At 49.8% G+C, this 139,899-nt stretch overlaps 5 protein-coding genes across 20 annotated transcripts; 2 read left to right on the forward strand and 3 right to left on the reverse strand.

The window, feature by feature from the left end:
- Positions 1-6,360: 6,360 nt before the first annotated feature.
- Rasl10a (RAS like family 10 member A) lies at positions 6,361-10,590 on the forward strand. 4 transcript variants are annotated; one of them, XM_038330873.1, is made up of 4 exons: positions 6,361-6,419; positions 8,526-8,810; positions 9,603-9,727; positions 9,864-10,590. In XM_038330873.1, the coding sequence occupies exons 2-4, from the start codon at positions 8,592-8,594 to the stop codon at positions 10,243-10,245; spliced, it is 726 nt and encodes a 241-aa protein (XP_038186801.1). In that variant the 5' UTR covers positions 6,361-6,419; positions 8,526-8,591; the 3' UTR covers positions 10,246-10,590. The 4 variants fall into 4 exon arrangements, with proteins under 4 accessions (XP_038186801.1, XP_038186795.1, XP_038186815.1 ...); XM_038330867.1 differs by lacking the exon at positions 6,361-6,419 and having other exon boundaries at positions 8,374-8,810; XM_038330887.1 differs by lacking the exon at positions 6,361-6,419 and having other exon boundaries at positions 8,374-8,810; positions 9,952-10,590.
- On the reverse strand, positions 10,589-15,651 carry Gas2l1 (growth arrest specific 2 like 1). Its single transcript, XM_038330855.1, has 6 exons — positions 15,548-15,651; positions 14,228-14,880; positions 12,783-12,890; positions 12,606-12,702; positions 12,347-12,518; positions 10,589-12,019 (listed from the first exon to the last, which is right to left on the reverse strand). The coding sequence occupies exons 2-6, from the start codon at positions 14,858-14,860 to the stop codon at positions 11,005-11,007; spliced, it is 2,025 nt and encodes a 674-aa protein (XP_038186783.1). The 5' UTR covers positions 14,861-14,880; positions 15,548-15,651; the 3' UTR covers positions 10,589-11,004.
- A 3,820-nt stretch (positions 15,652-19,471) lies between these two features.
- On the reverse strand, positions 19,472-49,845 carry Ewsr1 (EWS RNA binding protein 1). Of its 2 annotated transcripts, none has more exons than XM_038336257.2 (17): positions 49,547-49,845; positions 44,631-44,667; positions 44,445-44,496; positions 42,067-42,190; positions 37,089-37,275; positions 34,907-35,074; positions 32,494-32,705; positions 31,363-31,543; positions 28,626-28,663; positions 28,062-28,094; positions 27,533-27,651; positions 22,665-22,794; positions 21,244-21,366; positions 20,711-20,873; positions 20,379-20,476; positions 19,978-20,230; positions 19,472-19,854 (listed from the first exon to the last, which is right to left on the reverse strand). In XM_038336257.2, the coding sequence occupies exons 1-17, from the start codon at positions 49,557-49,559 to the stop codon at positions 19,815-19,817; spliced, it is 1,971 nt and encodes a 656-aa protein (XP_038192185.1). In that variant the 5' UTR covers positions 49,560-49,845; the 3' UTR covers positions 19,472-19,814. The 2 variants fall into 2 exon arrangements, with proteins under 2 accessions (XP_038192185.1, XP_038192268.1); XM_038336340.2 differs by having other exon boundaries at positions 28,626-28,660; positions 49,547-49,844.
- Rhbdd3 (rhomboid domain containing 3) lies at positions 49,480-57,144 on the forward strand. Of its 9 annotated transcripts, none has more exons than XM_038336524.2 (9): positions 49,482-50,159; positions 50,275-50,419; positions 50,908-51,106; positions 53,876-53,911; positions 54,252-54,441; positions 55,100-55,483; positions 56,217-56,379; positions 56,467-56,751; positions 56,835-57,144. In XM_038336524.2, exons 5-9 carry the CDS (start codon positions 54,294-54,296, stop codon positions 57,040-57,042), a joined length of 1,188 nt encoding a protein of 395 aa, XP_038192452.1. In that variant the 5' UTR covers positions 49,482-50,159; positions 50,275-50,419; positions 50,908-51,106; positions 53,876-53,911; positions 54,252-54,293; the 3' UTR covers positions 57,043-57,144. The 9 variants fall into 9 exon arrangements, with proteins under 9 accessions (XP_038192865.1, XP_038192452.1, XP_038192385.1 ...); XM_038336457.2 differs by having other exon boundaries at positions 49,482-50,093; XM_038336599.2 differs by having other exon boundaries at positions 49,482-49,902.
- A 189-nt stretch (positions 57,145-57,333) lies between these two features.
- On the reverse strand, positions 57,334-103,869 carry Emid1 (EMI domain containing 1). 4 transcript variants are annotated; one of them, XR_005283003.1, is made up of 16 exons: positions 103,740-103,869; positions 97,197-97,310; positions 96,759-96,862; positions 86,223-86,300; positions 85,198-85,259; positions 82,957-83,077; positions 82,502-82,591; positions 81,420-81,566; positions 80,066-80,164; positions 79,874-79,926; positions 79,462-79,524; positions 79,316-79,360; positions 67,202-67,246; positions 61,692-61,776; positions 60,508-60,598; positions 57,921-58,049 (listed from the first exon to the last, which is right to left on the reverse strand). XR_005283003.1 is itself a non-coding variant. In XM_038310462.1 (15 exons), the coding sequence occupies exons 1-15, from the start codon at positions 103,838-103,840 to the stop codon at positions 57,922-57,924; spliced, it is 1,341 nt and encodes a 446-aa protein (XP_038166390.1). In that variant the 5' UTR covers positions 103,841-103,869; the 3' UTR covers positions 57,334-57,921. The 4 variants fall into 4 exon arrangements, 3 of the variants coding, with proteins under 3 accessions (XP_038166390.1, XP_038166372.1, XP_038166383.1); XM_038310462.1 differs by lacking the exon at positions 61,692-61,776 and having other exon boundaries at positions 57,334-58,049; XM_038310444.1 differs by lacking the exon at positions 60,508-60,598 and having other exon boundaries at positions 57,334-58,049.
- Positions 103,870-139,899: the final 36,030 nt, after the last annotated feature.

Genomic DNA, 139,899 nt, shown 5'->3' on the forward strand with positions numbered 1-139,899 from the left:
GATACTCTGGGAGGGTTTCCTGACCACGCCCCCCCCGCTGCTCCTGGATACTCTGGGAGGGTCTCCTGACCACGCGCCCCCCCTCTCCCCCCCCCCCCCCCGCTGCCCCTGGATACTCTGGGAGGGTCTCCTGACCACGCGCCCCCCCCCTCCCCCCCCCCTGCTCCTGGATACTCTGGGTCTCCTGACCACGCCCCCCCCCCCCCCGCTGCTCCTGGATACTCAGGGAGGATCTCCCGACCACCCCCCCCCCCCCCGCTGCTCCTGGATACTCTGGGAGGGTCTCCGGGCCACACCCTCGAGGGGCTGCAAACTGCCAGCAAGCTCAGCTGAGATAACCCTTTTGCAAAGGGGACAGCTGAACTCACTGAGGAGGTGGTTGCTTGGCCCAGAGGTCAGTCATATACAACAAATGGAACACACTGCTGGTGTTTATTTTACTCTTTTGGCTCTTTACTCTTTGTAGGGGGGTATGCCACCCAGCTCCCAAATAAATCACACAGAGGCTTATTGTTTCTTACGAATGCCCAGCCTTAGCCTGGCTTGCTTCTAGCCAGCTTTTCTTAATTTAAATTATCCCGTCTACCTTTGGCCTCTGGGCTTTTATCTTTCTCTCTCTCTTTCTGTACAGCTTGCTTTCCTTCTTCCTCTGTGTCTGGCTGCTGTGTGGCTGGGTGACTGACCCCTGATGGCCTCTCCTCATTCTCCCTTTCTTGCGCTCCTCTTTTTATTTCTCCTATTCATTCTCTCTGCCTGCCAGCCCTGCCTATGCTTTCTCCTGCCTCGCTATTGGCCATTCAGCGTTTTATTAGACCATCAGGTGTTTTAGGCAGGCCAAGCAGCACAGCTTCACAGAGTTAAACAAATGCAACATAAAAGAATGCAGCATCTTTGCATCATGAGACAAATGTCCCACCGCATGAGCAAACGTGACACCTCTTCAGCTAATAATCTACAGCATGCCCTGCCCCACACTGCACTCCGCCTCTTTTCCTGTCACTGAGATGACACAGAGACGTTCCTGTGCCCTACTGCAGGGAAGAGAATCCAGTTAGCACCAGCCTTGGATGATTCAAATGAACTTGTCATGGGTGTCACCAGTACTATTAGTCAGACATATTTTTTAAAGAAACAACTGATAGAATTAATGTATATTAGCCGCAGGGTGGCGGGTGGCGGCGGCACACACCTTTAACCCCAGCACTCAGGAGCAGAGAGGCAGGCAGAGCCCTGTGAGTCCGAGGCCAGCCTGGTCTACAGAGAGTTTCAAGATAGCCAGGGCTACAGAGAGAAACCCTGTTTCAAGAAAAAAAAAAAGTTAAGAGAAAAAAGAAAATTAATATATATTAAAAGGATTTAGGGGCTGGAGAGGTGACTCAACAGTTAAGAGCACTGGTTGCTCAATGCTGAGGACCCGGGTTTGATTCCCAGCACCCACATGGCAGCTCACAACCTTCTGTAAGACTAGTTCAAGGGGACCTGGGGCCCTCTCTGACCTCTGTGGTCACCAGGTACTAATGAGGTGCACAGACAAAACATGCAAAACCACACATAAAATAAAATAATTTCTGGCCATCCAACCTGGTGCTAACAGCCTAGGGGATTCCTGGAGAGCCACTAGTTTTCAGTCCACATTAGAAATTTGAGGAAGCTGGACTCTGATGGCAGCAACAGACAGCTGTGTCTGTGTTAGCCAGCAAGAGGCATTGGCAAGCAGGCAAAATGTGAAAGCTCTCACCCCAACCTCCATACAGCTAGGCCACTGCTGGGAGGCGACACCCGCATTTAGGAGGTCTTCCCAGTTCAGGTGATTTAATCGAGAAAGCCCTCACAGGTGTGCCCAGGGGCTGGCCTCTCAGTTGATGCCAGATCCAGTCAGGTTGCCAACCAAGATAATCTGTCACAGCTTATCTGCAGAGACACCTTGTTCCTCGTGTCTCACAGAAATTTCTGGCTCACAGATAGGTACGTTGGTAATTCTGACAGCTGTAGCTAAATGACCCTCCATTGATACTCACACTGGCCAGGCGCCAGCTTCCCACATCCCTACAACAAACTGGCCAGTGAAAAATGCTGTCCTCCTGTGTCTGTTTTCATTTAGTTATTTGTTTGATTCATCTGGACAAAACTTTTTCTATTACTTTTGTGCGCCACGGCGGGAGTATAGAAGGCAGAGGACGACTTTCAGGAGTGTTTTCTCTTCTGCCACCTGGGGCAGAACTCAGGTCCTGAGGCTTGGAGCAGGGTTACCTTTTCAACCAACTAACCAGCCCTTGTTTTCTTCTTAGGGAGACTGGATCTTATAAAGCCCAGGTTAGCCCCAATGTCCATATGTAGCTGAGGATACCTGAACTTCTGATCCTCCTGCCTCCACATGCCAAGTGCTAAGACTCCAGGTGCATGGTAGCACAACCAGCAATCCTGTGTTTAAAACCTTCGTTTAGATTTACTTACCTTTCTTTATGTGTGTAAATGTTTTTCTGCATGTATGCGCACCGCGTGGGTGCTTCAAAGGTCTGAAGAGGGAGCTGGAGTCTCAGATGGTTGTGAGCCCCATGTGGGTGCTGGGAACGGAATCTGGGTCCTGTGCAAGAACAACAAGTGCTCTTAGCCATCTCTCCAGCCCCAACGTTGAATTTTAAGTGGGCCTGCATTCATGCATTTCTAGGCAATCCCCCCGTTTCTGGGGAGCTGGCTCATCATGCCTTTTGCCTATTTTCTGTGTGGTTGGTGGTTACTTTCTAGTGATTTGTCTTCATTTCTCTGCATTTTGTTTGTTACTCCCATTTCCTCTTCCATGTCAATATTGTGTTTTCTTTCTTCCTTTTTCCCTGTGTGTGTGTGTGTACGTACGTGTGTACATGTGCACACAACTCTGGGAATGGTGGTTGGATCCTCTGCAAAAGCAGCCAGTGCTCCCCACCATCTCTGGGTTTTATGTAACTTTCTTATATTTCTTTCTAGTACTTGTCTGGTGTGAGCATTTGCATTTCGCTCCCACTCCATCTGGCCGTGTGTAGGAATGAAGTAGGGCTCCAACTTCCCCTCCCCCTCACGGTCCCCAGTCGCCTCCACATCACGTAATGAATATTCATCTTTCCGCACAGATCTGCAACACATTTTTATTATATACTGAACCTCTACATGTACATCGACATCTTCCTGAACTCCACCCTGTACCAGGAAATTTCACTGCTTGCTGTCTCTGCCCTTTCCAAAGTGTGCCTGCCAGAGCTGGACTTAACCCGAGCTTTTAGGACGACTCAGGAGACAAAAACAGGCAGAACTCTGTGAGTTCCAGGTCATCCTGGTCTACAGAGTGAGATTCTGCCAGAAGAAAGAAGAAGGAGGAGGAGGAGGAGGAAGAGGAAGAGGAGAAGAAGGAGAAGAAGAAGAAGAAGAAGAAGAAGAAGAAGAAGAAGAAGAAGAAGAAGAAGAAGAAGAAGAAGAAGAAGAAGAAGAAGAAGAAGAAGAAGGAACAAAACCCCAAAACACACATACACAAGACAGCACCCGCTTGACCTTCAGAGGTGGCTAGTGTTTGGAGGGGAAAAACAGTGTTTTTATTTAGAGTTCATCAACTGTTTATGTTGTTTTTAGAGCCTTGGCATCCTTATAATGATCTCAGTTAACATTGAGGGGTTGAGGATAGCCAAGGGGTAAGGAACTTATGTAGGTTGTACAAGGCCCTGGCTGTGATCTTCACCACACGCGCGCACACACACACTCACACATGCACACACGTGCGCACACTCACACACTCACACATACACACACTTGTGTTAGTTTCATTGTTTTGCTTTTTAGACAGGTTCTCCTTGTGTAAACCAGGCTGACCCGGCATTCACAGAGATTCACCTTCCTCTGCTTTCTGAGTGCCAAGACTAAAGGCGTGCACCACCATGCTTGGCTGCACACATAAAATTTTTTAAATTAAAAATAATAAAATATTTTTTAAAAGAATCATTTAGAGAATGGTAGAGGGGGCATCAGACCTCCTCTGGCCTCAGTGCACACATAGGAGGCTTGTGCTAGCATGCATGTGTGTTTAACACTCATACAGCACAGGAAAAGGAAACAAACAGATGTGCTTGGTAAAGGCCGGGTCACAGGGACACATCTGGTTATTCCAGAATTCAGATGGCAGAATGATTCCAGAAGTTCAAGGCCAGCCTGGTCTACAGAGTTTCAGGCTAGCCAACGTTATACAATGAGACCTGGTCTCAAAAGAAAGAAAAACGCTTCTTAAATTTTCTAGCACATGTATTGATTTCTAACTTCAGGAGGTTACATGACACTTTGGGCTCAAAAAACCAACAAAATAATAACTAAATAAACTTTGTTTATACATTTCTACCATGCCGGGGATTAACAGGAACCTTGCACATGCTGGGCCAGAAACCTAGCTGCCTTGACTTTGCTTCTTTCCTTCCTTCCTTCCTTCCTTCCTTCCTTCCTTCCTTCCTTCCTTCCTTCCTTCCTTCCTTCCTTCCTTCCTTCCCCACCCCCTCCTCTCTGCACGGGGCAGCCCCGGCCTGAACTGGCATCCTCTTCCCATGGCCTCCCTGGTCCTTGATGGAGGCCTGAGTCACCACTATACACAGCTTCCTTCTGATTTTCCCTTTGTCCTCCAAATGCAGCCAGGACTGGCTAGGCAAGTGCTATGCCACCGAGCCACCCAGCCCCCCCAGATTCTTCTCTCTGGAAACAAGTCACCGACCCGGTGCTCCGGGAGACAGAACACGGGGCCGGGGGGGGGGGGGGGGGCAGGATACTTCTGAGAGAAAAATAAGTTTATCTCTTGGGACTGTTTGCATATTCAATCATTTTTTTTTTATCAGTGTGTACTTACAGATCAGTTTTTGTGTTTGTTTTTTGGTTGTTATATATTTGTATGTATGTGTTCATTTGTGTGTGCATGTGTGTGGGGTCAGCATGAGATGGCATGTCCAAGCCTGGGGATCCTCCTGTCCCCCCTTCTCTGCATGGGGTTACAGGCACACTGCCTCACCCAGCTTTTGATGTGGGGACTGGGCAGCACAGCTCAATCACAGCTCAGGTCCTCAGCCTGCAAGCACTTTGCTGACTGAGCCGCCCTCCCAGGCCTCGTTTTGTTCTTGCTATCCAGCCTAGACAGGCCTCGAACTCAGGATCCTCAGCCTCAGGCTCCTGTGTGCTCAGCTCACGAATGCCTCTAACCTGAGCAAGCCGGCCACATAATTGTATTGCCGCTGGAAGGGCTCCAGGCCCCAGGAGCCCTTTCCTGTCCTACTCTGTCCCTTTGACACACCATCCTTGTGCTAATTTATTTGTTTTGGCATTTCCTTTTTTCCTGACTGCCCAGGCTATTCTGGGCTGTATTTGTCCTGTCCCCACCGTACAGCAGGCCATTTCTCAAAGAGCCTGGTTCCTGTCATTGAACACAGAGTACGGAACCGAGCCCTGGGTCTGAATGTGCTCGTTACTATTCAGGGTGCCACTTAGGTCTTCGCGACTGACAGAACGGGAAAACATGGGTGCCCGCTCACCATGTAGACACACAGCATCCCACGGCCGCATCTTTACGTGTGAGATGGAATTGTTTTCTTTGTGCAGATTTTTGTTCCCTAATCTCATTGTGTCCCACAACTCTATGAGGTCCGTGCTAGGAATTTTAATAATTTAAACTTATTTTCCTAAATATTTATTTTGAGACAGGGTCTTGCTATGCAGTTTCTTGTGTTCTGGGGTTACCCATGTGTGTGACCACCATCAGCAGGGTTACCGTCCCTTGGAGAGAGGTGGGAACTAAGGCTCTGAGGGTTTGAGCAGCCTGCAGAGATGACAGCTCTGGGAGGAAGATCTGTCTGCTGAGGGCTCCCTTCAGCACCTGAGCTGACTCTGTGCCTGATGACGGTGAAACCCCATTTTCTCTTCAGGAGGGTGAGGCCACCGTGGATGTGGATGACAACATAGTGCCTGGTGTCTGAGTAGGGGACCCCCATTTAACGCTCAAGGAGGTGAGTACATGCTGGGACAGCTGGTGTGGTGTCATGATTGTAGGCAGAACAGTGGTGTCCCCAGGCCAAAAGCCCATGAAGCTGATGCAGGCTGAACCCCAGGAAAAGTCTGGAACTGGGCTTCCCAGAAAGAAACCATATGGGTGCAGGTCAACAGGATAGATCTGAAGATGTGTCTTAAAAAAAAAAAAAACAAAAACAAAAAAACCAAAGCGTGACCTTCACATTGCTGCCTGAGAGGCAAGCGAGGGCAGCAAACTGGGAAAGGGAAGGACCTCCCAGCCTGGCTTGCTCAGCTGCTCGCCAGTCAACTCCGCTATCTGGGGCTGTTTCTCAGGGCTTGGCTTAGATGACCTGACAGCCTCCTTCTGGCTCAGATGGGCAGAGAGCTGAGCTCAGTGCTTCACTACACCAGTCTGGGTAAGTGTGAACTGCTGTTGGTAACTCTGGTGTGCAAGGCATTTGTGGTGTCCTGGGGGCCATCCCGAGAATAGTATCTTCCACGGTTCTAAGAATATGCAGGCCAGGTATAGTGCTGCACACGTGAACCCCAGCGCTCAAAAGACTGGCGCAGGATTAAAACTTTGAGGTCAGCCAGGAGTCCTTTCAAAAACAGACATCTGGGCAGGGGTGGCGCACGCCTTTAATCCCAGCCCTCGGAAGGCAGAGGCAGGTGGATCTCTGTGAGTTCGAGACCAGCCTGGTCTACAGAGCTAGTTCCAGGACAGGCTCCAAAGCTACAAAGAGGAACCCTGTCTCGAAAAACAAAACAGATAAACACAGGCTTCAAAGCCTCACTGGGGGGCAGAACTGCCCCACACCGTGTTGCTTGCGACCCCCGAGGAAGCCCAGCCACAGGCACTCAGCCAAAAAAAAGGAATCTTTTAGTTTTAGAGAACTCCAGAGCTGGGCCCTAAGGCACACACAGCCCCAAAGACCAGCCCGGTGTCTGTGCTGCTTCCCGCTGTGTGGTAAGAGGAAGGGAATTTATCTACTGCTTCTTTGTTTCTGGAAGCAGCTCGTAAAACCCAGAAGTCTGAAAACCTTTAAACGGAAGAGGAGTCATTCTAGGGAAACTCAGCAAGGGGAAGGGGGCGGGAAGCCAGCTGTCGCTCGTCTGAATGTGAAGGCCTAGAACCGCCGCCGTACAGTCCCTAGCGGCTGGAGCGGGAAGGAGCCAGACCAGGCCTAGGTCCGCTCTGGGACAGGAAGATAATCCAGCCTCCAGGCACTACCCCTGGCAGCTGACACCTGCTTCCTGTGGGAGGGTCTGCCTCCTCCCCCTTCACAGGTTAGTTTCTCCGGCCTTTTCTTCCACTAGTGGAAGCGCGGTCAATGCCTTTAGAGCCCTGGTTCTCAGTACTTCTAGAGCCTTCCGGCTAGACTTGCAGTACTTGTTGAATAGGTGACTGAATGACCGCCTTGGTTAGTGGGAGGTCACGTGTCTGCATTTCGCAGTATCTGGGTGGAGGGCAGAGGCTTGGAAGTTCTTCCTAATGTGTGGAGATGGCAGAGCCAGATGGAGGCTGGGCAAACCCAGACTTTCCAAACTGTTGGAGGGGCTTCGGCGCTTGCCCACGGAGCGGGGATCTGGACCCTGCCAGTTCGGATGGCATGATGCCTCCCTCTGAGGGACTCTATGCAGTGACCCGTGGATCTGGATCTGTTTCTGCACCTCCAACCTCTTGAGGCAGTAGTTTGGGGCTGAGCTTCTTAAGCAAAGATTTGTGTGCGGGCTCAAACCCTTCTGTCCCCACCTTCCCCCAGGCTGGTCCTCTGAACCCCGTTCCTCTGGTCATTTGCCCTTGTGGATGTAATGAAGGTGGAAGGGTCTCAGAGGAGATGCAGGTTCGGACGGACCAGGGTTCCGCTGTTCTCACTTGGAGATGCCTCTCTCCAGCCTCAGTTTCCTCCTTCCTAAACCAAGAATACCAGGTTAAGGTTTCAGGTTCAAAGATGACTCAGGGTAAAGCTCAGAAAAGGACCTGGCGCTTAGGGTCTCAGGAAAAAGGAGGAAGCTTTGAAGCCACGGTCTACGCTGCTGGCGGGGACAGAGATCTACAAGATTGGTCCAAGGTCACTCAGCCCGAGGCTGGGTCTGACCCCAGGTGGCCTGATTCCCAGGGCCTGGGTTTGGCCAACAGCCAGGTTGCAGCTAGCGGTGTTGGAGGAGCGGGAAGGTGGCTCCCAGGGGCTTGTTTTGGAACGGTTGAGGGCAGCACGCTGTCCCCTGGGGGACAAGGCACTAACGGGGCGGCAGACACTGAGCCCTGACCCTCCCCGGGAGGGGCGGGGCGGGCCGTTACCTAATCGCCGCCTCCGAGAGGCCCAGCTCGCTTGCTCGCCCGCGCGGCCGGTTGGGGCGGCGGCTCCCGGCGCCAGAGCGAAGAGGACAGAGCTGCGGGCGGAGGCGGGTCTGCGCCGCTCCGGGTGCGTTCTCCCAGCGGGGCTGCGGGTTCGTCTGCCCGCTCGGTCCCCGTTACAGCCCAGGTGCTGCAGGCGGCGCGACGCGGGTGTCTTCGGCAGGTTGCGCACGGCGCGGTGCCGGCTCATGAAGCTCCCCGGCACCGGGCGCGGGGGCGCGGGCCAGCCATGGGCGGCAGCCTGCGTGTGGCTGTTCTGGGTGCTCCGGGAGTGGGCAAGACTGCCATCATCCGCCAGTTCCTGTTCGGTGACTATCCCGAGCGCCACCGGCCCACAGATGGTCCTCGTCTCTACCGGCCCGCCGTGCTGCTCGACGGCGCTGTCTACGACCTGAGTATCCGCGATGGTGACGTCGCTGGCCCTAGCTCAAGCCCCAGAAGTCTCGAGGTAGCAGTTCGAAGGTGTCCAGGGGTGTGTGTGTGTGTGTGCGCGCGCGCGCGCGCGCGAGCGCTTCGTGCCCACGTGCGTGTCCACGTGGACTGACCCAGGGTGCCCCAGCGTGAGTATGTCTTGCTGTACCGCATGGGAGCCTCCTGCACTAGCCTAGAGGCACCCGGTGGCTGTTTCTTGTCATCGTGAGTTCTGGTGTCTTTCTTGCCTGCCTGGGCTGGTGGTGTGTGGCACAGTACTGTCTGAGCTGAGCCGCTGTGATAGTGAGCCAGACATAGATACAGGTGCATCTTTTCTAGAGGGGTCCAGTGCTCCCTCATTCCTGTGTCCTGGATCAAAAACTCAGTGATTTGTGCAAAGTCCCAGACAGAGTTCTAGTCTTTGGCGCTGGATGCCTTTGAAGACTTCTCAGAGGGGTTGGCAGTTGAGCAACACCTGGGAGGCTAAATGGATAAAAGAAGCCGTAAGAATGTTGCAAGGGGAAAGAGCAGCAGGTGCTTAGGCCAGAGGCTTCACCTGTTCAGCTGCACCAGGACAGTCACGGGAACATCTGCTGGCTTGTGGAAGGCCGATTCCGGGGTCTGCACCTGGCAATTGGAGGTAGCAGTAGTTGTATAGGTTGGGGGGATAGTAGTCTGACGGGAGGTCCAGGACAGAGGGAGAGTTCGGGACTGAAAGATCCATGCACGCCTGGGAAATATATACAGAGTTTGGGAGGTGATGGGATCTGAGGAGGAACCACGGGGTTTTGGAACACATCCAGCTGTAAACCTCAGTCTCTATCCCCAGGAGTGGCCAGACCCTAAAGAATGGAGCTTGCAGGACACAGACGCCTTTGTGCTGGTTTACGACATCTGCAGCCCTGACAGTTTTGATTATGTGAAAGCCCTGAGGCAGCGCATAGCAGAAAACAGGTGAGGACTTGGCTGGCGGTGGAGGTCTGCTTAGGGGAGCGGGTAGTTCTGGTTTGGGTGTTTTTTGGATCATACTTTGTGTCCACGAGGCCTCCTGCTGTATGAGGTCTTTGGCATACCCGGGGGTCTCTGGCAGTAGGAAGGGACCCGCCTGCATTTGTACACAAGGGGAGGAGGCAACGGAGTCTCCAGCACTGCGTCTCTCATATCCATCCGGCCTCCAGGCCGGCAGGCGCGCCAGAGGCCCCCATCCTCGTGGTAGGCAACAAGCGGGACCGTCAGCGACTGCGCTTCGGACCTCGTCGTGCACTGGCCACTCTAGTACGCAGGGGCTGGCGCTGCGGCTACCTCGAGTGCTCAGCCAAATACAATTGGCACGTGCTGCGTCTCTTCCGAGAGCTCCTGCGTTGTGCTCTAGTGCGCACACGTCCTGCGCATCCGGCCCTACGACTGCAGGGGGCGCTGCATCCAGCGCGCTGCAGCCTCATGTGACTGGACTGGACAGGGAAATCTCATAAAAGCAGGCTCCCACCCAGTTTCCTAGCCAACAGGCTTTTCTTTGAACTTGATTGGACCCAGCCAACTCCCAATCATTCAACAAGATCAATTTTATCTGAGACCTTATTGGGTCACAATCACCGATAGAAAGGACTTGAATATGAACATGGCTGAAAGCATTCGTACAGCTCCTGACGCTTTACTGGAAATACCTTCTGGTTTTGGCTTTTTGAGACAGGGTCTCACGACATAGGCCTGACTGGTATCGAACTACAAAGATCCACCTGCCTCTGCCTCTCCAGTGTTTGACTATTGGAGCTACTTTTTAAGTCATGCCTTACCAGGTAATAAACAATTTAAACGCACAATTTAAGGGTTTCTTGTTCTGGAATAGGCAGGTCGGAGCGTTGAGGTTTGGCCTCAAGGCAGTTAACTCTGGAATCCCAGCATATAATGAAGGCTCAGTCCCCAAAAAACAGGAGCTGGAGCAAAACTTTACTGTCAGAGGTTCTGTTTACTGGACCACAGGTCCTCAGGACACCAGGCTGGCCCAGTATCCTCTAAGGCATTCAATAATATTAGTAATTAAATAGCAACACGCATCCCTGAAACCGGAATGTACAATAGGTGTCCCATTGTGCCATGTGGTCCCGTGGGGTCTGGTCCCATGAGGTCTGGTGCTCAAGAGGTGGAAGGGGGGGTCCCTGATGCAGAGGGTAGGTTAAGGCCACAAAGAAAATGGAATGGGGTATGGGTGCAGCTGAGCCGGTCCATCACATTCAGGAATCTGGTTGGGTCCTTGGGGTGGCCGTCTGTAGGGAATGCCAAGCCCCGAGCTCCATGGGTCCTGATGGGCGGCGGGGTCCCCGAGGTGTGGGGATGCGTGAGGGTTTACGGTCTGGTTGTGTGTCCATCCGCCCCCTTGCCAAGGTCAGAGACGGTTCCTGGCCAGTTAGAGAGCTGGTTGCATCCACTGCCCCCCCTACAGCAAGGCAGGGGCTGCCTTCATCAGAGGAACTGGACAGAGCTTGGCTGCGGGCTGTGGGCAGCCCATTGGCTGTGCGGCCTGATTCCCCGGGTTGGCCACACTTGCCACCCAGAACGCTGAGTGATGAAGATGAAGAGCTGGACGAACAGTAAGCAGAGTCCGGAGCTGGGGGGTCAGGGGCTGGTCCCATGGGGGTATGGCTGGCGGCAGCCTCCAAGGCTCGGGAATTGGCCAAGAATTCCTCTTCCAGTCGCCGGAACAGCTGCTGCTCCTGCTGTGGATCAAGCTGCAGCGGCGTGCGGAAAATGCTGGCGGGTGTGGCAGCCAACTCTGGGCTCGAACCCCGGGAAGGCCTGGGCGCTGCAGGGCTGCGAGCACGCGGAGTCTGTGGGGTGCTCCTTCCAGAAGCCCCCGGCCCCCCGCCACCCCTGCCCCGGGCTATCCACGAGTGCTGCCCATCTTGGTCCCTCCGCACCATCAAGACCGCCTGTTCCTCACGGCTCTGGCTACGGGCGCGACGCACAGGGCTGGAGGCCGAAAGCTGAGCGCCTCGGCCTCCCGGAGCCATGCGGGGCCGTCCCCGGTCCAGTCGGTCTCGAGACTGGCTGCGAGGGGTGGGCGGCCGTCTCGGGGAGGCGGGGAGGCCAGAGGTCAGCCGGTGGCTGGGCTGCTCCCTCCTAAAGCTAGTGGCCGTGTCTTCGCTGCGGGCACCCAGGGAGCCGCTCTTGGCCGAGGAGGCTGAGGAAGAGTCACTGTCCCCGGAGTAGCGGCGGGAGCGGGGGAGCGGGGGCAGCTGATCTCGGGGCCTGAGGCGGGGAGCGAGAGAGATGTGCATCACTGGCGCGGGTGGAGAGCTGGCGAGGCTTGGGCTTGGCCAGGGGACTTCCAGGGACAAGTGAGTATCCCGGGTGAGGCCGCTACTCCCCGCCCCAGGTTTCCGAAGTCTGGGTTGGACAGGACACCGCCTGGAGCCCGCCCCAGCTGTGTTGTTGGTTTGTCTGGGTTACTATGGAGATGGAAAGCCAGGCCCGCCCCCACGCACGGGAACTTTTCCCAGGGTGTGAGTCACCGCGCCCAAGCGGACGCCCCTCCCCCACCAGCCCTCGTAGCTTCTCTGCCTTCCAGCTTCTCACCTGAGCGGGACCTCAGGCCCCTCCTTTGTGCTTCGCAGGCTGATGGGGGTCATTTCTGGCCGGGATCCCCGGCGTTCACTCCCAGGGACTGGACTACCAGGGCGGGGACTAGGAGTGGGTGATCCCCTCCGTGGGGAGAAAGTCCCGGCCCTCTGTGGGGGCAGACGGTGGGCTGTGGGGGTGGATGCTGCAGGTGAGCGGCAGGGCCTCAGACACCAGTCCCTCCCTGCCGGTGGCCCACACTCCCACCGGCACTTACCAGTGGACGAGCAGCGGCATGGGTCATGCTTGTCTAGGTAGTGCTCCAGTGTATCCCAACCGCCACCCACGCGAACCATCACGTGGCTCCTCAGCACCTGCAGGTCAGAGGGCAGGTTACGTGGGCCTCCTAGACACGCCCTGGGTGGCTGGACTTGGCCTTTCTGTCCCCACTTACCCTCACAAAGATGAGCAAGCTGGAGTCCCCTACTCGGTACTTCCCCTCCGAGACCTTGATCATGGGGAACTGGTCCGGGCAGGTGCAACGACCCAGGATCTCCCTTACCTGAGGCCAAAGACCAGAGGCTGAAGGTCAAGGATCAAGTCCCTCCTCAGGGGCTTAGCAGCAGCAGCAGCAGCAGCAGCAGCAGCAGCAGGACAGGAGGAAGTACCCACTCCCTCCCACACAGGACCTTTTGCCAGCTCACTGTCGGGGCTCTGAGAACTCTTTTTTTTTTTTTTTTGGTTTTTCGAGACAGGGTTTCTCTGTGGCTTTGGAGCCTGTCCTGGAACTAGCTCTTGTAGACCAGGCTGGTCTCGAACTCACAGAGATCCGCCTGCCTCTGTCTCCCGAGTGCTGGGATTAAAGGCGTGCGCCACCACCGCCCGGCTCTGAGAACTCTTGAGAGTTCTGGAAGCCAACCAGAGAGGATAGGGCTGCAATCAGGTCAGAGAATGTTCTCTGGAAGAAACACCCTGAGAAGCCTTAAGCCCATGAGAGTCCTGGAGCCATCCACAGCCAGGCCAGGATGAGCACAGAAGGTCCATGCTCCCATCTGAGCATCCCAACCAGGGGTACCATGTGGGACACATGCACCGCACCGCCAGACACAAAGGCCTGACAAGCACGCATGTCAGTGGAGGCAGCGGTGACAAGCTGGCTCTGTGGGAAGTCTATCCTCCCTACCAACAGAGGCACCAAAGCGAATGGGCAGGTGGGGCCTTGGGTGACCCAGGCCCGGGCTGGGGGTGGGTGTGGACGGGGCGTCCATTCTGCCCACAGCCACCCAGCGCCTGACTTTTAGAAAGGCACATCATGGTCCTAAGCTCCTGATAAGAAAGAAACTCTTGGTCCGGCTGCGGGGGCGGCAGGGACACCTAGGTCTTGGGAAAGGAGGAAGGAGCTGGAGGCCTGGACCTCCTATGCTCCAATAGCATTTCCTGTTCCCAGCAGCAGCCATAATGGGGCTAGGCTTTCCATCTGGGCACCAGAACTGAGGTCTTCCAGATACCGTGGACACCTTGCCTAGGCCAGGGACAGCAGGCGCTCAGCCTGAGGTCTGTCTAGCACCCGTGTGCCCCAGTCAGTCCTCCAAATGAAGCAATGCACCGAACTGTGTTGCTGCTCACTGAATACAAGAAGAGCTCATGCCAGAAGCTGGGCTTTTATCTGCTCGGACACAGCCGGGCTGTGTGGTCTAACTCCGCCTCTCTGGCCTTGTCCATTTTTTTTGTGACCAGGTATACGCCCGGCAGTCAACATATGTACCACTTTTTCTGTGGGGCAGGCTGCAGAGAGTGGGCCCCCGGAGGCTCAAGGATGGGGTGGGCATGAGCTCTGCCATCGGGTCCCCAGGTAAGGAGGGTGGGCAGGGGCCATCCAGTGTGTCTCAGAAGACTCACCAGCTCATCGAGGTTCCGAAGGTCATTGGGTGTCATACGGGGTGTGCGCGTGTGAGCCCCGGGTGCAGCGACAATTTCAGTGGTACCCTCTTCAGCAGCCGGGACGCTGGATACCTGAGGGGCAGCCTGAAGCTCCTGCTCAATTTCCTGCTCAAACTGTACCAGCCTCGGGGCTAGCAGGCCCAGGCGCGCCCCGCGCCGGGCCACCTCCAGCAGGCACAACACCACACTCTTCTCGTTCTTGCGCAGCACCAGGTCCTCGGTCTCAAACATGAGCACTTCGGGCACCCCCAGCTCGGCCCGGCACCAGCCGATGAAAGTGGCCACGTTGTCTCGGGCCAGGAAGGAGCCAGGCGCCACACTGTGTGCCTGGAAAGCTACACCTCGGGTTGGGCTGGCAGCAGCCAGAGCCCGGGCAGCCTCGGTGACAGCGTTGGCATGTTGGCACAGGGTTGTGCCTGTGGCCAGCCCTGTGAGGAAGCCATCACCACTACCGGGTAGACCTAGACCGTACAAGGCATTGAGCCAGTCGGCCAGGTCTTCCTTCATGGCTTCCACGTAGGCCTCACTGGATCTGAAGGGCCGCACACTCTTGGCCGCAGAGCCCGCGATGCCCGCCACTGGGTCCGCCATGCCCAGGGCCAGTGGTGTCACTGTAGGCAGGAGACAAGGGTCAGGATTGCTGTGGAGACCCGCATGGACTCTCCCTCTGCAGCCTGCCACTGTGGCTACACTGCCATGGCCTGCTCCAAAGCGCCCAATGAAATTCACACCGTCTTAGTGTTTGTTTGCTGTCTGGCTCGTGAGGGGTGGCTGGCTAGGGCCAGGGTGGCACCCGCGGGGAAGAAACGCCACTTAAAGACATGTGGGCAGGGAGGGCCAGGAGAGGGGCCTCGCCCAGGCAGGACCACAGAGGGGCAGTTTCCACTGCTCAGCCCAGAGCCCCCATGAAGTCCCCGCCTTTCCCTCACCCCTCCGCTAAGGGCCGCGCCACCGGCTGCGCGGCGACGCTATCTCCATTCTACAGATGAGGAAACTGAGGCGCAGAAAGGGCAGGCGCTGGCAGAAGGTCGCGGAGCAGTGGGTGGAAGAGTCGGGTCGCCCAGGCAGGCCCTGCCTTCTGGGAGAAGCCGCCCCCGGCCGGTGCCTGAAAGGCCGGGTCTCCGAATGAGCCCCGCGAGCCTCCGCAGAGCTCGCGGCCTGGTCCAGAGAGGGTGCGTGGCCGGTCAAGGTCACACAGCCCTGAGAAGCGGAGGCCCCGCACCGCCCGGCCCACCTCCGGGCACCCAGGACAGGGGTCCTGGGAGTCCCCGCGCTCACCTGGCTCACCTCGCCGCCCCGCGGAGCATCGCCCCGGCGGGGCCGGAGCCGGGCCGCGCCGCCGCACACAGGCGCCGCCCGAGCTCGCAGCATCCCGGCGCCGGCTCCGCCCCGCCCCCCTGGAATTCGGATCCGGCCAGGAAGGGGCGGGGCCGCGCTCTTAAAGGGGCCGCGCCCTTCTTGACCCTTAGACCCCGAGGCGGGAGAAGACGCCCTCTTGATCTTTGACTCGTCGCCTCTGCCCCCTCCTCAGTCCTGGATCTCCCGAGGAGGAGTTCGGACTCTTTTAGTTGTCCTCCCTCCGCGACAGTGGCCTTCCCGGAAGCGATAGGGGCCCGGACTGCAGAGTCACCTCCGTCCCTGGTGGACCTCTGCAGGCCAGATAACCCGATGCCCTTCCTCCAGGATGGCTTAGAGACCGTAGTTTAGGGGACCAGGACATTGGGGCTCAGGAATAGGCAGGTGGGTGCGGGTTAGGCTACGGAGGGGGCGTGGCAGGGGCAACTCCACGCCTGAGAAGGAGCGCGGAAGATCTGGGGAATCCTGCCCCCTACTGTCGCCCAACGGGCTGGGCACCGTCTGCTTCTTGGATGGCCACAGCTTTCATAAAGTTCCCACTGTGCTCCCTAGACCTGAAGATTGTGGAATCACCTCTAGGAAGGGCATCTCCAGGAGAGAAGCTTGAGGGAGTAGCAGCTTGATCGTGACTGTTACACTCTCAAGGATCACAGGCATTTTTTAGCACCTACTGTGAGCCAAGTCTCACCCAAAAGCCAGCTCAGTTGTCAGGAAAGCAGCCCCTGGTTTGAGAGAAGAAGAGGTACTGAGGGGAAAGTGTCTGGAATCTGTGGGTGTGTGGAAAAACTAATTTTAACTCGGGTCAAGGAAGGAGGTGAAGGAGGAATCTGGGAGATATCTAAAGGAAGAGTTTTTCACACTGAGGGAGCCTGTCAAAAAAGAAGGGAAGGAAGGGAGGAAATAGGGAAGAAAGAAAGGGGGGCAGGTTTGCAAGGCTGGAGTGGTAGAGACATGAGGGCAGGTCATACAGGACCTGTGCTTTTCAAAGGACATGGACATTATAGATGGGGCTTATTATTATTATATTGTTATTGCTGGGCGGTGGTGGCAAGTACCTTTAATCCCAGCACTGTTGGGGGAGAGCTGCTAAATAACAACCAGCAGGGAGGGAGGGAGGGAAGGAGGGAGGGGGGAGGGAGGGAGGGAGAGGAGGTGAGGGAATTGGATATGGAGACTAAATACTAAGTGAAGGAATTGAGAAATGACCTGGTCTAGAACAAGCAGTAATGAGTCATTGTACCTAGCAATAATCTGCTACACAGATACTTTTTATTACATCTGTGTGTTTCTTTTGGGAGTTTTTTTTTTTTTTTTTTTTTTTCTGCCTTTCACCATGTGCAGTCCTGGGGAATGTAGCTTAGTGACAAGAGCTCTTATCCCTTGAGTCATTTTGCCAGCCCCATATGAGTTTTGTAAATCTAGAGAAACTGAGGACTGGGGAGGTTGAGGTACGAGTGCAGCCAGTAGCTGTGCAGGAATTTGACTCCTGCTTGTATCCACCTCTAGGGTTCTGGACACAGGAGAGACCCACAACAGACTGAGGTACAGATACCACAAAAATTCAGTTTTTATTGGAGTTACAGGAGCAGAAATGACTCAAAGACATCAGCATCACCAAAGCCCATCCAGCAGGAGTGATGGCTGGGAACCTGGAGCTCAGTACACAGCCTGCAGGCAGCTCAACAGGTTGGAGTGTCCTGTCCAGGTGCCTCAGTTGGTCTAAACCTCTGCTAGGCAGCTAGCTCAGTTGGTTTCTACTTCTTTCAGGTCTCCCTTCAGCTCAGCTTGTCTGAGAGTCTTCTTTGCAGCCTGACTGCTTACCCTGGTGGGGAGAAAGGGGCCTAGTGAATTTGTCTGTTTCCGGGACTTCCTGAAGCTATTTTGAGTTATCTTCTTGTTTAAATAGCTTCCTTGTAGGATGGAATGTTTCAATCTTTTCTTTTGAAATTTTATTTATTATGTATATAGTGTTCTATCTGCATGTACACTTGCAGGCCAGAAGAGGGAATCAGATCTCATTATAGATAGTTGTGAACCACCATGTGGTTTTGGGACTTGAACTAACCCAGGTGTTCTGGTAGAGGAGCCAGTGCTCTTAACCGCTGAGCCATCTCTGCAGCCTGGAATGTTTCAATCTTGAAACTGCTTCTCAAGTATAATAGTTAAGCCCACTAAGTCTTAATGGTTTCATCTGTAAAATAGGACTGTAGTCATCACATCAGTTAAAAATAGTACTCAGCGTGGCTTGGTGATGTCTACCAACCTTCTGAAGGGAGGAGCAATAAAGACAACTCTTTTCCAGTCCCTTGAGCTGGGGCTTGTTTGTGTCTTGCTCCACACGGCAGCCTTTAACAATAGAATTCCCTGACATGGCAGCAGTGAATGCAGACCTCATGGATGTGACCAGAACCCTGGAGGACCATGATCAAGGTAGTCAGCACAGGGCTACTGTGTAGCCTTGGGTTTCTTGCAGATCCTACACATAAAGCAGAAACAACTAGAACAAAAGGGTTGTGTTCTGGGATGCCTCGAGGGACAATAATCTTGAGTCAATGGCTCCTGGTATGAACACATGACCAGTTTCCTATTTGTTTTGAAGTAGGGTCTGTGATGTTTTCTAGCTGGCCTTCAACTTAACAGTACGGTAGTTTTATTGCACTCACTGTGTGAACAAAGCAAAGCAAAGGCTTAAGGCAGTCCCCTTGAGTGGTACCCCTACATCCCTCAGGACTGAGGCAGAATGGGATGTCAGGGAAGCTAACTGCTGCCCTGAACTCTGATTGCACTGAGGGATACTCCCAGCCTCTTCCCACATGACCCCACTTTTGTCAAGACCTGTGATGTGTGGCCACAAGACTTTCGGAAATTCTATTTGCTGTCCTTCCTTTCTTCCCTCCTGGCATCCACAGGTCTTATGGATTCAGAATCTATACTACCTGGGTGTTTAGGCACATCTCTAGTCAAAATGTTCCACCACTGAACCCTACCTATCCTATCTCCAGTCTTCAGTATTTGTGACCTCAATTCATGATTGTATTTTAGCCTCCTGAGTCCTGGCCAGAGTGTACATCAACACACTTGATTAAATGCTAAGTTTTTTGACCTCTCCAATCAGGTGTTTTGAGTTAACATGTTAAGACATTTGACATGGTATCTGACAGCTGTCTGAAAGCACTGTATGGCGCTTGACTGTAGTGATCAAGAGCAGGGTGTGGGTGAAGCACCAGCCAGAGGTCTTGGGGAAGGTGGATCTACCCCAGGCATGGTGTGAGTTTTTAAATGTTTGGATGACCCATTACCTTAAGCTGCTCTGGCCTCTGAGAAAAGGTGAGAATGGGAAAAGGGAGCCCAGTTTGTGATGTCCAGGAATGTAAAGACTAATATGGAAGCTGGTGTGGGGTACTAATGGTTACTCTGTGAAAGAACCAAGCCCTACTGGTCAGACTGGTCAGACTTTCTTAGCAGAGGCAGCTCTGCTAAGATGCCAACTGAGTTAAAAGTACAGGGTGGGGACCTGGCATGGTGGCTGAGACCTTTAATCCCAGCACTCAGGAGGCAGAGTTCAAGGCCAGCCTGGTCTATACAGAGAAACCCTGTTTGAAGACACTGAATGATCCTGTGGGTTTAGCTAAGTGGAGTTGGGATGACTAAAGGCCTGATGGCTGGCTCAGTCTTCCAGAAGTAGGGGTGCAAATGATGCAGTAAAGCCTACCAATTCCACCTCACTCTGGAGACACAGGTTTCCAAAGGTTCACCCCTTCAAGAACACCCCTAAGTCACTGTTCCCATCCAGTAAGGGCTGGAAAAAACTAAACAAGAGACTACATTAACAGAGGCTGAGAAGAATGACAGTTTATAAACATTTGGAATTTTATTTAAAAAAAAAATCACAACCATGAACATTGTTACAATTAGAGGCCCTCTTGGTTCTCCACAATGATACTGAGCATGCTCACAAGGGGTTCCCATTGTTAAGTCTTAAAACAACCATCTTTAAAAGGAAAAAAAAACTCAGCACACTACCATTTAACTTGTTTTAATGTTTCTTCACAAATGGTGAAAATACTAAAGTACAGACAAGGAATAATCATAATGTTGTGGCCAACATTATAAATATGGAATTATAAATTTAAAACATTTTCTGGTTTAAAAAATAAATCTGGTCGTCAATGCAGCTCTGCAGGTCTCTCTAGTAGGGCCGGTCTCTACGTTCCTGACGGTGCTCACCTCTGCAAAGCAAAGGGAAGCTTTAGTTAGAATGAAGACAGACACAGAGCCCTACAGAGCCCAGGTGCTCCAGGAGACTCACTGCAGCAGAGGTTGGCAAGGGCAGCGCTCTCCCCACCACATACTTATCCATTTTCCCAGGTCCTCCACGTCCGCCTCTTCTTCCTCCCATCTGTTCCATCAACGGTCCAGGAGGACCCCCAGGACCACCTCGTCTTCCTCCACCAAAGCCACCTCGGTCCATGCCACGGCCACCTCGGAAGCCACCTCTGTCTCCACCTCTGCCACCTCTGAACATTCCTCCAGGACCACCACGGTCCATAAGTCCACCTCTTCCTCCCCGCATACCACCAGGGCCTCCTCGGCCACGATCACCACCTAAGGCAGGAATAGTGGCAGGAGAGTCAGTCAGAGGAGTAGAGGCTGAGGCTCTGAGGACACAGTGGTGGATCTGCTAATCCTTCTCCTAGAGCAGACACTACTCAATCACCAGGAAGCTCAGGGGCTCCAGGAAACCTCTACCTACCCGGAGGTGGGAAGGGTGGCGGGAGGAAGCCCTCAGGCTTGGGGGCCTTACACTGGTTGCATTCTGTTCTCCAGGCGAAGTTCTGGTTTCCACAGCCCCTGCATAAAGTTGCACACAGCAGAAATCACCAATAAAACAGAGGGAAGTGGAGAGAGCCACACTACAATCTATCCACAATCATGGAATCCAGGCACGAAACACTAGGTCTGCACAGTCTTAGGCAGCAATGCACCCCAGCAGCTCAATCAGATTCCTACCCACAACAGTACTGCCCGAGTGGGAATGGGGTAACACCACTAGCAGGCTCTCAGTCTGCAGGGGGAGGTACATACGGATTGGGACACTGCCAATCTCCGGCTCGGTGCTGGACATTTCCTCCTCCAGAGGGGTTCCCTCGGGAGCCCCGGGGTCCTCGTGGGGGGAAGCCTCCTCTGTCTCCTCCACGGCCTCCCATGCGACCCATGGGCCCTCCAGGACCTCCTGGGCCACCAGGACCTGCAACAATAGTCAATCACCTCTTCATTCCAACTTTGCTACAGGAAATTCTTCCACCAGGCCCAGAGTGCTGGCCATGAATGCTATTCTGTGTAATTCCATGTAGCCTCCAACTATGGCATTTTCATATAATGAAAATGACATCCAGGCAGAGGTTCGCTGGAAGGAACTTCCACCCCCTCTAGCCAGTTAACCCAGTAGTACAAACAAGCAATGTTGGCTCAATGGTCTAGTATCAACTTTACACACTCTTTTCTTAATTTACTGCTCTATTAAGTTTCTCAAGGGCAAAAATTACTGGGAAAAAAACCCCCAAATCAACCCTGTTTAAAAAGTAACACAAAAGTAGCTAAAAGTGCCCAATTAATACCTCCACGAAGTGGTGGTGGCATCCCTCTGCCCTCACGAGGTGGCATGCCACCTCGCATGCTGTTCATCGGAGGCTTCTTTCGGGCAAGAGAAACTTTAAGTTTGCTTCCTTGAAAGTCTTTTCCTGGAAAAAGATAACAGAACATCAGTGATCCTCACATTTGAACTCTCTCTTCAAGCAGACACTTTCCAACAAATTCCCCCTTACTGAATTTGTCTACCTTCTGAAGCATAAAAACCTGCCCTCTCAAATCTCTAGGATCTTTCATGGTATGATTGGAGATATATCACAGTTGGTAGGGCTTGTTTAACATGTACAAAGGTTTGGGTTTAATCCCTAGCTCTGTATAAGACTGGGCATGGTAGCCAGCTAGCTAATGCCTATAATTTCAATATTTGGAAGTAGAGTAGGCTTGGAAGATCAGGAAGCACAAGTCATCAATAGCCACATGTGGAGTTTTGGCCAGCCTGGACTAGTTGACAAGCCAGGGGCGCAAAAAAAAAAAAAAAAAAAAAGTAGAGAGAACAAAGACTGTTAAAGATATTTATTTAAGCCGGGCGGTGGTGGCGCACGCCTTTAATCCCAGCACTCGGGAGGCAGAGGCAGGCGGATCTCTGTGAGTTCGAGGCCAGCCTGGTCTACAAGAGCTAGTTCCAGGACAGGCTCCAAAGCTGCAGAGAAACACTGTCTCGAAAAACCAAAATAAAAAAAAGAAAAAAAAAAAAAAGGATATTTATTTAAGCAAGGTATGTGGCATACTCCTGTAATCCTAGCATATGGTAGAGACTGCCACATTTGAAACCAGCTTGTCCACACAATGAAAACGTTACTTAAAAGACATCAAAGGCCTAGAAATAAAACTCAGCACTCGGGAGGCAGAAGGATCTGAGTTCAAGGCCAGCCTAGTCTACACTGAGAAACCCAGTCTTGATGATTCCCTGACCCAAAGATGCAACTGCCCTAGCCTAATTATCAGAACTTGGTGGTGGCTGTTGGCCTTGAAACAATCAATGTACATTGGCAAAGACATTTTCCCTCCTGTGTATGTCTCTCTCATGGCGCTAGAAACTGAACCCAGGGTCTATACACATTAGGTGAGCTTGAGCAAGGCAGCTTTGCAATAAAACACACATTAAAGGGATATTCTGACCCAGGGCCAGTGTCTGTGTGCTTTAACAATCAAAGAGGAACATGATGAACAACTTCTGTAGTAGACTATCTTAGTGTTTCAGCTCTTAAATTCCTCCCTCCTCCTATACTGTGGTCCAGAAAAGGTTAAGTACATGATTCTGCATCTAGACTCTATTTTAATGGTTTCCAATATAGTACATGCTCTCTCGGAAGGTCACACACACAACTGCTCTAAGTTCCTAAATATGCCGGAGTGAGCAGAATTCAGAGCAACAAGGAGCACATCATACCATCAAACCATTCCACAGCAGCCTTGGCAGTTGGCGGATCTTCATAGGACACTGTGGCATCACCTTTAGGCTTTCCTGTTTCCTTATCCAAGTAGATGTGGATCATGGGTTGCCCAGTTCTCTTGTTCATCTACAGATAAAATAATTAGGATGTGACTATACCACCTGAACCTTAAAGAAGTTCATAGTTACAGGGCGGTGGCGGTGTACTCCTTTAATTCTAGCACTCGGGAGACAAAGACAGGTGGATCTCTGTAATTCAAGGCCAGCCTGGTCTATAGATTGAGATCCTGGACAGCCAGGACTACACAGATTAACCCTGTACCAAAACAAAAGAAAACAAGCCAAACATTCACACACATAAATTGGTGGCAAGCATTTCTGTCTTTTTTTGGGGGGTGGTGGTGGATATTTTTCTAGACAGGGTTTTTCTGTGTAGCCCTGGTGGGATTAAAGGCATGTGCTGTCACTGCCTGACCAAGCATTTTTACCTCATTGATCCATCTTTGACAGTATTAACACTTAAAAAAAAAATTATATGTATGTGTGAGCCTTCAAAGGCCAGCATAGGGTGTCAGATCCCCTGGAACTTAAGTCATGGTCGTGGCTCACCATGTGCGTGCTGGGAACTGAACCTGGCAAAGCAGCAGTGATCTTCATTACTTATTCAAGATGCAAACTGGGGATAGTTGCTCATGCCTATAATCTCAGCACTCAGAAGGGTGAGACAGAAGGATGATCACTGGTTCCAGGTAAGACTGGGCTACAGGGAGTGGGACACTATCTCAAAAATCCTAAAATTATACACGTGTCAGTCAATACCATTTTTTGTTTTTGTGACAGGGTTTCTCTGTCTATCCCTGGCAGTCCTGGGACTGCTCTGTAGACCAGGCTGGCCTCCCAAGATTAAAGGTGTGTGCTACCACTGCCTGGCAACCAATACCATTTTTAAAGAACACAAGAAATATTACAACAAAATAGTCATATAAACGAAATGTCATTTTAAAAAGATTTTATAACCCAGAATGCCTGCATGTATACATGTGTACCTCATGTGTGCAAATAATCACAGAATCCAGAAGAGGATGTCAGATCCCCTGGAACTGCAGTTACAGAGGGTTGAGTGTTGGGACTTGGGAAGGACAGCAAATGCTCTTTAACTGTTAAGTCATCCATCTACCAAGCCCCAAATGAATGAGCATTCTACCTGTGAATGTCAGCACACTATTTATGTGCCGGATCCCTTGAGACTGGAGTTACAGACAACTGTGAGCTGTCATGTGGGTACTGAGAACTGAACCTAGGACCTCTGGAAAAGGAACCAGTGCTCTTGACTCCTAAGCAATCTCTCTAGTTCCACAATCTTTATTGTAACAAAACCGATGACAAATTACTGACTTAACCAGAATTATTAACCCAATTAATACTAGAACTATATGTACACTACACATATATGTATATATCAGTCTGTCTCTATACAGCCCCGTCCCAAACAGCTGGCTGGGTGGTGCTAGAGTATACTTTTAATCCCAGTACTCAGGAGGCAGAGGCAGGCAGATCTCTGCGAGTTTGAGTTCAAGGCCAGCCTGGTCTACAGAGAGAGTTTCAGGACAGCTAGGATGGTTACACAGAAAAACCCTGTCTTGAAAAACCAACCAACCAACCAACCAACCAACCAACCAACCAACCAACCAACCAACCAACCAACCAACCAACCAACCAACCAACCACACACAAAGAGACTTGACAAGCTGGCTCAGCAGGTAAAGGTGCATGTTGCCAAGTCAACCTGAGTTGATCTCTAACATGGTGGAGAACTCACTGATTTACAAGTCATCCTTTCATCTCCATATACACATTGAGATGCACTTTTAAATGCAATAAACCAAACAGAAGTAATCAACAGACCCCCTGCCACCCAGGATCTGCCTGTGAAGCCATGGCTGGCGTCAACTCAGAGACCGGCCTGCCCCCTGCCTCTGGAGTGCTGGGGTTAGAAGCATATGTCACACCTGGCTAATAATCAACATCTCAAACATAAAATATAAGCACAGAATTTGGACTTTCATTTTTGCCCAGAGTGGATAGGACAACAGAAAATATAACAGCATATGATGAATGTCTGTGTATGCATAAACATAGAGAACATGGGGTATTCTTGCAAAGGACCTGTGTTCAATTTACAGTACTGATGCCAGACTTTGCAACTGCTGGTAGCTCCAGTTTCAAAGACACCCTCTTCTAGCCTTCTTGGGCGCATCTACATGCATTCAATACAGAGACAAACACTCGAGACGTTATAGATGGGGTTAAACCTGTACTGCAGACTGGGTAGCGACTGTGCAAAGAGGGCTGATCAGACAACTGACACATGTCCCAATCCCTGGATCCCACAAAGGGGAAGGAGAGACATGACTCTCGAACTGACCTCTGACCTCTAGAGATATTCTGTGGACCGTGTATATATACTCTCACATTTACACAAACATATGGATCTTAACTGTAAAGACAGAAAAGACAAAAGAACCTATTTTCCTGGCTATGGAGACTCAGAACAAAGCTGTTGGACAAATCAACCAAGTGTACCAGTCAGCCAATAGTTACATATGGGTAAACCTTTCAGTAAGATGTCACAACAGGCCTGTGAACAGGAAAAAGGAAAAGAAGTCAACAAAGAGCAGATCTGATAGCTAACAATATTTAAACCAAGAACTTCTAGTCCAGCCTGGTGTTGTAGCAATGTGCTTTTAATCCTAGCTCTGGGATTATCAGCCTGGTTTACATGGCCAGCTTCATGTCATCCATCTTTAAAATAAAAAACAAGCCATGGTGTCAGGCAGTGGTGGTAAACGCCTTTATTCCCAGCACTCAGGAGGCAAAGGCAGGTGGATCTCTCTGAGTTCCATGCCAGCCTGATCTACAAAAGCTAGTTCCAGGGCAATTAGGACTATTACACAGAGAAACCTTGTCTTGAAAAACAAACAAACAACACCCTCCCCAAAAACAAACCAACGATGACAACAACAAAAATCAAAGCAACCTATGAAGAACTTCTAGTCACCAAAAGAATATAAATACATGAACAAGATAAAGACTTCCAACAGACAAGGATTAGCACTCAATCTATACAGGGCTAGAGTTGGTTTATTAGTTAAGAGCACTGGCTGCTCTTTTAGAGCATTTGGGTTCAATTCCCAGCACCCATGTTGCAGCTCACAGCTATAATTCCAGTTCCAGGGATATGTTCCCTTTCTTCTTTCCTCTGAGAGTACCAGACATGCACACAGTGCACACACAGACAAAACACTCATAAAATAATAAGTCAATCTTTTTGCTGCTGTTATTTATTTATTTATTTATTTATTTTTTGTTTTTTGAGACAGGGTTTCTCTGCAGCTTTAGAGTCTGTCCTGGAACTAGCTCTTGTAGACCAGGCTGGTCTCGAACTCACAGAGATCCGCCTGCCTCTGCCTCCCGAGTGCTGGGATTAAAGGCGTGCGCCACCACCTCCCGGCTGCTGCTGCTGTTTTTGAGATAGGGTCTCACTATGCAGAACAGGCTGGTCTTGAACTCATAGAAATCTACCTGTCTTTGCCTCCAGAGAGCTGGGATTAAAGGTATGTCACCATAGCTAGGCAGTGCTGCCTCACACATTTAATCCCAGCACTCAGGAGGCAGAAGCAGGCAGATCTCTGAGTTTGAGGCCAGCCTGCCTAGTCTTCAGAGTAAGTTCCAGGATGGCCAGGGCTGTTACACAGAGAGACCATGTTGTGTTTGTGTGTGTGTGTGGGGGGGTGGGTGGGGAGGGGATTGGGACACACACCCCAAGAGGGATTACCACACTTGCCCTAATTTACTAGTGTATTGTATTTTCAGAATTTGGCTGCTTAATAGGAATGTGAAATAAAACATTATTGAAACTACATATTTTAGAGATGAAAATAAAATTTAAGTCTAAAGATGAACTCAATTGTTATATGCCAAGTAATTAGAGAATATATCTAAATCAGGTGTGTGGTACACACCTTTAATCCCAGTACTAGGAAGGCAGAAGCATGTGGCACTCTGAGTTCCAGGCCAGCTGGAGCTTCATAGTGAGACTCTGCCTTAAAACAAAATCAAAATTCATAAAATTCTAATTGTTTGTTTTGTTGTTGTCATTAAATTCCCTCTGAGACTGGGTTGTCTGAGCCTTGAACTCAGACATCCTAGCAAACCTTCAACTCTTATTGAAAAATAAATCTGTAAGCATTTAAATGCCTCTAGGCATCACACAATTTATTCCTAGTGTTTGTATAAGCATTTGAACAATTACTATTTTAAAACCATGTCCCCAAGTAATTAACTATTCAGGGAATATTTAGAAAAACCTATCTTTACTTTTTGTTCCTCAACAGAAAACAAGTTTATCTTTAAATTAAAAAACAAACAACAAAACAGCAGATTTAGTAAAAGAACCAACAGCTGCTTAGCATTTTTCATCTATAAAAACTGGCTTGGAAGGTGGAGGCAGAAAGATCAGGCTATCCTGTAATACAAGAAAACTTGTTCCGGAAAAAAACAAAAAAAAGACAATGATAACAACACTCACCTCCCCCCCTCCAGCTAACAGGAGAAGCTATTTATCTCTGTAGACTTAAGGGCCTTGTGCACTATATTATGTACATTAGTCGAGTGTTTCATCACTGGGATCTCAGGTCTTAACACAGGGTCTTGCACCACACAGTGTTTTAAGGAGTAAACTACAAGGTGCCTATCTATCGACAAAAGAATCAGGGAACTTCAACAATTCTTGGCATGGCTTTGGTATTTCAAACATGTCTTGTTGGTTCAATTTCTGCTGGATCACTTGATCACTGGCCACTTACCTTGACAACCCCACACTGCTTAAAGAAGTCTGCCAGATCATCCAGAGTCACATTGTCATTTAAACCTTGCACATAAATTGCACTGTTGTCAGAATCTTCATCAGGATCTATAGGAAGGCCTTCCAGAGAAAATAAAATAGAATTACTGTCCGTCCTATTAATGGTGGCTTCTTCTTTTTTTGGGGAAGAGATAAGCTGGCCTCAAACGGCTAATTCTTTCTTCAACCTCACCCCATCAGGCGCTAAGAATAGGGACTTCTTAAGCAATTGAACATTATTATCAAACAATATTCATAACAAAAGAGAACTACCAATCATAACTGATAGTAAGATGGAATTTTTTTGGTTATTTTAAAACAACCGTAAAAGGAAGCCCCAAATTGTCTTTGCCAAGAACAGCACCAGTCTACTAGGCTGCTGAATGCTCTCTCTCTCTCTCTCTCTTTTTTTTTGGGGGGGGAAGGTTGCTGAACTCTTATTTCTATGGCATTTACTCAAAAGAGCACAAAGTTCAAGAATTCAAAGTTACCTAGATCAAGATCTGGTCCTTCATCCATGGGTCCTGCCAACCAGGAAAAGATCATATAAGATATTATTAGTGCAAGCCTTGCAAGCTACAAATCTTACAAACACACACAGCTATCTACTACACCACCATTTGATGGGGGACTCATTAATTCAAAATGACCCGCACTGCTAAAATGGAGCAGTGCCCCTTTAGCGTTTGTGAAGTTTGCTAGGGTTTCTTTTTCCTTTGCTCGTTTGTTTCTAAACCATTAACCAAATACACTCTTAATGCTTTATGTGCCAAATTAGTGTTAAATTAAAGCCAAAACCTTTCCTCCACATAAACCAAATTAAAGCTGTACTCTCCCCCATATTATAGAAGCAGTTGCTCAATACTTCAAGTTACCCTTTGTTTTGTAACCATAGGTTAACCTTATAACCCCTAAGACAATGCCGGCAGTACCCATTAGTCTCTTTTGTATAGATCATTTTTAAACCACTTATGAAACTAGTAAAAATTATAGTTTTCTAAAAACTGACTGTATTTTTTTTTAAACACTATCCATGGTAATACTCAAAAACTTACCACCAGGCTTATTGAAGCCACCTCGCTCTCCAGCGCTGCTGGGGGGATAAACGAAGAAATGAAGGCCTTTCCCTTTAAAAGCCAGTACCGCTCTGAGCCTTGCGGGGGCTCGTGGGGAAGAAGGGCACTGGCTAAACACATCTCCAAACAATGCATCTCTCTCATCTTGTCACTATGCCTTTCTTCAGGGCAGCTCGCTCAAATTTCCTTAATATACAACCTTGCTTGTTTGATTGGACACACCAGTGTGGCTGGTTTCTTTCATGTCAGGGGCTGGTATTAATAGTGCAATACTTGGCAAATTAAGGAAGGAAAAAAAAACCCCTAGACCCAAACACCCACCCCATCAGCTGAAACACCAGGGAGCTTGGTGTAGAACTGTGAAGCCGGAGACAATTGTTGTGATGAACCTTTCCAAGTTCATAAAGGTGCACCCTCAACCTCTCCCAAGGGAGAGCCAAATGAGGCCCTGGCTTCCTAACAAGTAACAGTATAATAGAGCAGGAGACAACCACAGTAAATGTCTACACACACATCAGAGGACGCATCCAGCCAATCTTCAGCATAAAGCCATACAGTCCAGGGCCCTAATGGATTCAACAGTTACTGTGAAAGGAGAATTTACAACAAATACCAAGGCTCAGCGGACTGGGGGTGCAACTTTATAGACATACCAGTTAAGAAGACTATGGCAATATATACACTATAATACAGAGAGGAGAGGGAAGATGAGTTGTCGGTTTCTTGGGGAGAGGAGAAGGCAATATTTTCTTGGGTTAAAAAAGGTAGCTCCCCAGTGGGAAGACCTGACGTTTTCTTAACCAGTATTGCACCTTTAATACCTAAATATACAATTAATTTCAAGCTGTTGCATGCAGCTTTGCTTCTTTTTTAAAAGTACACACCATAAAATGTTCTCTCTCTTCAAACACAAAGTTTACACTTTAATGTTACACAATTCTAGAGTATTATACCTCCTCTGGTTCATTACCAAACAACAAGTATGCAGTTACCAAAGTTACAGAAGGATTCCATTTATACAATGAATACATTTTGTTTAAAATATTCTATGTATATTTTTCCTCTCCATATGGACACCGTGTCTAGTCCCACTTTTCATTATGCTGCCGGCTGAGTACTGAGTACGGGTACTTTTTAAGTATTGAAGTGTATACAAGGCTCTCACTTTGTAACCTGTAGCATATAAATGCGACAAAGCATGTTAAAAAGTTTCCACGTTTAACAGCCAATGAAAATATCAAAATACTGAGGCAATGAAAAAGGGCATGTTAACAACATTGAGCGCCTTACCTGGAGCAGACACTGAAAACCATCACCACACCACAATAAAAAAGGGGAAAGGGAACTGCCCCGTGTCCTGTCCTCACAGGATCCAACAGACTGCTTCACAGTCTGTTAAAAACCTATGGGGTAGGCCATGGTCTCTTCTATGGCTCCAGGAGAGACTTCTCATCCAGAAAGATGGGCCCCTCTAATAGTAGTCTAACAAAGTCAGTAGAATCATTACTTCTGGAGTATTAAGATGAATAAACTTCAAATTGCTTTTGCAATTGAAAAATACTAAGAATTCTAGGTGATTTGAGACGTGATGATAGTAATTTCAAGTGTCTATGTCTATTTTAAAACATCCATAAAGACGTGAAACCTTTATAATGGAATGATATCCAAATCAGAAGACCAATTTTTACTTTGTCAAATTATTCATAAAAATTTGCATGTTATGAAATAGCTTTTTCCAATAAAGATTTCACTTAAGACTTTATTAAAGTTATGCAGAATAAACAAAGCATTAACTATCTTTCAGCAGTATAGAAATTTGTTAGTATGTGAATAGGTCAAATTAATCGTTTTGAAGTTTGTTTCTATAAAAAAGAATTGCTAGCTTTTCTTTGAAGTTACCCCAATCAAATTTATACTCACTACAACATTCTGCATAACTTTTTTACTAGTTTATATAGGGACAGAACACACACATAACTAAATCTGGATTATGTTAACCACCAACATCATACCTCACCTTCATCAAAGTATAGACACCAGAAAGGAATGAGGGATGGAAGGAGGGAGGGAAGGGAAGGCAGAGGCAGCAGGGTCACGTTACTGATCTAAACAGTTTTCTAAACCAGATTGTGGCATCAATCTCAATGGTCAAACCAATTTAGACTTTTAAAATCTCCAATAGGGAGTGATGCTACACTCATATACATTACTCTGTAAAAAAGTTATTAGATTGTTCTGTGCTCCAACTCAGGCCATGGTTTAAAAGTTACGGGGCCAGTCTTCATCATGTTCAACAATTCTGGGTACAAACACTGGAAAACAGCTGCATCCTTTTTCTGCAGTACATACACCAGGTATTTTAAGACAACCGTTCAAAGTTCACTAGTTAAAACCTAGGTTGTTAGATGGTTGTGTGTGTTCCATCCCAAATCTATTACCCAAAGAGGTTCTCACCTCTCAACACCATGAAGGGGACTGAAAGCTCTAGTTTCAAAGCCATTATTTGTTCACCCCAACCCAACAAAGGTTACTGGCAGGGAAAAAAAAGCAAACTGCCACTTAAATGACATTTCCATGTTTTAGAAGATAGCTTGACCTCAACAGATTGTCCATGGAAATGTGGAATAAATTTCTTATGTCTTTCAGTCCCTTCTTCCCATTGAAAATCCTATGGATGAAGCAAAATTAGGTAAAAGGAGAAAAGGTTTGCTCTTACCCCATTCCACCGCGTCCTCCTCCCCGCCCACCTCTGCTCATGCCTCCACGATCAAATCCCCCTCTTCCCCTGCCCCGGTTATCAGGGCCACTCATGCTCCGGTTCTCTCCTGGTCCGGAAAATCCTCCAGACTCCTGCCCATAAACACCCATGCTACTGGGGTGGTCCTGTCGGAATGAACCTGAGGAAAAGAGTCACATCTGTAAGCCACGGACATTTATACCACTGCCTGACATCCTTTCTCTTGGAATCATGACCCCCTCAATTGTAAGCAACTGTATATATACTACACTGGAAGTACTTCTACCAGAAGGCTCCCTTAAAGAACTATTGACTCAAGAAGGCTAACACATTCTTGTACAGCCAGGCTATAACAAACTACTTCCAAAGGGAAAAGGTGTCTTGGAAAAAAAAAACACATTCACAGGTTTGGGTCTCCAAAAGCAGTTTCTTTACACTACCCTCCAGAAACAAAAGTAGAGCCGGGTTTTCTAGGGCTCTGAGTTATACAGCAAGGAGCCTTAAGTCATTCCAGTCAAAAAAGCACAGATGAAATAAAAAGGACAGCAAGGGCCACCCAGAAAAACCCTGTCCCCTAAAAAAAGCAACAAGTGAGGCAGAAATTAAATAGTTAATAAAGATAATTTTGGGTCTTAGTTACTTCTCCAAATATAAGTATAAGCACAGGGACTCCATGGTAGAACTTGTTTTTAAGACCCTGGGCTTAACCCCCAGCAGAAAACAAAAGTCAGTTCCACCCCAATCATATCCTAAAGTTTTAAAAATTCCTCCGAACTACAGTAAGGACTCTGTTCCTCTGCTATAGGGATTCACACAAAAATCAAAACACACAGTTTTTACTTGGCTATCAGAAATCCCAGTAGCCCTCTACAGCTACCTTTCCACGCTTAATGATTCGGGGCAGGTCCTAAAGAATGCCAGCCCTACTTGCTGAGACAGCCCACCCTGCTGACCGAATCCTACTGGGGCACCCAGACTATTCTCCAGTGTGTGTTATGCCTCACACTCATACCCTTGACCCCAGAAGCAAACAGTGGTAACAAACAGTCCCCATTTTCAGAAACTCTAAGCACAAACATTCATACTTATTTCTCTCTCTTAGCAACTCACTCTGCTGCCCGTAGCTGCTGCTCTGTTGGCTATATTGACTTGGAGCCTGGCTGTAGGATCCAGTCTGAGGGGGGTAACTAGTGGGAGGCTGCTGCCCATAGCTGCTTTGTTGACCATAGCTACTCTGCTGTCCATAGCTGCTCGGTTGCCCATAGGTATTCTGCTGAGAGTAACTGCTCTGATCGTAACTTGTTGGCTGTGAAGAGGAGTAGCTGAAAGAAAGGGGAAAAAAAAGTTTTCAGGAAGGAAAAAAAAGGCATGTTATTTTCCAAGACCCCAAATACAAGACATTCATGGGTATCCTAATAGTTACTTTTTTCATTGTTATGAGTCTCACGATATGTGTAGCCCAGGCTATTCTTCCACCTACACACAACGTTTCTGCCTTAACTTCATGAATGCTGGTATGCTTCACTGTATCTGGCCAAGGCAACACTTTTTTGTATTTATAACAAAGCTTTAAATGGAAGAGAGAAAATCAAAACAACTCATGTGTACTCTGAGCTGCAGTTTAGAGCTCCCATTTAAAACAATATTTATTCTGAACTACATTTAAGGCAAATCCAGTAGTTCAGACGGGCAGAATATGTGTATGTGTCCTTAGAAACAACTAATGCAGTGAAAAATGACACTAAAAGTAAGTACAAAGACTCAAGTGAGGTATTCAGTTCCAAGAATGCCTTCCTCTCTTTCTGTAGCACCAAGGCTCCGAACTAGAGCCTCAGACACTAGGCAAGAGTTCTACTCCAGTCATCTAATAAGCTGAGTGGTGACTATGATGTTCTGAGTCACGGTTTTTATGGCACAGTGTGAACATGTGTGTATGCTACTCCTAAAAATGCCAGTTTTTTCCTTCAAACTCAAAATTGCTTTGTTATAGTTTCAATCTTTTAAACATCCTTAGAAGTCTAGGAATAAACCTTAGGTTGTTGTATCAAAGGTGCTAGGTCTCTGTGAAACTACCCAGCAAGTAATCTATGTATCTATACATACTATTAAAAAATAAAACTTAGCTGGGCAGTGGGGGCACAAACCTGTTCCAGAACTTTGGAGGCAGAGGCAGAAGGATTTCTGAATGAGACCAGCCTGATGTACAGAGCCAATTCCAGGATAGCTAGAGCTACTCACAGAAACGCCAAACCAACCAACCAACCAACCAACCAACCAACCAACCAACCAACCAACCAACCAACCAAAATACACACACACACACACACACACACACACACACACCCTAACCCCAAACCAAACCCTTAAAAGACTCTCCAAAGCCAGACTTAGTGATATGCCTTTAATTCTAGCACTTGGAAGACAGGCAGATCTCTGAGTTTGAGGCCAGCCTGATCTATAGAGCAAATTCCTGAAAAGCCAAGGCAACACAGAGAAATGCTGTCTAGACAGAAAAAAAGAAAAACAAAAAACCCAAAGCTCAACGAAACATTAATACGTGCATTTGTTACACCTTTCCATAGCTGTTAAAATGCACGTCTACCCTCATCAGTTCAACTTTCCAGAGCAACTGTCTTTAATATGACAGATATGGGCCTCCTTTCCAAGAAGAGTTATAAACCCTGCCCATTGGACTGACGGAAGAGATGGCTCAGAGTTTCAGAGAACTGGTTGCTCTTTCAGAGGTCCTAAGTTCAATTCCCAGCAAACCACATGGTGGCTTACACCATCTGTATGTAACAAAATCTGGTGCCCTCATAGGGCAGAACACTGTATACATAATAAATAAATCTTAATAACCAGAACACCTGCTCACTTCTGGTCCTTGTTGTATTCAATGTGTTAACCTATGAAATAGATGATCAGGAACTATTTTTTAGCAAATTAACCTTTAAAGACTCAATTCTGACAATTCATCTGATGCTTACTTCAAATGAGACATAGGTCAGAAAACTTCGAGTTTTCCTTATTTTAAAGAAACCAAAATTGGACAGTGTAGTTATGGTGGTTAATTTAATACAGAATATGAAGGATAACAGAGTTTGAGCTGGAGTAGTTCAAGGTAGCAATGAACAAGACCCTGGATTCTCTCCCCAGCACTGCAATGAGTGCTGGGGAGGGAAGGCTTGTCCCTACTTTATCCATGGTGACTGCATTTGAGAAGACAGTTTCTATGGTTCTATGAAGATCATTTCAAAACATTTGTTTTTCACACTTCTAAGTTAATTGCAAGAGCAAAAATAAGTTTTTGGTCAGTTTTTAGAGAATAGTTATTAAGACAGATCCCAGACACCACTATAGGAACCCAAAACTGAGGTATGAACATTAACTATTATGCAGTCAAGAGTTATCAGAGAGTCAGAAAATAAATCTCACCCAAGGAAGCCAATGCTAGGCGGTTAACAACCTGAAAAGAAATACCTGTCTTGTTATGTTATTTACTGGCCACAAAGGAGAGACTGACCTGGTAGGAGGATAGGATGGAGGTGCGGTGACTGGCTGCATGGGGTAGCTCCCAGGTACCTGGGGATAACTGTAGTTACTCTGTCCATATCCTAGGCTGGGCTGGTTATAACCCCCTGTGCTAGATTGAGGTTGACTAGTCTCAGCGGGCTTGTTACCATCCTGTGGTCTAAAAGGAGAAATAAAATAGTCAGACTTAGTTTCAATGACCCCCAAACCCCAGCTTAAGAACCCTACAGTTCTGTGAGCAATAGGAAACATAAAGACCAAGTTTGAAAAAAGAAAATAAGCCCACTATCAGTCAGTCCATCATTATTTGCTGGAAGTGAACAGTGTACTTCACTTGTTTTGTACCTTTTTGGGGGGGCTGTTTTTCAATACAGGTTTCTTTCTGTAGGTCAGGCTGTCCTGAAACTCAAGAGATCCACCTGCCTCTGCTCCCAAGTACTGGGATTAAAGGTGTGTGCCACTGCACCTGGCTGGACTTCATTCCATTTGTTCTGTATTAGTAGTTACTAAGGGACTTTCATCATGTTATATTGAGTAAGTAATGGAGGGAGGAAAGAAGAAAACACTTTTCTTTTCTAAAGTGAACTTCTGAAAATAAGAAATCTGAACAACAATGTAAACTGAAGTTTAATTTGTAAGGTCACAGCATCATACATTTTGAGTATCTGTGGGTTTAAGCCACTTATTTACTAGAAACAGATCAGAAAAGACACTTTCTAACTTGGGCTGCTGTAAATTCACTTAACCTTCCACAGCAGTCTCTACAAGACGGGCAGGGATGCATCTCCCACCCCATGCTCAGATTAACTAACCCAGGACCCCCAATTCCTCAAGGCCCCAGTAGTTTACACCAAGGCAGTAGCAGAGTTAACTTAAGACTATCTCAAGCAAAGCCCAAATCAGCAGGTGGACCAGGTTAGATGCAAAAGTACTGGGTTCTTCACTGAGATGAAATGGGCTGTAAAGTTATAAGGTTCCTCTTTCCAGTGAGAAAGGGGTAACAACTGTTGATCAAGAGACAGCTAGCTATTCTTAAAGGTAGCCAGCTCAGAAAACTTAGCTTGGGGGTGGGACACAAAACGATGATCTATCAAAACCCATTTGATACACAAGTAGTATATACCACTGTGGCTTGGGTATACATACCACTGCATGAGAGCATCACATGGGTCTTTGCACATCTGATAAAATTCTGTAATACCTAAGTCAATTGCAATGGGACCTTCTAGGAACCAGCCGGTTAAATATATAACTACTGTACAGGCTGTCTATTGGACATCAACTACGAGTGGCTCTGATTACTCACTGTGCATTTTAGAAGTAATTTCACGAGTGTTTGCCAGAGCTAATGTCTTACCTCTACAGCAGATAAAAAGTCTAGGTTACAAGTTGATCTCTTGTTTATTCCCTAAAAAGTCTTCATTCAAATCAGAATTCAGTGTTCCTTCAAGACTGTATGCAGAAGCCACCTAAGTGCATTGTCTAAAGCAAAGACCTGAAATCTTCTGTTAAGTAATAATATACACCACTTATCTACCAACCAGCCATGGAGTATGAACTTTATTGGACTCTTAATATTTACCACATAGCTGGGTACCCATGAATTTATTTGTCTATGACTTTTGGTCCAAATCACTACAACATATGGAAGAAATTATGCTTCAACTGAGGCAGTAATTCTTTCTAGACATGGAAATATCCTTTACTGATAACTGGATCATATACTACTACTGATTCACGTGTAACCCACCCATCCTATACTATCATTTCCTAAAGGAAAAGTAGCTACTAATTTACAGGGTTAATAAACCAAAGATAAGTATCAAAAGTATAATTCTATTGGTAGTTAAACAATGTGGGAAAACATACTCAATTTTCTTGTGTTTAGAAAAGTAAAACAGTCTCCTCCTTCCCCTAAAGTAAGTTCTGAAACCAGGCAATTGATAGTCCTCATTTTTGGTCCCCAGACAGCACCATTTCTTTACCAGAATACCCGTTTGCTGTGCTCCAGCACCCTGGCTGCTGTAAAGACTGTGAGAACAGTCAATACCCAGGGTATGTGAATAGCCATCAGAGGGAACTAAGTCATGGACAGTCTAAGTGTACAGAGTTATTTACTCTTTCCTTTATACCCAAAGCTGACGTATCAGAGGAATACGCAACTATTGCCTTACCTTGTAGGTGCAGTGGCTGCTGGCTGCTGGCCATAGGCTGGGTAGGCAGGCTGGGTGCCATATGCAGACTGAGCTGCATAAGAGGCCTGGGTTGTGGTGACTGTAGCAGTGGTGGTGTCATAAGCACCAGTGCCATATCCTTGGACAGGCTGGCTGTATGCCTGGGGGGCAGTTGGAGTGGTATAACCTACAACAAAGAGAATCGGATCAGACTCAAGAATCAGACTCCAGGTCCTTTTCGTCAAGAGTGCTAACCAAACAACTCATAAACTGCCTACTTTAAAGAATCAAAAATTGAATCCTATATCCTCCTTGCAGGAAGAGTAGCAACAAAGGAGTGTTTAAATTACTGTTTTTATTACATCCATTTTTTTTAAAAATTAAGTGTGTGCACATGGGAGCTCACCATGACACATGTGTGGAAGCAAAAGACAAATCTTGGGAGTTGGTGGTTCTCTCCTTCTACTACATGGATTCTAGTCATCAGGTTTGGTGGCACGTGCCCTTATCCACTGAGCTATCTCACTGACCCAAATATTTTAAAGTCTTAAGTACTGTTTTTTTTAGAAACTCATTCATTCATGCATGTATGTGTTTTGCCTGCATGCCTGTCTGTGCAAGGGTGTCAGAAAATTGAACCCTGGTACTCTTGAAGAGCAGCCAGTGCTCATAAATGCTGAACAATTTCTTTAGCTGTTTTTTGTTGTTTTAGTAATGTATTACTTCATCTCTTTTCAAACTTTATCTACAAGAGAGGTAAAGTGTGCTTTTTTGTTGGTGGTGTTTTAATATGGGGTCTCATGTAGCCTAGGCTGTTGAGCAGAAGATATCCTTCTAAACCCCTCAACCCCAAGTCTCCAGCCTTGGGACTACAGACACACCATACCTAGTTTATTGGTGCTGGGGAACACAGGGATCCATGAATGCTAGGCAAGCACTCTACCAACTATGCCACATTCCCTACCGCAAGACAGAACACGCTATAAAAACCCGTTGCCATGGAGAACAGGCTTCTTTCTACCCCCATGAAAATGGACTTGACAGAAGATAGTGCTGTTTTTATTTCTCTGATTATAGACCCATCTTACTAGCAGATTTCCTGAACAAGTTTCTCAACTAATTAAAAAAATAAAACAGATAAACCCTCTCAAAACAAGAAAATGCTCCAGAACAGGAGGTAAAGAGCAAATGATATAACACTTAAAAATAGCTATGTAATAGTCATCAGGCACTAGATTATGTACTAAAATCTGCCGTTTTAACAGCAGTATATTACATAAGCTTAAAGTATCACAACCTTTCCTGGTACTGGATCTTTGCTTTCCTCATAATCAACAGGCTCCAGTAAATGATGCACTTTAAAAGCTCAGTCCAGATTCCAGGATTCTCATCTAATGAACCCTATTCTGCCAGGTGGTGGTGGTGTATGCCTTTAATCTCAGCACTCAGTAGGCAGAGGCAGGTAGATCTCTGAGTTCGAGGCTGGCCTGGTCTACAAGAGCTAGTTCCAGGACAGGCTCCAAAGCTATAGAGAAACCCTGTCTTGAAAACTCAAAACAAACAACAACAAAAACCCCCAAAACAAAACAAAACTCAAAAAGAAACCCCATTCTTACTAATGTTAAAAAGATTTCTGTGACCAATACTGCGGGATCACAAATACCAAGCCAGCCTGGCCTACAAAGGAGAACACTGCCTAGGCACATTCAAAACAAACAAAACCCTCAAAAACAAACAAACAAAAACCAAAACAAAACAAACAACCCCAAGAAAACAAAAACAAGAGTATTAACATTTAAAAAAAAACTTGGACTAAGACTACTTAATTTACTTTATATTTAGGACTAGCCAGGAGAGTATCCAAAAGCCAAACCAAAACAACCTACAAAAACAAAGACAACACCAAAAACTGAGGCAGTATCATGAAACTGTCCACGCCTGCTTACTGTAATCCTTTCTTTTCTACCTCAATTGACAGACTCTGGGGATTACAGACATAAACAACCATGACCAGCTTCAACTTATTTTTATTTCTTTGAAGCAGGGTCTCACTATGTAGCCCAGGCTGCCCTTGAAATCAGACAGGAGCCTGTCTCTGTTTTCCAAGTACTGGGATTAAATTAATTAAAGGTGGCACCACCATCTGATCCAACTCTTTTAATCTAACAGTATCTTTTTTTGTAGCATGGAATACTTTCTTCTTAAACATTAAAAAAAAAAAACCTCTAAAATTATATACAAAGACAGTAGTTTTCTGTCTAAACTGGTGAAAGCCACTAAAATATATTTTACAAAAGAGCCCCAAACATTTTTGAGATCACCTGAATTGGCACTGTTTTCTTTTGTAGTAATAGGAATAGAAAGAACCCAGAGTTTCACACACATGCTAGGGAAGAACAGTACCACTGAGCCCTGTGTCGTTAAGGATAATCCTTTTGTACACTGTGTAGATGTTGCCACTGTTTTACCTTGCTTTCCTAGGCACATTCTGATTGTTTTAATAAAGAGCCAAATGGCCAACAGTTAGGGAGGGAAGGATAGGTGGGGCGCGCGGGAAGAGATAGGAACTCTGGGGACAAGTAGGACTTGCCAGTCAGACACAGAAGTGGGACGAACAGTACTAAGCAGAGGTTAACAAGCTATGTGGTAGAATGTAGATTAACATAAACGGGTTAAGTTTTAAGAATTACTTGGGAACAAACCTAAGGCAAGACCAAGCTTTTATAATTAACAAGACGTTTTCATGTCATTATCTGGGAGCTGGTGGTCCAAAAAAAAAAAAAAAAAAAAAAAAAAATCTACCTACAGTCCTATGTATTTTAAAGTTCTTAGCAGAGTTCTAAAGTTAACCATACACTGCACTTATTTAAACTACAACAGAAGTCCACCTATCCAATTACTCTTTATACGATTTCTCCCTACATGATTATAAGACCCACAAAAGTTCGACAAAAACCAGACTGATCAAGACAGTAACTTATGTCTCAGATCTGCAGAGTAAGAGCCTGTATAATGCTGCTATTAAGAAATGGCAATAAAATAGCAATGTTATAGTACTAGATACCAGGTTAATAAGTAATCTTTTAATTAATCTGTAGTACCTACACAAGCACCCAAACAAAATAAACAAAAATCCATAAAATGACAAGACACTAACAGCACATCTACGCGATTTTGTCAGTGAAAAAGGTGGTAAGAAACATTGTACAAAATTTTGTTTACACTGAACAATAGAAAAAAAACCCCACAGCTTGTTTGAATCATGTAAGTGAGATGCAAATATATAGTACCTTTCTTCTGGAGCTTCATTTAGAATCCTAGAAGAGAACAGTGTATTTCTATGCATTCCCTCAGATACTTATTCACTGACTTTTATGTGTAAAAGCAACACGGGGTTCAGAAAAATATGCCTGGATTCAGCTTCCTACCCACTGGTTCTTACAGCCTAAAAGCAGTTGGCAGGAGTAAGTGAAGCATGAGAGGTAACTTAGAGTCACTTACCATGCAATAGCCTGCCTGGCTCACTAAAGCCACCGCTTTCTGCTTACAATGCTCTATAGTTTCTAGGCTCACAATCAGGACTAGACTTTCTATTCTGCTTAAAATCACTTTGTTACAACCCTGTTAAATGGCTTAGGGATAGCAAAGGCTAAGCCTAAATCACGTTCTCAAATCTACAGCTTCAGTTTCAGTTCTCATCACACCTGCACTAGGTTAGACACACACTTCCATCCGAAGACAGTAGTTAAGAAAGTTAGCAAATTCTTCCCATGAAATCCATGACAGTGAACTAAAATGCCACATAGTTCCCCCTTTAATTCAGAGTTTAGATAGTTGAAAGATAAAGTCTTTATATCTCCAACATTGTATCACATAGCAAAATATGCCAAAGCAAAAATACGGTCACTTTTCATATATTCCATATAATGACTCTTAAACCAGCTTTCTTTTTTTAGTGTCATGGAATCTTATTTTATGTTTAAAACACACTATGTCTTAAAAAAAAAATCATAACACTTTTAACAGAAAACAGATTAAAATAATTTGTAACACTTAGAAAATAAAATGTGCCTGTTCTATACAACGGACAAACATGTACATGCAGGGTGGTAGTCTGTTCCTTAAATAAATCTAATCATGCAATCTAGCTTTCAGAGAGCAGGGAAAATCAGTTGGAGCAATACCTTTGGGAAGGCAAATGACTTTAACAAAGGCTTGACCAAAGTTAAGTTCAATAGTACAAAACCTTCCCCCAATTATAGAAGGGCATGGATCTGCAAATGGCACCTGAAGCAGCCTTTTTCATTAGCACCTTTTGTGTGATGTTAGAAAGTCTGGGTTTAAACAAATTAAACACCTAAGGGTTAACATTACAGGGTTAGACAAGATGGAAAGCATTTCCCATGCAAGAATGAGCAGGATAGTCAAACCTGTACTGGTCCCTTCTACTGTGGAAAGCACAAAACAAAAAGTAGAGGGTACACTATCAGATGAAGCAAACAGATGTGAAAACCATTTTGTTTTTCCTTGAGACAGGGTTTCTCTGTGTAATAGCCCTAGCTGTCCTGGAACTCACTCTGTAGACCAGGCTGGCTTCGAACTCACAGAGATCCACCTGCCTCTGCCTCCCAAATGCTGGAATTAAAGGCGTGCACCACCATGCCCAACAACTATTTTGATTTTTAAGCAGCTCAGTTTAAGAAGGCTAAATCCTTAGGATTAGCACAATCTTTCACATTAGTCCCATTTTGTTGTATATTGTGCAGGGTATAGAGTTTTAATTTCTTTTAGAACTTATTCCACCCACACTCTTGAAATATAGCCCTCAAGGAGAATTTAAGGGCAAGGAAAAAAAATACTTCCTAAAATAAAAGATCCCCAGACGTCAACACATGGACCAGAATATATTCCTTAAAGAACAGGCCTTTCAGCAAATACCCTCAACACTATCACCAAGTCTCTTTAAGGCTGGCCTTACCAGTGGGAGGCTGTCCATAAGAAGTCGCATATGCAGTCTGCCCGTAGGTGGCAGTGCTCTGAGCCTGGGTATAGCTGACATCAGTAGGCTGTCCATAGGTTCCATAGCTTTGTTGCCCATACGCCTGCTCCAAAGAAAAGCATGTAGTTTTGTAAGAGAATTTTGTATTTTAGCAAATTTTTTTTGCTAAAACAAACTGATTTATTAGTTCATAAACTGGAGAAACAAGTAGAAAATACTGCTTTCTGGAAAAAAATTATAAAAATAAGACAGATCTTAAAAATTCTGAGTGTTCAGAGGCAGGCAGATCTCAAGTTTGAAGCCAGCTTGGTCTACAAAGTTCCAGGATAGCCAGGACTGTTAAACAGATAAACACTGTCTTGAAAATACAAAAGTAAGTAAATGGTATACATTCGTGTTTTAGTAAATCTAGAAATAATAATTAGGAACTGAGTGATGGTGGAGTATGCCTTTAATCCCAGCCCTCAAGAAGCACAGGTATAATCTCTGTGAGTTTGAGGCCATCCTGGTCTACAAGAGCTAGTTCCAGGACAGCCAGGGCTGTTATACAGAGAAACCCTGTCTTGAAAAACCCAAAACAAACAAACAAAAGGCAAAGTCTCAGTTAACTGAGCTTATTCAAGAGCTTATTCTCAATAAGAATAATTGCTTATTCTCAAGAGCAATTCAGGCACAGGTATGTAACTTACAGCACAAAATAAGCATCAAGAAAGATAATGAAGGATCAGAAAGCATCCTGCCATATTTGAGAGCCAGATTTTCAACATAATATGAAAATAAATGCTCTTAACCCTATTTCAAGAAATTGAACCAGAACAGCATTTATGAATGTTAGTTTATCAAAATTACTGTTTTTTTTTTTTTTTTGGTTTTTCGAGACAGGGTTTCCCTGTAGTTTCTAGAGCCTGTCCTGGAGCTAGCTCTTGTAGACCAGGCTGGCCTCGAACTCAGAGATCCGCCTGCCTCTGCCTCCCGAGTGCTGGGATTAAAGGCGTGAGCCACCACCGCCCGGCCTAAAATTACTGTTTTTAAACTTAGAAATCAATAATACCTAAAACCAGATAAGGAATAACTTGGTTTTTTTAAGATACTAATGTTATTTTATAGACTTATTTGAAAAATCAATTAAATGTGAAACACGACTTCCAAATGTTTCCATGGCAATTAATATTAACTCTTAGCAGATCATTCCAGAATTAAGAGTTTTTTTTTTTTTTTTTTTTTTGGAGACAGTTTTACTGTCTAGTTTTGTACTGGAACATGCTATGTAAACCAGTCTGGCATCAAATTCAGAGGGCCACCTGCCTTTGCCTCCCCATGTTGGGATTAAAAGCTTGTGCTACATGCCCAGCTGAGATAATTAATTCTTGAAAATATAAACAATATATACTTTCGAGAATCTGTTACCCTTGGCATTTTGAAGTGTTGGTGACTGAAGTCAGCATATCACACATTCTACCAGATAGTCTCCTACCTCCTGGTCAATCCTGCACCCCCCCACCCAATATTTCTGCAGTGCTGGTACACAATCTACCACTGAACTCCAGCTGAGAGTATTTACTTAATTTGACTGGTGGAAGGCTGCATATGTACATATCATGCATGGTGTATATGTGAAGGTCAGAGAACAATTTGGTTCTCTCCCTCGTATGTGGAACTTGGGGAAATCAAACTCAGGCTGGGTGGCAAGCGCTTTTCCCTCAAGGAGCTATTTCTCTTGCCCCGGCCTACGTTTTTACATAGACTTACATATTGGCAAAAGCCGAGGAATAGTAATTTTCAAAGCTGACTCCAGTAGTCAATGTGCAACCACTCACAAGTTATATAATAACTATATATATATATAATTTTCTCATTTACAAAAGGTCAAAAGATGATCTTCTTCTGAAGAACTGCAATGATGACTAAATTAACTTCAGCATAATAAAATATGTAGACAAGACCAAGACTGCAGCGAAATGCTTATTTTGAGCCTAGAAGCTAAAAAAAGAGCCTATTTTCAGTTTTAAAATGGTTTCATTTACAACAAACCCTCATTGTATAAGATTAAAGTTAAGGAGTTTTTAAAGACTAGATAATACCACTACTTGTTACTTGCATATAATTTTTAAAAAAGACCTGCTAACTACTGTTTTATCGGTCAACTGAAATATCTTTTTGTTGTTGCTGTCTTTTTTTGAGATAGGGTTTCTCTGTGTAGCCCTGGCTATCCTGGAACTCACTCTGTAGACCAGGCTGGCCTCGAACTCAGATTGTCCTCCCGAGTGCTGGAATTAAAGGCGTGTGCCACCATAGCCTAGCTAAACTGAAACATCTTTATTGAAAATATAACTACATATCCTTGTCTTTGGGATTACCTGGGTGGTCTGTGCATATCCTTGAGTTGGCTGGGCGGTGTAAGCACTGTAGCTGCAAAAAGAATTAAACATGAGAATTGAATACAAAACATCTGACTGTGCGACTATACCCTTTATAGTTACAAAAGGCCTCATACTCTAAAACATTAAATGTGGACAAAGTACTGTTGCAGAAGGCTGACTTACCCCTGCTGGGCTGCAGCTTGGCTGTAGGTACTGTAATCTAGAAGAAACAAGAAAAAAAAATTATTAGTATAGACAAGGAACAGTAGACAGAGGAATAATTCAGGCAGCAAGAGTTAATTCTTTAAATTGTTTAGAGAGAAATTATATGCAGACACAGGTCACAGCGCATCTCTTTTCTCAACACCAAACCAATTAAGTCAAGTCAGCTAAATGCAAAAAGTCTGAATACGGTGCTAACTAATGAGGTCAAGATTACTTGAGTTGGCAGAGATACCTAGCATATCCTGCATATTTCCATGACCATAACCCACCTCAACCACCAGCTATCAATTCAAACACATGATCATTATCTTAAGGCTAATGCAAACTAAAACCACAAAACAGGATCAACTTTACAGTCATAAAAATAAGGACCTCCACAAAAATATTAGAATCCACCCCACTCCCGCGCCTTTCTGCTTTTCCAGACAGGGTTTTTGTGTAGCCCTGGTTGTCCTGGAACTCACTCTGTAGACTATGGTGGCCTCAGGCTAAGGGATTCAGCTGCCCACTCCCACTAAAGGCATGCAGCACCATGCCCAGCATTTTTGTTTTTGAAACAGGGTCTCTCTAAATAACCTCAAACTCCGATCCACCTGCCTCTGCCTCCCCAGAGCTGGGATTTCAGAAATGAGCTACTATGTCAGCTTCTATCAATCAGTCTATCACTTTAGTAAGACCACAATTCCCTCTAACATTACAGTGAAGCAATGACAAAAAATACAACAGCTATTAAATCTAAAAAGGGCCTGTTATCAGAGATCTATCTTCACAGTAATGAAAAAACTAGAAACCCCAGGGAGGCCACGGTAAAGGATGGAGTACATCCATGGTTGGAACACATGCATATTCTCACGACTATAAGGTGGCATGTGTGGATGCCCTGGGTTCCAACTCCAACAGCATGCACACACAACTGAAGCAAGGTTAACAGAATCCTAAAAATTGGCAAGGATGAGAAAGCACTTAATAGGCCTAGGGGGAAAAATTTATTCAGGGCTCACTATTGTCATTTCCAAAAACTTGAAATTATTTCAACCTAAAAAAACCACAAATTTTCTTCTAAGTCCAGCTATCATTTTCTTTCTCATATGTAATTTATACTATATCAAAAGGAATTAGCTTGGTGAGGTGGCAAATGTCTTTAACTTCAGCACTCAGGAAACAGAGGCATGTTTGAGTTTTAGGTTTGAGTTTTAGGCCAGCATGATCTACATAGTGTGTTCCAGCACAGCCAGGACTATGAAAGACCCTGTCTCAAAAACATCAAAAAGGGACTAAATTCAGTCTACACAGGTATCAAGTGATGAAAATAAATTCTTAAATTTTCAAAGCACTACTGAATTAAAGTTCTGCAAGTTTGGGGGCTTTTTTTTTTTTTTTGGTTTTTTGAGACAGGGTTTCTCTGTAGCTTTGGAGCCTGTCCTGGAACTAGCTCCCTTAGACCAAGCTGGCCTGGAACTCACAGAGAGGGCCTGAACCACCACAAAACAGGTTTTTTTTTTTTTTTTTTTTTTGTGTAACAGCTCTGGCTGTCCTGGAACTTGCTTTGCAGACCAGCTGGTCCTGAACTCTGCCTGCCTCTGCCTCCCAACTGTTGGGATTAAAGGCCTGTGCCATTATTGCCCAGTGAGCAAATGTTTTCAAATAATAATTCTACCTAATTATTTCCCCTTTACAAGAATACATATCTTCTTTGGTGTTCAAAGACAGCACTGCCATTAAGAGAGAACAAAAGGGTCCTTTCTTTTCCAATCAGAAAGCAGCCAATCGCTAATCCAAAAGCAACAGCTGATATCTTTATAGAGGGAATCTTCCCCATTCCATGCAATCTAAAGCATGCTTCACAATATTCTGGCCAAGAGTACTTTCCTGAACCCATCTCTTAAAAGCGGACTTTCTTTCTACCTTTTTGCACCTCATGTGACTACTTCTTTCCTCTAGACCCTTAATTTCAGAGCCTGCTTATCAATGTCATCAGTAAGCTGTCCAAAAGATACCTACAACAAAAAAAGAAATGTTCAACAAAATCTTATTGTTTTTTGAGAGAGGATCTGACCACTTAGCTGGCAGACCAAGCTAGCTTCAAACTTGCTACAGACCCTATACCGCTCTCTCTACAATTTAAATGCTAAGAATTACAGTTGTGTGCCACCGTGCCTACTAGTTATCTTTTTTAAAAAAAATTTTTTTGAGAGACAGGGTCTCAATATGTAGCTCTGGCTGTCCTAGAACTCACTACATAGACCAGCCTGATCTCGAACTCTGCCTGCCTCTGCTCCCCAAATTGTAGAATTAAACTATGGCTATTTGTCACATTCTTCATATGAAATAAAAAATTATAAAACACTTCCTTCCACGTAGTGTTTTACCAACAATGCATGTAAGCCCAAATATTGCAACCTTCATTTTGTTGAGGTTTCTATGTAAAAAATGATTTTGAGTTACTGGCATTAAGCTCAATGTTTACAAAAGACTTACACAAGAGCAGTTATGTAAAATTAGCAGAGCTGATACAGAACAGCTAACCACCTCAGATCAGCATGAAACCAAAGGATTTGGTGGGCTAAGAGAAGCAACCCCCAACTCATGTTTATCTACCTAACAGTACACAAGCTTCCTACTGTCTCAGACATGACACTGAAACAATGGCCAGATAATTTAACAATCAAAAAACCATGCCCAACTATACAGTGAAAGGAGATAAAGGGTATATGGGTGGGGAGGGCTCAAGAATGCTGGCAACGTTATTACTTCTTGTTCTGACAGTAGTCATTTGGGCACTGTAATTCTGCTTTATTGAACATACTCTGTAGGCACTATTCCACAAGATGTAGATGAGGGGGAAAAACCATTATTCCCTAAGGCAGCGGCTTACAATTCAGGGTAGTCATTAGCCAAGCTGTAGAGATAACGGAGGTTTAGGCTACATAATGTATTAAAGTCAGCAAGGAAGATTTCCTGGTACCCAAAAGTTTTAAGGACTGAAGAGCTCAAGGAAACTTTTTTTTTCCCGAGACAAGGTTCCTCTGTGTAGCCTGGAACTCACTCTGTAAGACCAGGTTGGCCTTTATCTGCTGCCTCTGCTGGAACTAAAGGTATGTGCTACCACGGCCAGGCATCAAGAAAACTTTAGCTAAACTAAAGGAAAGGACGCTAGGTCTTAAATAAGTTCCCTCAGCAAGGGCAGGACTATGGGTATAGCAGAGCATGGTTCGTTTTTTAAAAAAACTTTAACTTTATTTAAATCATGCGCATTGGTATAGTAACGATGTCAGAGTCTCTGGAACTGGAGTTACGACAGCTACGAGCTGCCATGTGAGTGCTGGGAATTGAACCTGGGTCCTCTGGAGAAGCAATCAGTGCTCTTAACCACTGACCCATCTCACTGAGCCACAGAGCATGGTTTCTAACTCGAATATGGTTCGTGGTGGTCTTCAGCAAAAGAGATTTAAACACAGATGACTAAAAAGTGTCAATAATCTACCAAGCAAAAATCTGCAATTGCCTTCTTGGGCTTTAGTGGGTAAGAGAAGGGTAGAAGGCTCACTGCCTAAATCGTTTCCCACCAGAATGAACTGGGCTGTAGCTTCTCAGTCTTTCTCTTAGGGACACTCTTAGTAGCCTGGTATCAAAAGCCAGCATTTACCTGTTTACTGACTTACATCGTTGGCATCGCCAAACTGTGATGCTGGAACTTTTCCCAAGCACAAAGGACCCAGAGCTTCTCCTGTCTTCCCCTTCAGATTTCTCCTACTGTCTCCAAGGCCACATATCAGACCCTAATTCCTCCAGACGAAAAAAAAAAATCGCCACTGTGCCAGTTAACTGTACACCAAACTGCTGGTGAAGCCTAGGCTACACTCATTCGCTCATTAAGGACCACAATACTCATCGCATCCCCGAGCTCCTAGCCGCCGACTTTCAAAGTCCGTCTTCTTCCCCTGGCCTCGACAGGACCAAGAAAGAAGCCTGCTGGTTTAACGAGCAGGTCTACAGAAACGTGCTGGGTGAGGCTTTCTGTTTCTCCTGGATCAAAATCGCTAAACCTTTCTGGTTAAGCGTCTGCTCCCCGGATCCAGACGGGCCTGGTTATACAACCGATGCCCGCGCCAAACGCTTGCTTAACAAGGGACCCCGGGAAGCCACTGCTTTTTGGGTTAGGGAAGGTAGTGGAGTTAACACACGATCAAATCGATGCCTCCGAAAGGATCTGTGGGTCCCACTAGGTCTAAAGGCCGAGCAGACTTTAGACCTCGGGGCTTGAGGCTGCGAGCCCTCCCGGGTGCGCCGAGCCAGGCCTGGAGGATAATGGGGCTTCCCTCTCATAACCCGGCGCCCCTCAGCTCAGACCCTCGCGACGCCTTTTTGTTTGTTTGTTTTGAATCTGAGTTTCTATACAAGGAACGCCCTCAGGCTGGCAGCGGGAGGAGAGGTTACCGGGGCCACCGGCCGCGGCTTCTCGAGCCGCTACCCGACACCCCACCTCACGCGCCTTCGGGGTGATGGGCCCGAGGCCCAGCCGCGGTCCCCTCTGGGCCTCGGAGGCCGTAGGCCCCGCCCACGTGGCGGGAGGCCCGGGGCACCCGCACCGACAACCGCCACACAAAGGAGGCCAAGGCGGGCCCCGCACGCCCTAGCTACCGCGAGGCCCTCGCGCGCAACGCGGGCGCCGGAAGGTTCCAGAACCAGCCCGCCTGGTGGGGGAGGGGCGGGGGGAAGGGAACGCGGGACCCCCGAGCTCGTCGGGCGGCGGCGGGAACTCCAACCCCTCTCGGCAGCTCCACTCAGTCATCCCTGCCACCTCCTGAGACGAGCGCCCCCGAGTTTGGGTGTCCCAGCCGTCGCCAGCGCGACCGCGATCCCACTCCACTTACCCGTGGACGCCATTTTCTCGCCTTCCTCCTCGTTCTCTCAACGTCCGTCTCCCTCTCGCGGTCCCCTAGGCGCCGCACTGCGCAGGCGCGAAATCCGCAACCTCGGACGCTACCATAGGGCCAGGCCGCGGGGGTGGGCAAGGAGGTTTGAGTCAGTGATGAGCCGGTTCTTGGCGCCTCAAACCGTCGACCCAATCCTCTCCAAAGAGCCGGACGTGACGCGCGGGTTAAGAGAAACACCTCAGCGGTCAGCGCGCTCGTGAGCGAGTGTCCCCAACAAACCCCGGGGAGCCTCTGCACGAGGCTCGGGGGTTGGAATGGTTACGCCCGCTGGCTCTAGGGACCGTCTCCGAAGAGTCTGTCCTGGAGGGAGACGGAGGCTGGCGGAGGGCTGGGGGAAGGGATCCCGGCCTGGAACAACTGCTGACTAATCGGCAGGCGAGATCACGCGCCCGTGTGTGCGCGCTATGGGTTTCGGGCACCTAGGTCTCGGCCTGGAGCTGGCGGCCCGACTCCCAGGCGGGGCTCCCCCACCCGGCCTTCCAGGGTAGGGGAGAACGTGCTACGCAGAACCTTGGACGCGTGGCCCGAGAGGGCGGGGGAGGGGACTGAGGTCGGTCGGTCGGTCGGCTGGGGAGGGAGGCCGGGAATGGCCTGGCCGGCTCCAATAACGGTCGGAGTTGAGAAGCCCTGTAATCATCCTCCAACCAGTACCCTTGTTTTAACAGAGTAGAAAACCCAGGCCCACGAAATTGAGTACTTTCCCCTACGTTACAAAGCTGAATTCGACCCCGGGACTCCCCGCCATCTGTGCACCACCCGGAAGCATCTTCCCTGCCCTTGACTTCCCAGTCTGTCCTGGCTTCCCGTAAGGTAGGCAGGGTGTGATGGTGTAGAACTGAGAGAGATCCCTGACGAGGGCTCCCGAGGGCCTCTGAGGCGGACTGCTAGCGAGTGAGGAACTGTCTTGTGACTAATACCATGGACGAATTCAAACAGTAGCATGGCGGGCGGGCGAGGACTCCGAAGGAAGCAGGGCCCATGTGGGAGCAGTAGGCGTGTCACACCTTTCGAAGGGTGGGAGGGGTTTCCCCGCTGAAGCTTAACGCCGGGCTCTCCGATTCCCTGGCGAGAGGCAGGGAAGAGAGTGGGGAGCAGGACGTCGCGGCCCCCGGTTCCCTATTTGATGTAAATGCACTTCCTCAGGTGAGAGATCCTGGCACCTGTTAGCTTGGGACTCCGCGTCTGAATAGGGTGCCCGTGAGTCTCTGAGAGTGGAGAGCTGCTCCATGTGTTGTGTGCTAGGAGCAGCAGCTGGGTTCATTACTTGATTCTTACAAGTTCCATTTTATTAATTGAAGATTCTGTTGGAGATAGAGGCGCAATGATACTGCGTGCCTAGGATGTGTGAGGCCCCCGTTTCCGTTTGCAACATCAAGAAAGAGAAGAGACTGATCCAGAGGACTCGAGGCCTGGTTCCTAATGTCCATGGATCAGTCCTTTAGTGCTCAGGGATGGAATGGTTGCGAGAAGCTTCAATTTAGGTGACCCTGCCTCCAGGTAAGGGTGAAATCGGCCTGCTTTTCTAAACCCAGTGCCACAGGGGAAGGGTTCACCCCAAATCCAGAGTTCACCCCAGCAGGATCTGGGGCCAGCTAATATGTCTTTCAGTGAACACATTAACTGGAGATGAGAGGGAATGTTAGGTCCAGATCACGGGTCCCAAAACCACCATAGAGTCTGCACTCCTATGCAAAAGTGCAAAGAGCCTTTAGCCGGTCTGTGGAGGCGCAAGCTTTTAATCCCAGTGCTCTGGAGGCAGAGGCAGGCGGATCTCAGTGAGTTCGAGGCTAGCCTGGTCTACAAGAGCTAGTTCCAGAATAGGCTTCAAAGCTACAAAGAAACCACATCACGAAAAAAAAAAAAAGCCTTTAATCAAGCTCCAGGTTGGACCATCCCATCTATTCGACATAGTCGACATAGTCGGAGAGCCACGAGCCCAGTTGGGGTGTTTTTTTGTTTTGTTTTGTTTTTTGTTTTTTAAATATGTGTGTGCTGGGATTAACCCCAGCTGAGGTGGGGTTTTTGTCATAACAGAGGTTGGGGTGAGGGGATTTCTAAGGTTCAGGACCCCTGATTGACTGTGGGGTGGGGGGATAGGTGTACGCTGACTGAAAGGACGTCAGGTGGTCTTGCTTATAATAGTTGGAATGTTAGGTATTTCCTCTTGGATGGTCTGTTCCCGGGTGGTCTCTATTGAGCCTCTAGGGCAGGGGAGCCTCTTTTCCTCCATTATTTCAAACCACTTGGGAGAAAATTCAAACTTTGTTCATTAGGCTAAGATTCACGATGTGGGAAGGTGCTGTTTGAGCTGGGCTTCAGAGTGAGTAGGAGGCTGTTGTTGAGGGGATGGAGGTTAAGGACTCTGCAGGCAGAGTTTGGCGAGGAAGCTAACTAGGATCCGCTTTCTGCCCAGAGTCATACCAGGAGACTTGAGAGCATTGCCAGGGAGTGCTCGCAGAGCTGCGGGCAAGGCTGGGTGTGAGGAAAGTGCAGGAAGAAAAGAAAGGGAGCAGGACTGCTCCCAGAGTGTGCATGACCCTGAGCTGGGCCTTGTGGGGAAGGGGAGGAGAAGGAAGAGGGAGGGATGAGAACCAGGTGCCGCAGCCAGAAGGCCCACCATACACAGAGCAGGTAATCAAAGTGGGAAGAGCAGCCCAGTCCCCTGAGCTGGAGAAGTGGGGGTATGCCAGCCTGGAGGGCCCTGTAACAGGTAGGGACCAAGGGACTGCAGGGAGAACCTGCCGGCTGCATCTTCTTTGATATGTTAAATAGGAACCTCAGCCATTCGTCCTGGTTTGAAACCTAACTGGAGAAAAGCTTTGCCCTTTGGGCAGGGTATGACCTGTTTGGGGACCTGAGCTTGAACCAGCTGGGCCTTCACTTGTAAGCTATCTGTACCTTCCATAAGTAATTAGGTGGTGCCTTGGGTTTATTGGGAAAGAGCTGGGGGCCAAACTAGGTGCAATGGTGCAGATTGATGGTCCAGTATTCAAAAGCCCAGGAAGACACAGGAGAATCTCACATCACAGGCTAGCTTGGGCTCCATGTTGAGACTTTTTTAAAACAAAACTTTTTAAAAAATATTTATTATGTATGTAGTATTCTGGGATGTATGCTTACGTGCCAGAACAGGGAACCAAATCTCGTTATAGATGGTTGTGAGCTACCATGTGGTTGCTGGGAATTGAACTCTGGACCTCTGGAAGAGCAGCCAGTGATCTTAACCTCTGAGCCATCTCCCCAGCCCCTAAACAAGCAAAATTTTAAAAAAGAAAAAGCTGCCGGGCGGTGGTGGCGCACGCCTTTAATCCCAGCACTCGGGAGGCAGAGGCAAGCGGATCTCTGTGAGTTCGAGACCAGCCTGGTCTACAAGAGCTAGCTCCAGGATAGGCTCTAAAAAAAAAAAGCTGCAGAGAAACCCTGTCTCGAAAAACCAAAAAAAAAAAAAAAAAAGCTGAGCCAGGTGTCGCTTTTAATCCCAGCACTTGGGAGGTAGAGGCAGAGGCAGGCTGATTTCTGTGAGACCAGGCCATCCTGGTATACAAGAGCTAGTTCCAGGACAGGCTCCGAAGGTACAGAGAAACCCTGTCTCGGGGGGAAAAAAGAAAGAAAGAAAAACTGTGGGTCTCCAGTCTTTTCTCTTATGATGCTGTAAGCAAATGTGTTGGGTTTGTTTGTTTTGTTTTGTTTTGCTTTTTGTTTTTGGCTGGCCACTAATTCATAGAGATCTGCCTGTCTCTGCCTCCTGAGTGTTGGGATCAAAGGCATGCACCACTACTACCCAGCAGCAAAAGGTGACTTAATCACCATTTCACAGACTGGGAAACTTGCCCACAGACACACAGCAGAAGGCTGGAGCAGACACCAGAGCCGGGGAGGGAACAGTGCCACAGTTATGAGCCACTTTGTAAGGCTTGGGACTCCTGTAGCCCCACTTCAACCCCAAGCTGCTTGTCCCATTGGTGGGTCTCATGAGGCCTCTTGTTCAAGGGCACCCGAGGCTATCTGGACTCCCTGAGGTTTGGAACACTGGGGGGGGGGCGGGGGCAGAGTCTAGAACTGGCCTTGACTTTGCCAGTCCCAGGGAGAATGTACCCATCTTTTTGGCAATGAAGGGCCACAGCTCAACTTTTCTGGCCCCGTATCTTCCACTAAGACACCTTCAGGGCCCCCCAGACTCTTTTAGAAACTGGGTCTCATGTCACCCAGGCTGGTTTTTCAACTCTGTATGCAGCCAAGATCTAAATGTTCCTTTTATTTTTACAGCACTGGGGAGCAAATCTAGGTGCCCATGTATACTAGGTAAGCACTCTCCTGCTGGTCTGCATCTAATGGCTTTGGTCTCCTGAACCTCCTGCCTCCACCTCCTGGGTGCTAAGATTACAGGTGTGCACCACCACACTGGCCTCATCATGACTTTAAGCATGGCCCATGGCCATCCCAGACCCGTGGGCAGGTAGGATAGAAACGTGGCTAATAAGCACACAGGTTGGGGCTTGATAAGCACACAGGCCAAGCTACTGGACCTGCCTCTGCTGGCTCAGTTTCTGCCTCTGTATAATGGGACTGTTGGTAAAGTAGTTGGGAGGGAGTCAGATAAAAGCAGCAAGGATGATTTGTTACTGTTTTTGTTTATTCCCAGCTTACAGCCTCAGGACCACCTTTGACTGCCATCAACCAAACTATGCATGTCTGGGACTCTCCTGGCTCACTGTCCAGGGTACTGCCTCTTGCCTCCTCAGTCCTGATGCTCCTGATGATCTGCCTGTGGTTGTTGGGGGCTGGCCCCAGCCTCACATTGGCTCCAGAGCTGCTGCTGGACCCCTGGCAGGGTGAGGACCAGCTGCATGGCCCTTGAAGAAAGCTAGAGACTTACTCTAGGGCCTGAGGCCACTTAGTGCAGCTCGTGATGGTCACAAGAATAGGATGCAGTGTCACAGGGCAGGTTAGCTTACAGACATGCCCAGTTCGTCCACAGTCAAGAAGGAGGGCAGAGAATCCTGTACAGAAGGTGAGGTGGGAAGCTGTGGGTGGGAGTTCTGATAGTGTCCCTTTCTGACAGCTTTCCCTGGAAATAAGAAGTTAAATTTCTGCCAAACATGTACTTCCCACAAAGCCTCCGGCTTACATTTGAGGAACCCAGATGTTCAGAGAGGTTAAGCGATTTTTCTAAGGTCTTGCAGCTCTGTGGGAGTGAGAGGTTTTGGCAGGCAGTTTTCATTAGAACTTGTGCTATTAACCAGATGCAAAAAAAAAAAAGATTCAGTAACTGACAGAGCTTCACTGTGCCTAGGGCATAGCACCACTTGGTAGCTGGTGGCAAGTGAGAAGACTGTGTGTTGGTTCCCTTCAGTATACCTAGAGAGTGGCTGTGGTGTTGAGAAGCCTCTGGTCCCATCTACTGGCTTTTGGGTGGGGGAGGCTGGCCTACCAGGTTGCCCTCGCAAAGGCTAATCCAGCCCTCTAACCTGGCACCCTTCTCATTCCCAGTACACAGGCTTCTGACCCATGCTCTGGGCCACACTGCACTGCCGAGCCTGCTCCTGAGCCTGCTGCTCCTGCCCACTCTGGGCTGGTGGCAGGAATGCCGTCTAGGCACTCTGCGCTTCCTGCACAACTCCACCCTGCTTGCCCTGGCTGCTGGGCTGCTGGCTGTGCTGCTGGCAAGCCTCGGGGTGTCCAATGCAGCCGGAGGCTGTGGATATATGCCTGTCCATCTGGCCATGCTGGCAGGGCAGAGTTACTACCCTGGATGGCGTCAGGGGACACTGCCACCATGGCTGCTCCCGTGGCTACTGCTGGCCCTGACCCTGCTGCTCAGCTCTGAGCCGCCCTTCCTGCAGCTCCTCTGTGGCCTTCTTGCTGGCCTAGCCTGTATCCTTTGCCTGAGCCCAGGGACCATGTGGACCTGTGGCCGGGCCTCCAAGGTGCCTTGGAAAGAAACAGTGTAAAGGAGTTCAGTGTCAGGTGAACACCTGCTCCTGGCACATCTGTGCCATGCTCTGGGCTGGGAAAGGGCTCACGGCCAAGAAGAGGTGTCAGTTACAATCAAAGGACCCATAGGATGATTGGGAGAGCTGAAGGGACCTGGAAGTCACTAATCTGGATCCTGTGTGAAGGTGGCATCAAAGCAAAGATTAGCAAAGAAGAAGGCTTAGGGTGGGAGTGAGTGTGGGGTCTCTGGGAACAGAGGGCCAACTTAGGCCTCATAGTACAGGTATCTTAGACATAAGCTTTGCTCCCAAAATATGGGAAAATAGCTACCAGTTTTGGTGGTGATCATATAACCCTTCAGGCAGTCACAGGGAACCATTTCAGAATCCAGACACCAGCTACTTAAGTCTGGCTGACAGTAGGAGGACCTATCTCAGGTACACAGGGTTATGCAGTAGCCAAGAAAGTGGAAAATAGGGTTTTGGGAAGGCACATACAGTTCAAAACAAAAGGTAGGCAGTTTCCTTTTGTTCTCAGCTTCAGCTGCTCATGTGGTCCTGGGGGATGCAGCAAGGGGAGGCGCATGGGAATGCCCAGCACACACCCCGCCCCCCCCCCCCCACCCCGTTCAGTTTGATTTTCCTTGACCTGCCGCCCTGCCCTGGGCAGGCAGATGCTGCTGGGGCCTTCCGGTGGCTGGAGCTCTCTGAGCGGAGACTGCAGGTGTTACAAGACGGTGTCCTTTGCAGGACTCTGGCCCAGTGCTGGCCACTGAGGCTCCTTCCCACCCCAGGCAATCTGACTGAACTGCCTGTCACTTATCCTGCTGCAGTGAGGTGAGGGTGATGCCAGGGGCTCAGTATTGGGTGCTGGAAGTTGTGACAGTGGCTGGCAGCCCAGGCCATCCACCTCTGTCCCTACAGGCCTGCTACCCCTGGACCTCCTTACCTTGCTTCCCCAAGCTCCTGGTCTCACAGTGATGGTTCTGCCCAGCTTCCACCAGGCGTGGGGCCCGTGCAGCTAGCATGGAAGGACTCCAAGAGGAGCCTGGACTGGGCTGCGTCCGGCTTTGCTCCAGGAACCCCAATGTGGGCAGCCCTAGATGAGCAAATGCTACAGGAAGGGATCCAGGCTTCACTTCTTGATGCGTCAGTTCAGGGTTCCCAGAGCTTGACGTGGTTGCCCAAGTCCTCTGGGTCTTCTCTACGGTAAGACAGGGTGGGCAGGGGGTGTCTTCCCGATGTGGGAGCCATGCATGCACTGACATTTTCTCCTTGTCCCCACCTCACAGGCTGCAGCAGCTAGAGCACATGGGATTCCCCACTGAGCAGGCCGCAGTAGCCTTGGCAGCTACAGGGCGTGTGGAGGGTGCAGTGTCACTGCTGGTTGAAGGGCTGGTAGAAACCAAGGCCGTAGCGACCGAGGGGAGGAGTGGTCCTGCCCACTGCAAGAGCACTGGACCCTCATTATCCAGGGAAAGAGCAGAATCTTTGGCCTGACGTGAGTCCTTACCCAGTCTGCTGAGGGCATCCCTGAGGACAGGAGTGGGCCCCAGCATGTTCTAATATTTCCTAAGAATAAAAGCTGATGTTTCCAACCTGGCCTCCTGAGTGGCAGTTGTGTCTGGCTCTTCTGTGTTGGCATGGGAAGGATGAAGGAATGCGTGGAGAAGGAGTGAATGGGTGGCTGATGGCAGGAGGGTGACTTGTGTCTCAGCCCACAGGCCTCTTGCCCCAGTATCCTCAGCCTAGGTGGACCCTCTGGATGCAGCATATCGAGACCAAACTGGGTAGGGTCAGGCAGGGGCATTTATTGTCCCGTACATAGCAATCCATGGCAACTGCAGCAGATACTTGGAGTGGGAGTCCTTTCTATACATCCCATCCCCACATGGAAAACTGGGGAATGGGGTTGGGTAGAACTGACTTAGGGAGCACCAACCATTCAGTCGGGGATTGAGCAGCCTGGACTCAGGTGGGAACTCAGCACCAAAAAACAGGGCTCCCCACGGTCTTAAGGAGGGGGACTGAGACTTCTGCCTTGATCCATACATGTCTACAGAGCCAGGCAGTCCCAGGTCCCTACTTTAAAAGACTGGAAGCTTTGTACCTCCACCCACTCCCCTTTTCACCCCATTTCACAGGGGGGAAATAGGCCTGACTTCTTGAGTAGGCTTCCTCTCAGGGCCCAGTCCCTGCTTAGTCTGTCATGTACAGGCTGACATCACTGAGACCTGCCTGCCTATCCCTAAGGCCAAGATGGCACAGGGGTCCCTGAGGATATTAATAAATAGGAACTGGCAGTCTCTGGAGGCAGCTGGCCAAGTCCAGGCTAGGGGAGGAAGCCTGGTGTGGAACCCTGAAAAGCCACCACCATCCTCAGCTCCTCCTGTCGTGTCTCCTGGGGGTCACGATCTGGTAGTTGGTTGGGTGTCCTCCCCTCTTGCCTCGAAGGAGGCTGGGGGGACCCGTGCCATCAGGGCCTACCCCGGATCCCAGCTCTGGTTCTGCCGGAAGGAATAAAGAGAAAAGCTATGTTAGGGGGTGCATTCACATTCATGAAGAGTGGGGGAACCCACTTTGTGCCCTGGGAGGTAGCAGGGTACCCTGGCATCCTAGAGATGGAGCTGTGGGAAATAAGGGTACTGAAGGCTGGTTAGTACCTCCCCACAACCTCTGAGTCCCCAGCCATCTGATGCCTGATTTGTCTAATGGAGATGGCCAGGCTCACCACATTTACATGATTGGCATATGAATAATGCTCCCTAAGTACTCAGTGTGGATTGATTTGGAGTGAAGGTGAATTCTGCATCACTCAAACTTCATTGCAAGGAAACCAAACTAGAGAGGAAACTCTTCCTCTTTCCTTGGGTTATAGTACCATTTGGAGGAAGGGCTTTGCCCCGGAGCAGCCTCAGGGAAACTGGACCCCATCAGGGCCCCAGCTCTCTGATTTCTAAAACCAGGGACATTTTCAGATAGACTCTGAGGCCCTAGATGGCACCAACAAAGCCTGAAGTCAGTTACTAAGGGAGTTGTGCTGAGATGTGTGATCTGCATATAAGCTGAACCCCAAGCATGACACATGCTTGCCCCCCCCTCCAAGGAAACTAACATCCTTCAAAACCCCAGAAGGTGCTCTCTTGTCCAGCAAGCCCATGCATATCCTTTGGTAGCCCCTAAAGCTAGGGAGGTCAGGGTAGGTGGTTTTTCTGGTGGGGGAGAGCCTCGGGATGGGGACTTGGCCAGGACAGACAGTCGGAAGCTCGATGATGAGCACTTCCCACATAAGGCGCTGCTTAGGGGTGGGCCATTAATGGGGCCTGGCTTTTCTCAGGTGCCTTGTACAGCCTCCAGGGGCTATCAGGAGCTTAGCCAGCTAAGGACAGGGTCACTGTGTTCCTATTCAGCTCTTCTAGGCTATCCAGCTGTCCCTTTCACTGCTGCACCATGCTGAGAGGAGGGGCACCTGGAAATGTGCTGAGAATCTGGAACTTGGGTCTTTGCTCCCAATGGTCCCTCAGGTCATTTGGAGGCAATGAGGGATGAGGACAGGTGCTAAGAGACTTCAGGGGAGGGGCTTGATATGTCTCCATCAAGGCTGTTGAGGCCAAAGGCGGTCCAGCAGATAGTCCCTGATGTTTCTAGAGGTCAGAGAAGACACACTGCTAATGGTGGGGATTAGAAATGGACCGTGTCAAGCAAAACTTGACAAAGTTTTCCTTAGTAGCCCAGGTCAGCCTCAAATTCGCTATCCTCCTGTCTCAGCCTTCCAGTGCTGGGATCTTAGGCACGTAGCCACCATTCTTGGCTTGGACATACACTCCAACCTCCAGATCTTGTCTCACATTAGACTTCCTGTCAGGGTTGTCCCTCCACTTCCACCAGACACAACCATGTATCTTCTATGACCCCCCACATGATCCCCTCTTCCAAGAAGTCACCAACATCTAGCAAGAGGGTACTTTGAGTGTCTAAAGTGACTGCCGGACAGTTCCCCAGAGCCCAGCTACTCTGCAGGGCCCAATGCCCATCCAGGTCTAGCACCAGTAGGTGCTTCCTGGTTTTGCTGAAAAAAGGACTGGTTTTAGCCACGACCTGACCCTCCTTCTTCACACTTAGGTTTTATAAGAAGGGAGGTTGGACACAATATGGAGGCCTCTGGGCATTGATGTGCATATGGGCTGTGAAACAGGGCAGTGATCGGAAGGGACAAAGGACAGCCAGTGGGTGGGGACTCTCAGTGGGCAAATGAGAGACGCCATTCCTGTGAAGGGCCAGCCCCATCTTCCCACACCAAAGCTTCACCCCGGGAGCCAGGTGCGGGGAGGGGGAGGGACAGCCCCTGCCCCCAGTCAGAAGCCTAACTGCCTCTTAGGCTGCCTGAACCAGCCTTCTAGAACCTTCCCAGTATAGCTCTGCTCGGTGTTGGTCTTCACCTCTCAGAAACCTCGAGGGAAAAAACTCTGTAGACTTCTTAACCTCTGATCCTCCTCTGCTTGGTCACTCACCTATGATCCTTGCCTTTCTGAGTTCCACTGAGATGTCACCTCCAGGAAGCCCTCCTGGACTCTCCCCTCATGGTGACAGCTGACTAAGGACTTGTACACGCGAGGTAAGTGCTCTACCTTGGAACCGTGTCCCCAGCAGGCCAGAGGCCTATCTATGCTCACTACTCTGTCACTTACCTCTTCTTGGTTTTTGCTGCCGGTGCCAGCCCCCACCCCCACCCTAAGCTGTGCCAGGGCAGGGCTACATCTATTGGTTATGTTGGAGCCCGTGCCAATAGGTGGCTGCCAGAACAGGAAAGCTAGTTCGCTGTGCCAGGTTCTATTTCCTTGATGAAAGGAAGAAGCCAGTGTCTTCTGGCCCAGACCAAGCACTGGGAGGCATCTTCTTCATGCCCAAGCCTGCCCCAGGCCCTTCCTGAGAGAGTTTGCCCCTGCCTGCCCACCCTGCCATTACCTGGCCAGATGATGGCTTCCAGCAGGGTGACCCGTCTGGCCAGGAGCTCCAGCTGGGCCTGCTGCTGCAGGAAGCTCTGTAAGCTAGGAGCCTGATGGGAGATTGAGAAGAGCAGACGGTGCCGAGTGTGGCCTCTAAGGGCCGGGCTGGGAGCAGAGAGGCTGATGGGCTTCAGGGCAAGGGTCTGGACCAGTGTCCATCAAACCTTATTGTACCCCTAGGAGGTGAGGAGAGGGCATGCCTAGTTCCTCAGGTAGCCAGATGAATGGCAACTTGGAGGGAGAATGTCAGGCTAAGGATCTGGCTCCCTTGAGCCCTGGCAGGGAACTTCAGGACACACTAGGACTACAATGGTAACTATGCGAGGGAGACAGGGGCCAGGAAGGTAGGTCCTGTGAAAGTCTCCAGAAGTTTATGGGGAAACTGGTCAGAACTGGCAAGTGGTCTATTACCCAGAGTTCTCTGGGTCCTGAGTCTGACTCTGTCACCCACAGTTCCCTGCACTTTTGGAATCTAGCTGCATTGCTCATGACTTGTCTAGAGTTGAAGCCCAAGTAGTTTACAATCTTGATCCATAATCCTGTGGGCTTGGGCTCTGACTGTGTGATCCATGACCCCAGTATGTCTAGAGTTTGCTTGTTAACCTCAGTGCCTCACTGGTCAGAAGTCTGGTTTTCTTTTTTCTCTCTTTCTTTTCCTTCCTTCCTTCCTTCCTTCCTTCCTTCCTTCCTTCCTTCCTTCCTTCCTTCCTTCCTTCCTGAGACAGGGTTTCTTTGTAATGGCCCTGGCTGTCCTGGAACTCACTTTGTAGACCAGGCTGGCCTTGAACCCACAGAGATCCTCCTGGCTCTGACTCTCAAGTGCTGGGATCAAAACCATATGCCACCACACTTGGCTTAGGAATCTGATTTCATTGCCCATAACTTATTGCAAATCTCATCCTCTGTTGTCTCCACGTTCCTGAAGTCCTGTAACTATATCACCCACACTGTCTAGGGAGAGGCACACGGATGGGTCCAGGAGCAGGACCTTCCCCTGTAGAGAAGGGAAGGGTTGGGTAGCCTCTGTAGCCTATGCTTCTTCAGCCTCAGAACTGGACTCAGGCCAGTTACACCCCAGGACGGTTTGGGGGAGGCTGGTAAGCAGGGGCTGGGCTGGCCGGCCGTCTGTCTGTCTCTACTCACCATAGAGCCCAATCATTGTTTCCAAGATTAAAACCCTCTCAGCTAAAATCTTCAAAGCCTCGCGTAGTTGGTGCAACCCCTCCCCCTGTGGAGAAAGAGACAGATGCAGCCGTGATGGGGGGTTGGGAGGGGACCCCGCAAAGCCTGCCAATGGCTCCTGCCCAACCCGGGACAAGCACCTGTAGCCCTGTACCACCTGACACAGCCCAGGACCCACGGACAGCCAAACGAGACATGAGAGGGGCAGGAGGGAGGCAAGGCAGGAGGAAGCGACCCCTGAAGGCCCCCTCAGAAAGTTCCATTTGATCCTAACTGGCTGCAGATTGTGCCACTCTGGAAGCAACTCCTCTGCTTGCCCCACAGGCTGCCATCCATCAAGGCCCTGGGGAGCCAGCTTGTCTTCCATTCTCACGTCCTCTGCACAGTTCCTGTGACATCCCTGGTGCCATGTGTATTCTGGGGGCCTCTCCGCTCTCCTCTCCCCCTTCCTCTCTCCTTTCTCTCTATTTCTCCCCATTTTAAAGTCTTAATTTTTAAACATCTTTCTCTTTACTCAAATTCTTCAGATTGACCTTTTGCTTTAAGCCGCCACTCTGGCCTCACCCTAATGAGCTCTATCAGGGAGAGCAAGCTAGTGATTCTGTCCTCAGTAGAATGGGTAGTAAGTGAAGATCAAAAGGTTTGAATAGCATTGCTGCTTAAAATGAGGCTGAGCTGAGGCCCCAGCTCCGTCCCCTTCGGGAGACCAGTCCCACATTCTCTCTGCCAGCACCAGTCCCACATTCTGATACATCTTGGGGAGAGCCCGCAGCCCAGCCCCTCCCAGCATCAGCTGACGGCATCAGTGTGTTCCCAGGGGAATGGCAGTGGATCCACCAAGCTCCTTCTCTAAGGCCCCCCAGCCCCAGGGCTCTCCACTCCACCAAAGCAGAGGCTCATTCAGAGAACTCTCTCGGACTTCCTCCCAGTTTATTCTCTCCTTCCCTAGCACAGGGTCCCTGGTCTTCACTTCATGTTCCCTCCCTAAACAACTTCCAAAATTGAGTGTTTTCCAACAGAGCACCAGGATGGTGAGACAAACTATCCCAAGCCTGACAGCATCTAGAAGAGCCTCTCGGCATTTTGGATAGGGCGGGTGAAGGGATGTGTAGTATGCACACGTCTCCTTGTGTGTGTGTGTGGTGTGTGCACACGTGTGCCCATGAGGACTTATACAGAGGCCAGAGGAGAATGTCTTCTTCTTTGCTCTCCATCATATGTAAGATTTTTATTACATTTAGTGTGTGTGTGTGTGTGTGTGTGTGTGTGTGTAGGCCTCATCATGCCACAGTGTACATGTTGAGGTCATAGCCAACTTGTGGTCACAGCATGTGTGCGGACAACAGAGAACAAATTAAATGAATCGGTTCTTCCTTCCCATCACTTGAGTCCTGGAGATTGAACTCAGCCCTCAGCCTTGTGAGAAGCATCTTCCCCAGCAGAGCCACCTTGTAGGCCCCTTCCTCTTATTTTGTTTTCTACATTAATCTTTGAGATAGGGTCTTTTTTTTAAAAAGATATTTGCTTTGATTGTTTTATGTATGTATGTATGTATGTATGTATGCATGTATGTATACAGTGTTCTGCCTGCGTGTATGCTTGCAGGCCAGAAGAGGGCACCAGATCTCATTACTGATGTTTGTCAGCCACCATGTGGTTGCTGGGAATTGAACTCAGGACCTTTGGAAGAGCAGCCAGTGCTCGTAACCATTGAGCCATCTCTTCAGCCTGAGGCAGGGTCTTAAGATGAACCTAATGTGTGCCGTCTCAGCTAGTCTGACTGTCTTCGGGCTCTACTGTTTCCAGTTCACCATGTTAGGGTTACAGGCACACGTGGCACGCCTGACTTCTGTGTAGTGCTAGGGATTGGGATTAGGTCCTTCTGTTTGTGCAGCGAGTGCTCTTACCCAATTAGCCAACTTCCTCACCCCTTTTTATGTGATGTGTGTATGGTGCGTGTTTGCATTTGTACACTCACATTTTTTTGATGCTCACATTTGTGTGCATGCACACATGTGCATGTGTCTGCAGGCTAGAAGTGGACATTGGAGTTTTTCCCACCTATTTATTGAGGCAGCCTCTCCCAACTGAACCCACAGTTTGCTCTGGTAATCCTGCTTCTGTCTTCTACGCTTTGGATTTAAGGGTGGGCTTTCAAGCCCACCTGGCATTTATGTGGATCCTGGGAATTCAAACTCTGTTCCCCACAGAGCTTGCTATCTCTCCAGTTCTTACTCCCTCTTCCCTCCTGTTTTGAGATATAACCCTCTGTAGCCCAGGTTAGCCCCAAACTCACAACAGTTCTGCTTCAAACTCCCATGAGCTGGAACTCCAGACATGAGCCCCTACATCTGGCTCACCATCTAACCCACTGAAGCAATGGGTCCCCATAAGAACATCGAAGCAACGGAGAGGACTCCCAACACGTCCATTATGAGCTCGTTCATTCCCTGGGGCTATTCCTTATGCTCCAGCTGTCCTGTTGATATCATAAAGATTGAGCTACTCATGGGTCACTGAACTGCCATTTCAGCCTGGGGACCTGGGGTCACTACAGGTCACAAATGCAGAGTAATTCCCCTTTGAGTATCACGGAGCAGGATGCGAAAATGGATGATCCTGGGTCTGGGGAGATGGTTCAAAGGTAAGAGCACTCACCAATAGCGAGGACCTGAATTGGAGCCCCAGAATTCATGTAAAAAGCCACCTAATGCCCATAACCCCAGTGCTGGGCAGGTACAGAGAGAGGGAGGTTGCTGGCTGCTAGCCCAGCTGAAAAATAGTGAGCTCCCAGGTCCATTCACAAGGGAATAGGGCAGAGAAGCAGAGAATGATACATGTGCACACAACCACACACGTGTACACACACAGGCACAACACACAATCACACACAACCACACACTTGTATACACACAGGCACAACACACACACAATCACACACACGCTGCCTTGCTGCCTGTCCATGCTCCCACTGGTCTCTGAACAGGCTGCCCACAGCCTTCTAGAGTCCTTTTCTGGTTCTAGTCCATTCTCTATCCGACATTTAGAGACATACTTTGCAAACAAAAACCTGACCATACCATTCCCTCTCATTCTTTAATTTTTTTAAAAAATGATTTTTTTTAGATCTTTGAGTATCTCACTCTGTAGCCCAGGTTCAGCTTGAACTTGTGGCCATCCTCCTGCCTCAGCCATCTGAATGCTGGGATTACAAATGTGAGTCACCATGCCTGGCTCCCCATTCAGAAATACTAAAACAATGTCCCAGTGGCCACCAAGGTTTGAATTCTTTAATGTGGCCTCCTAATTTTTAAAAGCGTCTGTCACTTACTGCCTATCAAACTGTCACTCTGCAGACATCCGGGCTCACTCTGATCCCGGGCCCTTTGTACAGACTGCCCCTACTCCTCAGCTGCCCTGTGACTGGTTACGTTTCCTTCATCGCCAATACACTATAGCCCCAAACACAGCTAAATTCCTTTTGTCCTGTGACTGGTGACCCTGGCTCATGGTGACTTCTCCTGGGGACGGAATCTGCAAAGTATCGCTCCACGCTGCCCAGCCCTGAGCTTGGCATACAGAAGAGAAGTTTCGGGAAAAGCAGTGGGTTCCCAGGCCCCCTCAGGGGATTTGGATGTCTCAGCCTGTTTAAGTTCTGGCCCCAGTTTGCCATCAGTTTGCTCTGAAGAGCCAGGCCTCAGTTTCCCTGTCTGAACAAGGGCTTTCCTCTTAGCTAGGTAGAGTTAACTCAGGCCAGTCACTCAGCTCTTGCAGTACAAGACTGTGGCCACCTGGTGACACTGCTGAGCCACAGCTAAACTTGTCAGGCAGCTCAGAAAGCTGCACTACCCCTAGGGGGCGCTGGTAGGTGAAGTGTATCTGTAGAGCGTCCACAGGCTATTTCCACTGTAAGAGGATCCTTACCTCCCTCCAACAGAGCTGGTCCCTCAGCCCAGAAGCCTCATGCATCTGCACCCCAGCGAAGCCTCTCCCAGGCAGCAAGCAAAGGAAGAAATGCAGGGGGTAAAAGAAGGAAGGTGGGCAGGTAGAGGTCCTGCTACCTCTTGGAGTCCTTCCCATAGGTGGTCCTAGGTTCAAGGTCTCACCTGGGGTAGCCCAAGGTTCCCATGCAAGGATAGCTCAGCCTGGCTCTGCTGTGACCTGGATTTTCCCCATACCTTCCAGGATAGGTGAAAAAGGCCTGTTTTCTCACCCAGGGTCTCTGGGAGAGTGACGGGAGGCAGAGGTTGCTCACATGGGTCTCCCTGCTGGGTCCACATCCAGGGGGTGGGAGAGTGAGGGTGGAGAGCGGGGAAGCAAGCATCTTGGAGAGGTAGCAGGGCCCCTAGAAGTCATGGGCTACACGGAGGTGCGCTCGTGCAGGATGAGGACTACACGGCTGTATCCATCACTGACTCCATGACCACAAACAGAGAAGACATGGCTTGTGGCTGGTGCTGGCCACACCCTCAGGAACGACAGGAAGGCGCAATGACACCTCCTAAAGAGTACCCAAGCTTGCTTTCTTGCATGATGCTTACTCGACCCTATTTTCCAAATGTCTCCCATGCCAGCAGTGGCTGCCAGGTTGTGCATCAGGACATGGCTTGTTCTAGGCTCATGTGTCTTTAGCAGAGTAGACTCTCGGGCCCCAAATTTGTTCATTAGTTATCTCCACTGATCTTGAAGGTTCCCAGGACCTCACATGCATCATAAGATTTCTGAGTGTGTAAGTTTCTGGGTCTCTCTTCCCATTGCTCAATCCCTGCTATGCATGTGACAGTTTCTAGGCCTCCCTTTCTATTGTTCACAGTTTGCTTTGTAGCTGGTAGTGTCTAGATCTGCCTCATCTCATTTTCCACGGTTCTCTGTGCATATGACAATTTCTAGGTTTCCCCTGGGGACTGCTTGAAGTATGTGAAAGTACCTATTACAGATCTTTTGGATACAACAGTTAGGTCTCATGACCCCATTAACTATGTCAAACACATATATAATGATTTCAAGGTTTCCCTTCCCACGGTTCCTTGAGTCTCTATGTGTATGTTGGTTTCTAGGTCCCCGTCCTTTGTTCCATGAATCCTTTGTCCCCTGTGCTTCCCTTTTTTGTTTTCTGACTTTCCTAAGGTCCTTTTCTATTTGGGTGGATTCTGTCTTCCCCTTTCTTCCGTAGACAACAGGACTAGACACACTCAATCCCAGGATCTACTGGTGACAGAATATTTTTCCTGAGTACCCAGGGCACGGGAGGACAGGAGGAGGTAGGGTAGAGGAGGGGAAGACGGGGAGGGCAGGGGGAGATGAGGGAGGGCAGGAGAGGCAGCAGAGGACAGAGAGAGGCAGGGGAGGGCAGGGGGAGGGAGGGGAGGAGAGGGGGAGGCAGGAGGAGGCAGGTAGAGGCAGGGGAGGGCAGGGGGAGGCAGGAGGAGGCAGGGGAGGCAGAGGAGGGCAGGTTCAGGGATGCAGCTTACCCAGTGACTCTTCTCACCAGGGTCTCCTTTGGGGCCAGGTTCTCCCTGAAAGGAGAGTCAAAGTCAGAAGCAAGGAAGGGGGGCGGGGCATGAGGGAGAAAAACTCAGAACAATTCAAAATAACAGTGGCAACTTCCCAGCATAGGTGGGTTCGAGCCTTGGGGGAGGGAGGAGCGCGGCACCCAGGGAGCAAACAACAGGCTGGCAGACCTGAACAGACTTTCCTCAGCTCCCATCACATCGGAGGCAGAGGTTGGAAAAATCAGTGCTTTCCGTGAAATCGCAAAAAACCCAGGCCTTAAACTAGAGCACTCAGGCCAGGGCTAGGGAAGCTTTCTAGGACCAAGAACAAAACCAAAATGGATTTTCTGTGATAAAACTGAATTTCTGAAAGAGTGAGGTGACATCTGTAATCTAGCCATGGGGCACTCAGCACTTCTCACGAGAGAGTTCTTCAGACAGCTCCGCTCTCGTCCAGTAACGCATATGAGAGGCACCGCTATGTGAGGAACAGGAACTGTGAAGCACAGTTAAGAGAAAAATCTGACAATAGAATCAGATCCACAGCCGACTGGTGTTGTCAACAGGTATTTACTATATCCAGGATGGGCTGGAGAGCCGGCTCAAGCTTGAGAGCACTGGCTGCTCTTGCACAGGACCTGGGTTTGATTCCTAGCACTCACACGGTGGAGCACAGCCATCTGTAACTCCAGTCCCAAGGGATCCAACACCCTCTGCTGACCTCTGCAGGCACAGACATACATGCAGGCAAACACTCATACAAATAAAATGAAATTTAAAAAAATAATAAAAATCTATGACAGATATCTGGATGATCAGGATGATTCTGCAAACCTGAGCACCAGAGAGCCTAGTGGTTCATTCCTGGAATCCACAGGGGAAGGAGAGATGCCTCCTGAAACCCGGCCTGTCTTCCACACATGCTCCACCATCAAACACACACATAACAATAGTAAAGAAATTTTAAAAAATTAAAAAATTTTTAAAGATTAATTTTTTTTCCAAGACAGGGTTTCTCCTTAGCTTTGGAGCCTGTCCTAGAGATCCATCCATCTGCCTCTGGCTCCCGAGTGCTGGGATTAAAGGCGTGCACCACCACCGCCTAACCAAAAGTTTTAAAGAGAGGTGTGCTCATGAGTGGTACACCAACAGGGGCCAGAAGAGGGTACTGGGTCCCCTGGAACTGGAGTTGCATGCAGTTGTGAGCCACCTGACAGAGGTACAGGGAATAGAACTTGGGTCCTCAGGAAAGCAGTTATACACACTGAGCAATCTCTTCAGTTCCCTAAAAAATGTTTTAAAAGAATTGGTTGGGGGGACTGGAGAGATGGCTCAGAGGTTAAGAACACTGACTGCTCTTCCAGAGGTCCTGGGTTCTCTTGCGAATTAGGTTGGTATGATAAATAATAAAATAAAGAATAACAGTTATATTTTAATGGTTAAAAAGGGGAAACTCACGCTATGAGAGTGGGAGGTCCGATGTCCTATCTGTCTGGCAGGCACACAGAGAGAGCGCACCTGGGTCCTCCCACTTTCTCTCCCTAGGGTCCAGGTCGCCACGCCTTAATTAGATGTGATTGGTTGACAGAGTTTCCCCTTCAGAGTTCAATTCCTAGCAACCACATGGTGGCTCACGGTCTTTTTTTTGTAATATTTATTTATTTATTATGTATACAATATTCTGTCTGTGTTTATGCCTGAAGGCCAGAAGAGGGCACCAGACCTCATTACAGATGGTTGTGAGCCACCATGTGGTTGCTGGGAATTGAACTCAGGACCTTTGGAAGAGCAGGCAATGCTCTTAACCGCTGAGCCATCTCTCCAGCCCCCTCACAGCCATCTATAATAAGATCTGGTGCCCTCTTCTGGCATGCAAGCATACATGGAAGGAATGCTGTATACATAATAAATAAATAAATCTTAAAAAAAAGAATCAGTTGGGCTAGACATGGTGGTACATGCCTATAATCCCAGCTTTTAGGAGGCAAAGGCACAAGGATTGCTTGGTAGGAGTTCAAAGCCAGCCTGAGTTAGATAGTGAATTCCAGACCTATCTAAGCTACAATAGAGATCCTGTCTCAAGAGAAAAATAATATAAAAACAAACAAAACAAGAAATCAACTAGGATTGATATACTATGTGACAAGATGGAGAAATGTGAAGAGACATAAATTGTTTATAAAAAAATCAAAGGGTGTCGGGCAGTGGTGGCGCACACCTTTAATCCCAGCACTAGGGAGACAGAGGCAGGTGGATCTCTGTGAGTTCAAGGCCAGCCTGGTCTACAGAGTGAGTTCCAGGACAGGCTCCAAGGATACACAGAGAAACCCTGTCTTGAAACAAAAACAAAAACAAATAAACAAAAAAGGAAATCCTGAAAATAAAATTTCATTAGACATGGGGCCAGTGAGACGGTTTAGCAGGTAAAGCTACTTGCCACTAACCATGAACACTTGAGTTCAACCCTCTGGACCCACATAATGAAAGGAGAGAATCAACCATTTCAAGTTGTCCTCTGATCTCCACTTGTGCCATGACATTCCTGTGTGCACACACGTACGAAATAAATAAAATGTGATAAAATATTTAAAATTCATTAGATAGAACTAATGAAAGATTATACAAAAAATTAAGCAATTTTGAAGAAAAGCTGATTTAAACTGAAGCGCAAGGGAAAAAAGCATGCTTTTAAACACTGGGCCGGGGTCACCTCCTGACGGGTATGTGCTCTGCAAGAATGCAGTCTGGGCTCCAGGCCGTCACTGTGTATAACCGCAGTTACAGGCAAAGACAACAGTGAGCCAAGAACACTTCCCCTCGACACACTTTTTTTTTTTAATAATTTGATTTCAAAACAAAGCAAAATACACTTTGTTGTTGTTGTTTATTTGTTTTTTGAGACAGGGTTTCTTTGTAGCTTTGGAGCCTGCCCTGGAACTAGATCCATAGACCAGGCTGGCCTCGAACTCACAGAGATCCACCTGCCTCTGCCTCCCGAGTGCTGGATTAAAGGACTGTGCCACCACCGCCTGACAGGAAAACCTACTTTTAAAAATTATTCATTTTATGTGTATGGGTGTTCTGCCTACAGGCAGGTCTGTGAGCCAAGTGCGTACCTGGTGCCCAAAGAGACCAGAGAGGGAGCTGGATCCTTGAGTTATAGATGGTTGTGAGCTGCCATAGAACCTGGGTCCTCTGGAAGAACAGCCAGTGATCTTAACCACTGGGTCATCTCTCCAGCCCCCAGAGAAACTATTCCTCCTGAAACTAATCTCTAGAGTTTCATGAAAGTCTGAACTGCCTGGGAAAGGGGATACTCATTTCTAATTCCTTCTAGTTCCCAGAACACGGGGAAAGGCCCAACTGAGGGCACGTCAGAGAGTCAGAGAGCCCCTCACCAAATACCTTAAAGACAGAACAGACACAAACCACAACAAAAACTCCAGCTCCCCCGACAACCACTGCATTATTAAAACCTGTCTGCCAGTTTCTGGTTTGTCTGCTTATGTGAATGTCTGTGTGTTTGTCTGTAGTCCAGGCTAGCACGAAACTGTTGATACTCCGGGGTCACAGGAGTACGGCGCCATGGCCAGCTTTACTGCAGTTTCTTTAACTCAGAGCATCATGGCCACTGCTCAACACAGAGACAAGGCACACTGGAACAGTTCAAAGAGACTGAACACACATCAGAATAGAGTCACAGATGGCAGAAATGTTCGAATTACTTTAAAACCGACTGCTGCCGAGGGACGTGGTAGCACACACTTGTAACCCTGGGACCCAGGAGACAGAGACAGGAATAGTAGGAGTTCAACGTCCTCAGTGTGGTGGCTACGTTGGTTGTCAACTTGACTGCAGCTGAAATTAGCTCAAACCCAAAACTGGCTGGGCACACCTGTGAGGGTGTGCTTAATTAAATCATTTGAAGTGGGAAGATCTACTACTAATCCAGATCTTTTTTAAAAGATTTATTTATTATGTATACAGTGTTCTGTCTGCATTATGCCTGTAGGACAGAAGGCACCAGATCTCATTGCAGATGGTTGTGAGTTGCCATATGCTTGCTGGGAATTGAACTCAGGTCCTCTGGAAGAGCAGCCAGTGCTCTTAACTTCTGGGCCATCTCTCTAGCACTAATCGAGATCTCTCCATATGCATTCATTCTATAAATTCTGTTACTCTCTAGAGCACTCAACTAATAATACACTCAGCTACATAGTGAGTACAAGACCAGCCTGTGATGAACTAAACTGTCTCAAAAAATATAACTTACTGACTAAAGTCATATAGTGGATGGGGTGGAACAAGGAGACAGAGGCAGGTGGATCTCTATGGGTCTGGGGGGGTCAACCTGATCCAAATAGCAAATTACAGGCAGGCAGCCAGGACTACATGAGATTCTTTCTCTAAACCAGAAACAAACAAGCCCCCAGTCATATAAAGCACTCAGTTTAAAGCACAAAGGGGTACGATGGGGTGCAGTAGAGGCTTGCCTTGTATGCATGAAGGGCTTCCTCTTTCTGCAGTGGCCTTAGGTGACCCATGAAAATGGCTCCCTACTCTCTCAACCTAGAAACTCCACAAAGCCACGCAAATCAAGAGGTTCCAATCTTTATGTTCATCTTAAGGACACTGTGAGGCTGCCCAGGCCATCAGGGGTATACATAACCAAATGTTTTCCAAGCATCTGGAAGATGCCACTTTACAGAAGTAGCGTGGGCCATTCCAGGGGTATTAGACAATGTTGAATGAGCCCTGGACACCAGGACACTAGCTTTAAAAAGTGTTAAATTTTAGTTATACATGCTTTTAAAAATGCAGACATGCTGAACTGAAAGATCAGTGAACACACGTAGGTGAACAGTGTACCAACTACTGGCTCATGGTGACCAGCCATACATGAGCTCCCCAGACCCCGCCAATACATTACCCCCCCCCCCATGCCACACGGAGACAGACAATCCCACTGAAGAGGAAGGCATGGTTCCTCAGCAAGACAGGAGGTTGCCCAAAAGAGAAACTTCCCAGAAGAAACGGAAGAAACAACACTTAAGGGATGGGGATAAATTCGACACAATGTATATGCAAATAAAAGCAGAACTGCAGCAAAGGATGAAGAGGCAGAGGTGGGGCTGTGGGGACAGCTCAGTCAGTGAGGTGTCTGCTACACCAGCATGCAAGCTGAGTGTGGATTTCCATTGCTGAGGTGTGCACAAGGCTAGGCACACACACACACACACACACACACACACACACACACACACACACACTGGAGTGTGCTCCCGTGATCTCAGCGCTGGGGAGGCCGAGGCAAGAGGATCCCTGGGGGCTCAATGACCACCCGGTCTAGCTGAACTGATGAGCTCAGGTTCTGTGAGGGAGCCTGACTCAAGGGTGGAGAGTGACTGAGGAAGACACTTGATGTCAGCTTGGGCCTCCACGCACACATATGCACATGTGTGTGCACGTCAGGACACACACAGTAGAAGAATATGTAAGAGTAAAATAGCAATAGGCGACCAAGTAGAAAATAGTAACAAATACGGCAGACATCAGCCAAACACTATCAACACCCCTTGAGACATCAGTGGTATATGTGCTGGCTAGTTTTTATGTCGATTTGACACAGGCTAGAGCTACTTGGGAAGAGTGAACCTCAGCTGAGAAAATGATCCCACCAGATCGACCTGCAGGCATATTCTTAATTAGTGATTGATGTGGGAGGACCGAAAGCTACTCACTATGGGCAGTGCCAGCCCTGGTCTGGTGGTCCTGGGTGCTATAAAAATACAAAACCAAAAACGTTTATTGCCAGGCAGTGGTGGCGCACATCTTTATTCCCAACACTTGGGAGGTCGAGGCAGACAGATCTTTAAGTTCGAGGCCAGCCTGGTGTACAGAGTGAGTTCCGAGACAGCCAGGGTGACACAGAGAAACCCTGTCTCAAAAAACAAAACAAAAACTCAACAAACCTCACAAACTGAACAATCAAGCAGATACTCACATTAAATAGAAAGACATAATAAAAATAAATCCTAAGAGGCCAGATGGGGCTGGAGAGTTGGCTCAGCAGTTAAGCCCACTTGTTGCTCTTCTAGAGGACTCTGAGGCTGGGTTCCCAGCACCCACATGGTGGCTCACCGCCATCTGTAACTCCAGTTCCTGTGGATCCAGTGACCTCTCCTGACCTCCGCAGGAACCAGGTGTGGCGCACATACATATAAATACAGGAAAATCACTCATACACATAAAATAAAATAAGGAAATCTAATTTTTTAGATTTTTAGTTTAGCCTTCCAGCACCACATGACAGGCTGAGCATGGTGGCTTGTACCTGCTCCTAGAACTGGAACGCAGAGATGACAGGAAGATCCTGAGGCTTGCCCATCTGAACTCAGCTTCAATGGAATGCAGAAACAGGAAGATCCTGAGGCTTGCCCATCTGAGCTCAGCTTCAATGGAACGCAGAGACAGGAAGATCCCGAGGCTTGCCCATCTGAGCTCAGCTTCAATGAGAGACTTTGTCTCAAAACCGAACAAATGAATGAATGAATGAATGAATGGAAAGCAATAGAAGGTGCCTGATATTGACCTCTGGTCTCCATCATATGCGCACACACAAGATTAAAAATTAAAATGTCTTTTAAGTTGTCTTGGTCGTCGCAGCAGCAGAACAACGACTCACACAGAAGGTGGAACGGCACAGCTACCCTGAAAGACACACTGGCAGTTTTTCTGATGTTTTTTTTTCGGCAGGGTTTTGTGTATTCCATGCTGGCCTTGAAATCTGAAGGCGGGGATGATCTTGAACTTCTGATCCTCCTGCCTCCAACTCTTGAATGCAGGGATTACAGGGGTGCACGACCATGCCTAATTCATGTGGTGCTAGGGATGGAACCTGAGAGCTTTGTGTCTGCTGGGCAAGCAAATTCTACAAACTGAGCTGCATCCCAATGTAACCCTGGCAATTTGTTAAAAACTAATCTCTGTGGCCCAGCAATTATGCTCATCGGTCTTTTACCCAAATGAGCTAAAAACTTTGTGCCCCCACAAAAACCTGCCTATACAGCATTATTCATAATTTCCAAACCTTGGAGACAACCAAAGCATCCTTCAGCATGCAAATGGATGAACAAATTATACAACTAGACAACAGTGTTATTCAACACTGAGAAGTCACAGAAAAACAGGAAAAGATTGAAATCCGTATTACTAAGTGAAAGGAGCCACAGGAAAAGGGCTATATACTGCAAGAGTCTAACGACAGGACGGTCTAGAAGGGGCAAAACTATGGAGCAAGTAAAAAGATCAGAGGTGGTGGGTAGTCAGGTAGGGATGAAGGATGAACAGACAGTGCACAGACTGAGTGGCAGTGCATGGATGTTATGTCTGTTACAGCTTTCAAACCCTCAGAGTGAACAAATCCAAGAAAGAACGGGATCCTCGTTAGTGCAGGTCCGTCCAGTGTAAAAGAGGAGCTGTCAACAGCGGAGAGGGTGTGAATGTAGGAGGCACAGAGGCCTTTGTGCTCACACATGTGTAGTAGGGAACCTGGAATGTTAGCTGAGAGTTGTTCTCTCAAGGGAAGGAGTATGAAAGCCATTTCCCACCCAGAGGGCTGGAGCAGACCTGCTGTCTAGCCTGGTGACCTCTGCACAGTCTGTGTGGCCGAGACCTTCTAACACCAGACTCTTTTCCAGGTCCACTTTCATAGACTTGTGTTGTCGGTCAATCTACAGAACCTGCTTTATGGAAGATGTCACATGTACTTCACAAAGGGTTTCTATGTAGTCACGTGTGTATCTAGCCATCCCCAGAATAGTTTCCACCAGGCTGTGCAGTGTTTAAATACACCTAAAATAAGCAACTCCCAGGGTGTGAACCAGCACCGGCTACTGTTGCACAGAGCTGCCTTTTTGCCTCCTGTGGCTTGTGGCTCCTGCTGCCCGTGAAGGCTGCAGAGAGTCCTACACAATTCCCTCGTACATTGTTACTACACCTGTTTACAGATGACCAGAAGAAATAGAAATGGTGAGCCAAGTCAAAACTGCACAGATCCAGGAATCTTAAGGAACCCAGAGCAGGTAAGACACAAGAATACCACACCGTACCACACCTAGCCACATCACTGCCACATCTACTGAAAACTAAGGCTAAAGAGAAATGTTAAAAGTCAAAGGGTCACACACACACACACACACACACACACACACACGAGAGAGAGAGAGAGAGAGAGAGAGAGAGAGAGAGAGAGAGAGAGAGAGAGAGAGAGAGAGAGAGGAAGGAAGGGAGCGAGAATAGTGACAACTAATTTATTGTGAGAAACTATATAGGCAAGAAGGTCATAGAGCAATCACTACCTTTAAAATGGTACAAGATGATAATTTATATCCAACCTATAATTTTATATCCAGCAAAAAATATCTTTTACAATAAAGAGTACCTTAACCAGGCATAGTGGTGCATGCCTTTAATCTCAGCACTCTGGAGGCAGAAGTAGGTGAATGTCTACGAGTTCAAAGCCAGCCTTGTCTACATAGTGAGTTCCAGGACAGCCAGACATAGTGAAACCCTGTAAAGTATCTTACTATTGATTGATTGTTTTTGTTTTGTTTTGTTTTTTTTGAGACAAGATTTCTTTGTGGTTTTGGAACCTGTCCTGGAACTCCCTCTGCAGCCCAGGCTGACCTTGAACTCACAGACTGTCTCTGCCTCCTGAGTACTGGGATTAAAGGTGTGTGCTATAACTGCCAGGCTTGTTTGCTTTTCTAACTGTTTTTTTTTTTAAAGTTTTTTTATGCATTGGTGTCTGTGTGAGGGTGTCAGGTCCTTTGGAACTGGAGTTACAGACAGTTGTGAGCTGCCATGTGGGGGCTGGGAATGGAACCCAGGTCCTCTGGAAGAGCAGTCAATACTCTTAACCTCTGAGCCAACTCTCCAGCCCCACCTATTTGTTTTTTTAAGACAGGGTTTGTAGCCTAGGCTGGCCTGGAACTTACTATATAGACCAAGCTGTTCTCTTGAACATTTGGCCTCGGCCTCCCATGCATTGGCAATATAGGTATGTGCCAGCACGCCTAGTTTTCTAATTAATTAATTAATTAATTAATTATTGCAATGGTTTGAACTCAGGGCCAGACAAGAGCTCTAACACTGAGCAACACACCATCCCCTAAAAATAGTTTTAGCTAAGTTTAGGAAAGCTAAAGGATGTTCTTTAGGCTAACAGGAAATGCTATCAGTAGTATATGGTTTGATTTTTATCTTCAACATGGGAACACAGTGCATGATTCAGATTGGCCTGTGGCATGTCTGTGGGGCATTCTGACGGCTAACAGGGCCCAGTCCACCAGAGGCAGTGCCACCCCTGAGCAAGTGCTCTGGGTTATATAAGAAAGCTGGCTTGAGCATGTCCCAGTGTAACCAAGCCAGTAGATCAAATTCCGTCATGCCCTCTGCTCTAGCTCCTGCCTTCAGCTTGCACCCCAGCTTCCCTCAATGATGGACTATAACCTGTAAGCTAAACGAACCTTCTCTCTTCTCCAAGCTGCTTTTGGTTATGACGTGTATCACAGCAACAGAAAGCTAACTAGGACAGACAGAACTCTGGATCTCCAGAAAAGTACAGCATTAGAAATGATATAGCATCAGAAAACTAAAAAGACTACAGCCATCCCTCTGCATTCACGTGGAATTCATTCTCCTGTGGGTACCAAAACCCACAGGCATTCAAATCCCTCAATGAAAGGCTTAGTCTTGTATGCCACCTGCAGGTGGAGAGAAGAGTTCATCTGCCTCTAGATTCTTTATACCAATGTATCGTATACTGTATCATCAGCTGTACGCTTACCACTGTACGGCTTAAGAACTAGCACAATAGAGCCCGGTGAGGAATCCCTGCTACTCAAAGCACTGAAGCAGTAAGATCTCAAGCCCTTGAACCTTGGCTTGCATGAGCAGTTCAGTCAGACCCTGTCTCAAAATGGGGTAGAGTGGGGACTGGAGAGATGGTTCGGTGGTTAAGAGCACTTGCTATTCTTCCAGAGGTCCCAGGTTCAGGTCTCTGTACCCATGTTGGGTGGCTCAGACCACCTCCATCTCCAGGACATAGGACACCCTCTTCTGGCCTCCAAGGACCCCACCACCAGCAGTGGTAAACGCTCACATGCATATACACAAAAATAAATATAAATCTTAATAAAAAGATGGCTCGGGATGTAGCTCAGCGATAAGGTTGCCTGCATAGCATGTGCACGGCTCTGAATTTGATCTCCAGGAACCAGAAAAAAAGTGAATAATGATTTTAAAAATCTGTACATGGTCAATATGGGTTCAGAATTTTGAGGGTTTTTTGTAGTATTTTCAAATTACAATTTTTCAAATCATAGCTGCAGAATGTGCAGTGTTTAAATTTGTATTTTTTTCAAGACAGGGGTTCTCTGTGTAGCCTTGGCTGTCCTGGAACTCTCTCTGTAGACCAGGCTGGCCTCGAACTCACAAAGATCCACCTGCCCCTGCCTACTTAGTGCAGGGATTAAAGATGTGTGCCATCACTGCCTGGCTATCTTTTTTTTTTTAACGCTAACTGACTTTGAAATGATGATGACGACGGAGATGCCGATTGCATGGGCCTGAGGCTGTATGTAGCTTCAGGATAGGTGCCCGCTAATGAAGCTGCTCAATGCCCTGGGGTCAATTCTCAAAAAGGTGTTGTGGGGCTTACAATGAAAGTAGAAGAATATAGAGCTGTGCCAGGGCAGAAAGAGGATGAGACTAGGACCGCGCACACGTAGAGCACCTACTTCAGTGTGGGACACACACTCACAGTTGGTGTAATACTGAAGCATTATGTAATTCAGGACACACACTCACAGTTGGTGTCATACTGAAGCATTATGTAATTCAGGTAAAATGTGACGAAGGAAGGGACAGTGTTGTTCTTAGCAACTGTGATCAAACCAACAGAAACAGGGCTCGCTACAGAGCTATCAGTGGAAGCAACAAACCCCAAAGTACTCTATCCAGAGGGAGGCAAGTGAGTTCGCGGCTCAGAAGCAGAGCAGTGACTAACTGCAAAAGAAGACAAGGAGCCGGGCGGTGGTGGCGCACGCCTTTAATCCCAGCACTCGGGAGGCAGAGGCAGGCGGATCTCTGTGAGTTCGAGGCCAGCCTGGTCTACAAGAGCTAGTTCCAGGACAGGCTCCAAAGCTACAGAGAAACCCTGTCTCGAAAAACCAAAAAAAAAAAAAAAAAAAAAAAAAAAAGAAGAAGAAGACAAGGAGAGGAGCAGAAGGAAAGAGCAGATAAACAGATATCAGCAGTAGATGGTGACTTAAACAGAACTCTGTCGAGAATTATGCAGATGATGAAAACATTAATGAACTAAATGGCAGACTCTGAAAAATGCAAGACTCATGTAATTTACAAGAGATGTACTTTGAATACATTGGCACCAACATGCAGAGACAGCAAGCATTACAGCACTGTTGTGGCGACTCCAACAGACAACAGAACCGAACTCAGGATGAGCATTCTAGAGATGTAAGTACCAATTCCACAAAGGCAAAGGCAGCGCTGAAATCCTAAACATGTGTCTGCTTAACGACAAAGATTCAAAACACATAAAGCAAAAATTGGCTACATTAAGGAGAGAAATAGACAAATCTACATTCAGAGATGGAAAAGGAAAGAGAACTATAAGCCAGGTGGTGGTGGCTCACGCCTTTAATCCCAGCACTCAGGAAGCAGAGGTAGGCAGATTTCTGAGTTTGAGGCCAGCCTGGTCAACAAAGCAAGTTTTTTGTTCTTTGTAACAGCCCAAAGCTGGCTGTTACAAAGAAAAACCCTGTCTTGAAAAGCCAAAAAATAAAAAAGGGAAAGCCATAAAAAGGAAAGAAAAGAGAAAAGAGAGAAATACAGAGCTGAAGAGTCATGTAGAGAAAGAAATGCATATAGAGCCACAGCAGACAGATTAAAAGGGGCAGGCACTAATGGAAGGAGCTCTGAATCCCACAGGGGAGTCAGGTGCTCTGGGTTCAGGAGCCTGGGATGATGGGGTTCTGGAGGGACGGGTAGGGAGAGTGCATCACTTACCGGCAACCCCATTAACCCTTGGGGGCCAGGTTCCCCAGGCAGTCCCTATATAAGAGGGGGACAGAATTAAGTTAGCTGATGGCAGCTATCATCCAGGACCCCGCAGACTCCCCAGAATCCCCCACTGAGGTCACTGGTGTACTCACTCTCTCGCCTTTCTCTCCTGGGTGGCCAGAGGGTCCTTTGGGTCCAGAAGAGCCCGGGGTTCCCTGAACAATAAGACAGGGCCTCAGTCTTGTGCTGGGGTAGGTAGGATGAGGAGACAGGAGATGGGGACGATGAAATGGGAAGGGAAGCCCCAGCTTCGCCCAGGCCTCATAGTATGCCCAGTGCACAGCAGGCAGGTCAGACATCCCCACCCCATGTGCCGGCTGCAGCCTGAAGAATTCCCCTCCCCTTTCCTCCACCTCGAGGGATAATAGTGCTTCTTGTTGGGTGAACTGAGTTAAGAAGATTTATGGCAAGCACTTTGCATATCAAAGTATGCACTGAACGGCTGGATGAACAGACGGGAGAATGGAGTTACGCATGGATGATAGAACCTGGATAATGACTTACCATGTGTCCAGGACTCCCAGGGGCACCCGTGGGGCCAGGAAGTCCGGGGGGACCTGAATAAAGCAGGATGTCTTCAGGAACAGAATGGACCACAAGGCTAAGGAGGTTTCCACCAATCGCCATCTGATAATAGCCACAGCCCTGCTCCTTTCTACCAACCCCACCCTTACCCCAGGCCTGGATTCCACTTACCCATGGGCCCTGGGGGGCCTGGAGGGCCTGGGGGTCCAGTGGGTCCTTGGGGCCAGTGGCTGCCAGTCTCAGTGAAGGTGTTAGACAGTAATGGATCTCCTGGCGGAGGAAAGACAGCAAGTGAGTGGAGCTGGGGAGTGGGCGGGCCATCAGCCATTGCCTCTCACTTCTGCTACATAGGCTGTGACTGCCCTACAGGACAGCCTGCAGCACAGACAGGGCCACCAGTACCTGCTGCCAGGTACAGAGAGGAAGGGAACCTGGGTTCTAACCCTACCACAGTTTGGTTAGTGACATCCAGGACTCTCTCCTGTGCTGAATGAGAGAGAGAGTGGAAGCTGCCTTTTGCCAGCTGCCTACTGTGTTTCAGGCTTCTGTGCATCGAGGATCATGGGGCCCCAGAAGCCTGGCATTGTTGCCTGCACACGATAGGAACAGGACACTGAGGCTAGGAGCAAAGACAAAGAAGGTGAGGTGGAGCAGTGCTGACGTGAGAGAGCGAATGAGGAATGGTACCCAGTCACTCGCCAAAGACGAGCAGGGCGGTGTGCGCGCACGCCTTTATCCCAGCACTCGGGAGGCAGAGGCAGGTGGATCTCTGTGAGTTCTAGGCCATCCTGGTCTACAGAGTGAGTTCCAGGACAGCCAGGGCTATGCAGAGAAACCTTGTCTCAAAAAACTTAGAAGAAGGAGGAGGAAGAGGAGGAGGAGGAGGAGGAGGAGGAGGAGGAGGAGGAGGAGGAGGAGGAGGAGGAGAAGAAGAAGAAGAAGAAGAAGAAGAAGAAGAAGAAGAAGAAGAAGAAGAAGAAGAAGAAGAAGAAGAAGCAGCAGCAGCAGCAGCAGCAGCAGCAGCAGCAGATGGAGTTGAAATTGCCACTGTGTACTCCCTTGCTCCAACCTCTGGCAGCATGCGGGTAGGTCAGGCCAGGCTACCTGCAGGAGATGCCTGGGATCCATGCTGGTATTCAGTTGGGGAAGAGGCTGGAGCTACCCTGAGTAACAGGCCCAGGGCTGTGACATTGGGAGCTCAGAGTCTAAATCTTGAGTTAGGCCTGGAGCTGCCCGGCACCCCGAGGGGCTGGACTGCAGCCAGTTCTGAGGCATGGGGAGGGCCTAATGCCAGGTGAGTCTGAAACCACTCCCTATCTCCCCAGTGTGTGAACAGGGCATGCGATTCCTCCCTGGCCTCAGTGTCCTTTGGTGAACAGAGATTGGCAGTACCTGCTAAGCAGGGTGACAGCTGGGCAAGTCCAGCACGCAGGTGACACAGGATGGATGGCCACAGGTACCAGGGTTATGGCTGCTTCCGATTTAGTTACCCCACCTCAGCCCCCAGGACCCCAGGGGGACTTACCATTCAGGGAGATATGGGCATGGGGTGGTCCAACAGGGGCTGGGGGGCCTGGGGGCCCAGGAGGTCCTGGAGGTCCTGGAGGGCCCATCTCTCCAGGGATGCCGGCAGCTCCTGTCTGGCCAGGGCGCCCTGGGGGTCCCTGTGGACCTACAGTTAAGAACAGGAACGGATGGGCTTATGGGAGGCGGGATAAAGACGTCGGGGGTAGTGGGGTACGCAGGCCTGCCCTTGTCGTTCATCTGTTACAGGGATGAAGGAACACAGCATCGCGCCCTCTGTCTCAGACAGGCTGTCCTGGGATCCCTCCTGGAGGGCTTCCAGACCTCCCAGTGTCCTCCAAAGAACCCTGGTCAGAGGGGCCGGGCACTGTTATTTCTCATCTGCCTAGCTATCCCCGATCCTGGAGGCAAAGACTGGGCCAGTTCCACCCAGTACCCAGTTCAGGGTCTGCTGAGTAGAGTGCAGGAGTCAAGTGGACCAAGACAGTTTCACAGCCCAAGAATGAACAGGCATCACTGCAGGGCTGGTGAGCAGGGGCCAGGGAAGAGGACCAGGCCTGACTGGGAGTTCCCAGAGGACACTGCAATTTCTGTGCTGGATATACCCAGGAGAGCAGAACAATTTTTGTTGTTCACAAGAAAAAATGTATCCTCAATGCTCATAGTAGTATTATATACAGTAGTCAAAACTAGAAATCATATGCCCATTAGCTAATGAATGAATAAATAAAACATAAAAAAGAGGACCAGGTCTGTCCACTTTGACGACACCAATGAAAGCATCCTCTAGTCCCCCGGCAGGAGGGATGTCTACATAAGTTGAAGAGAGTCAGCCGTGGGGGCACCCGCCTTTAATCCTACCACTTGGGAAGCCAAGAAAGGTGGTTTTCTGAGTTCAAGTCCAGCCTGGTCTACATAGCAAGCTCCAGGCCAGCCAAAGGGCATAATGAGACCCTGTCTTAAACCACAAAAACAACAACAAATGATAACAACAACAACAACAACAAAAAAACCCAAAATCTCCAACCAACCCACCAATACAATACAAAAAGAAGCTTGGGAGGCAGCCCCATGGGCACTCACCTGGTGGGCCTCTCATCCTCACTGGGTCCTGACTGTCACTGTCTCCCTTGGGGCCAGTGGGCCCAGGCAGCTCCCAAGGATCAACTCTGTCTGAAGAGAAAAGACCATGAACTTGGCAGCTCTGTGGTTGCATTTGACCCCACCCCGTCTTCAGACAGACCCTACTATCTTGAGGTAGCCATGCACCCCTCCCATTCCCACTAGGTCCTAGTAAACCCTGGGTTGAGCAGTTAGGCAGAGGTCAGCATCCCTGCTGGGCCTGGGAGGGAAGATCCCAGGTCTCCCTCCCTTAACTGGGACTGTTTGCTTCCTAGACTCCAGTGGTCAGGAATCCCCAGGGGCTTCCACTCATGGCCACTGGAGAGCTGGGAAGACCAGTGCCCTGAGGGACCAGAGGGGGCATTTTCTCCACCTAAACTATCACATGGGGGTTTATACCCTGCTGTGCCCCTTACCCTGCAGGTCTCCATCTCCAGGGCTGCCCTGGGCAGGTGGGGAACCCCAAAGCAGGGCAGAGTCCTTAGGGGTAGCTGGGATTGAGGACACTGTCCGCTCTGTGACACTCAGAACAGCTACCTATGGAGGAAGACAGAGATGGGTGGGTGCCAGGAACTCACGAGGGACAGTCCAGCCTTGGCCTTGGGGGTCAGGAGGCCCAAGGAGCCAGCAGAATCCAGCTGTGAGTGGAGACCTTGGGCTCACAAGGGCCCAGAATGTCATCAGAAGTGTCACACGTCATAATATGCCCCGGGGAACAGTCATTCCGTCCTGCTGCTGCCACCCAAGTTGAGCTCTGTGATCATGGAATCTGCTGGCCATAATAGTATCCTGCTTCTGTTAAAGTTCCACAGGGGGTCGGGAGGAGCTGTGTGCATATGTGTGTGTACACGCACGTGTGCATGCTGAAGACTGGCATACTGCCTCCTGCATGCCAAGCAAGTGCTGTACCACTGAGATTTTGCAGGGGAAACTGGGAGTGTCTGACCCCCCCCCCCCACACACACACCTACATTAGGGCCGAGGACAAAGAAGATTCTGCAAATATGCCAAGCTTCTGACCATGGGTCAGGAAAAGAAGAGATGACCACTGGCGGTGGCCTGTCCTCACAACGGGTGGTTTTTAATTATGTAACTGCTCCTCCTGCTGTGATATGGCTTCCAGATTCCCCTATGACAGCTAACACTTTACTAAACTTCTCCACATCTGATCAGGACAAGTTCCCAGAGGAGGGCTATAATAGAGAAAAGACAGTGTGTATCCATGCATGTCCAGAAACCCTGGAAGAAAAAGATGATTAAAACGTGGTGGCTGCAGGGCAGTGGTAGTGTCTCACACCTTTAATTCCAGCACTCGGGAGGCAGAGGCAGGCGGAGCTCTGCGAGTTCAAGGCCAGCCTGGTCTACAGAGTGAGTTCCAGGACAGTCAGGGTTACACAGAGAAACCCTGTCTTGAAAAACCAAGGAAAGGGCTGGAGAAATGGCTCAGTGGTTAAGAGCACTGGCTGCTCTTCCAGAGGACCCATGCTCAATTCCCAGCACCCACATGGCAGCTCACACCTATCTGTAACTCCTGTTTCAGGAGATACAACACCCTCACATAGACATGTAAGCAGAATGCCAATATACATAAAATAAAAAATAAATAAATTTTTTAAAAAAAGTGGTAGCTTAGGGCCAATGAGATGGTTCAGCTGAGAAAAGTTTCTGCAGCCAACCCTAACACCCTAAGTTCAATTCCCAGGACCCACACAGTAGAAGAAAAGAGCACCACCAAATTGTCCTTTGCCCTCCACACACACACACACACACACACACACACACACACACACACACACACCGGCACTCTGACATGCCCACTAAACACAAATAAATAAATATAGTTTTCTAAAAAGGTGGCAGCTTATGGCTGTAATCCCAGTTGCTAAGGAGGTAGAGACAGTAGGATCTGTAGTTCAAGACCAGCCTGCACCACACAGCAATATCTGTAGTGCCTTTAAGAAAATGACCCCCAAAAGGATGGCAAAGCGACTCAGTGAGTAAAGTCCTGCCACTGACTTGATGGACCCATAGGTTGGCTGGAGAGAACCCCACATACACACAATAAACAAACAAACATATGATTTAAAAAGTTAGGTGGGTCTCTAAGAGGAGCCCAGCTTGCTCTGTACAGGGAGTTCCAGGCCAACCAGGGCTACAGGGTAAGACCCTGTCTCAGAAGCTGCCGGTTTTCTTTCCGGGACACAGGCAGTCTCTGTAAACCGTTTTCTGGCATGTACTCCAGATTTTCTGAGCTTTCCTGACCCTGTGTTTACTGTCTCATTTTGTAACCTTAAAACCCTTCTTGAGATAACTTGAGATATGTAATGGGCATTTTCATTTATGTATATGGTGTGGAGGGGCAGGATAAAGGACAAAGGTGAGAGGCAGGAGGGGCTGTCATTGTGCTTGGCCTTGCCTTGATTTATCTGCCTGGAACTGGGCCTCCTGGAGGGTATGCCAGGCTGTAGCACTGGGCAGTAGCTTCATGGCGAGGGCAACCAAGGAGCAGAGGGCAAAGAGCTGGAGGGACATCAGGCAGGGCAGGGCCATGACTGCCCAAGGGTGGAAGCTCAGAGGATGGGCATGGGGGTACAGGAAGGAGTGGGGGGGGCCAAGGTCTCCAAGGCCCAGGGCAAGATGGAGGACTGCTCACCCACCTTGGCCTCCAGCACCTTCAGTCTCTCGGTCAGCTCAGACACTTTGCTGCAGTTGAGACAACCTGTGGGGAGGGGAAGGCTGGGCTAAGGCTAGAGGTCTAGGTCCCCTTAGGGGCCTCACCCTAACAACCCTAATCTATGGGGGAGCAGTGTGGGGCTGGGCTGCAGAGTCACTGCAGGCCCAGGTGGCCTACACCCCTCAGGGTTTTTTCTATTCGAGAAGCCTTCAGAATGGAACAATTCTCCCAGCACAGGCTCTGGGGCCCGGTTTGGTGGTCTCAGCATCCAAATGGCCAACACTAAAGCCATAGGCAGGAAATCCTGTTGTTTCCTACTGGGTAGGGTAGGACCTGGGCTACCAGCTCTGGGAATCAACAGACCACAGTCGGATGCTACTGGCCTCACAGGTACCACTGTCTGGCTCTCACAGAGCCACACTCCAGCGTCTCTGTTCATTTTTTTTTAAAACAAAGCCTGTACAAACTGGCCACTCTGGTCCTCACCATGGCCTTGTGTGTTACTCAAATGCCAAACAGGAGGCACCTGAGTTTGGGACAAGGTTCAGTGAGTGTCCAATACAGTAACCCACACAGCTCAGAGCAGCCAGGCCCAGTGCTGCCCACTCCTGGCTATGGCACTTTGGACAGGGCAAGGTACCACTTGACCCTCCGTGTCCTGCTCAGGGGAGTAGACTGAACAAGGCATCGTGGGCAGCTGTGAAGCTTGGAAGCATCTGGCTGAAGCCTCAGGCTCCCCAGTACAGAGAGGAAACTGATGAGTTGGGCTGTAACTACAAAAGCCCAGGGTCACAAGTCTCAGGGTGGCTGGCCCAATTCAGACTCCCCTCTAGGGACACGGCCCACCTCGAGGCTCTCTGTCGGGGGCGGGGGGTGAGGTAAAGTAGTGTTACCCTTGATCCTCTATTGCTGGACCCAGCAGACTTCCAGGGACCATCACCACACTCCCCTCGGTCCACTCTGGTCTCCTCCAGCCCAGAAGTCCCCACGAGGCTGCCCCAGACCCACCTGAGAACGCTGTAGGCCGTACTGCCATCCGTCGCATGTTGCTGCCTGACCATGTAGGCTCCAGGAGGCCAGGAGAGCCTGCAATGGAGGGACAGTGGGCTAAGAGTTTGCTGACCTGAGCTAGCCTGGCTCATCATGCTGCCGTTGCCCCAGCAACCATCTCTGCTCCCCTTCAGGTACAGAGAAGCACAGGTAGGTGGGGTAACTTCCCTGGGTCACATGGCGATAAGGAGGCAGGACCTAACAAGGTGGATGGCTTGGTGGGCTGTCTGTGGGGGCCACACATAAGCTGAAGGTTTCCCCAGGGAACCAGTATATGACGGAGCTGAGAGGGTAGAGCTAACAGACAAGCCCAGCTCCCAATTCCTGTGTGATCTGCCCTCTCTGACCTGCTCTATGCTCCCATCTGTAAAACGCAGCAGCGAGGCCTCTCTTCTTGTTCGGCAAAGCCAGGAGAGAGTGACGCATGCAAAGGGTCTGCCATACATATACAGGGCTCAGGTACACAGTAGGTGCTCAATAAGTGATTGCGCGGTTGCTGTGCTTGCTCTCCAGACCCCACTTAGTAAGAAAAGACTGAAGTGCTATGTTTTAAATGAAAGCCAGGGAGAGGCTGGCTGCCCATTCCAGGAGTTTACCCGCTTCACACCCTGAGGATTATCCAGCCTGGCTGGTCTGGTTTCTTGGGCCTGGGTTTCCACACAGCTGGAGGGACAGGCTGGCCAAGCCAAGGCGGAAGGCGTAGCTGGAGGGCTCTCCAGCCGACAACGCTAACTGCCCTCCTCAGCCCCCTGTGCCTGCCTTTTAAGGCCATGAAGTGTCATCCTGGGGGGAGACAAGACCCAAATAAGGCACCAGCCTGGCTGTTTGGACATGGGCTGTGGGTTGAGGCAGGGAATGAGAGGCGCCGGCAATCCAAACCAGACGGGTCTCTCTGGCCAGCCCCCAGCAGGGAGGCTGCCTGGCTCTGCTGTGTGCACATGGGAGTTTTTGCTCAGGCAACTTCCTTAAGAGTCCCAGGGACCTGCAACTTGCTCAGGTACAGGGGTGGGGTGGGTGTAAGAGCCTCCTGCAGGATACAGGAGTCGGGGTTTGCAGTCAAGACAGTGGCAAAGATGGAAGTGCCGGAAAAGAGCGGATTCCAGCATGAAGTGCCCAGTGCATTGCAAAGCTCAGCACAGCTCTAAAAGAGGCAGTGACGGCAGTTGACTTGAGTTTAGTGAGTGCACACACACACACACACACACACACGCACACGCACACACACGCACACGCACACACACACACACGCACGCACACATGCATGCACGCACGCGCATCCATTCCTGCACATTCTAAGCACCCCACGTATGTCTTATTTTGGTTTTACCACCACAAACTGGGACCATATGGTTCTAACAGGTGGGCAATCAGGCGTCCTTCTCTGGTCCCAGGAACAGCCAAGTGGATGGTGAAACGGGGAAAACCGAGGCAGAGGGATGAAGTGACTGACTCATGGTCCTCCCTCTGTTCTTCAGTTCATGACCCAACCCAAGCTGGGACTGTCTGCATGTCCACCTGACGGGAAAGGCTAGCATCCAGCAGGGGACAAACCCTTTGCAGCCCTTTATCTTTCTGTTCCAGGTGAGAATGCAAAATGCCACTTGATTATTCTTTGCAAAACACAGACCCAAAGCAGCACCAGTCTGTCTTTTCATTTCTCTCTCTCTCTCTTTCTTTCTTTCTTCCTTCCTTCCTTTCTTTCTTCCTTTCTCTTCCTCCTCTTCCTCCTTCTCCTCTTCCTCCTCCTCTTCTTCTTCTTTTGCAGTGTGTGTGGGGGTGATGTCTCATAGAGCCTACACTGACCTAGCACTCACTGTGTGGTCAATAATTTGAATTTGTGATCCTCCTGTCTTCACCTCCCAGGTGCCATGATTACAGGTGTGTGCCACCATGCTAGCTCCCAGGTGCCATGATTACAGGTGTGTGCCACCATGCCTAGCTCCCAGGTGCCATGATTACAGGTGTGTGCCACCATGCCTAGCTCCCAGGTGCCATGATTACAGGTGTGTGCCACCATGCTAGCTCCCAGGTGTCATGATTACATGTGCCACCATGCCTAGCTCCCAGGTGCCATGATTACAGGTGTCACCATGCCTAGCTCCCAGGTGCCATGATTACAGGTGTCACCATGCTTAGCTTTATTTCCTGATTTTAGAGGAGATTCTCCCTATGTAGCCCAGGCTGGCTTAAAATTTTTATTCCTACTGCCTAATCCTCCTTACCATTAGGATTAGAGGTGTGCACCACCATAGTTAGCTTCTTTTATTTAAAAATTTATTTTTTAAAAAAACCCAAGTATCTCTTCTCATTTTACCATGCCAAATCCAGTTCCCACTCCCTCCCTTCGTCTCACTCCCTCCACATCCCCCCCCCCACCCCCGCACAATCCTCAGAGAGGGTAAGGCTTCCCATGGGGAGTCAGGAAAGTCCAGCACATTGCTTTGAAGCAGGACCAAGGCCCTCCCCACTATATCTAGGCTGAGCAAGGGAATGGGTTCCAAAAAGCCAGAACACGCAATAGGGATAAATCCTGGTCTCACTGCCAGCGGCCCCACATTCTTTCCCAGTCATACAACTGTCACCCACATTCAGAAAGCCATGTTTGGTCCTATGCTGGTTCCCTCGCTGTCAGACCGGAGTTGGTGGGCGCCCATTAGCTCAGGACCCAGGCATCCACAAGGATGACCCCAATTAAGACCTTAAGCAACAGAGGAGAGGGTGCCTGAACTGGCCTTGCCCTGTAGTCAGATTAATGACTATCTTAAATATCATCATAGACCTTCATTCAGCAACTGATGGAAGCAGACGTAGAGATCCACAGCGGAGCACTGGGCTGAGCTCCCAATGTCCAGTTGAGGAGTGGGAGGAGTAAGAATGTGAGAAAAGAGGTCAAGACCACGATGGCCACACCCACTGAATCCCCACAGCACTTTTGGTGTGGGCACACCCTCGAAGACATACTGACTAGAGCAGCTCTCCAGACGACCACCACTTGTCTGTCCCTTGACCTCAGTTCCTGCTCACTGGGACAAGGACCTTTTCCATCTTGTATCTGCCAAGAAAAGTCCTACAAGCCCTGCAGGACTGCAAGCTCCTTGATTAAACTTTTGTCCGTAAACACACTCATACCTCAGGCAAGCAAAACATAAGCTCCCAGCAAGCACACTAGCAGGCAAAATGGTGCAGGTGATGGACACGGCCGTCCCGAGGACGAGCTCACAAATGCTCTAGTGGCACACGGGCTGTCTGAGCTACTGATCAGTGGACCTGCAGCTGCAAATCACTTTCCAAGCAATTCAGTTTGGGACCTTTAACCCAGAGACAGAAAGAACTGGAAAAATGAACAGAAGGGCTGTGGACGGCTCGGTCTGGAAAGTGCTTGCTGTGCAAGCATGGGGACCTGAGTTCGATCCTTAGCCCCCATGTAAAAACTGCGTGTGGTCCCACATGCCTAACCCCAGTGCTGGGGGACAGAGGGAGGAAGCAGGATCCCTAAGGTATGGTACGGCCAGCCAGGCTAGCTGAGTCAGCGAGCTCCAGCACCAGCGGTAGACACTGTCTTAGAAGAAAAGTAGAGTGAGAGTAAGGGAGACACCCAATGTCAAGTTCCAGCCTCTCTCTCTCTCTCTCTCTCTCTCTCTCTCTCTCTCTCTATATATATATATATATATATATATATATATATATATATATATAGCGTGTGTGCTTTCCCACATGTGTACACATACATGTACACATGTATACACATACCCACACACATGTACATAATTTGGACACCCCCCACATATACATTCATACACACACATATATATACATATACACAAATACACATACACACATACATGTATACACAAATACATGTACACACACACATACGTACATGCACACACATACCTGGAGCAGCAGTATAGATAGAGTAGCTCAAAGTGATTGTGAATTCCAGTTAGCAAAGTAAGTTCAGTTGGACCTTGTGGTGGGCACCTGCAATCTCAACACTCAGGAGGCAGAGTCAGGATGACCAGGAATTTGAGGCCAGCCTGGTCTGCACAGAGAGACCTAGTCTCAAAAATGTTTAGGTGGGGCTGGGGAGACTGGCTGTGGTTAAGAGTGCTTGCTATTGCGGGGCGGCGGTGGCGCACGCCTTTAATCCCAGCAGAGGCAGAGGCAGGCAGTTCTCTGTGAGTTTGAGGTCAGCCTGGTCTACAGAGAAAGTTCCAGGATAGGACAGGCTCCAAACTCCAAAGCTACACAGAGAAAACCTGTCTTGAAAACAACAACAACAAAAACAAACCCCCCCAAAAGGAAAAGAAAATAAAAGGAAAAAGAAAAAGAAAGAAAGAAAGGAAGGAAGGAAGGAAGGAAGGAAGAAAGGAAGGAAGGAAGAAAAAGTGCTTGCTATTCCTTCAGAGGACTCCAGTTTGGTTCCCAGCACCCACATTGTTTGGATCACAACTGCCTATAACTCCAGCTTCATGGGATCTGACACCCCCTTCTAGTCTCTTTGGATACCCGCATTCTCATGTGCCTATGTACATGCGTACACATGCATGCACGCACATATGCACACACACACACACACACACAACCAGATTATAAAATTTGTTTTTAAAATATTATTTTGGAGCTGGAGAGATGGCTCAGTGGCTAAGAGTGCTTGTTCTTAAAGAGGCCCTTGGTTCAGTTCCCAGCACCCACATTATGGCTCACAAACATCTGTAGCTCCAGGAGATGTGGGCACATACAAACACGCAAGCAGAAAGCCCATAAAATAAGTAAATCTAAAAGAGAAAAACGTCTGGGTGTAAGGCTAGGGGTGTGGTTAGTTCAGGGGAGGATTGCTGGCCTAGCACAAGCAAGGCCTTAGGTTCCATCCCCACTGGGGTCGTTTAAATGTGACTGGCCTCCACAATCTCATAGGGAGTAGCACTATTAGGAAGTGTGGCTTTTTTGGAGTGGGTATGGCCTTGTTGGAGGAAGTGCATCACTGTGGGGTGAGCTTTGAGGTTTCCTATGCTTAGGATATGACCCAGGGTCTCAGTCGACATCCTGTTGCCTACAAGATGCAGGACTCTCAGTTTCTACTCCAGCACCACATCTGACTGCATGCTGACATGCTTCCTGCTGTGATGATAATGGACTGAACCTCTGAACTGTGAGCCAGCCACCCCAATTAAATGTTTCCTTTATAAGAGTTGCCACGGTCATGGTGTCTCTTCACAGCAATAGAAACCCCAACTAAGACACCTAGCTACAAAGCAGAGAAAAAATGTTTAAGGAAACAATAAAATTCAGAAAGGACTAGAAAATATTGAGCTTTCATTTAGGGTTCACAGAAATCAGGCAAACCTCCCAAAGCTCTGATAAGCAAATAAAATACTTTTGGAGACATGCCATGCTGTGGGCCTTTTAGTGTACACAGCTTAGTGAAGATGCTTGGGTTGGGCAGGAAGATGTCCTGCTATGGTTAAGATATTCCATCACTCCCGTTGGTGTTTGGTCAAAGACGCTAAAGCAGGCTCATGGTTGAGGTCCTTCTTGCCTTGAAAGACTCTTCCGGGCCCATATTGTATACTAGAAGGGCCCTAGGCTGGTCCCAGACCCCCAGATCCCACTCACTCTGGGGCACTTCCCACTATCCAGGAGGTCCCCAACTGTCTGCATGTATACATCCCCTGCCCCAATTCCAACAGCCATGGTTCCTATGCCACCTCCTCTAGGAAGGCCTCCTAAACAGATCAGGTGCCAATGCCCTGCTAAAGTGCTCATCGCTCAGTGTGCTGACCCCCGAGGCCGGTGTGTTCTGCAGTTTCTAGCCCCGTGTTTCCCTTCCTGTACCAGTGTCCTTCCACACAGTAGGGCACGGAAGAGCACCAAGGCCCAGAGAGGAGATCTCTGCCCTGTCCACGCAGCAGGACCAGGTGGGCTGGGTTCCAACCCTTCCCCAAACTGGAAATGAGGAAGAAGCAGTTTGGGGGTCTCTGGACACCTTCAACCCTCTGACTTTTCCTGAGATAGAGCAGAGCCGGGGGAGGGGCTTCCTGGTTCACATCTGACCCCCAGGCCCACATGGCTTGGTGACCACACAGACCGCATCGCCACAGCCTTCCTCGCTGGGTTATGTCTCCTGTGTGAATTTACTTTGCGGATGTAAATATTTGCTGACTGCCAGCCGGTGGCCTAAGTCAGGGCTTAGGGGTCAGAGCTGGGGCTCTGAGCTCTAAGAAACCTCCAGCCCAATGAGGGGGCCTCTGGGAAGGCTTGCTGCGTTCCTGGCCTGGTCAGGGTGGGTGGGGTTCATTCATTATGTGCTCACTTTCTGCCAGGCCCGTTCCAGGCACTGGAGCTGAAGGATCACATTGGCCGTGGGGTCAGCTTAGTCAGCCTCCCCTCGGAGCACCAAGGTGGTCAGAGGCAGACCAGCTAGCCACTGCCAAGGCCACAAGGTGCAGGGAGAAAGCCAGTGTGGCACAGGGTGAAGGGTGTGTGCGTAAGAAGCTGGGTGTTATGGGAACGTAGGACAGCAGTGGCCTGCTGGATTAGCAGGGAGGAGGGGCTGGCCAAGCCTTCTAGACAGGAATGGGAGTGGATGGGTGGTAGAAACGGTTGGGATGACAGAATATTTAGCACTCAGAACTCTGAGCCTATAGAGCAGAGGCTTGGCTCTGTACCTGGCACCTGGATGGCACAGGCAGACATATGTGGAGGTGACCAGCTCTGGAGAGCGGAGAAGCTGAGGGGCCCTGGAAGGGAGAGGCCACACCCTGTCTCACATCTGCTCTGAGGCTTTGAGGCTGTGGATTCTTAAGTGAATGTCCACCTCTGGTTCCCCACCGTGGGGGACAGGGGCCGTGGAGGTTCTAGGAAAGAGACATATTGGAAGGCAGTGAACCAATGAAGAGAAGCAGAGGCCACACGTCTCTAGGGAACCCATGAACAGAGGAGGGTGAGCCCCAGCTTCTCCACCTTTCTGTCTGGGGTGCTAAGGCCAGCCTCACGGCACCCCACTTGTCTGATCAAGCTCCTCGGGGAGTCTTCTTCGCTGTGCTACAGCAGAACGCAAGCCTCACTCTGGAGCCGTCTTGGCCTGGCTTTCCCCTCTCTGAGCCTCACTGTGGTGATGCAGAGGACAGTTGGTGGCTTTCCTTCCCCATGTCACTGTCATTGCAGGAGGGGCTGAGACAGGATGCCATTGGAGAGAACTGGGTCACAATACTTACGTACTGTGTGACCTTGTGCAAGACCCACACCCTCTCTGAGCCTAGTTTTTATCATCTGGACTATGGGACTGGTGGACAGTAAGTCTTCAGGGAGCCCTGCAACAGAGTTACGGGGTGAAAGGGAAGGGAAGGGCAGTCCCACCCTCTGCACAGGTTTAGGCACTGGCCCCTCTTCCAGCCAAGGCCCTGGCACTGTGCCAGCTCTCTGCCTGCCCTGCCTGTGTAGTATATTTTGGCTTTGGATCTTTCTCTTCCATTGTTTCCACAAGTAGGTGGCCAGGCAGAGCCTGAGCCAGGTCATTTTTAGCCATATTGCCTCCTCCTAAAGTCTGGAAGGACCGAAAGACGGGTGAATCTCAACCCTGGCTCTTATATGCTGTGTGACCCCAGGCTGGTCCTTTCTCCTTTCTGAGCCTCACAATCCCCATCTTAACATGGGACCTTCATGGTGGTCATGAACAATGTTACTGTCACAGCATGGACGTCCCCTTTCCATATGTGAGGAAGCCAGCCCACCGGTACAATCACTTGCTGAGCCACTGACTGAGGAAATGGGTCCCTGTATCTGCTGGGTCACCATGGTCACCCCCAGCATAGGCTGCAGAGAGGAGAGAAAGATTTATTTGGAGTATATGAAAAACGTCAGGCACAACTCTCTCTTTTTTTTTTTTTTTTTTTTAAATTCTGGAATGGCAACGTTTCCCTTCCTCTGTAGCTGGAAATGAAGCTCTGGGACCCAGGGTCATGTCACAGCTATGGGATGGCCACAGGAGCAGCCAACAGCAGGGGAAGCAGCTGGGGGAAGATGGCCTAAATCCAGCTGTGGGAGGAAGGGCAGAGCCCATGGCGAGCCAGCAATGTCCCCACACCTCCCAACTCCCCACCCAGAACAGTTCCAGAATATTTGGACCGGGCCTCTGTTCTCCTTAGCCTTGTAGGTGGGAGAGCCCTCCTATCCCACCGATCACCGTGAAGCCTGACACACCACCTCGCCCTAGGAACACCTGGGAAAACAGACTTCATTCTCAGACTCAACATTATCACGGGTGGGGACCCTGAGGCTCGGATGGAAAGCCCAGGCTGTCATGAGCGCACCCGACAGCCTGGTGCCCTCTACTGACGCACACACATACTCTGTTTTTGTTTTGTTTTGAGATAAGGTCTCACGATGTGGTCCTGGATGGCCTAGAACTCAGAGATCCTCCTGCCTCTGCCTCCCAAGTGCTGGGATTGAAGGTGAGCACCACCATACCCTTTCCCCCCACTCCGCATTCTGAACAGGCACAGTGCTCAGACTGCAATCCTCCAGACCGGGGCTCTTGCATAATGCCTGGGGAGTTCTGAGCTAAAGGTTCCACAGCTAGTGGGTGATGAAGCTGGCCTGGCCAGGAAACCCCGGGTACCTGGTGCCCAGGCTGGGACTCTGAAGGCCCCACAGAGACAGCGGGAGACATTGGAAGTGGTCTGGCACACAGCCTGCAGTCTCTGCCCCCACATCTGCTCTATCCTCACCTGCTCACCAGGGCCCCAGGGACACAGTAGCCATTGTCTGATAAGGCCTCACCCGACCTCCCACATCTTGGGGTTTGGCCACAGTGCCCCTGTGGTCTCCTTGGCAGCTGCCCCTAGCAGCTGGCTTTCCTTTACCCTTGGGGCCCTTCCATCTTCTCTTCCATGGGTGGGGAAGGCACTGGTCCAGGCTTCTATCCCTCCCATACTGACTGCATGGTCCCCCCAGCAGGGGCGTCTGATCACCCCATTTCTCTGCAGCTCCACTTGAGAGCCCTGCCTCAGAACTGGCAAATCTCCTCCTGTGTCAGCTCATGTGAGGGATGGAACCCAGAGCTTTGCATATGCTAAGCAAGCACTATGTCACTCATAATGGACCCTGGGCCTACAACCCCACCTCTCTGCCTTCAGTTCCCCCGGATGAATTTGGGGGTGGCTTCACTCAGCTCCTCACTCCCCTGAGGCAGAGCCCCACTTTCAATGTCCCTGTTTGCGCTAAGGCCAGCGCCTCCCCAATAGGGCCAAGCCTGGGAATGAAGTTCTTGATTGTCTCTCACCTGCTGCTGTGAGCTCAGCCATGCAGTAAAGCAGGCAGTAGCACAGGAGGCAGGAAGGCCCAGGGGGAGATGCAGGCTCCAGCACTGAGCCACCCCAAGCTGAGCACGTACAAGGGCAGTGTGTGAAAGGGTCCCTCTGGATGGGACACATTCTGCACATGGGGAATACAAATGACTGTACCTCCAAAGACCCAAGACAACAGAACCAGGCAGATGGCATTTCAGTTCCAAGTCTGCCATGTAGCTTTGGGCACCACGACTTCGCAGGGTCTTAGACTCTTCTGCCACAGGGTGGGGATCACTGTCCCCCTTTCCTAGCTGGCTCAGATAAATGGTCTAGGCTTTGCTTTCCTGTGGGGACATCTGGATGGGTCTCCCCAGTGCAGAGCTTGGATGTTGAACATCCCACAAGCTGAGATGCTGAAACTGGTCCTCAGGGCAGCACTATTAGTGGACCTTGGAAAGACGGGGTCCATGGGGTGGGGATGTAGCTCGGTCGGTAGAATGTTTGCCCCACACGCATGAAGCACCCAGGCATGGTGGCACATACCTATAATCCCAGTACTCGAGAGGTGGAGTCAGGAGGCTACACAGAAAAGTCCAAGAGTATCTGTGTGGTGGTGGCGCACGCCTTTAATTCCAGCATTCGGGAGGCAGAGGCGACAGATCTCTGTGAGTTTGAGACCAGTCTGGTCTAAAGAGCAAGTTCGAAGACTGAGAAACCCTGTCTCGAACTCCCCCGCCCCCGAAAAAAAGAAGTTCAAGACTTACCTGGGCTACCAAAAACTATTTTTAAAAGAGGAGGTGGGGCCCAGGAGGAGCCTTTTGAGCCACTGAGAATGTGCCCTTACAGGGGCACTAGCACCCAATCCAGTCTTTTCTGCATCAGCCATGAGATGTACTCCTTCCCACAGGCCCAAAGCCCTAAGACCAACCAACCAGTCAGGCTGGAAGCTCCAAATGTGAACCAGAATAAACCCTTTTGCTATGTAAATGCATTGCATGAAGTATTTTGTTCTAGTGATGGAAAAAGCTGGCTCACACAAGTTAGAAGAAAGGCCTTGGGATGGTATGACTTAAAAGAGTGAAGTCACCTGGGCGCCTAAGAGGCCAGCTGTCACCATGAATGGGACAGAAGGCATCATCTGGATGGGAGGTACTTCACTGTCCCAGATCCCAGGTCCCAGGTCCCAGGTCCCAGGCTTTCCTACCTTCCTCACAGGTCACCCCTGAATGTCCAGGGCAGCACCTCCATTCGCGGGCGGTCACTATCTTGTACATCACTTTGTATGTGGGCCTCACCACCGTCCTGTAGCTGAAAGAAAAGAAAAGCCAGGAGTGCTAGCTCAGCCTTCCACCAGCTTTCCCGCTCTCCTGGTGACATCGTCTTCCTCTTCCACCCTTGGATTTAGCTCTTTACTTACCACCACGGCCACGGACTAGCCTGCTCCTTCCTGTGCAGCTCAGAGCTCTAGCATGATCCCTCCATGCAGAGGCCTGAAGTTTCCCCCTACACAATGCTGCCTTTGTCTCACCTATCCCGAGGCCCCCGGACTTCCTGGGCACTCCATGCAATCACTCAGGCCTTAGCCCGTGCTGTGCCCCAACGAGAAGAGCCAGCATTCCTTCCCCACCACAGTGCCACTCACCTGCTCCCAGGGCAGCCCATGGGCCACGGGCAGTTCTGCAGCACTCGCTGGAGGTAGGTGCCATTCTGTACATGGCACGAGACAGTGCGGGTCACCACGTAGGAGCACCAGTTTCTAAGACAGACCCACAGAAAGGAAGTTCAAGTGGCAGGCCCAGAACTCCACGCAGATCTCCAGGTAGGGAGACCCCTGGGTTCTGTGTCTTTTAAGTGTGGTAGCTACAGAGCCTCTAGCTCATAAGAAAACTTAATAGCTCCCATGCTAGGGGCTCCCAGGAGGCCTCGGAATGAGCTACAGGGCAAGATGGAGCAGGGCATGATCATCAGGGCTCTGCCTCACTTCTGGTCTCTAACATTGAGTTACTGCCCCTCCCCATCCCCTGCTGCCTGTTGAAGCCTTTTAGAAAGAAGCATACCTTTTCAAAGTTATTGAATCTTCACCTGTTTCTTAGGAAAACCATTTCCAGTCAGGGGTTAAGAGGCAAACTCTGGGGTCAGCTGGCACTGAGGCCAACAACCACCCACAGAGAACACTGGAGACTCCAGAACCTCAGCCTCCCCATGTGGGAAGTGGCCCTTACATCAGGGTGTAAGAACTCAAGCGAAGGAAGAATTGTCACAAGCAGGCTCCAATCAGGGTCTGAGACGGACAGCACTTCGGCCCCAGAGGCTGTTTGACAAGCATGGCTTATCTTAAGGGTGAGCACACACAGGGACTCCTGCACCGAAGCTGGGCGAGGGCTCTCTCCCTCCACTTTGTTTTTCTTTGTTTATTTACGACAGGCTCTCATTAAGTATCCCAGGCTGGTCTCAACAATCCTCCTGCCTCTGCCTCCTAACTCTGGGACCACAGGCATGTGCCATTTTCCAAGCTCCCGCTGCCTGGAAGGGCACTTGTTCTTTAGCTTTGGACTGTGTGTGACAGCCGGTTCTCAGGTTAGCCTGCTGAGGCCTAGCCTTCTGCCATGGTCTTATAGCCGCTCAAACTAGTGCCAGGTTTGAACCATGCCCAGCATTGTGATGACTCTCACTTTTCTTGCTCCTGTCAAGCCTGACCATCCCATCCATCAGCTGTCCCTTCCCTGGGCCTCCCTCCCCTTGGCTGGTTCCAGGGAGGCCCAGAGGATGAGGGCCTCACAGACTGAAGCTTTCTCTTCCGTGTAGGTGGAGTGGAGCTAGGGCAGCTGAGTGGGGGTGGGGACTGCTGGAAGGGTGCAGGGAGGGGACAGGGACATTCCAGGTGCTCAGTAGCCCTCAGCCTAGCCTGGGGTCAGGAGCCTAGAGTAATTTGTTGGGGCTCAGGAAGGAGGAGATGGTGTCAGGTGGCCTTTCTCAGTCTGGGCTGTCTTCCCTGCAGACTACTCTTCACGGCCTTGAGCCCAAGGTCAGCAGCTTCCCAGGCTGAGGCCTTCACAGAGCCACAAACCATGTCTCAACCAACACACAGAGCAGATGAGAACCAATGACTCTGGAATCAAAGGCCAGGCATGGCCAGCTACATTCTTGGGCTCAAATCTGACTCTGTGCCCCCAGCTTGGTGACATGTTGTCTTCTCTTCCCAGGATCTCAGTTTCCTCTCTAAAATGGAAGGACGTCTTTCTGGCTTAGTAGAGAACCATTTAAATACCCATAGCATATAGTAAACCCAGTGTGTGCAATTCGGCATCCTGATGGGTCAGTCATCTGTGCTTAGAGCATTGTATCCTAGCTGTCTCACAGAGGGGACACTAGCATCAGTGAGGCAGTACCTGACCTCTCACATGGCATCCACAGATGGGGACAAGCACAAACCAGCGACCTAACCCTACATGTTAAGGGAGGTAGGGAATGGAGGATTAACCACAGCAGGTTCTGAGCATCAGGAAGAGAGAGGAAACAAAAGAGAAACATGGTTGGCTCCATTCACGGCACCCCTTAGACAGGTGTGGTGGCTTGACCTGCATTGTCTGTGCTCTGGAGGCTGAGGTTGAGGATCGGCTGGCCTAGCCCAGGTGACAATGCAAGACTCCCACCTCAGAAAAATAAAATAAAATGGCAAATGGCTCAGCTGCAAATGCCTGATGTTGAATCCTTGGAACCCACGTGAGGGTAGAAGGGGAAAACCAACTCTCCAAAGTTGTCCTCTGACTTCTACACATGTGTGACGCACACACATACACATACATATACACACACATACACACACACACACACACTGTGGACAGTCTAAGATCATGTCCTCTGTATGTTTCCACACAGACAGTGTCATATAGTCTCACCATGCACACCCGTGCACACACACACACACAAACTGGCAGAGGCAGGCCCAGCAGGGCTCACATGCATTTGAGCTTCTGGGCACACGGCACACCCAGCTATGCTCTACATGCGTGAGAATAGCCGCCCCCCCACCCCCAGCACTGAATGAGGCAGGGGCAGTCTGAGAACTATGGAGACTCACAGTGTTCCCAGTTATTTGCCACATGCCAAACTCTGCCTGAATCCCCTGTGTAGGACACTTGGAGCCAGTAGCTGACCAGACATTTTATACAGAAAGGGATACTCAAGCCAGAAGGAGTGCAAGGTCGGCAGCAGCTGCCTCCTCCACCTGATGGAGCATAAGCCCAAGCTCCAACCTCATCCACTTCCAAGCATAGCAGGAGGTTTGACTTGGTTTTTTTTTTTATTTATTATGTATACAATATTCTGTCTGTGTGTCTGCCTGCAGGCCAGAAAAGGGCATCAGATCTCATTTCAGATGGTTGTGAGCCATCATGTGGTTGCTGGGAATTGAACTCAGGACCTTTGGAAGAACAGGCAATGCTCTTAACCACTGAGCCATTTCTCCAGCCCCTTGACTTGGTTTTTTACATCTTATTTGTGGGCGTAAGCATGTGTGTGTGTGTGTGTGTATAATTGTATGCATTCCTATGCATGTATGTGTGCATGTAAGTATGTATGTGTATGCATGTATGTGCACGTACATTTGTGTGCGCATGTGCAAGCATATTGTATGCATATGCATGTGTGTGTTCATATGCATGCATCTGTGTGTATGCCAAAGTGTGTGTATGGAGGTCAGAGGCCAACTTGTGGGAGTCAGTTTGTTCTTTAATGTGAGACCTTGGAATTGAACTCTGGTCATCAGGCTTGGTGGCAAGCACCTCTACCTGCTGAGCCATCTCAGTGGTCCCTGTAAGCTTTTTGCAAAGCATGTATTGAATACGGTCTCTGCTTGCCATGGAACTCAAAGTCCACCATGACTCCCCATTGTCCTACAAGCCCTGTTCCTTCCATCCTCTGTGCTGCTCACATCTACTGAGCACTCACTGGCCAGGCTGCCCTATTCCATTTCTGTTGTTTAGGATCTATTTGCAGAGCTCCACTCCTTTAAGGTCCCTTCAAGGTCCAGCCAAGACTGAGGTCTCCTCAGCCACGCACAATAGCCCTGAGCTATATTCTCTCCCATGAGATGAGGGCATAGGCAAAGGACCAAGTCCATACAGAATTCATCTCAGGGATGTTTGTTGAATGACTGCATGACAGAACACAGCAGCCTGGGCAGAGAAGTCAAGACCCAAGGCTTTCAGAGACAGATGCAATAATATTCAGACACCCTGCCGTCTCTGAAGACTGCCTTCCCTGAGGTGTGGCCAATGTGAGGTGCCCAGGGGCCAGGTGAGGCTGAGAGGTGGTCACGGGAAAGGCTGGGAGGAGACAACACATCCCTTCCTGGTCCTCCACTTCTGCCCACCCAGCACCTCCAGTACCTCCAGAGGCCACTGAGAGGGGCAAAAAAACCAGGCCAAACCAGCTCATCCTGGTCCCAGCGATCCTCCCAATGGTCCTCCCGGCGGTCCTCCCAGTGGACCTACTCACCCACCCTCCACTCCCTGCATGTAGCGGCCCAGGGGACTTTGTCTCCTCAGGGCCCAGGGCTGCGATCCGGAACAGCGATAGGAACTAATTGCAGAAGGCAGCCAAGCGGGCCAGGGGCCAAGGGCCGTTTTGAAAAGGAGAGGAAAGAACTGAGACAGGCCGGTGGGGGTGGGGTGACAAGAGCCAGAACCAGAACCGCACCAGGGTGCAGCTCCAGTCCTGTGATGTAGTTTCCTACAGCTGTCAGTGACCCTGGGACATGGTCCTGACTGGCTCAGACCTTGCTATGCCCATCTGCAAATGGGGAGGGCAGAGCAGCCTCCCTGCAAAGTGCTCCGTGAGCCCTACCTTTGGAGACGGTTCTTCCTGGCCTGAGGTGACACAGTCAGCCGTGGCTGATGACAGCCTAGTAGGAAGGGGCCAGGACACCAGCATCATGCTGTCTTCACAAGGTTCCACAGGCTTTACATAGAGGGAAACTGAGGGCCTGAGAGAAGGCACCTGCCTGGGATTAGCCATGTGGGCATAGAACTGGCATCTGTGAATGGCTGGAGCCATTCGGAGAAACGGGACTGAGGCTGGGAGGGATGTCACAGGGGCAGAAAGCAATCCTACATGGTAGGGGATATGGGCTGGCAGCAACGACATGTTCCAAGGTGGCTCTGCACAGCCCCTGGGCACCCTAGCTGTAGGGGGCCCGAAGTCTCACCACATTCCTGGGGTTGGGGGTGGCCCTTTGGATGCCTTCCCAGGCCACCCCCTCCTCAGGCACAAAGCTTCTTTTCTGCCTTCAGTCCCTCAGCTGCCAAGGGGTGCCTGGGGCGCCTGGCTGGGAGTGAAGGGAGGGCTGATGGGGCGCGACATCCCCATGCTGTCTCCAAGATGCTGGGACAGGGCCATTGGGGGGAGGCCCTGGCAGCCGAGGACCTCAGTTAACTCCAGTTTGAGGTCCCTACCCTACTTAAAATGGGGCACAGTGGGGATCCACATACGTGGCCGGCACTGGTTTTCACTCTCAGAACAGACCTTCAAACACAAGAACAGCGAAAAAGGAAACTGAGGCTCATGACCATGGTCTGTCCCTATGTCTATAAATGGGGTGAGAGTACAGCAGGAAAGGCTTTGTGACACCGACATTGTGACAGCAGTCTGTACAGAGATGGAGGAACAGACCCCAGCGAAGGCCAGAGTCCTGCCCACAGGCAAAGCTCCCACACAGGACACCCTGCGGCTCTGGGCTGACTGTGGGGAATATGACCATACGCTTTATACGCTTTCTCTTCCACCATCTGACCCTGGGAAGCCCACATTCCTAGTCCCTCTCAAGTCAGCATCTGATTCTGGGGGCTCGCTGTACGGGCTGGGACGGGTCATCTCTGTACCTCTGTTTCTCTAAAAGAGAAGGAGCCTCGGATGGCAGTTGGGGAAGGTTCTAGAGGCATCAGAAGTAGGAAGAGGGCCAACCCAAACCAGCTGTGGCTGGCACACTGTAGGTGGTGCTGTGACATCTGCCACACGGCTGTCCCTATCTCAGAGGGCTACCTGCCCTTCTTCTGCCCCTGCTTTCGCTCGCTCCCCGGGGCCTGCTGGCCTCTGACCACTGAGAAAGGGGGATTTCTGAAAAGAATGAAAGACCGAGGCCGCAGGGGGCCGGGGCCGGGGTCGGGGCCAGTGAATGGGCTGAAAGGACCAAGAGGCCCGGCTAGTCCACATTGTCTGTCCCGGAGACAGAAGCAGGGACCGCAGGCCGCGCAGGGGCCAGGGCAGGTTCAAATTCTGCCATCAAGCCCAGGGGGAGATGAGAATCCCAGCTTTTTCACTCATGGCCCGATCTTGGCTATCACCGGCCTCAGTTTGCTCCTCTATTGAATGGGGGCAGGTTTTCCTTCATTCTTCAGTCCTGAAAGACACCCTCTAGAAAAGGCCCCACAGGACCCTGTCCTGGGAAACACTCCACAAAAGCCGGCAGAGAGTCACAGGCTGCTGGAGTTCCAACCAAATGCCAGGTCCCAGGGGAGCCTCTGACACTGACCCACTGTGCAGACTCCACCCCAGTCCTTCCTCCAAGCGAAATAAATAGCTGGGGCACTAAAAAAAAGTAAGCAACAGGGAAAAGGGGAGGGGATCCCTGAAGGGCCAGGCCCACGGAAGTCCTGAGGGGCTTTGGTTACAGTGCCATGGGTTTATCTTCTGGGGGCTCTGGGATCTCAGGGGAGGAGTAGGGGAGGCTGTCTGTCCTTTCATACATGGGTAGGTGAGCGGGTTCTCCAGAGCACCGGGCGCCTAGGTCTCCGCCCCCACACTTATGGTATGGGGATGAGAGAAGGAGCCCCTGCTCCAGTCCCAGACTGCCACCAATGTGGGAGACAGGTTCCTTGCTCCAGTACGGGATTGCACGGAATTGAGGTCAGGTCCGCGTCCCAGTCCCGGTGTTGCAAGGAGCTGGCTGGGGTCGGGTTCCTGTACCAGTCCCGGGTTTGCACGGAATTGAGGTCAGGTCTCTGTCCCAGTTCCAGCGTTGCAAGGAGCTGGAGTCCTGTTCCCTGTCCCAGTCCCGGGATTGTTTGGAGCTGGGGTCGGGTCCCTGTCCCAGGCTCGGGGTTGCTCCCAGGCTCGGGGTTACACAGAGCTGGGGTCCAGTTCCCTGCCCCAGTCCCGGGATTGCACAGATCTAGGGGAGACTTACCTGCGACCCGAGAACCGGGCGCCCGGGACGCTCCACGCGGCGCCGCCTCCCGGGAGCAGGAGCCCGAGGCAGAGCAGTGTCCAGGCCCGCGGACCGCCCATGCTGTCGTCCCTGCCGCTGCCGCGGTCGCGCAGAGCCGGTTCCGGGCTGAGCAGGGCGGGGGCGCTAGGCTTCGCCCGCCCCTCGCCCCCCGCCCCCGCCAACCCGGAAGCCGCCCGCGCCCCCGCCAGGACGCCCTCCAGGTGCCCACCTGCGCCACAGACCGGGAAACCAAGGCTCTGGCCGCGGTCCCCCCAAGCTGCCAAGACCCGAACCCACCACTCCTGAGTAATCACGCCCGGAGGCACACCGCTCTGACATCTTTGAGGAACCCGGTTCCCGAAACATGCAGGATCCGCCCATCGACCCAACAAAAGCTTCCTGAGCTGTGCCATTGTCCCGGGCATCTCACCCCGCATATCCTGCCCCGACTGGAGCTTTTCATCACTCCGTGCTGGGCCGGCAAAGTTGTCCAAGTTACAGATAAGAAACCCAAGGCCTGGGCACTCTCTGGGAGCCCCCTAAGTGCAGTGTTCACTCTTGTCTCTGTTTTACAGATGGAGACACTAAGACTCAGAGAGATGTCACCTACCCAGAGCGAACACTCTGACATTGACTGGCAGAGTCGGTTTTAGGGCCCCAATGGCCGCAGCTCAGTGTTGGGGTCACTTAAGCACATACATAGTCAGCATTAGTGTGGGCCTCAGTTTCCCATTTTGTAAGGACTGGCTGAGAGTAGAGGGTATGGGTGAGACTCAAGCATGTTCCATGAGGCATAGCAGGTGTGTGTTTGTGTGAGCACATGATAGGATGTTTGTATTTAGGCATGATGCTGTGTGCATGCATGGTGTTATATACATGTATGTGCTGGATCTGTGTGTGTATGCATGATGTGTATGCGTGCATGGGCAGTGTTGCTTACGTATGCCATATTTGAATGTGCAATGTATGTGTTTGTGTGGTGGGCATGTGTATGCATGTATGTTTGTGTACATGTGGGATGCTTGTATGCACGTCATGTTTGTGTACACATGTATTTGTATGATGTATGTGTGTATATGTAGTATGTTTTGTTTCATTTTGTTTTCTGAGATGGGGTCTCTCCTTATAAAGAAGACAAAGCCCCACCCCTGTCTCCAAAGGGCCAGATAGTAGGTGCTGAGTTCAGACCTTGTCTCTTGACGGTTCTGGCCACACTGGTGTCTGAACCTGAGTTTCCTGGTTGGTCCTTTTAGGTCTTTGGGCTGGATTATGATGTCACTACTTCTCATGCCCTCCCAGCCTCTTCCAAGGACATGACCATGGGCCTAACTTGGCCCCTTAGGGATGTCTGTCTCCTTCACTGAGGTCACTGGCACTTGGTGTGCGCGGTCTTTTGACACTAAATCACTCAATCCTGTGCCTCACTGGCTAGGCCTTGGGGGAGTTGTTTGTCTCGTTTTGCACAGTATTGGGAATTGAAACTATAACCTTAACTATATCCCCAAAGTTAGCCCTGTTTTTGTCACAGCAGATCAGCAACTTAATTCCACCTCTATATGCTTGTCCCACTGTGGGGCCTAGGTCTGTCTGAGGTCCCTGTCGCCAGGATCCTCCATCACCCCAGGGACACTGTGGAGAGTACGCTGGCTGCCCTGCTTCCTACCTGGCAGGAGGCAACCAAGAGGCCCCAGCAGCTATTAGCAGTATGTCTGGACACTCCTGTAAGTTAGGACACCCACATTCCTTAACTGACCCACCGAACACTCAGATGCTCCCTGCATCTCTGGATCATTTCACACCAGGACAGGGCCTGACTTACTGAGGCCAGAACGCCATAGTCTGTAATATTGATTTATAACACAACCAGGCTGTTCTGCGCCCACTGAGAGCCGTGTGACCCAAGCCGTGTTTCCCCCCTTCTGAGAAAATGACCTGGCTTTAGTTTCCCTGAGGTGGCGAGGGCTTGGAAGCTGATGTGACCGTCAACAGTGGGCTTTCTGGTTCTCTCTACAGAGGTGCAGAAAGGCAGGATGTATTTCCAGGGAGGGGCTTTTGGTTTAGTGGAGGTTTCCATGTTCACTGAGGAGGGCTGGGAGGGCTGCTGACTCGAAGTCTCAGGTTGAAGCCTCCCCCCAGAAGCCCGGTCTCCTCACTTGCCAATGCCAGATCCTAACTCCCAGCAACAATGTCAACTCCCGCCGTGCCCCCAGTCCACCCCAGGTGGCGCTAAGCAGTTTGCCTGCTCTGTCTCTGCCCAAGCTTCTGCAACCTGGGAGTCAGCAATTTGTGCCCAGGTATAGGACTCAGGGCTGCTGGAGAGTGGGGGGTAGAGCCTTGTGCTAAGGACCAAATGCTATTACGTCCTCCAGCCAAGTCCCACAGGAGGAGGCTTCTTTGGGGTGAGGGAACTTGGCACAAACTTGGGCTCCCATCTGGACTGAAGAGGACGGAGCACATGCAGACGTGCAGGGACCTGAATCCACACACTGGGACCATAGGGGACACACATATGGACCTCCTGGGGCTGGCTGTGGGGTGTGGGGACAAACCATCCACCCAGCATTGCCCAAACAGGAAATGCTTTTCTTCCAAACAAACCTGGGCCATGGCCTCTTTCCCTTGGGAATTCCATCTGGACCTCAGCTTGGGACTGCCCCTGACCCCGCTTTGTCCCGTGAGACATTCTCCTAGTTCAGGGTGCAGTGAGGTCCTGTCCCCAGCAGCAGGGCAGGATTTGGCCCTGGCAAGTCTGATTCATACCACAGCCCCAAGAGTTCAGGCTCCATAGATCTGTCATCAAAGTCTACTCAGACAAAAGGCAAGGGCTTCTAGATCCAGGCTGGGGAAGGTGCCAGCTTGTACCTTTGGTCAAGGAGGACTGTATGTGTGTGTGTGTGTGCGCGCGCGCGCGCGCGCTCATGCTGGGGGAAGGAGGCACTCTGGCTGGCTGGCTGGCTGGGTGAACTTGGCTCACAGGCTGCAGCTGCCCTGCAGTTACTTCTGCTCAGTGAGCTGCTCTTCTTACCCAGCTGGAGCTGGCGGGCATGGGAAGGAAGTGTCAGGAAATCATAAATTAGAACTGAGGGGCTTCCTGCCCTTCTCTGGAACTCTCCAGAGGAGCAGCCTGGGCTTTGAGGGTGCTAGAAAAAGTCCAAGTCACCATACGGGACAGCACACCTCCCCTGGACAGTCCCCAGTCATCTACAGGGTCTTTTCCGGCCTCAGTTTCTCCAGGGGAGGATGAGGGTAACAGGAGGACTTGGAATGTGCTGTTTAACTATGGGGCGGGGGGCATAGAAGTCTTCTGACATCTGCTTTCCCTTCTCCCTCGGTCTTTCCCTCTGGCCTGCTTCCTCCACACACCCTCGCTGCCCTTTCTGGGGTTCCGTACCCTGCTTTTCTTTTCATACCACTCTGCAAGTGTGGACTAAGGGGGGCTCATTCTGTGACAGCATCTGATGAGGAGAGAGGAGAGCTTCTTGGGTACCAATACTGCAGCAGGAATGGGCCATTAACTGCAAGTCCACCTGATTTAAATCATAAATCCATAGCGATAAGGTTGGTCAGAAGGCTGTTTGCTGACCCGGGGCCCAGAAGTGTGTTCTGCAGTGAGGACAGGTGTCCGTGTCCCAGCTCCAAAAAGGTCCAGAGCCTTCTGCTGGATGGATCACAAATGAAGGCCGTGGCTCCCCAAAGTCACCTGGATATGGAAAAGGAAAGGACAGGGAAGAGGTGAAGCTCACACCAGAGAGCCTGAAATTGCTGGTTGCTATGTCAGCCCCAGGTGGTACTGAGTAGGTCCTGAGAGCCTTCTCTGCCTGACACTCAGCTCCCCCCGCCCTCCCCTGCCAGAAGTGGGTGGGTGCAAACGGTTCTCATCAATGGAGGAGGCTTGGAGGGGGGACTCAGAGGAGGAAAGATGGCTGCGTGGAGGGCCACACACCTGTAACGCTGGCACTTGGGAGATGGAGGGAGAGGATCAGGGATTCAAGGCCAGCCTGGCCTTCGTGAGACCCCATCTGCATCCCTGTGCACACACTGGAAATCAGAAGAAAAGGAAGAGAATCACAAAGCAGAGGTGGCCATGGAGTGAGCCAGAAATATGCAGAAAAGGGAACGGGGGGGGGGGGGTGGAGTGCGGGGAAGAGAGACAGCCATGCAGGAAGGGGGTGCTTTGAATAGAGGATCCCAGGTTGGTGTTAGTGTCTGTGGGAGTCTGGGGGCAGGGTGTGCTGTCAGCACCATGAAGGCTTTGGCTTCCCTTGACCCCTCCCAGCTCCGGGGGTGGGAGTTTGTCCCTGTCTGACAGTGGCTCTGGCTGCCTGGGGCTGGTTAGTGTCATCTCAAGGGGTTCTTTATGTAGTCAAGTAACAAGAGGCATGGATCCTAGCCCAGGACTTGGCCCAGGGAGGCTGAGGCAGATGGACAGCTGGATGGGCAGGGTCCAGACCTTTGCTGCAGGCTCTCTCTCCACCTCCAGCCTGTGGGGTGGCCCTGGTTCCTCTCTCTCTTGTCCTCCGGTCCAGTACAGTCTACTTGTACCCTGTGGACAAGGTCCTGCTCTCCATGGCTTCTCTCCTTGTCTCTGACCTCCCAGGCCTTGGGCTTCTTCTAAAGACAGAGGACCCATGTGAGGCGAGCCTTGCTCTCCCCAGGGAGAGAGCTGCGTATGTCTTGCGTCTGTCTGGGCACATGGCAGCCAGTCTCCCAGTCCCCAGCCTGCTTTGAGCGCTCCAGTTGATTGGAGCATTCTTCCATTCCTCTCTCTGCCTGCAAGACCCGCTCCTTCCTCCCATTTCAGCTCAGCCATCATTCCCTGAAGTTGTTCTAAATCCAAAGGGTCACACATCCCCTGGCCCTCCCCAGTCACAGCGCCCCTGCTGGAGTCACCTGCACGCCTGTGGGCTTCCCCTGCAGGGTCACAAACCGGCAGAGATTCTGGACCCCGTTGGCAATCTTTCTAAGTGTTCTAGAAAATATACAAATCATGCAAGATATGCTCAGCTACAAAAACATGCTGCAGAGGAAAACAAAAAGAAACAACATGTACAGTCTGTAGTCAGATCACAGAAACTGCTTCTAGGACAGGTGGTAGTGGTGCTTGCCTTTAATCCCTGCACTCTGTGTAGTAGGCAGGCGAATCTCCGTGAGTTCCAGGGCCATCAGGGATACATGATGAAATGCTGTTTTTTTTTAAAGGCTGTTTTTTCTTCACATGTAAAGAGCTCTTATCAACCAATAACATTTGACTGATGATGCAACAGACACATGGTCTAAAGTTATGGACAAATGGTGATTTCAGAATGCAGAAGAATTCAGATTTATACAAAAGAAAACAATAGGACAAAAGCAAAGATGTGAGCAATAGAGAGAGCAGCTGCACAACCAGACCCTGTCTCTAGCGACAAAACACATGGAAACTGCAGTCAGGTAGAATCTTGCAAAACTGATGTCAGGAGCTTATTTATTTTAACGAAATGTGGCAGTACGGATGTACGGTCATGTCATCTTCCTGGGTGCTCTTTTTGGAGCATATCAGTGCATAGAACGATATTAGCTATGCATCTCTGACCCAGCCGTATTACAATGAAAAGCTTCTCACGGCAGGATTTGTAAAGGGCACAGGGAGCTGGCTATGGCAGTGGAAGTCTGGCTATACCCCAAATGCCCATCACAAGAGGTTGGCAAGTGAGGACCCCCCCCACTCCCGGCCTTGGGATACTGTATCACCATGAAGATCAGAGTGTATCTAGCGTGGTGCCACACTCCTGTAATCCCAGCTGCTTTGGCGGCAGAGGCAGGAAGATCCCAAGTTCTAAAGTAACTCAGTGAAACTCTGTCTCAAATAACAAGTAAAACTGGTGGGTGAAGTGGCATAGGTCTGTGAGTCCAGAGCTTGGGAAGCAGAGACAGGAGGATTGCTTTGAGTTTAAAGTCAGTCTGGGCTACATAAGACCCTGTCTCAAACAGCCAGCCTTTGGTGGAGCGCTTGCCTAGCATGCGGGAGGCCTGGGTTCCACCCCAGCACCATGAAGAAGAAGAGGCAAGCAGACGGTGATGCACACATACCCGAGAAAAGGGCTGAGGGACTGCGGCACAGAACAGGGCGGGCCAACTTGCACATGGCTGAGGGGAGAATTCAGTCCCAAGGGTTGGATGCAGAATGCAGAAGATGCAGAGGCACAGACAGAAACCATTCAGCCATGGAGACAGGCCTGGGAAGGTCTACCAGATGTCCCTTTGGGGGACAGACTACTGGGAATTGTGCAGTAGTGACGTAGCACCACCTCCGAGACCTCCGTTCTAGAGCCTCTCACCACCCTGAACAGTACACAGGACGTGAAATGCACAAATGCGAGCGCATGTGATTAGCCACAACTGAGCACGGGGCACTGGTGTTGTGATGAGAGGACTGGCGGCAATCTGTGCCCTGTGATGGCGTCAGGGCGATGCCACAGTGGACCTGGTTTAGGGACTCCATGCCGCTTGGTGTCTGTGAGCGCAACCCATGCCTCAGTGAGGCCGAGCAAGCCACCCTGTCTGCAAATCTCCTCACTGCATTTTTATCACGTAGCACCTGCATTCTCTACAGATAAAATGTCGTTACTGTTTAAGGCAGGTGCACTGGGCTGGCAGCAGCCTCGTTAACCGCGTGCAGTGACTGCTCACAGGGACACTACCTGACAGCGTGGTGCTCAGAATGCTCCTTCATGTCAAACATGCAGGACTGGGAAGGCTGCAGGTAGGAGGATGGTGACTGTGAGGTCGGCACATAGTGAGACCCAGTCCCCAAACACCAACGTCTGAGGGTACAGCTGGGAGAGAGCGTGCACAGTCCTGCTTCTGCCAGAACCCAGGTTAAATTCAGGGCGCGTGTGTGAGAGATCAAAATGCAAAGCAGATCAAAATGTTTAGATATGGAGCTATTCCCCAAGATTATTTATTTGTTTTATTTATTTGTTTGTTTGTTTTTTGTTTTATTTTGTTTTGAGACAGGGTTTCTCTGTAGTTTTTGGAGCCTGTCCTGCAACTAGCTCTTGTAGACCAGGCTGGCCTCGAAGTCACAGAGATCCGCCTGCCTCTGACCCCCGAGTGCTGGGATTAAAGGCGTGCGCCACCACTGCCTGGCCCCAAGACAATTTTTTAAATAAAAAAAAATCACTCAGTTTGTATTGGAAAATTAGATGGACTCCAGAAAATGAACGTTCGGTGTCATAGTCTACTGATGAATTTTGTTGCAATTTTATTCCCTTGGAAGAGTGAACTTCAGTTTAGGAATTGTGTTGACCAGAACAGCCTGTGGCTGTCCATGTCTGTGAGGGACTCTTTTGATTGGTGGCTGGGGGACTAGTACATATTTGGCACCACTATCACATGCCAGGTGGTCCTGTACCAGATAAGAAAGTTATCTGTTCGTGATCCAGTCTACAGTGGAGCCACTAATCAAGTTCTTCCATGGTTTCTGCTCCTCTTCCTGCCATGGGTTTTCTCAGTGTTGGACTGTAACATGGGTGTGTAAGCCAAATTGACCTTTCTTCACTATGTTGCTTTTTGGTCATGGCATTTATCACAGCAACTAAAAGCAAAATAAAACACATAGTAATGTCAGAAAACTCTATCATGGGGCCTAATCTCCAAAGATATTGTGGGATGATTTTATAAGTGATTGATATAATCCAAAATGTTATCTTTGGTATGAGAGTGCAGATTTGTATGGCCTTGTTTCATTTCCCTTTCCTCTTGTATATTGACAAGAGGAAGATGCAGATTTAGTTACCTTCTTTCTTTGCTGCAGTATAATCAGTGAATAAAGGTTATATCTCCTCTCCCAAAATAATAAATAAATAAATAAATAAATAAATAAATAAATAAATAAAAACTTATTAGTGCAGTCCCACGGCTGCCTGTCCGTTGCCACAGAGCCCGTGTGGAGGCTAGAGTCCGTCCTTGCCGGCCGCCTTGTGGGCTAGGTCTGGCCACTCTCGAGCTTCCCGGCATACGCCTGTCTCCCCTCAACACATCACTGCACCCAACCTGCTTGTTTTTTTTTAATTGCTTCTTTTATTTTTGCTCTGCGATGCAGTCATGTCCATGTGTTTTTTTTTGGGGGGGGGATCTCTTACTATCCTGGGCTCTGGTGCCTGGTGACAGCAGCCTGGAAGGGCACCTGGGACAGATGGGGCAGGCAGGGCTTCACCTCCCTGGGCTGACTCTGTGCTTCTGAGTGTGTCTCTGTTGTGGAGTGTTTTAACTGGGCAAAGATGTGTTGCATTTGCTTATGCTGCAGAATATGACTTTAACTGTGTAAAGGTGTGTTGCTTTTTTTCTGCTGCATTTGTTTAATTATGTAAAGATGTGTTGCAACTGTTTCACTTTTCCTGCCTAAGGCTGATTGGTCTAATAAAGAGCTGAATGGCCAATAGCTAGACAGGAGAAAGGATAGGCGGGGCTGGCATGCAGAGAGAATAAATAGGAGAAATCTAGGTTCAAAAAAGAACGAGAGGAGAGAATGAGGATATACCGGGGTAAGAAGCCAGGCAGACATAGAGAAGCAGTGAAAGTAAGATATACAGAAAGAAAAAAAGAAAGGAAGGAAGGAAAAAAAGGAAAGAAAGAAAGAAAGAAAGAAAGAAAGAAAGAAAGAAAAAAGAGAAGCCCACGGCAAAAGGTAGGTAAAGAGAAACAGGTTAGTTTAAGTTAAAAGAGCTAGTTAATTTGCCTAAGCTAGGCTGACCATTGAAAACTAATAATAAGTCTTTGTGATTTGGGAGCTGGTCAGTGACCCAAAAGAAAAGTCTGGCCCATGTCCCTAAGGAGGTGCCTCCTACCCAGGACCCTGTGTGCTGGTCCTCAGCAGGCCTCGCCTAGGGCTCCCAGAGCTCAAGGCTCATCTGAGTAGAGGCTTCTTGGAAGAACAGGGGAGAAAGAGGATTGTGACAGGAAGAGAAGGCATGCCCTCAAGAGCCTGGCCAGGGCTTCTCTACTACCCCAAGTCTACTGGGGAAACAGAACTGGTGTCCTCCCTGGCTCCAAGGAGGGAGGAAAAGGAAGAGAGAGGGAGTAGGAAGCCATGCCAAAGGAGGAGGTTCAGGAGACAGACCAAATAGGATATAGAAACAGAGACAAGAGAGATAGAAATGCAGGAGACAGGAGAGAGGTGAAGCCTGGGTATCAAGACCAAGGAAGGATGCACTGGTGGGGGCAGGAGAGCCAGAAGCAGGGCTGTCCAAGTTAACATTCCAGGGTGCAGGCTAGAGACCTTTTCTGGCCCTGCTGCGCGTTCACAGCCCTGGGAGGAGGACTTGGCGCTGGAGAGGCCAGGGAGTAGATGACCACAGCCTAACTGAGAGTAACTGAGCCAGGCTCAGCCTAGATTTAGCCCCAGGACCCTGCACTGTGCCCATTCCCTCACCAGCAATAGCTGTTAGTTATCTGAGCTGCTGTAGCCAGTCCTGGTGGGGTATTCCCAAGACACAGCTTACCTGACTTGGGCTACTCTATCGAGAAAGGTGGCTTGTGACCGGGGAGTAACCCGACGCAGATGACAACATGGGACCCACTTGGTCAAAGAGAAGGGTGAACCTGCGCTGCACCTGTTTCCTTTGCTGTGTGGCTTGTGTCGAGGTATTTTTCCTCTCTGCGCCTCATGGTCTTGTTTACAAGGAACATTTTAAAAAGGCACTTAAATCCCCTCCGGGGCCTGAGGTGCTCAGGAAATGCAGCCCGCACGGACCTCAAAGTATGGTGAACGTAGTGTATAGAATGAGAAACTGGCACAAAAATGTCGGCCTTTGTCAGGGGACACTGAGGGAGAATCTGAGGTTCCTACCCACTGTTCCCTGAAGTATGTCTATTGGCCAGTCAATATTTTCCAGCCCAAACAAGGAAAACTCGTGTAGCCTAGCCTGGCCTGAAACTCACTATCCCCAGCCTCAGTCCTCCTGAAACTAGAGGCACAAACCACACTGACTCTGGGGAGCAGGCTCTCTGCCTGCAATTAGCAAACGCTGCCACTAGGTGGAGCGCTGGCTTTCTCCTGCGCAGGAAAGATCATCCTCTCTGCTCAATACCTGATCCATTCCTAGAATATGCCTTTTGGGAACAGAAAGAAAAATAGTCTCTAGAAAGTCGGAAGGAGTTTTGTGACTAGTCAGAAATGTCTGCTCTGGGTGACGGAGTGGGACTGGGCCTCCTACATACCAGGCACCGCACAAGAGTGCTTTCCGTACACAGGCTTTCCATTTAAGAGGACTTTTTCGAATGAGCAGACTGCCTTTTAAAATGCCCTATAGTCAGTGTTGGAGGGAGCAGTCACTCTCCAGGGCCACTGGAGAGGAAGGTTTTGTTTCCAGCACCCACATGGGGGCATACAACCACCTCCATCCCTAGTTCCAGGGGATCTGATGCCCTCTTCTGGCCTTTGGGGTCACTGCATGCATGTGGTATACAGACATGAAGGCAAAAACAAACAAAACCCCTGCATATATAACATGTAAATTTAAAATAAGCATTGCTTTGGGAATGAAGAACAGTTTGGTGGGTGTTAATGCAGCCGGAGACTTAATCAGGAAGAGTGTAGGATTTCAGGTTTTTCAGTTTGATTGTTTTTTTGTTTCTTTTATTTTGTTTTCGTTCTTCGTTTTTTGAGACAGGGTTTCTCTGTGTAGCTTTGGAGCCTATTCTGGAACTCACTCTGTAGACCAGGCTGAACTCGCAGAGATCCACCTGCCTCTGCTCCTGAGTGCTGGGATTAAACGCATGCGCCACCACTGCCTGGCCTGTTTGATTGGTTTTAATTTTAATGTTTATTTTTTTTAGACAAGGTTTCACTATGTCGCCCTAGCTGGTCTGGAACTCACTCTATAGACCAGATCTTTCAGACAGCTGAAGTAGGGGCCTGCCAATCACACCTGGCACAATGTCAGACAGAAACCTTTTGCAGGTGTTATTCTTTTGGCCCTTTAAGGGGCAAGCCACGCCCTAGGGGGCAAGCCACGCCCACTCCCGGCGACCCCTGACCTCTCGCCGCCACCTTGAATCTCTTCCTGTCCTCTCTTGGCGTGCGCGTGTCTCTCTCTGTGTCCCCCTTCTCCCTTTCCTCTCCATAACCACCTGAATAGATATTCAACATGTTGTGTCTGTCCATGCCTCTGTCTCCTGTCCACCCGCCCCCGCTGCGAGCTGCTCCGCGGTTCGGCACCGGACCCGCTTGCACTTCCCGCTAGCGGCTCACACCCGCCCACTTGGGTGGCTCTCCTGGGGACCCAGAGTCTCTGCCTTGGGACTGGCTGCTCCCAGAGTCCGCTGTCTGCCTACAAGTACCGCCTGGGACTTTATAGCATTTTTTAAAAAACAACAGCAGGTACTCTGGCTTGAGCTGGGGCCTCGTGCACACCCAGTGCGGCTCCTCAGCGTGTTGCTCTGTCTGCTCCCTCTTGTTCCACCCCTCAGGACTGAGCCCCTCACCCCTACCATTCTGTTCTGAGAAGGCCTCAGCAGCAAGAGGCCTTCTTGATTGGACTCTGCTTGACGATTGCTGGCCTTCCCAGAACTGTTCTTCAGCTGTCACCCTTCAGTGGCTAATTAGAACCTTCCAGCAGTAAAACGTGATATCAATATAACGTCCTTGAACTGGTTTTTACAAATATACCGTCCATCCTGCCGTAATGCTGCCTCGCCTTGGCCTGAGGACTTTTGTCCCCGCCCCACCCAGAGAGAAGCTTCCTTTTTTCGACTTCTGTTTGTCCTTTGAAGTCAAAGCTGGTTCTATTTCTAATCTGTGCTGAATGACTTCCTTTATGGTCGCATGCACAATCGGAGTGCAGCCCTCAGCACAGGGCAGGGGTTGCCACAATTTCTGTGCTGGTGGCTGCCCCACACTCTGCGTCAGTTAACAAGAAGGGACATCTGATGGGGACGGACCCCAGATGTCCCCGTGGACATTATGTCTGTCACTTGTTCGTTACTTGTGATACTATTACATGGTAATCAAAATTTAAGTTTACAGTGGGTGTAGCCGGGCGGTGGTGGCGCACGCCTTTAATCCCAGCACTTGGGAGGCAGAGGCAGGTGGATCTCTGTGAGTTCGAGACCAGCCTGGTCTACAAGAGCTAGTTCCAGGACAGGCTCCAAAGCCACAGAGAAACCCTGTCTCGAAAAACCAAAAAAAAAAAAAAGACAGTGGGTGTAGCTTCCTGATACACAAACCAGACCTGATGGCACACACCTGCAAACCAGCATGAAGGAGGCTGAGGCAGGAGGATCGGAGTTCACCGTAGTGTGGGGTACACAGCAGGACCTAGATAAGAATGGTGACGATGGCGGGAGGGGCATGGGAAAAGGGAAGCGGGAGTTTAAGTAACGGAGTGACAGAGCAGGAACACTTGGGGCGACTAGAAGCTTCCAGAAGCATGGAAATTATCCCCCATCGATTCCAGAAGGAAAGCAGTCCGGATTTCATACTTCTGGTCTCCAGAACTTCCCACAGATCCATTCAGCTCTGTCTGTTTTTGACTCCCTGCCTTTAGCTCCCTGCAGCTGTGGGAGCCCTTTCCCTCCTAGTTGGAGCTGATGAGCCCTAGGGACGGCCCCACCCCCACCCCAGTGCAGGGTTTTCAGGAGCCTGGACTCTTTTCTGGGAGGTGGTGGCAGGTTTGGTAGGGGTAGCTCAGACTCATATGGAGTGATTTGCTATGAGACTGGACAAGTGACTCCTTCCAGAGCGTGCGTGTGTGTGTGTGTGTGTGTGTGTGTGTGTGTGTGTGTGTGTGTGTGTGTACTGGGGGTTGTGGACCTTGATTCCTTATGATTCTTTGTAAACATGGGACAGAGGCCTGGGTAGAAGGCTATGAAGAGAGGGAGAAGATGGCCAAGACCAGCAGAAACCAGGAGAGCAAAAGAACAATCGCCCTCTGGCACTGGAGAAGCAAGCCTGCCCATTCCTCACTAACCTTCCAGTCACCAAAGCTGTGAGACTGAGATCTGCCCTGAACAGGAAGTGCTGCCGCCGCCACTGCTGCTGGGCATGGGTGACTGGGGACCCCTGCACAGTGCTGGAGAGACCCTGAGCAAGTGTGGAAATCCGTGTGCCGGGTCCTCAGAAGCCTAAAGAGGGAGCCGTCCCAGAGATCAGCTCCAGGCACGTGCCTGAGGATCTGCAGCAGCCTCTCTGCTCTCAGCAGCCGGGATGCTGGCTGCTCAGAAGCCCATCTGTGGGTAGGGGAAGATCCCAAGGCGGTTCTGATACCCACTTCTACTCCTCGACAAAAACCAAAGTTAATGCATTTGCAGGAAAATGGATGGGGCCAGAGATCGGCAGCTGAGTGAAATAAACCCCACTCAGAAAGACAGACACACATGCTGTCTGTGTGGCAGATCTGGCTAGAGACACACGGGACAAGAGAGTAGAAGGGGCTGTCTGCGGGAGGAAGGGGGCAGTGAGAGAGGGGACAAGAGAAGGAACAAATACACGTAGGGTACACGGTACACATATACGGAAATGTCAGATGAAGCTTGTTAATTCAAAAAATAAATGTATTTGGGCAGTGATGGCATATACCTTTAATCTTAGCACTCAGGAGGCAGAGGCAGGAGGATCTCTGAGTTCAAGCCTGGTCCACAAATTGAGTTCTGGGACAGCCAGGGCTACACAGAGGAACCCTGTTTTGAAAAACTAACCAACCAAATAAATAAATGTAAGGGGCTGGAGAGATGGCGCAACCATTACAAGTCCTGACCGCTCTTCCAAGCCTGGGTTTGACTCCCAGTGCCCACATGGTGGCTCACCACTGTCTATAACCCCAGTCCTAGGGGATCTCTATGGGCACTGCATGCATGTGGTACACATGCAAGCATACAGAAAAAACTCATAAAAATAAATCAATCAAAAATTTTAAAAAATGTTAAAACGTTTAAGCTCCTATCTTTGTTGTGGGAGGGAACCGTGAGTGGGAGGGAACGCCTGGTGCTCACTAGGCCTCAGAGGAGATGAAGCCAGAACTGCGACCAACCCCTTCCAGGCTCCTATGACTGTCCCAGTCTGTGTGGCCAGGGCCTCCTTTGTTCCTACAGCCCCAGCCAGGGAGCCCCAGACATTCCCAGAGAAGCCGCTGGGATACATTTAGAAACTGGCTGGGGGTTTCAAGTTGAGCCCAGCCTGATGAGTGGGGAGCGGCCATCTGGAGCCTGTTTGCTGTCCCCTGGCAGCAGCTCTGAGCAGGATTTCAGGAAGGGCGCGGTGGGACAGCCAGCCCCCAAGTCAATGGCCTCCAGTTGAATCTCTGCCCTGCCCCTGGCTGGGCTTCTCGCCTCCTTGTCCTAGACATCTCGTCTGTAAAATGAGAGTGCCATAGAATTCACTTTAAAACGCTGCTGCTACAAGTTGATAAGCTACTCTGACTCCCAGGATGCTTGATAAAGGGAGTTTCGGGTTAAAAAACAACAAAACACAAACTCATAACAAAGTCCTGGCTTTGTCTCCCGCGGCTGTAACGGAGCGCCTGAGCTGGGTAACCTATGAGCCTGCATTCTTGTGGCTAGAAACTTTACGGGCACAGGGACCACCAAGAGCCGGGTGCTGCACCGTGGTGGGAAGTGGAAGGCAAGAAGGAAGGAAGCTCCCACAATGAACGCAGGCTCAGGAAAGCCTGAGCGCACTCCTCCCAAGAGCAGCGGGAGTCACCCTGACCACCTGCTCACCTCAGAAAGGCCCCACTTTCCAATACTCATGTGCAAGTAAAGCCGGCGAGTTTTGGTGGGGGCGGGTCTTATCCAAACTGTAGCACTCACAGAATATGAAATTGAGCACTATAGCCGTCGACAGATGTGTGACTCACTGCGCTGAGTACATGTCCTTCCACAATATTCCACTGTCTAGACCTTTTCAGAGAGAATGTCTCACTATGTAGCCCAGGCTGGCTCAGAGCCTCTCAGTCTCCTGCCTCAGCCTCCTATGTGCTGGGGTTTTAGGTGTGCACCACCACACTGGGCTTTTCCAAACGTTTTCATTTTCCCCCAACTAAAACTCTGTACTTATTAAAAATAACTCCTCATGGTCAGACGGTTCAGCAGGTAAGGTGCGTGCCACCAAGCCTGACGACTTGAGTTCCCGTTCCTAGGACCTACATGGTAGAAGGAGAAAACTGACTTCTGCAAGTTGTCCTCTGGCTCCCACACATGTGTGATGGAACACACGTGAATATATGTACACATACATATACAAAATAAATTAATTTAAAAGCCAGAAGAATTCCCCATTCCTTACCCCCTGCTTTCTCTGAGTCCAGCCATTCTGATTCCCCGTGTAAGAGGAGGCATACCACTTGCAATTTGGTTTTTGTTTTGTTGTTTGTTTGTTTGTTTGTTTGAGATAGCATTTCTCTGTGTTGCCCTGGCTGTCCTAGAACTACGTAGACCAGGCTGGCCTCTAATTCACAGAGCTCCACCTGCCTCTGCCTCCCGAGTGTTGAGATTAAAGGTGTGTGCCACCACCGCCAGGCCCCTTTGTGATTTTTCTGGATGGTCATTCCACTCAGCATCTTGAAGGCTCACCTGGTAGTGGCACATGTCTGAGTTTCCTTTAGAGTTAGTTTTTTTTAAATTGTAGTAACACACACTGTAAAGTTTGCCATCCTAACTGTTTCAGTGTGAACTGCGGTGGGAATGCTCTCATTACTTTGTCCATCTCTCAGGATGCTTCTGCCTGTTTTCCTTTTTTCTCATCCTGGTGTGTGAACCTAGAGCCTGGCATGGGACAGGCATGTGCTCTACCACTTAGCTATATCCCAGCCCTTGGTGTGGGAGGTCCTTCTATGTCTTGCTTTTATTGGTTAATGAATAAATCTGTTACGGCCAGTGGCATAGCAGACTGGAGCTAGATGAGAAACTAAACTGAATGCTGGGAGAAAGAAGGCGGAGTCAGAGACAGATGCGCCAGAATCTCGCTGGTAGGCCACAGCCATGTGGCGATACACAGATCAAAAGAAATGGGTTAATTTAAGATGTAAGAGTTAACTAATTTGAAGCTAGAGCTAATAGGCCAAGCAGTGATTTAAATAATATAGTTTCTGTGTGGTTATTTCGGTTCTGGGCAGCTGGGAACCAACAAGTAGTCTCCCCCAACAAGCTCTTATTTTATTTTTTTGAGGGAGACTCTTATATAGTTGAATCTGGTCTAGCCTCAAACCCACTTTGTAACCCAGGTGGCCCGGAACTAGCATTCCTCCTGCCTCAGCCTCCAAGTCCTGAACATACAAGCCTGTGCCACCAAACCTGACACCCCTTCTCATCCTGAAACTAAAATTCTGTGTCTTTTAAACACTCACACCCCTCCCCCAGGCCTGGCTGCCACCATTTTTAATTTTTCTACTGGTGCTGTCTCATATGAGAGAACTTGCACAGTGCTTAACACCTTGTGTCTGGCTTGTTTGATCAGCAGGACGGCCCATGGCATACCCGTGCAGTAGCATGACTGAGAATTTCTTTCTTTTTTGTGGTTAATGATAGTTCACTGTCTGGCTATGGCAGACATTTCAGGTATCCATTCGTCTGTTGGTGGACACTGAGATTGTCCCTCCCTTTAGTTATTATGAGGTGTGCACCGTGAACACGACCATGGGATCCAGAGCTCCAGGCAATCGGCATGGCTGACTGAGAGGGGGTCCTGACTTACAGAAGCAGAGTGGGGTCAGAGGGCACTGTGTGGAATCCCCAGGCCGTTTCCTTACCTTCCTGCCAAGGAGTGGCCGGGACTCGATCTCCCCACATGCATCCATCCATACTTGTTCTTCTCTTCTTCCTAAGAGCAGGGGAGGGCTGGGTGAGGAACAGCATTAGCCACACTGGGCAGTGTGAGCTGCGGCGCTCTTGGCTGGAGGGCTGAGGGAAAATAGACCCTAGGGGCCTGGAGGAAGGAAACCTGGGGACAGTGTTCTCTGGGGCACTCTCCCCTGGGGAATACTTTTCTTAGGGATACCTGGAACCCTGACCCAGTTCTGTTTCCAAAGTTTCTGGATAGAGATGGCAGAGTTCCAGAAAAGCCACTCTATACAAGGGACCGGGAGAGCAGTCACCTGGCTCTTGGCCTGGGAGCACAGCCCTGGCCTCGCTAGGGTCAGGCGGCAGCTGTGTAGACAAGTGTTGTGCATTTAAACCCAGGGGTCACAGCGCAGGAGTTGCTAAAATGCTAGGAGCTTCTAAGCTAACTTCAAGGTGGTTCAGCCAGTGTTGGATGAGGGCCCTGGAGAATCTCCCCCCTCCACCGCCTCGAAGTTTCTGTTATCAGTGCAGCCAGGATGGAGTCTGATCAAGGGAGCCCCAACATTTCCAGGCAGATCCCAGGACAGGTGGGAGCGCTGATGATGGAGAGTCCGGAGCCTGCTTCCCGTGGGCAACAGAATGCAGTCACACTGGGCCCAGGCCCTGGTCGGCTGCACACAAAACCAAACCTATTCACTGTGGTTTTCCAGCTCCCCATATGCCATGGTGGCTCCAAAGGCCACCTTTGGGGGTTATCATTCTACATAATTAGGGAGATGGGTGACCCTGAATGTGGGGATTCAAGAGGCCTGGAGGCCAGATAGAGTTGGTGCTCACCTGTAGAGTTAGAGGAAGCTGGCCCATGGCCACATCATCCTCAGAAAGAATGGTGGCTGGGTGAGCATCAGGACACCCCTGGAATGCAACTGGGGGAGGCACCAGCTCACTTCCTAGCCCATCTCTTCTAGAAATTGCACACAGATAAAAGGTCTCAGTTAATGAGGATTCTGGTTCCAGTTTTGAAATCCACAGCAAAGCCCACTCGGCATAATAATGTATCAGAGACACAACGATCCTTTAATCTCCCATGAATTAATTGCTGGGCCCAGAGATTCCAAGCACGCCTGCGGAATCCTTAAGTTCTCGAGCCGATGGCTCTGCAAAAGCGACCGATGTGAGCTGGCTTCCATGCGCGGGGGGGTCCCACAGCCTCCACAAAGGGCCAGATTGTCCGCGCGGCTTTCTCTGCAAGAATCATGTGTGTGGGGACCTGAATTAATGACAACTTGGAAAGTTTGCTACTGGGTGGGACGCGGTGGCTTGAATCCTTGGAGACTAAATGACAGTTCTGTGGCCTTGGGCGTCATCCCTGGCACCATTCACTTATCCTACCTACGTCTTCCCAGCCAGGCACAGGTGCTGTGCGGTCAGAGTAGGAAACTGCTGTGGCCAGCTGCAGATCGGAAGATCTGAGGGAAACCAGGCAGATGATTATGTGCGGTCACGCTCTGTAAGGGCACACTCTGTGAGGGGGCATGCTTCGTGAGGGCACACTCCGTGAGGGCACACTCCGTGAGGGCACACTCCGTGAGGGCACACTCCGTGAGGGCACACTGTGAAAGTACAGCAGAAAGCAACTGGCAGAACTGCCTAATTCAGGCACCAGGGCTCTGGGGAAGGGAGGACCTGCCTAATTCAGGTACCAGGGCCCTGGGGAAGGGGGGACCTGCCTAATTCAGGCATCAGGGCTCTGGAGAAGGGGGGACCTGCCTAATTCAGGTGCCAGGGCCCTGGGAAAAGCAGTACAGAGAGGATTGTCACAGGCTGAGAGCTGAAGGATGAGGGGACTAACCACAGCAGGGGACTGTCTTCCTGAGTGAAAAGCCATGCACACCAAGGCCTTGAGTTAGGAACATGCCATGACAGGGACTGGGAGCGACCAAAGTATGTGCGGCAAGTAAAACCACCCTCACCAGGTCACAGGAAAGTGACACCGGGGTGCACTGCCCATGGCTCATATGTGCCAGGCTGGAGCTTGTGGTGGGTGCCTTACATGCGTGAGACCTTAGGTTCAACCCTCGTACCGCAAAATGACAATAATGTCAATAATAATAATGACTCCTGACATTGGCCTCTGACCTCCATAACATGCACACATAGTGCACACATCCATGGACACGCACACACATCCTCACACATATGTGTTTACACATGTTACACTAACTACCCAAGGATAATACAACATATTGCCACACATAGGCTTAAAACAACAAAAGTTCTGAGGGGCTACTGTATGTATGTATGTATGTATGTATGTATGCCCATGGAGGCCAGGGGGGGTGCAGGAGTCCTTGGGTCTAGAGTTATAAGCACTAGCGTGGGTACCAGTGGGCACTGAGCCATCTCTCTGGTCCTCCTCCGCTCCTGGTCCAGGGTCTGAATGTTCCCATCTTCCTCTAAATGCTGAAATCAAATCCCCAGTGCAACATATTCTAACATATAGGAGGCCTGGGCTTTGGGATGCCTGGTCTTACAAATTAGACCGAAGGGAGCTTTCTTATTGCTAAAGGCGCCATCTATGAGGCTGGAGACAGTCCTCACCACACAGGGAAGCTGCAGGTACCTTGGACTTCAGACTTGAGCGTTAGATTCTGTTGCTTTACAATTCCAGGCGAAGGCCTTCTGTTACAGCAGTCTAGACAGGCAGTCCTGGGTTGGGACCTCATCACGCCCTGCCTCTTATAAGCCCAGTCCAGCATGGAACTGTCATTTTCCTGCCTCAGCCTCCTGGTGCTGGGATCACAAGTGTGGACCAGCAAGCCGGGCTACACCTCTGTCCCCACATTGGCCTTCTGAGCTTCTCCCCTAAGTGTCTCCCTGTTTTCTTTTCATGTGTATATGGACATGCACATGCATGTGTTGGGGTGGTGGGGTGTATGGGTGTGTGTGGGTATGTGGAGGGGGTGCAAGTGGGCCGTGGGAACACACATGGAGGTCAGAGGACAATTTGTGGGAGTCGGTGCTCTCCTTCCATGATGGGTCTATCTAGCTGGCCTATTTTACCAGCCCTCTGGTTTCGTGCCCCCTGCTGGAGACAGAGTCTCTCGCATGGCCCTGGCCAACCTAGAACTCAGGTCCTCTGGGAGACTAGCACATGCTCTTAACCACTGCGCCATTTCTCAGTCCCCCAGTTGTCCCCTTCCCTCCTGTAAACATCTAGCTGGCCTGTCCCTAGCTGGCCTCTCTCTAGAGCTGTTTCTACCACCCCGCCCATCATGGCCACTGCTATTTTTTGAGACAGGCTATCACTGTATATCACCGGCTGGCCTGGAAACCTGCTATGGAGACCAGGCTGGCCTTGAACTCATAGAGATCCTGCCTCTGCTTTCCAAGCATTGGGGTTAAAGGCACGAGCCACCATATTTGACCTCTGGTTCTTTTTGAGGAAGACCTGTCCTTGGATTTGGGGCCCGCTCATATAATCTGGAGAGACCATTTAATTTCCAGACCCTCCATCGAATTCCATCGGCAAAGACCACATTTCCAGCTGAGGGTCCCTTCCCAGGGTCCAGGGATTGGAACGAGGACACATCTTTTGGAGCCATTCTGCCTTGTGAAGAGCCTTGGGCACATGGGGTGAGCGCTGCCTCTCTGCCATGGCGCTAGGCCTCTGTTGGTCACAGCTGTCCAGGGCTGCAGGCTGGATGGTGTCCGGTGGCTTTTCCCGCTTTACTCTGTTCATGTTGTCTAGTTAGAGCCTCCCTACCTTCCTGGGGACAGCCCGCCCATGGCAGTGTTCAGTGTTCTCTTTATTGTACTTAATATTCAGAGATGGTGGTGAGGGGAGACTGTCTCCCAGAGGCACAGTGGTAGCTAGTGGAGAGAAAGAACATTTAACAAAACAAAAGCAGAGTTTTTGGGAACTGTCCTAAATAAGAACACATGGGATGGAGAAACACCTACTAAAACAAATGAAGTAACCACCTGATGGAATCTCAGAGCATCATGGCCCACTCCTTCACACCCCGCCCTCTCTGGGTCCAGCGTGATGGTAAAGGCAGCTGAGACCACAGCCTCTCCCTCCCCAGGAAGGGCGAGCGCCAGTGTGCATGTGGAATGCCCCAATGTAGAACTGTTATCCCAGGACAAAGTAGCAGGGGCCTGGGACTCTCTTTGTCCCCCAGCCTCCCTTGTGGCAAGAGCGGTCTGCCTCAGGGACAGCAGCTACGGTGCACCCGGCTGCCTGTACTCCTGTTGCTTACAGAATAGAGGTTCCATGCCTGAGGGGTTGCCCTGCCCATCGCCCCCTTCATAAGGTAGGGTGTCGCTCTGAGAGAAGCAGGCTGGCCTTAGTCCTGCCGCAGAGCTGCTGTGCAGAGGCGACCAGCGGCAGGCAGCAGAGAGCTCACCCCTGTAGGTCTGGGGGTTCAAGGGTGAGCCGTGGCAAGCAATTCATAGGAGGCTAGCCAGAAATAGCTCCATGAGGGGAGCAAGCTAAGACACGGACCAGCTAGACATTTACAAGATGGAAAGGGACAATTGGGGGCTGGAGAGATGGCTCAGTGGTTAAGAGCATTGGCTGATCTTCCAGAGGACCTGAGTTCAGTACCCAGGTCAGGGGGTTCACAACTGTCTATAACACCAGCTCCAGGGGATCCACACCCTCTTCTGGCCTCTGCAGTCATGCAGTCATGCCTCTCTCTCTCTCTCTCTCTCTCTCTCTCTCTCTCTCTCTCACACACACACACACACACACACACACACACACAGACACACAACATTTTGGAAAACAATTGAGTGGATCCCTCAAGGGACTGTAACAACTCTCAAAGCCTGGCCTCAAAGAGGACCCCCCCAAAGGGGGCCTGATTTAATTAGGTCATCTGAGGAATGGTTCCTTCCCAGGGGACCAATCCATCATCCTGGAACCAATCACAGTGTGAGTCCAACAAAGACCGACAGCTACATGAGAAGCCGGGGAAGGACAAGGAGGGCCCTGTCATGACCGTGACCGTCAGCGTGATTCTGCGCATGTCTAGGGGAGACGGCATTCTTTCTCAAAGAAACAGAATTCACTAAAATCAACCCGACCAAGACAGTTAAGACAGGAAGACAGCAACATGCCCTGGGAAGTGGGAGAGTTGCAGTCCAGACTGAAGATAGCCAATCAGTGCTTAGTGAACGTTTATGAGATAAGAAACAGGAAGCAAGACTACAGGCGAAGGCAGCAGGAGATGTAACTGGACAAAAAGTTGGGGAACTTAAGGAGGGAGAGGTTACGACTTTTTTTTTCCTTTTGAGACAGGGTCTCACTCTGTAGACCAGGTCGGCTTTGAACCCCTCTGCCTCCTGAGTGCTGGGATTGAAGGTGTGCGTGCTACATTCCAGCTCCAAGGGATCTGATTCCTCCAGCCTCTGTGGGTATCTGCACTCATATGCACATAGCCCCCATCTGTTAATTAAAATAATAAAAATATCCGGGTGGTGCATGCTTTAATTCTAACACTTAGGAGGTAGAGGCAGGCAGATCTCGGTGAGTTTGAGGCTAGCCTGGTCTACAGAGTGAGTTCCAGGATAGCCAGGGCTATACAGAAAAACCCTGTCTCAAACAGTCAAAGGAATAATAATAATGATAAATCTTTTTTAAAAGTGAGAGAAAACAAGGATGGTGACTTGTGCCTGAGAGCCCAGCACTCAGAAGGCAGAGACGCGAGGATCACTGTGAGTTTGAAACCAGCCAGTAGGAAGAGGTATCTTGGAGAGCTAGTGTCACAGGGAGACAGAGAGACCCTGTCACCATTGTGACTGACTGGGCCTTGAGGCCCGGGGAGCAGGCGGGCCAGAGTCACCATTGTACCTGCCTCCACACTCTGGCCACCTCTGTGCACCCTCGATGCAGAGGATAAGGAATAAATGGACAGGAAACAGCACAGCAGCGACCCAGCAGTGTGGGTGTTCCCAAAAGCACCTCTGAAAATGGGGTGTCCAGACTAAGGAATGGGCTTCAATCTGGGAAAGATGTTATACACAAGGGAAGAGGAGGGGATGTTTGGAGTCCAGCGACTGGAGCCGGGCCATGGGACAGTCCTTAGGGATGAGAAGGTGGAGTGGTTTGTATATCGGGGTGCTGGAAGCATAGGACAGCTATGCAGGCTGGATGCTACTAATGAGATTAGTTTTAGTTTGCTGCACTGGGGGTCTAATTCAGGGCTTGTGCATGTACTCCTAGCCTGACTTACTATCAATGGGCTAGGAAGGCCAGTGGCAGACAGGCCACGGGGGCCCCCATTACTCTAGAAGTACTGAGAAGCTGCCAACAAGAGGGGCTGGCAAGTCTGTAGGGGTCAGAAAGACAAGGAAAGGGAGAGGTGATGTGGCTGCTGTCTCTCTGTGGGAGATGGCAACAGCCTGACCTTGGCAGTGTCAAGAATTTAGAGAGTGGTCACAGCAAGCCTCCTGTTAAGGCTTGGATACATAATGTTCACCGAAAGCTGTGTGTCGAGGGTTTGGTCCTCAGTTAGGGGTGCTATGGAGAGGTGACAGGGTCCTGCGGGTCCCGACTTAACCGGTGGTCATGTGATGACCTCATTGGAAGGTGGTGGGGTAGGAAGTAGGTCATGGTCAGCATGGCCTACCGGGTGTACCGGCCCTGGCCCCTCCCTTTCTTCATCCACTTCCTGGCTACTCCGTGGGTAGCAGCGGTCTGCCACTTCCTGGCCCTAGGATGTTTTCTGCCTCACTCAGTGCCAGCAGCCAGAGACTGAGACCTCTACTTTCCACTGACTGTTTTCCTCAGGTGGCCACCAAAGTATTGCACACTGACTAACGCCCTTGGTTTGTGGGCCAGCAGGAGTCTAAGGACCAGACAGGTGGCCATTATCCATGCTAGCACTGGAACCCACGAGACATGAGCCACCTGCCCTGGGAGAGGTGGGTGAGGAGAGCTGCCTGCCTGGGCTGTTCCCGGAGGCCTGCCACAGGAGGGTGGATCTCCAGAGAGTGGTCAAGATGCTGTACTTGGACCCGTTATTCAGGAATGCATGTTATCAGAGACATCCCTGCAGGCCTGCCGTACAAATGAGGCCCTCCTCATAGCCTCGGTGAGTTCCCTGCATAGCCTGAAGCCTCCACACCAGGCTCAGGCTCCACTTAACATCCTTGAAGGAGGAGGGAGCACAGGCCACTCGCAGTGCCAAAGATTCTTGGGCTAAAGTAACCATAGATATCATAGCTGGAGTGGTGCCCAGCTAGAAGCTCCGGGAATGCTTAAGTCTACACTATGAAGTCCATCAGTAGTGACATTGTCACAAGGACTCCAAGGAACAGGAGACAAACATACCTCTTCTTCCTGGGAGAGCAAAAGTCTCCACCAACCACAGAGCCTTTGACATCACTGAGTGACAGATTCTCCCATGGGATTAAACAGCTGTGGCTCCTGATCCACACTAACTACTCATGGCTTCCCATGTCCTTCTAGGGATAAAACACATGAGAGTCAGGGCCAGTGCCCGTGGGAAGCCCTCCTCACACCCTGTCATTATGGTTTCTTGCTGTGGTGTGTGTGTGTGTGTGTGTGTGTGTGTGTGTGTGTGTGTAGGACAGTGGTTGATGACAAGTAGACACTTACTCCACACCTTATTTTTCGAGACAGGGTCTCTCACTGAACCCAGAGCTATGGATTTAGTTAGTTTTGTTAGCCAGCAAGCCCTAGTTTGTCCCAGTGTTCAGAACACACCTGGCTTTTTAACCTGGACGCTGGAGATCTAAATTCAGGGCCTCATGCTCATGTGGCAAGCAGTTTACTCACTGGGTACCTCAGTCCAGCACACTGTTTTGATGAGAACTAGGGGAACTCGCATCTTAGGTGGTGGAGGAGACCAGAAGGGTATAACAGTCCTGCCTCAAGTGAGTGATGTAGCTGTTACCTGTCATCCTGAGCATCCTTCCTGGCTGAAGCCCTCTGAAGTCACTGGCTTCTTCTGGTCACATGGCTGGACTGTTTTGTAGGCAGGTCTTTCTGGGTGGTGCCCAGTGGAGGGCAGGAGCACTCTAGATGGAGGAGGAAGAAGTGGAGAGCAGGAGCACTCTGGATGGAGGAGGAAGTGGAGGGCGGGAGCACTGTGGATGGAGGAGGAAGAAGTGGAGGTCAGGAGCACTGTGGATGGAGGAGGAGGAGGAAGTGGAGGTCAGGAGCACTCTGGATGGAGGAGGAAGAAGTGGAGAGCAGGAGCACTCTGGATGGAGGAGGAAGTGGAGGGCGGGAGCACTGTGGATGGAGGAGAGGAGGAAGTGGAGGGCAGGAGCACTCTGGATGGAGGAGGAGGAGGAAGTGGAGGGCAGGAGCACTCTGGATGGAGGAGGAAGTGGAGGTCAGGAGCACTCTGGATGGAGGAGGAAGTGGAGGGCAGGAGCACTCTGGATAGAGGAGGAGGAGGAAGTGGAGGGCAGGAGCACTCTGGATGGAGGAGGAGGAAGTGGAGGGCGGGAGCACTCTGGATGGAGGAGGAAGTGGAGGGCAGGAGCACTCTGGATGGAGGAGGAAGAAGTGGAGGGCAGGAGCACTCCAGCTATAATTGATGTCTTCACACGTGGCTCAAATTTTTGCATTTATGAACTACATGTGCCATTTTGAAAATAAAATAACGTTAATCTTAAAAAGAATAGGGAGGCACAAAAAGCATGAGCAATGTCAGAGTCCCTGTCACTCAAAAGAAAGCAGCCATGCACATTTGCAGAGCACCAAGGAAAATTGTGTACCCTGCTTGAGCAAGACACCTGGGGCCGTGCCAAAGTGCTGGCCTGGCATCCATTCTGCTGCCCAGCGTTACCCATGCCACTGTCCTGCCTCACCCCAAGTCACCCCAGACACCTGCTGGGACAAGGCACCACCCCAAAGCTTCTCTCCAAAGCCACAACACCAAAAAGTCCTTTTCTTTGTAAACTACAGAATAAACATCTCCAGCCATCCCCTTCCCCAACCACCCTCACCCCCACCCGTCATGCCGCTGGCAATACACGTGTTTATGTCTTTGGCAAGAGAAAGGAGAGGAATGAAAGAGAGAGAGAGAGAGAAAACAGCTTTGGCAAGTTCCCCTCAAGCAGATGGCGCCAAGTCAGTAATGAACCCTCGGCATTTGGGGCGTTTGATCTGCCAGTGGGTCTGCAGAGTTGGTGGAGGACTGCTGAGGAGGCCTTGGGATGCTCTCTGGGAGGATGCTGGCAGCATCTTTAAAACTGAACCAGGCCCTAGGGACCTATTCCCAGAAAGCTTCCCACACCAGCGCTCAAGGCCCCAGCACAAGCGTGAGCAGGGCTGGCTTGCAGAGCAGGCGGTCTGATTGCCCTAATGGCTGATTAATACCTGAGGAGCATGCTTCTCAGGGAAGATGGGCACTCTGTGTTATTTCATTTGACCCTGTGGGGCTTGATACAGCGATCACAGGTCTCCTCTGGGGTATAACCAGGGATAAGAAGGGCAGCTGTCACCCAAATGCACCATGACTACAGAATCCTGTCGCCAAAGGCTTAGCCTCTCTGTCTCCATCAGGGACACCCAGGCCAGAGAGCAGAATTTGTCCTGAAGGTCCCTGTGTTCGTCAGTTTTCTGTCACTGTCACCAACACCTGAGGATAAACATTGACCAAAGGCTCCCTTGGGCTTGTAGCTTTAGGGGTCGCACCTGTGGTGGGTCAGCCCTGTCGCTTTAGGCCTGTGGCAGCACATTACAGTGGGTACATGTGGCGAGGAGAAACCGCTCACCTTTTGTCCTGGCAACAAGAGAAAAAGGAGGAGCAGGGCAGTGGTGGTGCACATCTTTAATCCCAGCAGAGTTCAAAGTCAGCCCAGTCTACAGAGCAAGTTCCAGGGCAGCCAGGACTACACAGAGAAACCTGATCTTGAAAAACCCAAGAGAAGGAGAGGGAAGGGATCAGGCCCCCACAATCTCCTTCAAGGGCACACCACTAGAACATAAAGACTTCCTCTAGGCCCCACCTCTTAAAGGAACCTCTGCTGCTAGGTGGGGTGTATGCCTATAATCCCAGCACTCAAGAGGCAGAGGCAGGCGTATCTCTGTGAGTTCAAGACTATGACTCCATCTCCATGATCAGTGCCATTTCCGTGGCTGCATGGATGGTGTGGAAAGAAGCAGACTAGGAAAATAGGATGAGGAAGAGGGCTCCATCTGTGCCAGGGGAAGCCACCATCCATGCTGGGTGAGGAGTCTCCAGGGTTACTGCTTGGGGTCACCCACGCTCCTGTAGGCAATCCTTCACCCAAGCTCTAGACATATGAGCCTTGGTGGAACTTAACTTTAGTTTGTCACCGAGTCCCTAGGGTGACATTCACATCTCCCAGGGAAGAAATTCTCATGTTGCTCAAACTACAGCACCAGCTCCGTCTGGAGAGGGTCAGACAAGCTGAAGCAAGAGCGATTCATGGAGGGACACTCACTAACCACGAGGACAGGAGGAGAGGCCGTGCTAGACAGGAATCTAGCTCTGCAAGAAAGAACAGGAATCTGGAGATGAATGAAGCGATCAGGGGAGGGGGCTGTGGTGTAAGCCTGTGGCATCAGAGAGTTCTTAGGGAGCAAGGACTGGGTTGTAGCTCCTAGGGCTGGCTTCCAGGCGTACGACCTTTGCAGTCTTGGCTGTGTGTACTCAAAGACTTCAGCTTTGGCTCTGGCTGGTGGCCTCCTGAAGTTCTTCATTGTCTGTCCAAGAAGAGGCTGTGTATTTCCATTTTCCATCGGTGTCCACAGTCAGCCCTGAGTCCAGAGAACCACACTGTGGAGGTTGAGCATTTTTCCTGTTAACCTTTTTGCACACATATTCGTGTGTGCACCAAACACCGGTGTGCACACCAAACACGAGTGTGCTCACCAGACAAGCACATACTCCCCAATACAAGCACATCCTCTCAGTCTTCTTCCCTCAGACACCACCTGGTTCATTAAAAAAACTATTTCTTGGGCTGGAGAGATGGCTCAGCGGTTAAGAGCATTACCTGCTCTTCCAAAGGTCCTGAGTTCAATTCCCAGCAACCACATGGTGGCTCACAACCATCTGTAATGAGATCTGGTGCCCTCTTCTGGCCTGCAGGCATACACACAGACAGAATATTGTATACTTAATAAATAAATAAATAAATATTTTAAAAAAAACTATTTCTTTATTTAATGTGCACGGTGTTTTGCCTGCATGCATGTTTGTGTGATGTTATTGGATCCCCTGGAACTGGAGCTACAGACAGTTGTGAGCCTCCGTGTAGGTGCTGGGAATTGAACCTGGGTCCTCTGGAAGAGCAGTCAGTGCTCTTAACTGCTGAACCATCTCTCCAGCCCCCACAAGGTTCATTTTGCCCACAGATATTTACTGAGCATCCTATGAGCCTGGCACGGTGCTGGAGATGAGAAACCCAATGGCACGCACCAGCAGCATGGTCTGTGTTTTGGTGGAACCTGAGGCATGCACCCTGGTGGGGCTGGCCCTCTGGAGGTCACTTGTCCTCTTCTACCTACTGTTCACTGAGCATGAAGGGCTCCCCTCTGACCTGGGTCTCTGGTTCAGTTTGCCAGAGGCCTACACAGGGTATTCCTTGTTAGCCTAGCTGATAATATTCTAGAGAAGTTGTTCTCAATTTGTGGGTCATGACCCCTCGGGGGTCACATATTAGATACTTACATTATAATTCATAACAGTAGCAAAATTACAATTATGAAGTAACAACTAAAATACTTTTATGGTTGGGGTCAGCACAGCACATGGAACTGTATTAAAGGGATACAGCGTTAGGGAGGCTGAGACCCACTGCTCCAGAGCGGTGAGACTCGGGAGCTGCAGAGGCTGTAGACACCCATCCTCTCAGCCGCAGCAAGATGAAGCTTTCGGAGATCAAGAGACCACGATCAAAGGGTTTTGATGTCAGTCTTTCCTTCCTCTCTCAGGCTGTGGTCAGCGGCTGATACGCACATCCTGCTTCCTGTCTCTGCTGGCAGACAGATTTTCTTCATTTCATTTTTTTGAGCCACATCATGCCAGGGCCTTGGCACAAGTGCTACCACTGAGCCACCCTAGCCTTGGATTTTTGAGACAGCATCTCACTATGTAGCCCAGGTAGCCTCGAACTTGCCCTCTTTCCGTCTGAACCCCCAGAATGCTGTGGTTACAAGTCTGCAGCCCCACTCAGGAACTGACTTCTACAGTCCTGGCCTGAGCCTAGAGCTTTGGGCGTTCCACACAAGTGTGCTACTACTGAGATAGTCTCCACTCCTATTTCTATTTAACCTCACCATCCTCCTGCCTCAGCTTTCCTAGTGGATGGTCCTGCTAGCCCTTGCCACCAGTCTGACTCAGCATCCAGATTTTCTTAGGCCTAGGCAATTCAGAACTCTGTGATGATGTAACACACCATCCTTTGAAAGGGGATGAGGTGGCCGGAGAGATAGCTCTGCAGGAGGGAGTGAGTTCTCGCTCAGCACCCATGTTGAATGGCTCACAGCCACCTGTAACTTCAGCTCCAGAAGAAACATACATCTACAGGCACCTGCCACGCCTCTCACCCCCACCATACACACACACACACACACACATACACACAAAAACAGCTAACTAAAATAATGGGGCTGGAGACATGGATCATCAATCGAGAGCACTGACTGAACTTGCAGAGGACCAGGATTTGGTTCCCAGCACCCATATAGTAACTCACAAACACCTATAACACCAGTTCCAGGGACTCTGACACCTTCTTCTGGCCCTCTGCATGCATGTGGTATAAAAACACTCACAAGGCTTTCACACATACCAACATAAACAAATAGTTTTTATTTCAGGATTTATTTATTTATCGTATGTATATGAGTGCTCTACCTTCATATACAACTGTGTGCCAGGAGAAGGCATCAGACCCTACTATAAATGGTTGTGGTCACCATGTTGCTGGGAATTGAACTCAGGTCTTCTGGAAGAGCAGCCAGTGTTCTTACCCACTGAGCCATCTCTCCAGAGACAAAAACTGAACCAGGTGGTGGTGGTGCACACCTTTAATCCCAGCACTCAGGAGACAGAGGCAGGTGGATCTCTGTGAGTTCAAGGCCAGCCTGGTCTACAGAGCTAGTTCCAGGACAGCCAGGGATACATAGTGAAATCGTGTCTTGAAAAGACAAATGAGAGATGTAAGTGGAAACTGTTCATTGGTTTCCTGGCTGCCCAGACCCGAATAATCACACAGAAACTATATTAATTACAACACTGTTTGTCCTATTAGCTCAGGCTTCTTCTTAACTAACTCTTACATCCTAAATTAACCCATTTCTATTAACCTATGTATTACCAGGAGGCTGTGGCCTATGGGTAAGGTTCCAGCAGCGTCTTTCTCCTTTGGCAGCTTCGTGGCATCTCTTTGACTACACCTACTCTCTCTATGTATATTGTAGTGCCTGCACTATAGGACAATACACGAGCTGGAAACTAGGCTCGAGATTTAAAAACACACGCACACAGACAGACAGAGATGTGGGGACACGGTTGTTCTTGAAACAAGAGTGCCAACTTTATTGTGCTCAGGGGAAGCTTATATAGGACTCCTTAACTGATAGCCACACCCTAGCTCTCTGGATCTTTCAGCTGCAGACTCATCAGAACCCACTCCCCTGCCATCAGGGTCTCATGCTCAAAGCAGCTGCAGGCTGCTCAGAGCAGAGGAAAACAAGTTGTTTACAAGAAATTCAGGGTCTGGTGGTCCGCAGTCCCCAACACTATATCTCTGTTTGGAGTTCCTGCTTTACTCTGCTCAGCCATTGGCCTAAACAGCTTTATTCATCAACCAATAAAAGCAACGCATACACAGAAGGGCATCGCACACCACAGAGCGAGAGAAACTACATGCCACACACATGATCTGTTCATGGGGATCCTGACACATGTAATAATAGCAGCTTAGCTTCAGGACAACACAGAATTTCATAGATGGGGTAGGTGATCCCGTCACACTCCTGCTGATGGCTGAGCTCCTTTGATAGGCAGAAGATGTTCCTCAGAAACCTTTTCTGGCTCCGAGGAGTTGCATGGGGTTATGTCTTGCCCTGGCCTCATTCTTGGCCTCTGTGACGCCAACGCCTCTTCTCCATTGTGCTTTCTTCAGGGTGAACTGGACTTCTGAAACCACGGGGCAGAGGAATCGCCCCCCACTTTTTTTCTGCCGGGTATTTGTTACAGGGACATAAAAGGAACTGATAAACCATGGGCGAAATGCAGGGAGTGTGTGCGTGCTTGCGTGCATGTGTGTGCGTGCTTGCGTGCGTGCGTGTGTGTGTGTGTGTGTGTGTGTGTGTGTGTGAACTGTTTTCCTGCTAAGTCTTACAACATCAAGGCAATGGAAACACAAGCTCCAAGTGTGAGAGGTTCTGTCACCGTGAGAAGCAAAAGTGTAAGTGCAAAGTCCAGGTTTAGGACCCGGAGGTCAAGAAACTTACGACTGTAATGCAGGAAGACAGGGTATCTGGAAGCTGAGATCCAGAGCGCACATTTCCTCACAATCCCAGCTCTCACCACAGGGAGGCGCTGGTAAGCAAGGTTGCACAGGCAAGGGCTTCTTCAGCAGAGGACTTGCCAGAGCTGAGCCTGCAGGAGCCTGGCAGCCAGCTGGGCCAGGTGCCTTGGCCTGTCTGTTTGCCCACCTGGGGCCTTGAAGGAACTGGAAGCCATTCAAGTTCTTCTGTGTTTGGTCCCTTAATCCAGCAGTCACGACCCCTTTGGCAGTCTCCAAAAACTATTTACATTATGATTCGTAACAGTAGCAAATCTACAGTAATGAAGTAACAACAAAAATAATTTCATGGTTGGGGTCACCATGAGGAACTGTACTAAAGGGTCCCAGCCTTAACTGAAGCAAAGGCTGATGAAATTCTCTGAGGGAAGAGGGGCAGCAGGACAGTTAGATGGGTCCCTGAGATGAAGGGCAGGAGACATGGGCTGCGGGGCCTGAGGGGACGACTCAGCGGGCAGAGTGCTTGTTGAGCAAACATAGGGACCCGAGTTCCACTGTCAGCAGCCACATAAAAAAGCCAGACTTAGGTGAAGGCAGGGACACCTGTCTTGATGGCCGGCTCCAGGAGCAGCGAGACTCTGTTTCAAAGAATCAGGTGGAGAGGGGCATGGGGCAGCTCAGCGGGTACAGGTGATTGTTGCCAATCCTGATAACCCAAGTTCGAGCTCTAGGACCCACAGTGTGAGAACCAGCTCACCCAAGCTGTCCTCTGACCCATGCACACCATGGCCCAACACATACGGTGCACACATGCACACACACACACACACACACACACACACACACACACTGTATTGAATGAATCAAGGGGACACCAGCCACTGACAAGAACAAGTCAGGAGTGCTTTTTTTTTAAAGATTTATTTATTTATTATGTATATAGTATTCTGCCTACATATATCCTATAGGCCAGTAGAAGGCACCAGATCTCATTACAGATGGTTGTGAGCCACCATGTGGTTGCTGGGAATTGAACTCAGGACCTTTGGAAGAGCAGTCAGTGCTCTCAACCTCTGAGCCACCTCTCCAGCCTTAATTTATTTTATAAATAGGTGAGTGGAGTCTGGGAACTAGGGGCAGCAGAGCCTGCTTCGAGTCTTGGTCCAGTCGTGTTTCTCTGGTAGGACACCCTTGGTTTCCTTGGCAAAGGAAAGTCATTTGGCCAAAGTTACCTGCGTGGGGAGTGACATTGAGTCCTGCACACTGTTGCTTTTTGCAGCCCCACTTTGTAGACCCTGTGTCCCCAAATATTACAGGATTCAAACTGGGAGTGTTTCTGGGGGTGAGAGTCCAAAGCCTTGGCAAATAAACAGGGCAGATGAGATGGAGAAGACCCTGTGGCAGATCCCGGCCAACCAGGGCAACCTGCCTTGCCTCCATCTCTAGCAGAAGAAAGGCAAGCTCCTAGCAGACTGGAGGGGTCTCTACGAGGGAAGGAAATGATTTTAACCCAGGGGTTGGCTGGGAGACTTTGAGGCGGGGTCCAGCTCGTGGGTATTAGTGGAGGGAAACAAAGACTTGCTGAGGGTGGCAAACTGGTTATAATTAAAAGAACCTGGGATCTGGGAACACTGCGAGGGCGGCCAGCTGTCCTGGATCCCGGCTTCTTCCTTGGAGCTGGGGGTGGGGCAGGAACAGACAACCCCAGAAGCCAGCTGCCTTCCCCTGCTGGGCAGACCAGACTGAGGGAGGAGGATGGGGAGGATGGGGAGGATGGGTGTGTGTGTGTGTGTGTGTGTGTGTGTGGTGTGTCCGTCCCCAGCCTGGCCAGCTGCCTTCCCCTGCTGGGCAGACCAGACTGAGGGAGGAAGAGGATGGTGTGTGTGTGTGTGTCCCCGTCCCTGCCCAGCAAGTCCCTTCTGTGGATGGTGTATGTGTGTGCCTCTGTGTGTGTGTGTATGTCTGTGTTGTGTGTGTGTGTCTGTCCCTGCCTGGCCAGTCCCTTCTGTGGATGGGGTGTGTATGTGTGTGTGCCTGTGTGTGTATGTTTGTGGTGTGTGTGTGTGTCCATCCCCGCCCGGCCAGTCCCTTCTGAGGATGGTGTGTGTGTGCTTCTGTGTGTGTGTGTATGTTTGTGTTGTGTGTGTGTGTCCGACCCCGCCTGGCCAGTCCCTTCTGTCTCCCCACCATCATTCCTTCCCCTTTCCCACAATCCAGACTCATCCATGGTGTCCCTCAGAAAAGCAAGCTGGCTGGAAGACTCAAGACCTGATTCTAGTGCTTCACAGATGAGTTATTTAAACTCTGAACCATGTTTTTTCCATTGGAGTGGGGACATAAACAAGACTTACTCCATGTCGTTGCTGTGGGGCTTAAGGTAGTGGAGAGCAGGGCTTGAGGGTGAGCAAAGGCCTGAGGGCCGGCATCTGCTATCACACAGTCCCTGAGCAAAGCTTTCACACGGTTTTCGTTGTTGGGGGTGGGAATCAAGAGACATCATCCATGTTTTGTAAAATTGGTTGCTCTTTAAAAACTTTTTTGCCAGGCACTGATGGCGCACGCCTTTAGTCCCAGCACTTGGGAGGCGGAGGCAGGTCTTTGTAAGTTTGAGGCCTGGTCTACAGAGGGAGTTCCTAGACAGCCAGGGCTACATAGTGAGACCCTGTCTCAAAAACCAGCCAAACAAACTGCTGAACAGCAAGTGGACTCAGGAGGTAAATGTAGAAAAGAAGCGAAGTTCTGCGGGACTGCGAGTTAGTGACACAAGCACCGGCCGTGTTAGTTCCGGGGTGAGGAAGCCTTCCTCGGGCCCGGGAGCAAATGCTGTCACTGTGCACAGAAAATACTCATGTAGCTTTCTTCACCTGGGTGTCCATGCCCCGAGACTGTCCCCCTGCTGAGATTAGCTGGACCTGCCTCCTTGTTCATCTGTAAGTAATAACCCCTCCTTCTTGTTCAGTCATATACGATAACTCTGCCCCTTTTTCAAATGCACAGGATAAAACACGCTGAGCTGGGTTGCCGCGGCTTTTCCAGCAGAGCCCAGTCTATTTGATCCCAGTTTTTCTGTGCCCATGTGTTGGTGTCTTCATTCCCTTGGCAGCCCTAGTCACATCTCTGGGACCCAAGCTGTGCAGGGCGAGGCAAATGAAAGCATTTGTCATGAAAGCCTGGAGCCCTGGATTCAATGCCCAGAATCCATATAAAAGTGGGGGAACCACATACAGAGCTGTCTGCTGATCTCCACATCTGTGCTGTAGCGTATGCGCCATTCCTAGCCCCCGTGATAATAAATGCTTCTTTAATTTTGAAACATATTAAATAATGAAATGTTTAGTATTTGGGTATTTAGTCAAAAGCTTGCCAAGCCCTGTGTGTTAACGACTTGTAAGATGGATCCGTGATCACTACCATTGCTGCTGTTCCCCAGTTTGTCATGGCTTCCTGAGGAAATAAGTCACAAGCCTGAAATCTACGGAGGGCTTCCTGATGTCTGGACCTCCAGGGTTGTCATACAAAGTTCTGTGGATAGCATCATTGGGAGGAAGAGGCTGTGCATATTCATCTGATTCTGTAGAAAACATGTATATGGATGTTTTGCCTGCATGTGTGTCTATGCACCACATGTGTGCATATGTGTCTGCTGGAGTTACAGATGTGGGTGCTTGGAACTGAACCTTTTCTTGTCTCAGGCAAATGTACCCACCCTTCCTGGGCTGTCTGGAGACAGCTATGATGAGCTTTTGGGAACTCCTCTGCTGGGTGAGGGGTGGGGCTCCAGTTCTAGACCTGGTGGACTGTGGGCACAGCACCCTGGTTGCTGCGACTTTCACCGCGTGACCCCTCCTCTGAGACTGCTGTGTTTTCCTCTTGTTAATCTGCTTGTGCAACCAGGGGCTTTTTCCAACTAAGAACCTGTAGGGTTCTTGCCAGGCATCCTCACTACAGTGACATCATCTTTAACCCCTTGTAGATCCCTGATGTACTCCGTGGTGACCAAGGAAGGCAGAGCAACCTGGAAGTCCAACTACTTCCAACTTTTGAATGAGAACTCAAAATGTCACTGTGGGAGCAGAGAGTTTGGGCTCCAGGCAGACCTGCATGTCCCTTTGAGGGAAGGCTGAGGTACCAGCAGGAAAGAACGCCGTGGTGTGTGAGGCCACCGGGAACATCTGGAAACCAACTTAGCTGTGGAGGAACTTACCACATATCCAGAGGACATGGGCTTTGTGTTCACAAGGTCAGGGGCCTGATGCTGGCCAATAATGTGCCATCTGCAGCCCATGCTGGTGCCAGCACCCCATGTATGGTCACTGTGTGACCCCAGAACACTGGTCTGTGGTCTGAGAAGGCTTCTTTCTCCTAGGTTTTAGGCCTTACCACTAAAATCCCCAGGGTACCACTGACATTCAACAGGATGTGTAGCTGGCAAAGACCAGAGGCGAAGGAGGTGGGGCCAGTGGAGCCACACTGCTGAACTCAGTGAAGAGCTTCCCCTTCCCCTTTGGGCTGGTCATCCAGCAGGTGTTTGACACTGGCTGCATTTACAGCCACACGGCTTGAGATTCTTCACTCACTTCCTGGAGGGCATTCACAGGTTGCCAGTGTTTGCAGACTGGCTACCTAATCATTGCCTCAGAACCACAGTCTGTCTTCAATGGATACAAATGGGTTCAGGCTTTGCTGACACAGAGGACACCTTCCCACCTGCTGAAAAGGTCCAGGCCCCCATGGCTGCTGCCACCACTGCCATTCCTGCTACTACTGTTGCCTAAGTCAAGGAAGCAGAGGAGGAATCAGACAGGGATGTGGATTTAGTCTCTTCCCCAAAGAAGCCAATTCAGTCACTTTCTATGAGAAACATGGGAACAAAGGCTTACTTCTCTCTAAAAAA

This window comes from Arvicola amphibius, chromosome 1 (assembly GCF_903992535.2).
Source record: "Arvicola amphibius chromosome 1, mArvAmp1.2, whole genome shotgun sequence".
NCBI lineage: Eukaryota > Metazoa > Chordata > Mammalia > Rodentia > Cricetidae > Arvicola > Arvicola amphibius.

Excerpts from the sequence above, each read along its gene's own strand:
- Ewsr1 (XM_038336257.2), bottom strand. Across the intron at positions 35,075-37,088 it reads GCAGCCACTGCACCTACAAG|ACCACAGGATGGTAACAAGC; the intron begins GTAAGGCAATAG and ends TTCTCCTTTTAG. Across the intron at positions 27,652-28,061 it reads AGGACCAGATCTTGATCTAG|GCCTTCCTATAGATCCTGAT; the intron begins GTAACTTTGAAT and ends TTTCTCTGGAAG.
- Rhbdd3 (XM_038336937.2), top strand. The coding sequence starts at position 54,294 with ATGCATGTCTGGGACTCTCCTGGCTCACTGTCCAGGGTACTGCCTCTT. Across the intron at positions 55,484-56,216 it reads CCTTCTTGCTGGCCTAGCCT|ATGCTGCTGGGGCCTTCCGG; the intron begins GTATCCTTTGCC and ends CTGGGCAGGCAG. Across the intron at positions 56,380-56,466 it reads ACTTATCCTGCTGCAGTGAG|GCCTGCTACCCCTGGACCTC; the intron begins GTGAGGGTGATG and ends CTGTCCCTACAG.
- Rasl10a (XM_038330873.1), top strand. The coding sequence starts at position 8,592 with ATGGGCGGCAGCCTGCGTGTGGCTGTTCTGGGTGCTCCGGGAGTGGGC. Across the intron at positions 8,811-9,602 it reads CAAGCCCCAGAAGTCTCGAG|GAGTGGCCAGACCCTAAAGA; the intron begins GTAGCAGTTCGA and ends CTCTATCCCCAG. Across the intron at positions 9,728-9,863 it reads CAGCGCATAGCAGAAAACAG|TAGGAAGGGACCCGCCTGCA; the intron begins GTGAGGACTTGG and ends GGTCTCTGGCAG.
- Gas2l1 (XM_038330855.1), bottom strand. The coding sequence starts at position 14,860 with ATGGCGGACCCAGTGGCGGGCATCGCGGGCTCTGCGGCCAAGAGTGTG. Across the intron at positions 12,891-14,227 it reads TTCGGAACCTCGATGAGCTG|GTAAGGGAGATCCTGGGTCG; the intron begins GTGAGTCTTCTG and ends CTTTGGCCTCAG. Across the intron at positions 12,703-12,782 it reads GCTTGCTCATCTTTGTGAGG|GTGCTGAGGAGCCACGTGAT; the intron begins GTAAGTGGGGAC and ends TCTGACCTGCAG.
- Emid1 (XM_038310462.1), bottom strand. The coding sequence starts at position 103,840 with ATGGGCGGTCCGCGGGCCTGGACACTGCTCTGCCTCGGGCTCCTGCTC. Across the intron at positions 79,361-79,461 it reads CAGGAGAGAAAGGCGAGAGA|GGACTGCCTGGGGAACCTGG; the intron begins GTGAGTACACCA and ends CCTCTTATATAG. Across the intron at positions 58,050-60,507 it reads GGAAGCCATCATCTGGCCAG|AACCAGAGCTGGGATCCGGG; the intron begins GTAATGGCAGGG and ends TCCTTCCGGCAG.